Source organism: Cheilinus undulatus, linkage group 1 (assembly GCF_018320785.1).
Source record: "Cheilinus undulatus linkage group 1, ASM1832078v1, whole genome shotgun sequence".
NCBI lineage: Eukaryota > Metazoa > Chordata > Actinopteri > Labriformes > Labridae > Cheilinus > Cheilinus undulatus.
In genome coordinates, this window is record NC_054865.1 from 58,007,666 (window position 1) to 58,151,844 (window position 144,179).

The 144,179-nt window shown below is 38.9% G+C and overlaps 4 protein-coding genes, 1 long non-coding RNA gene and 1 pseudogene across 5 annotated transcripts; 4 read left to right on the forward strand and 2 right to left on the reverse strand.

The window, feature by feature from the left end:
- Positions 1–17,154: 17,154 nt before the first annotated feature.
- On the forward strand, positions 17,155–52,875 carry LOC121506270 (mucin-2-like). Its single transcript, XM_041782035.1, has 19 exons — positions 17,155–17,176; positions 17,283–17,400; positions 18,321–18,459; positions 25,128–25,197; positions 27,267–27,404; positions 27,508–27,675; positions 27,806–27,900; positions 27,991–28,117; positions 29,335–29,587; positions 31,571–31,614; positions 32,550–32,665; positions 32,746–32,897; positions 34,712–34,850; positions 42,969–43,079; positions 44,054–44,227; positions 45,788–46,027; positions 50,222–50,378; positions 51,116–51,244; positions 52,724–52,875. The coding sequence occupies exons 1-19, from the start codon at positions 17,155–17,157 to the stop codon at positions 52,873–52,875; spliced, it is 2,544 nt and encodes an 847-aa protein (XP_041637969.1).
- On the reverse strand, positions 33,493–34,098 carry LOC121508256. The gene is made up of 2 exons (XR_005991792.1): positions 34,040–34,098; positions 33,493–33,940 (listed from the first exon to the last, which is right to left on the reverse strand). It is a non-coding gene; the product is annotated as an uncharacterized LOC121508256 (long non-coding RNA).
- A 5,530-nt stretch (positions 52,876–58,405) lies between the features above and the next one.
- Positions 58,406–61,573, forward strand: LOC121506348 (mucin-2-like; the record flags this gene model as incomplete). The annotated part of the gene is made up of 4 exons (XM_041782156.1): positions 58,406–58,424; positions 58,913–59,092; positions 59,181–60,349; positions 60,542–61,573. Coding segments are annotated over exons 1-4 (2,400 nt in total), but the record flags the coding sequence as incomplete, so codon positions are not given.
- Positions 61,574–62,848: 1,275 nt separating this feature from the next.
- On the forward strand, positions 62,849–64,942 carry LOC121506429 (mucin-2-like; the record flags this gene model as incomplete). The annotated part of the gene is made up of 1 exon (XM_041782268.1): positions 62,849–64,942. A coding segment is annotated over one exon (2,094 nt), but the record flags the coding sequence as incomplete, so codon positions are not given.
- Positions 64,943–67,873: 2,931 nt separating this feature from the next.
- On the forward strand, positions 67,874–93,591 carry LOC121506502. Its single transcript, XM_041782380.1, has 22 exons — positions 67,874–67,877; positions 68,291–68,487; positions 69,078–69,249; positions 71,068–71,246; positions 71,432–71,615; positions 71,854–72,106; positions 75,520–75,689; positions 75,781–75,850; positions 75,975–76,096; positions 78,212–78,243; positions 78,565–78,733; positions 79,934–80,029; positions 81,321–81,361; positions 82,244–82,420; positions 82,476–84,791; positions 84,891–85,256; positions 85,337–85,936; positions 87,804–87,899; positions 90,118–90,243; positions 90,326–90,365; positions 90,473–90,593; positions 93,326–93,591. Exons 1-22 carry the CDS (start codon positions 67,874–67,876, stop codon positions 93,528–93,530), a joined length of 5,736 nt encoding a protein of 1,911 aa, XP_041638314.1. The 3' UTR covers positions 93,531–93,591.
- Positions 93,592–106,702: 13,111 nt separating this feature from the next.
- Positions 106,703–113,456, reverse strand: LOC121506612 (annotated as a pseudogene).
- Between the last annotated feature and the right edge of the window lie 30,723 nt (positions 113,457–144,179).

Consider the following 144,179-nt stretch of genomic DNA (forward strand, 5'->3'; position numbering starts at 1 on the left):
ATTGAGTCCAACAATCTCAGGTCCAAAGCCAAGTTAATATACACTGCTCACCAATTCTTTCACATCATTTCTTTGTAATTCAAGCACAGGAAAAGGGAAATCAGTCTTTTTGAACCTAGAAAGAAGAAGACTTGCATTTTGGTAGACTCCTGAAATATCTTACATATTGTGAACAAAAAACACTTCAGATACGACATTTGCAAAACATAGTTGTGTAAGAGACCGTCCTTTAGAAGAGGAATGGGTTGTTTTCCTTTCTGTGTTGACCTCGTTATGTGAACAGAACAGATCTGGCAGGACACAAAGTTATATTGACACGACACAAACACTCGAAAGCAGAGCACAGCAGTTATTAAAGATGCAGTGCAGGATACATATCCTGGACTGGGTCGCTTTAGATTATTTACACTTCAGCAGTGCTGCTCCTCTCCACCTTAGAGCAACACACGTCATTATACACCCTGAACAACCTGCTCAAAGGATGTCAAGGAGGAAGGAAGTCAAGTCTTACGTCTTTGGTCACAAGTCCAAGTCAAGTCTCAAGTCCCCGATGGTTGTAATGAGCGTTCTATGAACCGCCTCTGTCCAGTCTGATTAGACCACTGCATCGTTCTAAAGAATTTAAATCCTGTACTGTATTATCAACATCAGTAGGGTGAGGGTTGATGAACTGATTATTCTGAAATAAAATAAAAGCTCAATGATCATTTCTAATTCAGACAGACTCAGACAGATCTTCAACAGAGTATGCTGAGTATTTCTCCGTCCATTCTCTTTAAGAAACTTCTGTCATTTATGTTGTACGTTTCTTTATATGGGTAAAATTGAGCTAAATTTGACTTTATTCAGCTGAAATCTCCTGGACTCCTTAGTTACTAATTTATCTGTTACGGCCTCTTATCCATCTGTCTCTGTTTCTGCCTCCATGATCCGTACTTAGCAACAAGTTTTAATGTTCCTATCATCTTTTATGTCCGTTTATTATCAATAAGCGACAATGCAGAGATTCTAACATTAATTTGTTCCCCATAAACATATGATATTAAGGGAATATTAACCAAATAATATTTTAACATTACACACACCCATGGCTCACGCGGGCGACACAGAGACACAGACAGCTTGAGTGCACACACACACACAGCGCTGACGCTGATCCTCTGTGGTCAGGGGCAGGGCTTGACGCTAACTTTTTTCCCAAGGAGCACATGTGCTCCAAAGTTGAAAGAGTTAGGAGGACATAAGAAATTTAAGGGCCCAATGAAAATTGATCAAATAATGTGTTTTCCGTGATAAGCGTGATGCATATAATTTATTTTTTAATAATTATAAGCAAAATAATTTAATGAATTTGTATACAAAATGTACAGAAAGGTAAAATCACCAAGTTTTGAAAAAGTATTGCAATTTAATTTTGTCTTAAATGTTACTAATTTTTAGGCTATCTTACAGTAATCGTGCGTACAAGAGCTCCATCTATCCTTAAACATTCTCCAGGTCCTCTGAATAATAATAATTAACTTAAGTACATTTCTGTGCCTGTGCTTAAAATTGTCATGGAGGCCGACTCTAAGCAGGCTCTGGTATGAGGCTCCCTAACATTACCTGCCCCCTGACATAATCACTTAACATTATTTATAAATAATTCCCTTAAAATAACTAGGAAAATGCATTACTACAATAATAAAAAAATAAAAAGTTTTTGCTATAAAGCCTCAGATAGTTGCAAAGACACAATTCTTAGTTGTAATTAAGTCCTTATCAAGGATAACATACCAAAAACTACCGCAGACCTGTGACATTTACCAAAACTAGCTTTATCTGAAAGAAAGTCACAAAAATGATTTATGCTTTTAATGATCATATTCCTTGTTGCAATAAAAAATGTGTTTTTTTCCATTTGTTTTTTATTTAGAAATAATGGTCGTCACTTGGGGTACCTTGTTTTCATCATAACATTAATCCCACTGTATTAGTTATCTAACTGCTCTTGCCCTTCTCATCCCCCCTCACACACACCCCTGCATCCCTCCCCTTCCCTCACAGACAGCAGCTCATACATTTTGCTACTTTCTCTTCCTCACCGTGTCTTTGCTTCAGAGTTAGCAGCAATAGCCTTTCTTTTACTGAAACATCATAAATCATACTCTTCATTATTTTATTTCACCCGCGACCTGATTTCAAAACAGCTGATTGGCACAAGGAAGTTCAGCAATGTCATTTAATTCCTGATCAGAACCAGCACGGCAACTTTAAGGAGTTTTATCATAAATTCTCAAACTAAACAATGGTAGAAAGTGACGTTTGACAAGAGAGGATGCAGAACAGGAGGTGAAAATACGGGACCGACGTGATGAGAGTTTCTGTGTTACAGAGAGAGCGAGAGAGGCAGAATGAGCCGACACTGCACACACATAATTGCTCACGGATGGTACCGATCTCCAAAAAAAAAAAAAAAAGGATATCTTGAGGGTCAATTTACCAAGGTGTGAAGACCAGGTAAACTTTATGTTTAGACAGCGTTGTATATACATGCTTTGATCATTTTAAGCGTACACACACCAGTCTGATGTACAGAAAGAAAGAGAAGAAAGAAACGCTCGAAGTGACGTCCCCCTGGGTGGATCACTCCTTCGGCTTATTTTCTTATGCCCACATGTGCCCCTAAATATTTTTTACAGTTCGCACACACCTATTTTTAGGCGCAAATGCAAGTGAAACGCTCGCACTGTCGAGCCCCGAGAAAGGAACTTTAATGCAGGAGAAAAGAGTTTAGGTATTCTGAAACTTTTTCCCTCAACAGACTGAAGCCTGAAGTCTGCACTACCGACATGTTAGTGTGCGTTTCAGTATAGGTGTGTGTGTGAGCGTCACGTTTGTGTGTCATTGTTATGAAGCATAAAAGAAAACGAGGAAGAGAGGAGAGCAGCCGTTGGAGCTGTGTAAAAGATACACGAACCATCAAACAGAAGGGGAGGAAAGGGAAAAGAGTAACAGGGGGCGAGAGATCACGATGGAAAAATTAAAAACCGAAGATTGTGCATGAGTCCCAAATCACGAGTCCGAGTCGAGTCTTGAGTTTTTTGTGCATGAGTCCAAGTCAAGTCTCAAGTCACTGATGTGTGCGACTTAAGTGGGACTCGAGTCCAAGTCGCGGACTCGAGTCCCCATCTTTGCTACAACATCTTGACATCAAAAATATCCTTAAAACTGTACACGATATCTTAACTGGTGCAGTTCATAGTTGCTTGCAGGAATTGTTGTTCCACCATCACTGCATAAAAAATGATGAGGAGTAAACGCTGTGCTGCTGTGTTCATCTTTCTCTCAGTGCCATTAAAAATGCAGAACCTCAAAGATAGTTTGTTAAATATACGTTGGGAAAAGGTGCCTCATTAATTAAACACTACTAATAAAGTCATATTGAATTATATTATATTACAGATATTAAAGAGAAAATTATATTGACGATTGTAAAATGGTATGACAGAATTTTTACGACCCTTTTCATCAAAATAACGGACAACAAAAAAGTCCAACACAACCTCTGTGCACAATGAATATATTTTGAGGCCCCTTGGAGCACAAGGCCCCATTCAAGTGCCTCAGAGTCAACGCAAATTTTTTAGGTTATGGTTAAGATTATGCTTTAAGTTTGTCACCACCCATCATCATAAGTATTGCCACCCATCATCAAACATCAGGCCTGAATAAGAATGCCAGAAATGACAAACAATCTTATACAGAGCTATAGTCCAGGAAGCTCCATGATGAGGCAAGACTGGCATGCCAGAAAATTTCTCTCATCTCCCACCTAAACATACCAAACTGGTCAATGAGTCACAGTGGAAATGATTCCTCGGGTAATTCGAGTCAGTCAATTACAAAAATTCCTTGAGAAAGATTATTTTAACGATTTTATTTATCTTCCTTTTGAATTTCAAATTAAGTTTCATGGCATTGGGATTGAAATGCAAATTTTAGAATATACTTTTGTTAGAAAGCCTGTGCTATGCACAGTAATAGTTGATTTAAATAAACAAGCTGTAGTTCATTTTAGAGACCTATCTTTTCTCATTTGTCTACTACCATTGCTCTTGAATGAGGCAAAAGTGATTTATTTTAAAAATACTGAACATGAAATATTTTTTATTAGAGTACTTGGTTAACCACAAGATGACTCAATTTAATACTCGATTACAAAAAGAATCGATTACTGCGGCCCCACTTGAAAGAGTGGGGAACCTTCCCAGGAGCAGCCGGCCTACCAAGATTTGATGAAAGTTTTGATGAAATCATTACCCAAGGCAGAGGATGGAATGTTGGTAAAGCTGGGGATGTTGGGGTGTGTCCCCTCCATTTTTGCCAAATGGTAGGACATAGTTGGCAACTTTTGAAAAGCTGGTGCAACTGGTGAGGAGCTTGTCAGCAAGGACAATCATCATGAGGGAAAATTGTTGATATAAACAAGAGTGGTGAACCTTCCCAGGGGTGGCTGGCCATTTCTAAGGCTTTGGGAGTGCAGACAACCATGGTGAGAGCCATTATTCATAAATGGAGAAAATTGGAACCTTGAAGCTGTTGCAAAAAAACCCAGAACAACATCTATAAACCTCACTGACTCAGTAAAGGTCAGAGTTCATGACAACAATGAGAAAGAGACAAGGGCAACAATGGCATTATGGGAGAGTTCCCAGGACAAAACCACTGCTGACAAAAACAAACAAAAAGGCTCGTCTCAAATTTGACTAAAAATATCCTGATGATCCCCAAGATTTCTGGGAAATATTCTATGGACTGACCACAGAAAAGTTTTGTAAGGTTTGCATCCTGATCCATCTGGAGTAAAGCTGACACAGCATTTCATCAAAAAAACATCAGACCAACAGTCAAACATGCTCAAGCACGCTTGGGGAGCAGGACAATAATCCCAAACACACCAGCAAGTCCACCTCTGAATGGACTTAAAACTAAATGAAGGTTCTGGAGTGGTCTAGTCAAAATCTGGACTTAGATCTGAGATGTAGTGGCATGAGCTTAAACAGGCTGTTCATGCTGAAAAACCCTTCAGTGTGGCTGAATAAAAACAATTCTTCAAAACAGAATGGGACAACGTTAGGACCAGGTGAGTTTGAGTCGCCTTTTCCCTTAATAATTGAAACCATCATTTCAAAACTGACTTTTGTATTTACTCAGGTTATCTTTACTCAGGTTGTCCTTTTCTTTGTTGATCTGACACACAGTTCCAGGAGCTTGTTGCTGAAGATGTGTGTACTGAAGAGAACTGTAAGGGGAACAAGCAGTATGGGACGCTAACTGAGGTAATGATGGGTTTGCTGAGCAAACGAATAGTCCAATTATTCTGTGAACATAGTAAGGTATCAATTTATCGTGTAAATGTCACAGGTCATCCACGTTGAGGATGTTTGGGGGAAGGGAGGGATCGCTTTGGCTCATACCTGTAGAGGTGACGTGGGTCCAATTTCATCAGCAGACTATAAAAGAAACATCTTCCAGGTGAGTCTTTCATAGAGCTTCAGTCCTCATGTTCATCATGGGGACAACACAAGCCTGGTTCACGCTATGGCTCATCTATCTGACTCTGCTTGGCTTCTCCCACTCGACTGGCAGTAAGTGGCTCCAGATTATTATCGTAGGATGATCACACCTTTTTTTTTTTTTTTTTTTTAAGGGGTTATGAAAACCAGGGCAGATACCAACACAGGCGTTTAAGATAACAATTTAGTTGATTGATGCTAATAAAGATGTTTTTTTTTAATTTCTTTTGTGCAAGACTTGTAGCATGCCATTCTGATAAAATGTACTCTATTCAGAGATTTAAACTTCTCTATCTGTGGATGCTGAAAGATGTGCTCAGATTCAGATGTGCATGCAAATGCATCATACATTTTATCTAAATACAACTGCTCTGATATGTGCACCATCTTCCCGATGGTCAAATCTACCAAAAATTTGCTGTCGAAGAAGAAATTCATCTTCTGCGCCTTTGTTGTAAACAAACGGCTGCCCCCATACGCCATCAGATAGCTTGTTTTTCATCTTCCCCCTTTGCAGATATATTGGATTGTTCTTCTTTCTGGTGTCTGTACCTAATATCATCTGATTAACAATTCTGTGCTCCTTTAAGTTTCGAGTTAAAAGTTGGCTTAGCAACAGATCTGTTTTGGTTTGCTCCCACCATGTATCTGTCTCTCCAATCAGAAAAATAACGAAGCCGAAAGATGTCATGTTACATGGGGGAGACATGCGCAGGAAGATAAAAATCCCCCCACACAGGGAGTGACGATTAGAGTGTTTTCATGGACGCTGATCTGAACAAGGATCGGTATATACCAACCCCTCTCTTGATTGGGATAAAATCTCTCTCCCAATGAGACCACTCTCCGATTGGAGAACTTGGTTATCGTGCTTGAATTTGGGACACGCATGCACAGACATGCAAACCCCACACAGAAAGGCCCTTACTGGGATTTGAACCGGGAGTATTTTAGCTGTGAGGCAACCAGGCGAACCCCTAATAATGCCCTAATAAAACTCATTATCGTCATTATTTTCAGACACATCCCTCCTCCCAAAAACAACTTACAGGCCAGATGAAACCTGTTCACTGACTGGACTGTATGCCACCCCTGCAGTGTTCATATTGGCAACTATTTTAAATTTAGTCTCAGGTCGTTTTCACATGTGATAGTCTGGGGGACTCGGTCCGTTTTGGAATGGAAATTGCAACATTGTTGCACTTTCCTTTGGTTTGGTTCGTATTCACACTGCTCTTGGTCAAACAGACCAAACTGTCTGAACACCTACAACCTCTGCCTACTAGGAGCGCTATCTTCACAAACAAATGGCGATCAAGGCGTAGAAAAAGACAAAACCAGAAATTCATCTCCTTCCGCCAGTCTTTATTTCACATAAACAATGATAAATCACAGGATTCACGCTGTCTTGAGGTTTCTGTTCTTGCATTGGGGCATTATGAGCAGCCAGCAAGGCAGTGAGCTGTCCAGCATGTCATTTTTAACATGGGACAAATAAATCAGCACTGACTATGACATGTTGCTATGGCTACACAGATGCCAAGCGAGGTACCGACACGTATTTGAGTGTATTAAATCACATATAAATCCATATATCATTACGCTTTATGCCACTTTCCGCCTTTGGTTCACATGTTGGTCTGCTTAGCTTTCACCCCTCAAACGAACTTCACCAGGGTTCGTTTGGAAGCAGACCAAGACCCCCTGTTTTCAAGCGGACCAGATTCCGCTTGTTTGGTCCTCAGCAGAGTTTGTTTAAGCTTTAACACCACTCCAAATGAACAGGACCATCCCGGGAAAATGGACCAGAGTTGGTTGAAAGCGGACCAAACCGCTCTGGTGTGAGTGCGCCTTCAGACTTAGATGACAAGGACTTTGTACTTCCTTTGTAGGAGTGCTGCATGATTTGGTATTGTGATGTGATTGCAATTATACTGGACATTATTGTGACTATGCTGTAATCCATGAATGGTATCGTGAGTCTGCTTGCCTGGTCATAAAGGAAAAGAAGAATAATGATAGTGATGAAGTTTGTATTTCTCAAATCAAAACATACAGACTAAATGATTGTAATTAGATTCATTGTGTGGCCCCAGTTTTAGTTCATGAAAACTCACAACATTTTAGTTCAGTTGTAGTCAATACAAGTCCTTACATTATAGTCTATTCTTAGTCAAGGCATTTGTTTTCTTTGAAATAAGTTAATCTGCCAAATTTTCAAATAGTAGAACCAAAAAATACTTATTTAAATCAATACTTTCATTGATTTGAAATAAACTGATGAAAATACCCGCATACTTTGAATGTACATTGTAAAAATATCCTGGATTTTGAATGTCTGGCACTTCAGCACTAACTTTTTGGTCCCATTTTAGTCTTGAGAAAAACACAGCATACTTCTTGTCAGTTTTATTATGGAAGATCTACTTTTACTAGTCTCAGTCCATTGGTTGTTGATGGACATTTTAAGACATAGTTTTAGTTTATGAAATGAACACTGCACCCCTGATGTAGAACATTAATGCTACAACATCCAGCTTATTTCCTTAGGGTGTGGTGTGCCTGTGGTTGGAGAAAAGATCATCAGAAGTAAACCTAGATGTTGCTGAGACTCTGATAAATGTATTAATGGGCAGCCAGGACTCTTGATGACAAGCAAATGTCATCTCTTTCAACACTTCTACTTTGGTAATTTTTTTTCAGGACAAGATTCCCACAACAGTCGTATGTGCTCAACTTACAGCGACTACAACTGGAAGACGTTTGACGGAACACGCTACCAGGTGCCATCCAACTGTAAGCGTGTCGTGGCTTCGCATTGTAAAGGAGGCTACGAGACATTCAACGTCCAAGTGGAATACAGCACAGATGATGATGATATGCCAGAAATCAAAAAAGTCATTATAAAGCTGAACGGCATTACTTTGAAGATGTCTAAAAAGGGCTTGATGGTCAATGATGAAAGGTAATGTACTGATATTTACACAGGTGTAACAGATAACTTATATAATGCACTACTGCCCCCTCCCACTGAACTTATTTATGTTTTGGAATTGACTAAAGGACTCTAGTGCTTACTTTTAAAGCAGATCTGAGTCTGAACCAAGCCATATAGAAGAATGTGCTAACATGTGAGTCAGCTCTTGGCCTAGGATGCAGAGATCTAAGATAATTTTCTAATGACAGGTCCCACAAGAGGCTTATGCTACATGGAGGTTTCTGGGAAGACCTTTCATAGACAAGGATGACTTTTTATCCTACATGACAGAAAAGGCAAAAAAAACAAAAAAAACAGTTTAACATCATCCACCAGGGTTGCTTTTTTGGAGCCATGTCTTTTGGATTGGCAACACATCATGGCTGTTACAGTTCTTATCAGTCACATCATACCATAGGGACACAGTTCAGTACAGGCTTGATTTAAAGGGAAACATCATTATTCTAACATTACAACACCTGAACACTGACTGACACCTCACAGTGATCCTGATACCATTATTAGCTAACATAAGCTAGCTAATGTTAGCTAATTAGCACTCACCTGTACCATTATGATGAGTCATTTCTTGCCCTTTACTTCCCAAACAGCAGCATTACTGACCCATCTCTGCGTGTCTTTAAAGGGTTGATGCACCAGCTGTCATAGACGACATTCATGTTAAAAAGGACAGCTCAGGGACCCTCACAGTTTACAACAGCAGGAAAGACGTGGTTCTTGACTTCCACTGGGACAGCAGCATGAGCGTAAGAAACACTTCCTCTTATACACACACGTCAGTTAGCATTTGGTTTGGAGTATGGCTGTAATTAAAAAATAATACTTACATTTAGATGATTTTGAGTTTTATGTAAAACCTTGTAGAATCTGACTCTGCAGCTACATAAGCCTAATCCTTTGATTCCAAATGCTGCCTGTGGTTAATTTCTAATAGGCACATGAAAAATTCTAAAAATAAAAATAAATGTGACCCACAACAAGGAAAACAACTATGGATTACAGCAGCAAATTGCTGCTAGAATTGCACTCATTTTCTCCTCTATCTGCTCCGTCTCGAGGTCTGATTTATAAATCATAACAGTCTAGTCATCTTCAGTCACCAACACTTCTATAAAGTTTAGCAGCTACTGCAGTTGCCTTTTGTTTTGTTTCTAAATTAGAGACGAGCTGTCAGCATCTCCCCTCCATGTGTGTGGAGCACTGTTGTCATCCTGAGGGGGGCGGTGCCAGTGGCAGCTGGGGTAGAAGTGACACTCAAGGCTGTTAGAGAAAACCAGATGGATTGCCCAGATTCCGTGTCTGTTATCAGGCAGACCCATCTTGCAAAGCACTCGTCAAAAAATGATTATGCCAGGGTCTAAAAACAGACCTGACCAGTCAGCGATAGCTGCAGGCAGGGTTTAACTGCACTGGAAGCCGATAGCAATGGCTGCAGCCAGGTGAGCGTTAGCTCAGATGTAGCTATAGTATAGCAGCCTTTTTATCAGAACTGGGACACTTTTCTTTATTGAATAAGGAATAAAGAGCAGCAATAAAAGCTTTTCATGACTGAGAAGACGTTTTCATTCTATTCCTGATCTGCTCTGCCATAGTTATGGGGAGGGCTTGATTGTACTTTAAGCTGGAATATGCAATGACTGAAGCCAGTGCAGTGATTAGCTCAGATATGGCTTTAGTATAGCAGCCTTTTATCAGAACTGGGCCCTATTTCTTACTTAAAACAAGCACAAAACCAAACTCAGCACTCCTCTTGGTGGAGAAGATGTTTTTGCACGTCTACCAACTGGCCCAGGCATGAGTTCCTCCAACAAGAAGCTCTGCCGTTCATAGCCTGCAACAGCACCTGTCTGCTTCTACCTGAGCTATGCATGCTTATTATCTTGTTTTGTCTTGTCGCTAGGGCAGGCATTTATTGAAATTAAAACATACATGAGCTGAGATGATTTTTTAGTCACATTTTCCTAGAAAAGTAGAAAATAACTAACTGGTATTTCTTTCTGACAAAATAAATGATTTTATTATTATTGTATAAAAAGTAGAAAATAACTTTGCTGCAAAGTCGGCTCTGTGTTTGAATTTTAGCAGACTGGATGGGACAGGGTCATGTGACTACTACTTCTCATTTTAGGTTTCTGGCAGGCATCATGCCTTGTGACATCTGGCTTCCTGTCACATGACTACTCAGCCAGTAGTGTGTTTTTAAGGGGGTTGTGCATTAGTAGAGATAGAATTACAAGGAAAAAACTGAAATAATTGACAGGGCAGGTTTACATCAGTTAGAGGCTCCAATTGTCAGTCTTTTGTGAACTCCTCAAATTTTCTAAAAGGGCAATTCTTTTTGTTTACATTGAAACCCTCTGATTTGTCTGATATACTACTGTTCTAACCCAGTGTTGGTTTGGGGTATGTTCACAGATCATCCTGGATAGAAAATACATGAATGAGACATGTGGAATCTGTGGAGACTTTAATGGCGAGGACAATGAACCCATGGACAATGGTAAGGTTCTGTTAGCACTAGGCCTGGGCCATATGGCCTAAAAATCACATCATGGTGTTTTTCTTGCCTTTGAGGGTATCAGTGTTATATCATGGTATTACAAAATAAAAAGAGATAATGCTTTTAAATCCAAATTCAAGTGTTATTAACCCCCTTCTCCCCTTAAAAGAAACCTTTGATGGCAGACTTAATTTATGTCTAAGCATAGAAGCACAGAAAAAAAAACAGTTTTTTCTAAGTCTCCCTAGGTTTACTTCTGTCTAACTGCACTCAAAGTATCACATTTCATCTCTATCCTGATGAGGTGTGTTAAGCTGCTAATGACTTGAGCACATTTCCTGATGAGGGTGTTCACAATAAAAGCGTTTCAGAAAAATAACAGTGGTGGACTTTTATTGTGAAGAACTTGATAGAAGTAGGGTGTTTAGCATTGAGTTTGCTTAGCTTTAGCTGCCGTACCGGCGAGTTTATGCTGCTAGTTTAAAGCTGCTTTTCTGACCTCATTTAACATCGCAGCCTGGATCTTTGGCTCACGTTTGGTATGATGATGCAGCACATTGTGATTGGCTGTATGTCCAAGAGTTCATGTGTGATGAGGTCATTTAATATTTAATGTGGGATTGAATTGTAATTTGATAGTTATATTGCATTTAAAAGATAAAAAGTAACCATAATGAATGATTATCTTACACCTGCAGATACCACTCTCACTAACCGCATATTTACATGGCTATACTGTAGGTGTTCTTGTATCTGTGCAAGACTTTGCTGACTACTGGAAGGACATAGGCTGTGATGACCCTGAGTTTACGGAACCCAAAAAGTGTGGGACAGAGGTCAGTATACACTCATCAGTATCATCATCAATATTATCAGCAACATCCTCATTATCTTCCTTGTCATGATCTTTCTTTTCATTGTCACCATAATTGTTTTCTTTTTTTGTTTATTTACCTCCATTGCCATCACCCTAAATAAACATAGAACAATAGAACACAGAACAAATCTCTGATGGAGTTCAAAGCCATTAAAATGGATTTATTGCTGTCCAGCATGTGAAGAAACATCCTAAAACCCGGAGTCCTCCCAAGAGGAAACTGATGTCCTCAGTTTAACTTCCTTTTTTTATTTACAACCTATTCACCATATATCTGGGCAAGATCCAAACTATGGCTTGGGGGCCAAATGAGGCCCTCAGCAAATTCCATAAATAAATGAGACATGGCCCACAATATAACAGCTTGTGCTTGGTCATGTTGTACTTCTTACTTTCTGCACAAGCTGGTGCTACTGTGCTAATTTTACAAACAAACAATTTATCAAGAAGTTTTTGTTAATGTGTTTTTGTTGTGATTAAATTGAGATTACACTGTAAATGGTAAACAAACTGGCAACCATATCATTAACAGCGTCTTGTTTTATAATGCCCTGATAGTTTACAGCAGTAAATAGCTGTACCAGTGTCAGTCCAAGGACTAAGACAACAGTCAGGGCAAACTAGGGCCCCTGAAGTCTGACTTGCCTCCACAAAATCCTTTAAAGGATTGGATAGGTGCCTTGTGAATCATTAACTAGCATTTAAGCTGACCCAATCACAAAGCATATCTTAAGATTGGTTTTACTAACAGGCTGCACAGCGGCACAGGGGTTAGCGCTGTTGCCTCACAGCAAGAAGGTTCCTGGTTTGCTTTCTGGTCAGGGCCTTTCTGTGCAGAGTTTGCATATTTATTAGGTTAATTGGTAACTCTATATTGGCTGTAGGTGTGAGTGTGAGCGTGGTTGTTTGTCTCTATATGTCAGCCCTGCAATTGCCTGGTGACCAGTCCAGGATGTACCCTGCCTCTCACCCAATGACAGCTGGGATAGGCTCCAGCACACCCCTGACCTCTTGCGTGATAAGTGGTATAGAAGATGGATGGATGGTTTTACTAACTTTAATATCCTTAAGGTGAGGTATGTGGAGGTGGCCACCATACCGATCTGTTGTGTAGGACTAGATGTTGCTATCCCTCGATGAATACTTCTTCTGTTCGTAGGCAACAATCACTGCACTCTCCCAGGGCACCGTGAGCTCGATAATGTAGACAAGCTTGAGCGAGGCTGACCACAGAACAAGGTCTGGTCACAAGTTGGTGGATGCGATCTCAGCTGGGAAGCAGAGCTGCTTGCCCAAGTCTGCCAGCAGCTTCGAGTCTCGTGCTCTGCCCAGCTGCCCAGTGTCTGGTCTTATGGTGGTGAGGCTGGCTTGACCCTCACCCTCCCAGAAGAAGGTGTTGACTGGCGGGGGAGGAAGGGCGTTCACACTTGTCCGTTGACTTTCCAGCACTGCTGCAAGACACTTAGCACCTGGTTGTGCCGCCAGGTGTAGCGGCCTTGGGTGAGGCCGGTCTTGCATCCTGCTAAGATGTGCTTCAGTATTGCTGGACTTGGACATAGAGGGCATATGGGGTCTTCGCAATACCACTGGCTTAGGTTTTCAGGAGAAGGCAGGACATCATAGGCAGCCCTGATGGTAAAGCTCACCTTGAATGCTACCATATACTACCATACTTTTCTGTATGTGGCCCTCAGTGGAGAACAGTTTGGACACCCCAATCAAGGGGATAGACAGTAGATAAGAATATGGTAGGACTGTTTGGTAATACAGCGGATATGGGAAAACAAAAAAAATATCCCAATGGCAGTTGTTTTGAGCGGGGTTCACTTTTAATTAAGCAAAAGCTGCTTCACTAGAAAAAATATTTTAAACCAAATTACAAGTTGCATGCTTTTGAAAAGCGTGGCTAGCCTCTTAGCTCATGGCTTTTTGACCCCCGTTCATGTAGGGTCGCCACTGCAAAGGCTGGCACACAATAAAAATTTCCTAAAGACTTCAGTTATTTTTAAGGTGAGACATATAATGACAGATGTAACTGTTGCAACAATATGACTAACGCATCACATCACTCACTATCAGGTTCTGTTCCCCAACAACCAGTCTTAAACATGCGTGGACAAACGACACTTTAGCTGTTAGCTTCCCGCTACATCCTTTGTGATAGTGATTTAAGTCCAGATGCTCAGGTGTCCACAGCCCCCTTCACACACAGCAGGATTTCAAACATGTTTAATATCTTGAATCAAAACAGTTTTGGTCATCTTCAAGTAGATCAAACCACAGGAAAATCTGTCAACATAATCTTACAAACCATCAGATACTGGGCCTTTGTTGTCTTTGGTCTGAAGGGAAGAATCAGGCCAAAAAACTGCATAGTTATCATGGAGAGTGTGCCACATATATGAGACCCAGGTCCACCAACCTAAATAAAACTTGCTTGGAAACGCAATGGGGCTAGTTGCCTGATCATATTTGATGCACACCTATAGTAACTTTATCATGGAGCCCCTCAGAGCACTAGACCCCAGGCATTGCCTACTTTTGCCAAATAGTTTTACTACCTTTGGGGGGAATGCGAGTGCATCAGTGTTCCAAAGTTGGACTTCTTTCAATTGACAGTGCTCTGCAATGACAAATACCACTGACGCCAAGAATGCTCATGCTGCTTACTACTGAAAATACAGCTCAACATTGGTTTTGTACTGAAAAAGAGCACTGCCAGAGCAAAAGCAGCAGCTATGGACACAGGTCATTCAGCAAGATTTTTGGGATCTTTAAAATCTTAATCTATTTATTACTCTTTATTTTTCCTTTTCAGAGAGAGTGTAAGAAGTATTTAAAAAATTTTGCATCTGACGGCTGCAAGTTGGATAAGAAGGAGTTCATTGAGGCCTGTAGGAGCGCTCTGTGCTACGAAAAAAACAACACTTACCCCATGCTCTGCAAAACAATGGCAGAGTTTTCCAGAGAATGCATCAATAATGGTGGCAAGCCCAAAGCATGGAGGTCTAAATCTTTCTGCGGTAATGCTTCTTGCATCTAACAGTGACTTAAATTTGGTTCAAATTGATGTACTAGTGTTTTTCCTCATCATCAGCATTTCACAGCCACAGTAATGTGTTTGTCTCCACAGATGTGACATGTCCTTACAACATGGAGTTTAACGAGTGTGCCAGTGCATGTCCTGAAACCTGCTCCACAAAACAGACCAGCCAAGTCTGTGAAACCTCTTGCGTTGATAGATGCAGCTGCCCGGCAGGTGAACATTCACAACTGGCTTTTTGTCAAGTTCCGCCCTCCTTGGTTACTTTCAGGCTACTTCCCATTTGACACAGCAGAAAATTCCCCTTGATCTGGCTAACTTTTATTGATCTTTAATTGAGTTGATACTTAATACACTCGTCCTTGGTGAAAGAATAAAGACAAAGATACAGTAGGGTATATCAAGAGAACTCCAAATCTCTCAAAAAACGTGTTCAAATGGTTTAAAATATTCCTGCCGTCTGATGACAGTGATGTCGGCTAACGTTAGCTGTCCTCCCATGCCCTACTAGTCCAGCATTAAGGTGTGCGTTTGCAGTAATGCTAATTAGCTAAAATTACAGAACAGTAGATTATGTTACGCTAACACTAGCAATGTAACTTCAGTTAAGTTTTCTTTAAAGTACTGTTCTAGCTACTTGCCATGATCAGAATATTACATATTGTTAGTATTAACCTGTTAAGCTTGAGCCTCTTTTATTAGGCTACTGCTCGAAATTTACAGCCCATCTTTAAATGAGTATAACTCTGTAACTACAAGTTCTATTTAAATGATTAATCCACAATAATGAAGAGGGCACTTGTGAAATTGTCCAGAAGTATAAATATGTGTATGAATGTTACTGGATCAAAGAGAATCAAGTTGGCAAATAAAATTTCATTCTCACCTAATTTTTTTTTTTCAGTTGTAGCATATAAATCCCATAAAAATGATGCAGTTGAAGTCCAAAAATCTCTATCGCCAAAGCACCACATTGTAACATTGCCTCTTTCAACTTTCATGCCACTAGAGGGTTATTAGGACAAAATAAGAGAGATGTTAGTAAAGACTATCGAGGCAAAATCCCCTCTTGTGCTATTTGGGCACAATTTGGCACTATCTTTGCCATTTGAAAAATCTCAGGTATTAAACTTTTGACTGGACTCAGACTTAGATATACTGGATGGCAAACTGTACCATGCCTCTAAATGCTCCATCAGACCAAAAAATCTGCCATTTTCCACCACATATTGTGGCTTTTTTGCCCTTGGCAGTACTGATATTAAATCACTATATTGCAAAAGTAGAAGAGATAGTACATGTAAATGCATATTCAGGAACTGCAACACTAAATCAAACCTGTGATGGGGTACTGAAGTTATGTCTGACCAAAAGATCACAGAAAAATGTTAGTCTGTGTGTTCTCACTACTTTGTGACTTTTATTGTGAAGGATTTGTCAGTAGTATCATGTCTATCGTTGATTTAACTTATATTTAGCCATGTATTTAAAGTCAACAGCACTGTCACTCCTTGTACTTCTCCGTTCTCATTGAACGCCACAGCCTACTTCTTTGAATCACCATGGACTTAAAAACAAGCAAGTCATGAGTTATAACACACCCGTGAACAGTTGTTTAGGCCGTTGTAACACATATTGCTGCAGCTCATATTAAGGCCACAAACAGGCTGACAAAGAAACGCACTTGCTTCATGCTGCTGTTATTAAGGACATTAAACTTGAAGAGGACAGAACAAACTTTTCCCCACATTACTTTGCTTAGCATTAATTGCAATGACACAAATAGATGCTTGTCAGTATCAGAGCAAAATCATGACTGGACTCAGACTGGACTGCCGTCTGTCACAATAACTAACAGCGGCATTTAGATTCCTGATGTTGATCAGCATCAGTGTTTGATGAAAAAATGAGTTGAATATCTGACCCACTGCTATTATTAGATGGGATCTGTCCCATCTGTCAAATCCAAAGAAGGCTTTTACCCTAAAAACCTTGTTTTAGGAAAATGGATGAAAAATACTCCTGGAAATCTCCTGAGTGGCTCCTGCAAACAACCCACCCACAACTTTTAAACATGTGGAAGTAACCAAATTAAAGCCACAGTTTCATAGCCATGCCCTGAAAAAAAAAGACTTGGCCTGGGAGGAGATTTGTCCAACTGGAAGTAGCCCAGAAGCTATGAGAGGAGGCTCTGTGATTGGTGGGTCAGCAGACCAATCAGAGAGCCAATAAAGGGTTAATTTACTCTATTCTTGCATTGTTTGCAAGCATGTGCATCTTGTTCATGATCTCTCATCCCTCCTCAGGAACTGTCTTTGACGACATTGGAGATAGTGGCTGTGTCCCAGTGAGTGATTGTCCATGTATGCACAATGGTAAGGTCTACCGTCCTGGAACGTCCTATCAGCACCGCTGCAGGTCCTGGTAAGACTGGACGCCCTCACCTTATCCCGGTCACTGTGCTCTGTTTCAAAACCTGTACCTTCTTCGCTTCTCACACATTCTTTCTGGGCTTTTTCCCCATAAATACTGACATTTATCAATCTGGGTGTAAGCGAATGACATGCTTCTGTCTCAGTTTGTGGAAGACGTTTTCAAGTCCATGTGGATTTTTAGTGCAACAAAAGAAAATCTTTCTCTATTTCTTCCTATTTCTGCACCTTCCGCTTCTGTCTTTCTGCTCCTCCCTCTTCTCCGTTTCTGCTCCTCCATCTTCTGTCTTTCTGCGCCTCCCTCTTCTCTTTCTTCTCCTCCCTCTTCTTTTTTCTGCTCCTCCCTTTTTTTTCTTTCTGCTCTTCACTCTTCTGTATTTCTGCATGTCCCTCTTCTTTTGTTCTGCATGTCCCTCTTCTTTTTTTCTGCTCCTACTTCTTCTTTTTTTCTGAACCTCCCTCTAATCTTTTTCTGCCCCTCCCTCTTCTCTCTTTCTGCATGTCCCTCTTCTTTTTTTCTGCTCCTACTTCTTCTTTTTTTCTGAACCTCCCTCTAATCTTTTTCTGCCCCTCCCTCTTCTCTCTTTCTGCATGTCCCTCTTCTTTTTTTCTGCCCCTCCCTCTTCTCTCTTTCTGCATGTCCCTCTTCTTTTTCTGCTCCTCCCTCTTCTGTCTTTCTGCATGTCCCTCTCCTTTTTTTTCTATACTCTTCTTTTAACTGTTGTCCCTCCTTTATTTTTCTGCATATCTCTCTTTTCTCTTGCTGCATCTTGCTCTTCTTTACCTTGCCACTTTAAAGTTGTTTAATGTTGGGTCTACATAGTTGAATTCAAGCTATACAAATAAATGTTGACTGATAAGTCCAACAGTTTTGATTACAAAATTTTTGTGTCTGCGTGCTTGTTTTAACAGCGATTGTCAAAATGGTCGGTGGAAGTGCACAGAGGAGAAGTGTCCAGGACATTGCTTTTTGATGGCAGGATGCCACATAAAGACCTTTGATGGAAAATTCTACACCTTCCATGGAGACTGCTCCTACGTCATGTTCAAGGTAGATCACATTTTCATCTGCAGAGCTAGAGCACATCCAGATTTTGGTATGCGATGAACTGAGTTACTTGTGGTAAAACTAGGTTTGTTGTCAGCAGCATTTGTCTCACTGAAGGAGGTCTTAACAGTGCTACTTCCAGTCTGTACCAACGGTTAATGAGTTACTTGCTTGTCATCTTGAATGGCTAATGATGGACACTTGCAAAGTGTGCATAACACTGCATATTCATTACCTGATAGATTTTGAAGGAAGCTGTACCTCCCCTGAAGCTCATTAGAAACACTGACTTCCTTTACAGAATGAAAGCTATCCGAGCTGATGTTATGCTTCAGGTCCTGCTAGTGCAAAGGCACACAGAGATTTCCTAACTGACTGCATGTACCAAAAAATCGGCATAACGGAAAAGGGTTGAAGGCATGTTGCATTTACCAAATAAAAACACGACACTACTGATATTTGCAACTGATATAGACTGATATTTACAGCTGATATAGGCTGATATTTATAGCTGATATAGGCTGATATTTCCAGCTGATATAGACTGATATTTACAGCTGATATAGACTGATATTTCCAGCTGATATAGACTGATATTTACAGCTGATATAGGCTGATATTTACAGCTGATGTAGGCTGATATTTACAGCTGATGTAGACTGATATTTACAGCTGATATAGGCTGATATTTACAGCTGATGTAGACTGATATTTACAGCTGATGTAGACTGATATTTACAGCTGATATAGGCTGATATTTACAGCTGATGTAGGCTGATATTTACAGCTGATATAGACTGATATATATTCATCTGATATAGACTGATATTTCCAGCTGATATAGATTGATATGTACAGCTGATAAAGACTGACATGTACAGCTGATATAGACTGATATTTACAGCTGATATAGACTGATATTTACAGCTGATATAGACTGATATTTACAGCTGATATAGGCTGATATTTCCAGCTGATATAGGCTGATATTTCCAGCTGATATAGACTGATATTTCCAGCTGATATAGGCTATTATTTCCAGCTGATATAGACTGATATTTACAGCTGTTGTAGGCTTATATTTACAGCTGATATAGACTGATATTTCCAGCTGATATAGACTGATATTTACAGCTGATATAGGCTGATATTTATAGCTGATATAGGCTGATATATACAGGTGATGTAGGCTGATATTTCCAGCTGATGTAGGCTGATATTTACAGCTGATATAGGCTGATATATACAGGTGATGTAGGCTGATATTTACAGCTGATATAGACTGATATTTACAGCTGATATAGGCTGATATTTATAGCTGATGTAGACTGATATTTACAGCTGATATAGACTGATATTTACAGCTGATGTAGGCTTATATTTACAGCTGATATAGACTGATATATATTCATCTGATAAAGACTGATATTTTCACCTGATATTGACTGATATTTCCAGCTGATATAGGCTGATATTTACAGCTGATATAGGCTGATATATACAGCTGGTGTAGGCTGATATTTACAGCTGATATAGACTGATATTTACAGCTGATATAGGCTGATATTTACAGCTGATATAGGCTGATACATACAGGTGATGTAGGCTGATATTTACAGCTGATATAGACTGATATTTACAGCTGATATAGGCTGATATTTATAGCTGATGTAGACTGATATTTACAGCTGATATAGACTGATATTTACAGCTGATGTAGGCTTATATTTACAGCTGATATAGACTGATATTTACAGCTGATAAAGACTGATATTTTCACCTGATATTGACTGATATTTCCAGCTGATATAGGCTGATATTTACAGCTGATATAGGCTGATATATACAGGTGATGTAGGCTGATATTTACAGCTGATATAGACTGATATTTACAGCTAATATAGGCTGATATATACAGGTGATGTAGGCTGATATTTACAGCTGATATAGACTGATATTTTCACCTGATATTGACTGATATTTCCAGCTGATATAGGCTGATATTTACAGTTGATATAGACTGATATTTACAGCTGATGTAGGCTTATATTTACAGCTGATATAGACTGATATTTACAGCTGATAAAGACTGATATTTTCACCTGATATTGACTGATATTTCCAGCTGATATAGGCTGATATTTACAGCTGATATAGGCTGATATATACAGGTGATGTAGGCTGATATTTACAGCTGATATAGACTGATATATATTCATCTGATAAAGGCTGATATTTACAGCTGATGTAGGCTGATATTTACAGCTGATATAGACTGATATATATTCATCTGATATAGACTGATATTTACAGCTGATATAGATTGATATGTACAGCTGATAAAGACTGACATGTACAGCTGATATAGACTGATATTTACAGCTGATATAGACTGATATTTACAGCTGATATAGGCTGATATTTCCAGCTGATATAGGCTGATATTTCCAGCTGATATAGACTGATATTTCCAGCTGATATAGGCTGATATTTCCAGCTGATATAGACTGATATTTACAGCTGTTGTAGGCTTATATTTACAGCTGATATAGACTGATATTTCCAGCTGATATAGACTGATATTTACAGCTGATATAGGCTGATATTTATAGCTGATATAGGCTGATATATACAGGTGATGTAGGCTGATATTTCCAGCTGATGTTGGCTGATATTTACAGCTGATGTAGGCTGATATATACAGGTGATGTAGGCTGATATTTACAGCTGATATAGACTGATATTTACAGCTGATATAGGCTGATATTTATAGCTGATGTAGACTGATATTTACAGCTGATATAGACTGATATTTACAGCTGATGTAGGCTTATATTTACAGCTGATATAGACTGATATTTACAGCTGATAAAGACTGATATTTTCACCTGATATTGACTGATATTTCCAGCTGATATAGGCTGATATTTACAGCTGATATAGGCTGATATATACAGCTGGTGTGGGCTGATATTTCCAGCTGATATAGACTGATATTTACAGCTGATATAGGCTGATATTTACAGCTGATATAGGCTGATACATACAGGTGATGTAGGCTGATATTTACAGCTGATATAGACTGATATTTACAGCTGATGTAGACTGATATTTACAGCTGATATAGACTGATATTTACAGCTGATGTAGGCTTATATTTACAGCTGATATAGACTGATATTTACAGCTGATATAGACTGATATTTTCACCTGATATTGACTGATATTTCCAGCTGATATAGGCTGATATTTACAGCTGATATAGGCTGATATATACAGGTGATGTAGGCTGATATTTACAGCTGATATAGACTGATATTTACAGCTGATATAGGCTGATATATAGAGGTGATGTAGGCTGATATTTACAGCTGATATAGACTGATATTTTCACCTGATATTGACTGATATTTCCAGCTGATATAGGCTGATATTTACAGCTGATATAGACTGATATTTACAGCTGATATAGGCTGATATATACAGGTGATGTAGGCTGATATTTACAGCTGATATAGACTGATATTTTCACCTGATATTGACTGATATTTCCAGCTGATATAGGCTGATATTTACAGTTGATACAGACTGATATTTACAGCTGATGTAGGCTTATATTTACAGCTGATATAGACTGATATTTACAGCTGATAAAGACTGATATTTTCACCTGATATTGACTGATATTTCCAGCTGATATAGGCTGATATTTACAGCTGATATAGGCTGATATATACAGGTGATGTAGGCTGATATTTACAGCTGATATAGGCTGATATATATTCATCTGATATAGACTGATATTTCCAGCTGATATAGATTGATATGTACAGCTGATAAAGACTGACATGTACAGCTGATATAGACTGATATTTACAGCTGATATAGACTGATATTTACAGCTGATATAGGCTGATATTTACAGCTGATATAGGCTGATAGTTCCAGCTGATATAGACTGATATTTACAGCTGATATAGGCTGATATTTACAGCTGATATAGGCTGATATATACAGGTGATGTAGGCTGATATTTACAGCTGATATAGACTGATATTTTACAGCTGATATAGGCTGATATATACAGGTGATGTAGGCTGATATTTACAGCTGATATAGACTGATATTTACAGCTGATATAGGCTGATATTTCTAGCTGATATAGACTGATATTTACAGCTGATATAGGCTGATATTTACAGCTGATATAGGCTGATATATACAGGTGATGTAGGCTGATATTTACAGCTGATATAGACTGATATATATTCACCTGAAACTGACTGATATTTCCAGCTGATATAGGCTGATATTTACAGCTGATATAGACTGATATTTACAGCTGATATAGACTGATATTTACAGCTGATATAGACTGATATTTACAGCTGATATAGGCTGATATTTACAGCTGATATAGGCTGATATTTACAGCTGATGTAGGCTGATATTTACAGCTGATATAGACTGATATTTACAGCTGATATAGGCTGATATATACAGGTGATGTAGGCTGATATTTACAGCTGATATAGACTGGTATTTACAGCTGATATAGACTGATATTTCCAGAAGATATAGACTGATATGTACAGCTGATGTAGACTGATATTTACAGCTGATATAGACTGATATTTACAGCTGATATAGACTGATATTTACAGCTGATATAGACTGATATTTACAGCTGATATAGACTGATATTTACAGCTGATGTAGACTGATATTTCCAGCTGATGTATGCTGATATTTACAGCTGATATAGACTGATATTTCCAGCTGATATAGACTGATATTTACAGCTGATATAGGCTGATATTTACAGCTGATGTAGGCTGATATTTACAGCTGATATAGACTGATATTTACAGCTGATATAGGCTGATATATACAGGTGATGTAGGCTGATATTTACAGCTGATATAGACTGGTATTTACAGCTGATATAGACTGATATTTCCAGAAGATATAGACTGATATGTACAGCTGATGTAGACTGATATTTACAGCTGATATAGACTGATATTTACAGCTGATATAGACTGATATTTACAGCTGATATAGACTGATATTTACAGCTGATATAGACTGATATTTACAGCTGATGTAGACTGATATTTCCAGCTGATATAGACTGATATTTTCAGCCGGTACATTTGTTGTAAGTATTGGTGGAAAATATCATATATGCTTCCTAGATTTTTTACTTTTAAGTTTATTTCTGCAGGTACCAGGGTTTTTTGTCTTTCATCTCACTATTTAGCAATATTTTAAAAAACAAGCTACTTTTCTAGCAGGCCAACATTTTCACAGTTTTTTTCTGCACGTAATTGTGGTCTTGTGTTTTTTTCTTGCAAAATCTCCATCTGCATGCTTCTTGCTAGTGTATTGTGAAAAACACACAGTATTAGCCTCTCCCCATGGCTACAGGTAGTTTTAATCAGAGTTCTATCCAACTTTAAAGACATGCTTTTTGTTGGACACAAGCAGGCATCATTTGCAAGTTTCAAGATCTGTGGATACATACATAAGACAAACTTGGTAGGAGCCGGTCTCCAGCCATTTTTTCCAGGTGTGTAAGTCTGAATTTGAGAATTAGAGTTAGTTCAATTTCAATAGGACTAAAACGTTTACATCTCTTAAAAGTCCAGTTTTAGTTGGGCTTGTACAGTAAAGTCAGTTTTCTAGCTATATGTGAAGGCACCTTGTGTTTCAGTTGTTAATGATATTTTCTTCAACATTTTTTTGTAGTCAAGTCATGTCCTTGTGGTTGTGGACTTAGAACAGTGTGGTACATCAAAGCGGCAGACCTGTCTTCGATCTGTGACTGTGTTGTTGAAGGGACATTCCATGGTAAGCTTCCAACAAATGTGCTTTTTGTTCATTTTTTATCATACTAAAATATCCATATGAACTAAAAGATTTAACTGCAAAAGCTTTTGTATTTTTCATTGTGACTTGATATGATTCAAATGTTTAAACTGTGAGTCTAAAAGGTCAAACTATGGGATTATGAAGTCATTATAAAATACAAAATAATTGGTTAAAAAGGTCAAAATATCACTTAAAAATTAGAATGATCAATCTTAAAGCTCAAAATATTTCATTAGATGCCAAAATTATGAGTTGAAATGCTCCGAGTATGAAATAAAAATTCAAAGTCTTAAGTTTGAGTCCTAATTTTGAGATGCTACATTGAAAATATGAAATTAACACAGATTAATTTATTTTCCCACATTCTTGATTTCTTATCTAAATATTTTCACTCCTCACTTTTTCAGATTTTGTGACCTAACAAGGATATCTTAAATCATCAAGGATATGTTTAGATTTTTATACTTGAGGAAATCTGCAGACCTCAGACTGATAGGCTAGTTATAACAGAAATGACAACTGGGTGGTCCAGTTCAGCATGTAAAAGAAGATGTAAGTCCAATCTGGGATTTATAGATAAAAACATGCAAGTGTTTATCACGTCTCTGTTCCAGAGAACCAACTTTGTTATACAGATTACAGAAAGAAAGTTTTCCAGTGAAGAATATTAAAATCAATACCTCTAGATTTAGAGAAGATCACAAGTCTGGATTTGCTTTCATTAAAAACAATTTTTGTGAAAGATTGTTTTGAAATTTTCAATGAAATTTAAAATGTGTCTCTCTCCAAATTGACAGGTGGTTAAATGCAGAGCATCTGAGAGGTGTGATGTGCAACATATCCAGTCAGAGCTACCTATGTTTGGTTGTAAGTATCTTCAGATAACGCATGTAACTGCAGTGCTCATGAAACAAAATGTTTTGTGTTATTCCGGTAGGTAATCCGACTTGAAACATTATGTCCCCACATCTTTTCATTAATGCCCAATTATTTCTGGCATTGATTTCAAATCTTTGGGCCCTATCATACCAGTGTTAATTTTGTCGACTAAAACTGTGTCTAAAAATGTTCATCAACAGCCTTTTTTTCCATGACAAAGCTAGACTAAGACTAACAAAAATAGATCTGTGATGACTAAAACTGACAACAACCAAGTTTGACTAAGTTTGATGACTAAAACTAGACTAAAATGTAAAGTAGTTTTCGTCTGACATTAAAAATCTGTGATATTTCTCCACTGTGGTTAAATCTGACAACAAAACAATGCATCTGTATCTCTTTTGTCTCTCAGCTGTAAAAAACAGGGACCCCAGGTTTAGCAGACTGCAGAGAGAACACTTCCATGATTTGGTACCAGATTTAGACAAGAAAATAAATTCTTGGACTAAAAGTAAAGACTAAATTGTGAGGACTTTTTATGGACTAAAACTAGACTAAAATGTTTTGAGTTTTCGTTGACTAAAACTCAACTAAAACTATAAAGGATAGAAATGACTGAAGTGTGACTAAAACTCAAATGCATTTCATTTAAAGACTAAAACTGAAAATAAAAATAGCTGCCAAAATCAACACTGTATCATACATCATATGAAATATTCTGGTGTGCAGTACAGGTGTCTTTCCTATTTTCCTATTTGACATGCCATTTTAACTTTGTGCACTTGAGCTGTGAATATAACAAATGAATTTGCACTCCTGATAGCTCCTAATGAGTATGTTTTTAATAAAGCTACAGTATGTAGAAGATTTAGCAGCTTGTTTATTATTTATGACAGCTTTACACGGTCAAGGAGAACAGACCACTTGGACATCAGTGTTAATTTCATTGACTAAGACTAAAAATATTAAATATGCTTTTAAATTTTTGAGACTCAAGATCAACAAAAGAAATAAAACTTCAACTGAAGTAGTTCTCCTTATTCTGCTTTAAACAGCACTAACTAACTAAGCTACCAAGTTTAATGGGCATTTCACTGTAACCAGCTCTGTAACAACACAGTGACACCCACAGAAGTCCTTCATTGCTTTTGTCGTGTTTCACGCACTGTCACATAGCACGACATGCATGTTCTTTATCTTTATTTCCCATATCCGAAACATGTTATCAAAAGCGGCTGCAATTGTGGCTGCTGAGTGAGCACTCCTGTGAGTGCAGGACAGGCTTTTAAAGAGTGAAATCCTCACATCCACTGCGGCAGCGAGGCTCAATATGCTAACAGGACGGACACTTGATATCCATATATCCGTGGTGAAGCTAATATGTTTAGCTTTAACAAGGAGCTTCTCTACGTGACTGGAAACAAAGTTTTACTGTTCAGGTCAGGCTATAAGCACCTGCTAGGTATAATGTACCAGTGCTTTAAATGCATCATTAGCCTGCAGGAGCCCATATATTTTACCACCCTGAAAGGCTGATTTTCAAGAGCTACAAATTCAATGATTTTCCTGTTCAGCTCCTTCCTTTGGGTGGTCGCTGCTTTATTTTTTAGCTTTGTGGAACAACTGAAGTAGAGGCTATTGACGAGTTTTCCTGGCACAAAGTTTAGTCATTCTTTATCTTAAGAAAGTCCTTGTAGTCAACAGGATGACAGTTTTTTAGATGCAAAATTAAACCGGTGCTGTTAAAGGCGTGTTGCCGAGCTCCTCCTAGCATCACATGTACTTTACAAGCGATGCACACAGCTACTTTGCTGTCTTGTTCCCACTCCTCAAACTTCTCCCACACAGCTGACATGTTGAGTTTGTTGTTGGTGCACGTCTGGCGTCATCGCGTGTGCTTAATTATGATGTCACATTATCGACCGTACAGATCAGTGTAAATTTTATTATCGGCTGACGCAGATATACTGCTGATAATATTGTGCATCCCTAATGTTAACCTTTAGAATTGCTAAAGCTGTTGTACTGATGTTTTCGATGTTTTCTGACTACTGCAGCGGATATCAAGGCATTCAAGCAGTCAACCTTCTTCATCTTCATTGAGACCAAGTTTGACGTCGTGATTGCTATCCAGCTGGTCCCCATGATGCAGGTCTACATTAGGGCGGATCACTCACTGAAAAAAAGCTTACGGCGTAAGTCAACACATAGTTTTGTTTACAAAACTCTGATTCAAAAATTAAATATGTAGCGTTTCTTGCTAGGATAAATAAAAGCAGTAAAATTCTTTTATTTCAGCTGGTTTGTGTGGGACCTTCAACGACAATAGCAAGGATGACTTTAAGACAGTTGCAGGTTTGCCTGACACCACCCCTACAGGATTTGGAAATGCAATGAAAAGCCTGCCCACCTGTCCGGATGTTTATCCGTTCCTTACAAATCCCTGTTATGAGGGCATTGATAAAGGTATTGCTCTATCTCATTAATGATTGTCTTACCATATCTCAAAGGAAATAAACTACCATACAATAACACAACACAGAGTCAGCCACACATTTGTGTTTTTAACCACCTTATCCTTTTTTCTGGGTTTCAGAGAAATTTGCAGATTTCTGGTGCCCCAGACTCAAAGAGCCAAGTGGAATGTTTCAACAATGCCACCACCATATCGACCCCAAAGAATACTATAAAGTGAGTCTGCACTGACAAGGCTTTAGTAACCAATAAGCTTCACTACTCTTACCTTGACATTATGTCCATGCCTGCTGTTTGTCCCTACAGGCTTGCAAGTATAGCTCCTGCCTCTGTGACGATCCTGAGATGTGCATGTGCGCGATTATGTCTACATATGTGCAACACTGCAGATCAAAAGGAGTCAATCTCATTGGTTGGCGGGACAAGATCTGTAGTGAGTGAAACAAGAAGATCTGTTTTTATTCTGATAAAAGTCTTGGTTTGTAAAAAGCAGCCGGTGACATGCCAGGTTAAAATCAACTTCAGCAAATTTAGGGGCAAATTGACTGAAGACTAGCACTGCTTTTTGTGTGACCTGAAGCTTTGTAAATGGCAAAAAGAAAGCGTCCAATCATGCAAAGGGGAAATAAATGCTAATTGCATATAAAATGTACACAAACTGCTCAAACCATGTCCCATTTGTATGCATGTAAATGAGGGACTATTGAAAACTTGGGCACCAAATAGCTTGCCTCATATACAAATAAGCCATAGTACAAATAGCATTCACCAAGGACAGCACTGAATGACACAGGCTGTAAATGTGGGGCAATTTAACACCAAAATCTGGTATTAAATCCCCCTGGGTTGGTACAAGAATTCAGCCCCTTTACCAGATAGCCTGTTCCACGTGTCCATAGTATGGGGCTTATATCATAAAGACCCAGTTATCAGTGTTTGTCTGCTGTCAATATCAGCTTATATCTGCTGAAATAACAGATATTGATCTATACCAGCTGTAAATACTGGCCTGTATCAGCAGTAGATATGGGTCTATATTGGCTAATACTGATCAATTCCAGCTGTAAATATTGGGGGGCTGAGTCTGAAATTGACTGAGAAAAGTCATTGTTTAATTTATTTGTATGTAAGTTAAATAGAAAACATTGTTCAATGTGACCAGCATTACAAAATACATGGCTTCATGTTAGCTCACAGTTATCAGCCTATATGAGGTGTAAATATTAGCATGTTTTTGCTGTTAATGTTGTCCTACTTTGTCTGTAAGTATTAGTCTGTATTGTCTGTTTAGATTTGCCTATGTGAGCTGTAAATTTTTGTCTGTAAAGGCTGTTGTTTCAGGCCTACATCTGCTGTATAATCGTCTATTTCGGCAGTAAATATTGGCAATATGTACAGATAAGTTTTTTAATGATCTTACTAACTTTATATTGATAAGTTTGATTTCCAAGATTTCAACCATAAGTTGCACCAAAGTCTTCTAATCTGAATTTGTCATAATTGAAATGTCATCTTTAAGAGTGTCAATAATCTAATACCTTTTCTTCCTGATAATATTTATTTTTTAAATATGAAAAACACCTCTGATGATAATGGAACTGTGTGCAAAGGCCTTAACTCTCATGCTTCATTTCATCTGTTCTCTAACAGAAAAATATACCGTGTGTCCTGAGACCATGGTCTATCACTACAACGCATCTAGCTGCGGACGTACCTGCCGATCCCTCAACCAGCCTGACCACTCATGCCAAGCCGACTTCTCAGCTGTGGACGGCTGCGTCTGTGCTGATGGATTCTACTTGAACGATAAGAACAGATGTGTTCTCCAGAAGGATTGCCCCTGCTACGAGAAAGATGAGATTTTTGCCCCTGGACAAACTGTGACGAGGCGTGGTGCCAGATGGTAAGTACATGAGGAGTTGATATCAGTGGTGGGGCATCCTGTGACCACGGCCAGGTCAACATGACCTCACGTCCCTGGGTGTCAACTGTCAGATGGCCCAGAATCAGTAATTAAAGATCAATAATGAACAGTAGCAATCAGCAGGGTCCCCGAAAAGTCTGAATTTAAGGCCATCAAAAGACATAATTTTACCTGTGAGCAGTCTTAAATTTTAGAAGGCACATAACTGTAGATGTGTATTTATCCTATCTTATCTAAATAATTCTTTTTTGTGTATCTGCTTGTCCACGTTGTGACGGCTTTTACAGCAGCGCAGTCTGTTCCTGTCTGTGTGTCAGCCCCGCATCTCAGTGTGAGCAGGGCCAGAAAAGAGCCTTCAGTGTTAGAGAGATGTTAGCAAAATAATTTAAGACAGATACATCCTTACCAAAGTCTGCCCCAGAAAACACCAGAAAACAGTAGCAGCAATGTGAGTAGTAAGCATTCAAAGCCCACCTATTTTTTTAGATAGATAGTCATTTATTGTCATTGCATTGTAAAAACACAACGAAATTACGTTTGGCAGTATCTTCTGTAGCAGCAAACACAGTCGTCCAAACGGTGGTTAGAAATCCGCAGCCTCACGTCATCCATCCTACTGGTGGAGGAAGAGGGCACCAGGGAGAAAGATGCTCAGTACGACAGGTTTGTATTGGCCCGCTCTTACGCTAGCCTGCAGCCCGGCTTGTTTGCCCCGCTTCTGCCTTCTCGCACAATGCCGTCTCTGCCTCCTCAAGTTTATATCGGTCTCAGAGGTCCCCAAAACATACCTGTGAAGTTTGGTGCTGTAAAAACACTCCAGTATTGGATTTCTGCATGTCTAAAAGCTCCTCTGTTTCAGCTCTGCTCAGAATGAGCTGTTTCTGTGTCTGTGGCTTTAAATGTTAATGAGATGTCTGACTCCGCCCCTGACCTCGCCCCTCTCCGGGAATGGATGTGGCTTGATAAATGTGGCCCTCCTAATCCTCCTCTCAGCTGGCAGCTGGCAGCTGAGCGAGGATGAGGAGAGGAGGGCCAATTGAACCCAGGGGCAGGGCTAACTGAAAAAAAACATCTGAGAATGGCTTGTTTCGGCACACATTTTCTAAAAGATGGAACTGGTACTTATGGGGATTGTGCACAGGCCAGGGGCACAGATTTAAGTTAGAAAAGCCTGAAAAAGTGATTTTTCTATAAAAAAAAACGTCTGCTCCCTCATGTCTGAATCTCTGTCCCTCTCTTCTGTCAACCAGTGCACTTTGAGATCCAATAGATTGATCTTTGGCTCCATAGTCTGCTAAACAGAAAATAAATACCCGACATACTGCGGGACGCGCCACCACGCGCAGTATAGACCAGTCACTAAACACAGTTGCTGATATCGATTAAAAAAGGACGAATCCTCAGACAAGCTCTAAAGCAGTCTTTTAAAGCAGGAAGAGAGGCGGGCAGTTGATTTTTTTATACAGTGAAAAATCAGTGGTTTGATTTTTAATACAAACTTTTATACATCAATTATCCAATTCAGTATTTTTTCATGATGGGGTGCCTCTAAAATGCTTGTAGCCCATGGGCTTTAAGTGACCTTAAGATGCCTATGGACGTGTCCTACGCTGGCTGACCAATGGCACTGTGAGAAAAGCTGCTGAGGCACAAGCTGACAGGCTAAAGGAAAGATCTAACCTGAAGTTCGGGCTTTGTACTGACTGCCTGGGGCCCTCTAAACATTTAGGGGCCCTGGATAACTGATCCAGCCTTGGCTATGAGCATGTCTTAGACGTAGGAGGTTAATGGAGACAAAGCTCCACAGTTAGCTTCTCTGTTATAAAAATTTATAACAGTGTCACACTATGAAAAGACAAAATTGCATAGAACACAGAAAATATTGTTGATTTCTTTGATGGAAGGATGAAAAATTAAGCTTGATGATGACATTAACACTGCGGTTTGTATTTGATTTCACAGTCACTGCAGACATGGAAAACTCCACTGTGGAGGAGGTCCTCCAGGTAAGATTTAAATATCAGAAATACAAAAAAATAATTATTAATGTCATTTTCAGGAGGTAACTCACAGATGAATGCATTACTTTAGCTCTTTACCCTCTGCTGATAGGGAGTAGTCATGAGGTAGCATTGACTCCCACACTCCTCCGTTGTATCTGTTACCTCAGTCTTCAATATCTTGGGTTGTACAGAGTTAAGTGTCGACAAAAACTTGGACTGAAAATGTTGTTGACAACCTTTTTTCCATGGGGAGGACCAGACTAAGACTAGCTAAAAATGGATCTTGGGTGGTAAAAAGTAGGGCTGAGCTGTTACTCAAAAATTAGATTAAATCACAGTATTGCCCACTGCAATTTTCAAATTAATGAGGGTGCAATATTTAAAAATACGGGTTTTAAACTTTTTTGCAGCAGAGTATTACATATCATGAAATCATTGTAGTGGCATATTTTTAGACTAGTGTACAAAAGAATCGTATTTTCTTTATTTTTGTATGTTTTTCTTGTTAAGTATGAGAATTATCTAAAATGATCATTCCCTTTAATACGACAGTTCATTTCCAATTTGTAAAATGAATCAAAATCATCACAATTAGATTTTTTTTAAACAATTCAGCCCTGGTTTAATCTATTTTTGTGCTGGTTATAGTTTAGAATTAATTATTGCTTGTATTTGTTGTACAATGCATGAGATGAGGAACTTAAGAAATAATTGCATATTAAATAAATCACAAATAGATTATTTTAGGTTCATCTTTACCACCTATCTCAAAAGGGAGTGGTGATCTCACATCGTTCTGATTTGAAATTTTTCGTAAATCTCCTCACTTAAAGTATCGATTAGGTAATTTCTAGTAACTTTCTGTTACCTTGTCTGCTTTGTTGGACATGTCTTTGAACATAATCCCCATTGTAATTAATTTGTCTCTTGCAACACAGCACCTCCAACATGTGCGCCCCCCCTTGTTTATGTTAACTGCTCCCTGGGTGGCTCCGATACTGTTGGAGTTGAGTGCCAGAAGACCTGCTATAGCCAGGACGATGATAGCGAATGTGTAAGTGATGAAAAGCACTACAGGCCAAGGCTCTGTTTGTTTGAAACCTTGTTTTTACATTAAACTTTGCTTGGCCACAGAGAAACGTAGGCTGTCAATCAGGGTGTGTGTGCCCTGAGGGCCTGGTTTCCAATGGAAGAGGGGGCTGTATCAAAACGAGTAATTGTCCATGTGTGCACAATGGAAAAATCTACCAACCAGGAGAAACTCTGACTGTGGACTGCAACACCTGGTATGTACATGGCATAACATGCACTTCACAAAAGACTCATTTGGAGTAGATGCCAGCTAACCTGACACACCAGATGGACTGTATCATATATCCGTTCAATGGATATTTCACATTCATTTGTGTAAGCTCACTATCAAGCTGTTTGGGAAGGGCAGGACTTTTTCAAAACTCCTCAGGAGAGGATTGGATGATCATCGGGTCCGTCACATTTATCACAGGCCAATCAGAGCGGCAAAACGTGTGACGTAGCACGCATGTGCTGCTCTGCAACAAACCTACCGGTTAATGCTACCGTAGTTTAGGAACTGTGGATTAGACGCCATGGGCGGCTGAAAGGAGAGCGAAATGTCTTCTCCACCAAGAGGAGCTTACAGTGTGGCGCAATGCTTTTGTTTTAATGAAGAAATCTGGTCTAGTTCTGATTAAACTGCTGCTATACCAATGCTACAGCCAAGCTAACTGCTCCACCAGCTCCCATTGTTTACACAGACCCCCACTACACCCCTCGCCCCCTTCCCCCATAACTCTTGCAGACTCATGCCGATGCAGGTCGGCAGAGGGATGGAAACATCTTTTCCACAATGAAAAACTTAAATGCTGTTTCTTGCTCTTTATTGTATAAAGAAATATGGTCCAGTTGTGAGAAAGCTGCCACTATCCTCCACCGAGCTAACACGAAAGTTGCTGTTGGCTCACAGAGCAACTAAACCCCATCTCTAGCCACTGCCTCATTCTCTTCAATGACGCTGATGGATCTGGTTTGCCACAAACATTGCAGACGAGAGCAAGATGGGTTTGCCTGATGACAGGCATGGAGTCTGGCCAATCCATCCGTTTTGCAAGGTTGCGAGGGGTTAGCAGTTTCAGATCAATGTGATCATTGTACTTGTGACGTGTGGTGGATGGTTGAACCCAAATACAGTCGGAGGAAGTTTTAAGAGTTTTCTTGTGCAGGCAAACAGGGAAAATACAGAGGTCCAGGGAGTGTGTCTTCATGGAAGAGAGTGCTATGTACAAACAGCAGGTGAGTGGTGAGCGAGGTACTGGAAGGGAAGGAGGACACGTTAGTCAAGTTCATCAAAAAGCACTGGAAAAATATACAAATTACTCGTGTATAGAGGAGACGAGCACTGGAGGTTTACCTCTGGTGTGATCAGCAAAACTCTGGCACCAAGGAGAGAAAGCTGCAGCCTCTTGAAGGAGTCCTGATGAGCCAGACTCACTGCAGGTGTGAACCTCTCCTCAGTGCTGTTGGGGGATGGTGCAGCCTCGGGAGAAGACTGTTTGTGTGTATTTGGGAATTTAATGTTTTTTAAAAGCCCAGCTAGGGACGGGCATTGCAAATTAGCTCAGGCTACAAATGCTGTAGTGTGTGGCAGTGGTTTACTTGCTTCATACTTGTCTCTATACAAATAAACATTAAATAAATAATATAAAGCATGTCAAGTTACCAGTAACAAAAACACGGTTACCGGAAAAAGGAAACTGGAAGTCCATCACAATAAGATCATGAGACAAATAATGAAACACCACAGTACTCTTCAGAATTGGCTGTGGAATGAGGCTTTTTCAGTGTGATCATGGAATATTTGTCTGCTTGTAGTCACTTTTAATTGTTAGAAAATATTATGGTCTATAACGTTGTTGAATTTTCTGCTACAAGATGACAATGTGGGCTGCACGGAATAAGCGGTGTAGAAAATGGATGGACGGAAGATCACACTGTGTGGAGAGGATGGTTGAAAAAAAACAAAAAACTTGGTTCCACTCTTGACCTCATGATTAACCTTTGGATCTGCTGTTTGTGTCCTCAGTTCTTGCAAAAACAGGACATTCACATGCACCAAAACAGAATGTCCTGCAACTTGTCGGCTGTATGGCAGCGGGCATTTCACTACATTTGATGGTTTGACGTATGGCTTCAATGGACAGTGTGAATACACACTCCTACAGGTAAAGTAGCACATGGATACAGTAAACACTTTAATCTTGATGACATTCATTTTAGCCCAGGTGCAAAAAGAAAACAACCTAACTGCATCTTACTAGCCATGAAGAGACACTTTACAATATGCTGTATTTTTGCAACAAAATGTTATGTTAATTAAAAAATGACTACACCTATGTTATATTTTCATAGGTTAGTTCTAAATAATTAAAGCTAAAACAGGAAGAATATTTACAACCAATAAAAGCTGATATTTACCAATGTGTAGGCTACTATTTACAACCATTATGTGCCAATATAAACAGCAAATGTGGGCTGACAACAGCTGATATAGACAGATAAATACACTTGACATAGACTGATATTTTCAGCTGATATAGACTGATATTTCCAGCTGATATAGACTGATATTTCCAGCTGATATAGACTGATATGTACAGCTGATATAGACTGATATGTACAGCTGATATAGACTGATATTTACAGCTGATATAGACTGATATTTCCAGCTGATATAGACTGATATTTCCAGCTGATATAGACTGATATGTACAGCTGATATAGACTGATATTTCCAGCTGATATAGACTGATATGTACAGCTGATATAGACTGATATTTACAGCTGATAAAGACTGATATTTCCAGCTGATATAGACTGATATTTCCAGCTGATATAGACTGATATTTCCAGCTGATATAGACTGATATTTCCAGCTGATATAGACTGACATGTACAGCTGATAAAGACTGATATTTCCAGCTGATATAGACTGATATTTACAGCTGATATAGACTGATATTTACAGCTGATATAGACTGATATTTCCAGCTGATATAGACTGATATTTCCAGCTGATATAGACTGATATTTACATGTGAAATAGACTGATATATATTCATCTGATATAGACTGATATTTCCAGCTGATATAGACTGATATGTACAGCTGATATAGACTGATATGTACAGCTGATATAGACTGATATTTACAGCTGATATAGACTGATATTTCCAGCTGATATAGACTGATATTTCCAGCTGATATAGACTGATATGTACAGCTGATATAGACTGATATTTCCAGCTGATATAGACTGATATGTACAGCTGATATAGACTGATATTTACAGCTGATAAAGACTGATATTTCCAGCTGATATAGACTGATATTTCCAGCTGATATAGACTGATATTTCCAGCTGATATAGACTGATATTTCCAGCTGATATAGACTGACATGTACAGCTGATATAGACTGATATTTACAGCTGATATAGACTGATATTTACAGCTGATATAGACTGATATTTACAGCTGATATAGACTGATATTTCCAGCTGATATAGACTGATATTTCCAGCTGATATAGACTGATATTTACATGTGAAATAGACTGATATATATTCATCTGATATAGACTGATATTTCCAGCTGATATACACTGATATGTACAGCTGATATAGACTGATATTTCCAGCTGATATAGACTGATATGTACAGCTGATATAGACTGTTTTCAGCTTATATAGACTGATATTTCCAGCTGATGTGGGCTGATATTTACAGCTGATCAAGGCTGATATTTACAGCTGATAAAGACTGATATTTACAGCTGATATAGACTGATATTTACAGCTGATATAGACTGACATGTACAGCTGATATAGACTGATATTTCCAGCTGATATAGACTGATATGTACAGCTGATATAGACTGACATTTCCAGCTGATGTGGACTGATATGTCCAGCTGATATAGACTGATATTTCCAGCTGATATAGACTGATACTTACAGCTGATATAGACTGATATTTACAGGTGATGTGGGCTGATATTTACAGCTGATCAAGGCTGATATTTCCAGCTGATGTGGACTGATATGTCCAGCTGATATAGACTGATATTTCAAGCTGATATAGACTGATATTTACAGCTGATATAGACTGATATTTACAGGTGAAATAGGCTGATATATATTCAGCTGATATAGACTGATATTTCCAGATGATATAGACTGATATGTACAGCTGATATAGACTGATATTTCCAGCTTATATAGACTGATATTTCCAGCTGATATAGACTGATATTTACAGCTGATATAGACTGATATCTACAGGTGAAATAGACTGATATATATTCATCTGATATAGACTGATATTTCCAGCTGATATAGATTGATATGTACAGCTGATAAAGACTGATATTTCCAACTGATATAGACTGATATTTACAGCTGATATAGACTGATATTTACATGTGAAATAGACTGATATATATTCATCTGATATAGACTGATATTTCCAGCTTATATAGACTGATATTTACAGCTGATATAGACTGATATTTCCAGCTGATATAGACTGATATATATTCATCTGATATAGACTGATATTGTCAGCTTATATAGACTGATATTTCCAGCTAATATAGACTGATATGTACAGCTGATATAGACTGTTTTCAGCTTATAAAGACTGATATTTACAGCTGATGTGGGCTGATTTTTACAGCTGATATAGACTGATATTTACAGCTGATAAAGACTGACATGTACAGCTGATATAGACTGATATTTCCAGCTGATATAGACTGATATGTACAGCTGATATAGACTGACATTTCCAGCTGATGTGGACTGATATGTCCAGCTGATATAGACTGATATTTCCAGCTGATATAGACTGATATTTACAGCTGATATAGACTGATATTTACAGGTGAAATAGACTGATATATATTCAGCTGATATAGACTGATATTTCCAGCTGATATAGACTGATATGTACAGCTGATATAGACTGATATTTACAGCTGATATAGACTGATATTTCCAGCTTATATAGACTGATATTTACAGGTGAAATAGACTGATATATATTCATCTGATATAGACTGATATTTCCAGCTGATATAGATTGATATGTACAGCTGATAAAGACTGCTATTTCCAGCTGATATAGACTGATATTTACAGCTGATATAGACTGATATTTACATGTGAAATAGACTGATATATATTCATCTGATATAGACTGATATTTCCAGCTTATATAGACTGATATTTACAGCTGATATAGACTGATATTTCCAGCTGATGTGGGCTGATATTTACAGCTGATCAAGGCTGATATTTACAGCTGATAAAGGCTGATATTTACAGCTGATATAGACTGATATTTACAGCTGATATAGACTGACATGTACAGCTGATATAGACTGATATTTACAGCTGATATAGACTGATATGTACAGCTGATATAGACTGACATTTCCAGCTGATGTGGACTGATATGTCCAGCTGATATAGACTGATATTTCCAGCTGATATAGACTGATATTTACAGCTGATATAGACTGATATTTACAGCTGATATAGATTGATATGTACAGCTGATAAAGACTGATATTTCCAGCTGATATAGACTGATATGTACAGCTGATATAGACTGATATTTACAGCTGATATAGACTGATATTTCCAGCTTATATAGACTGATATTTACAGCTGATATAGACTGATATTTACAGGTGAAATAGACTGATATATATTCATCTGATATAGACTGATATTTCCAGCTGATATAGATTGATATGTACAGCGGATAAAGACTGCTATTTCCAGCTGATATAGACTGATATTTACAGCTGATATAGACTGATATGTACAGCTGATATAGACTGATATTTCCAGTTGATATAGACTGATATGTACAGCTGATATAGACTGATATTTCCAGCTGATATAGACTGATATATATTCAGCTGATATAGACTGATATTTCCAGCTGATATAGACTGATATTTACAGCTGATATAGACTGATATTTACATGTGAAATAGACTGATATATATTCAGCTGATATAGACTGATATGTCCAGCTGATATAGACTGAAATTTCCAGCTGATATAGACTGATATGTACAGCTGATATAGACTGTTTTCAGCTTATAAAGACTGATATTTACAGCTGATGTGGGCTGATTTTTACAGCTGATCAAGGCTGATATTTACAGCTGATAAAGACTGATATTTCCAGCTGATATAGACTGATATTTACAGCTGATATAGACTGATATTTACAGCTGATATAGACTGATATTTCCAGCTGATGTGAACTGATATGTACAGCTGATATAGACTGATATTTCCAGCTGATATAGACTGATATTTACAGCTGATATAGACTGATATTTACAGCTGAAATAGACTGGTATATATTCAGCTGATATAGACTGATATTTCCAGCTGATATAGACTGATATGTACAGCTGATATAGACTGATATTTCCAGCTTATATAGACTGATATTTCCAGCTTATATATACTGATATTTACAGCTGATATAGACTGATATTTACAGGTGAAATAGACTGATATATATTCATCTGATATAGACTGATATTTCCAGCTGATATAGATTGATATGTACAGCTGATAAAGACTGATATTTCCAGCTGATATAGACTGATATTTACAGCTGATATAGACTGATATTTACATGTGAAATAGACTGATATATATTCATCTGATATAGACTGATATTTCCAGCTTATATAGACTGATATTTACAGCTGATATAGACTGATATTTCCAGCTGATGTGGGCTGATATTTACAGCTGATCAAGGCTGATATTTACAGCTGATAAAGACTGATATTTACAGCTGATATAGACTGATATTTACAGCTGATATAGACTGACATGTACAGCTGATATAGACTGATATTTCCAGCTGATATAGACTGATATGTACAGCTGATATAGACTGACATTTCCAGCTGATGTGGACTGATATGTCCAGCTGATATAGACTGATATTTCCAGCTGATATAGACTGATATTTACAGCTGATATAGACTGATATTTACAGGTGAAATAGACTGATATATATTCAGCTGATAAAGACTGATATTTCCAGCTGATATAGACTGATATGTACAGCTGATATAGACTGATATTTCAAGCTGATATAGACTGATATTTACAGGTGAAATAGACTGATATATATTCATCTGATATAGACTGATATTTCCAGCTGATATAGATTGATATGTACAGCTGATAAAGACTGCTATTTCCAGCTGATATAGACTGATATTTACAGCTGATATAGACTGATATGTACAGCTGATATAGACTGATATTTCCAGCTGATATAGACTGATATGTACAGCTGATATAGACTGATATTTCCAGCTGATATAGACTGATATGTACAGCTGATATTGACTGTTTTCAGCTTATATAGACTGATATTTACAGCTGATGTGGGCTGATATTTACAGCTGATCAAGGCTGATATTTACAGCTGATAAAGACTGATATTTACAGCTGATATAGACTGATATGTACAGCTGATATAGACTGATATTTCCAGCTGATATAGACTGATATTTCCAGCTGATGTGGACTGATATGTCCAGCTGATATAGACTGATATTTCAAGCTGATATAGACTGATATTTACAGCTGATATAGACTGATATTTACAGGTGCAATAGGCTTATATATATTCAGCTGATATAGACTGATATTTCCAGCTGATATAGACTGATATGTACAGCTGATATAGACTGATATTTCCAGCTTATATAGACTGATATTTCCAGCTGATATAGACTGATATTTACAGCTGATATAGACTGATATTTACATGTGAAATACACTGATATATATTCATCTGATATAGACTGATATTTCCAGCTTATATAGACTGATATTTACAGCTGATATAGACTGATATTGTCAGCTTATATAGACTGATATTTACAGCTGATATAGACTGATATTTACATGTGAAATAGACTGATATATATTCAGCTGATATAGACTGATATTTCCAGCTGATATAGACTGATATTTCCAGCTGATATAGACTGATATGTACAGCTGATATAGACTGTTTTCAGCTTATAAAGACTGATATTTACAGCTGATGTGGGCTGATTTTTACAGCTGATCAAGGCTGATATTTACAGCTGATAAAGACTGATATTTCCAGCTGATATAGACTGATATTTACAGCTGATATAGACTGATATGTACAGCTGATATAGACTGATATTTCCAGCTGATGTGAACTGATATGTACAGCTGATATAGACTGATATTTCTAGCTGATATAGACTGATATTTACAGCTGATATAGACTGATATTTACAGCTGAAATAGACTGGTATATATTCAGCTGATATAGACTGATATTTCCAGCTGATATAGACTGATATGTACAGCTGATATAGACTGATATTTCCAGCTTATATAGACTGATATTTCCAGCTTATATAGACTGATATTTACAGCTGATATAGACTGATATTTACAGGTGAAATAGACTGGTATATATTCAGCTGATATAGACTGATATTTCCAGTTGATATAGATTGATATGTACAGCTGATAAAGACTGATATTTCCAGCTGATATAGACTGATATTTACAGCTGATATAGACTGATATTTACAGCTGATATAGACTGATATATATTCATCTGATATAGACTGATATTTCCAGCTTATATAGACTGATATTTACAGCTGATATAGACTGATATTTCCAGCTGATATAGACTGATATTTACAGCTGATATAGACTGATATATATTCATCTGATATAGACTGATATTTCCAGCTGATATAGACTGATATGTACAGCTGATATAGACTGATATTTCCAGCTGATAAAGACTGACATGTACAGCTGATATAGACTCATATTTACAGCTGATATAGACTGATATTTACAGCTGAAATAGACTGGTATATATTCAGCTGATATAGACTGATATTTCCAGCTGATATAGACTGATATGTACAGCTGATATAGACTGATATTTCCAGCTTATATAGACTGATATTTCCAGCTTATATAGACTGATATTTACAGCTGATATAGACTGATATTTACAGGTGAAATAGACTGATATATATTCATCTGATATAGACTGATATTTCCAGCTGATATAGATTGATATGTACAGCTGATAAAGACTGATATTTCCAGCTGATATAGACTGATATTTACAGCTGATATAGACTGATATTTACATGTGAAATAGACTGATATATATTCATCTGATATAGACTGATATTTCCAGCTTATATAGACTGATATTTACAGCTGATATAGACTGATATTTCCAGCTGATATAGACTGATATTTACAGCTGATATACACTGATATTTACAGGTGAAATAGACTGATATATATTCATCTGATATAGACTGATATTTCCAGCTTATATAGACTGATATTTACAGCTGATATAGACTGATATTTCCAGCTGATATAGACTGATATGTACAGCTGATATAGACTGATATTTCCAGCTGATAAAGACTGATATGTACAGCTGATATAGACTGATATTTCCAGCTGATATAGACTGATATATATTCAGCTGATATAGACTGATATTTCCAGCTGATATAGACTGATATATATTCAACTGATATAGACTGATATTTCCAGCTGATATAGACTGATAAATACAGGTGATATAGACTGATATTTACAGGTGATATAGACTGATATTTACAGGTGATATAGACTGATATGTACAGCTGATATAGGCTGATATTTCCAGCTGAACAGTCACGGTCATCCAGCATTTCCATGGTAAGAATAGAAGAACACAAGCAGTGTGTTTCAAATTTGTTCTGTCACAACAGCCACTGTAAGAAAAGATGACCTATTATTGACGATTAATAATTAATAACTTTGCTGCGTTCTAGAAAGACCCAATCAGATGAAGTCCATTCTCAAAGTTGGGCACTAATCTTTCAAAATGTACTTTTCAGTTGCTTTGATTAATATTTTAATGTTATCTGACATAATCCTTATGAATGCAAAATAAAGTGGATCCAGTTGCTTGATTTGCACATACTCAAATATTCAATGAACAAATCAAATACTGAATAAAAAGTTAAATAAGGGCTCTCTCATTAAAACCCTAGCTTAGTCTCTTACAGCTGGGGTTTTCACACATGGGAGGTTCTTCCTAATCAAAGGGGCTATGTCTCTTTGGCCTGGTTTGTAATTAAGATTATGGTTTTTTTTTATATTTTATGGCTATAACAATTTTTAGACATGCATCCTGTGTCTGTGTCATCTTTAGGACTCCTGCAATGGAGATAAGAATAAAGGAAGTTTCCAGATTATCACAGAGAGTGTTGAATGCGGAAGCTTGGGAACAGCCTGCTCAAAGATCATCAAAGTCTTCTACCTGGTAAATACTTTTCACAGAGAATGAAGTCAAACAAGCTCAATTAGGATATTTAGATGGACTATTTTCCTCAAGAATCCATCTATTGATGGAAGTACGTCCCGACTCTGTGAGGTGGCATTATGCCCCCTTTATATGTCCCCTTTCAGCTAGTTACTCCTGAGCCAACTCCTGGTTGACTTAGCTAACACGTTAGCAAGCAGCTGACTGGTTTTTCCACAGCAATTCTGGCAAAATATTCTGTGGACAGATGAAACCAAAATGTAGTTTTTTGGAAGAAACACAACACTATGTGTGGAGAAAAAAGGCACACTAACATCAAGACCTCATCCCAGCTGTGAAGTATAGTGGAGGAGGCATCACGGTTTGGGGCTGCTTTGCTGCCTCAGGGCCCAGACAGAGTCCTATCATCAGCGGAAAAATGAATTCCAAAGTTTATCAAGACATTTTGCAGGAGAACTTAAGGCAGTCTGCCCTGCAACTGCAGCTCAACAGAGGATGGGCAATGCAACAGGAAAGCGACCCAAAGCACAGAAGTAAGTCAACAACAGAATGGTTTCAACAGAAGAAAAATACACCTTCTGGAGTGGCCCAGTCAGAGCTATTTCACCTGACCAGGGATCAGTTCACAGAGTCCAGAGAGAGAGAGGGGTATTCTACAGAGATGTATCTGTCACTGCTGCTAAAAGAGCTCCACACTCTTCTCCTGCTGAGGGAAAACTTGACTTTGAAGCACAGGTCTGAGCCCTACAGTCGCTCTTAAGCCTGCCCGTTCTGAATCCTCCTGACATCCCTGCATGAGCCATGAACTGCATGTGAATTGATGTGTTTTGGCTGCAGGCTTCACTGAAAATACACCTATGGAGTATTTGGAATTTGAGGGCAACCTTTACTGGTTACCTCAAGATGATGTCTCCACAAAAATACATTGTTCTAACGAAATGCGGTATAACTTATTTGATTTTTGATACCAACAGGGAATGCAATTCGAGCTCAGTGATGGCAGCTTCCACGTGGCCCATGGAGTGCTTGACCACAAAGTGCATATATACAGGAGTGGTAATTTCCAGGTGGTAACACTGTTGAATGGAATCAGCCTGATGTGGGACGAGAAGACCACTCTCTACATCCGGGCTACATCAAAGTTCATGGTAATTATCCTGACTCACAACAAACCAAGAATTTGAATCTTTCTGGCTCTCAGAACTGTAAGACAGTGGTTCCCAACATTATTTTCCTTAGGACCTCCCTATTCGCGTATAAGTAAAGCTAAGACCCCGCCAGGACCCACTTGGAAAAAGAACACCCCAATTTCAATTGTTTTCTATTATAATCCCAACTTAACAGGCCTACAGACACTTGCTCTTGAAAAAAAGATCGATGTGTAAACGATACGTTATTATGACAGTGTATAAGGGCCACTCAAGAAAAGAACTATAAAAAGGATCCGTTAATTTTCAAGAAAAAAAAATCCTCAAGTTTAAAAAGTCATTAATTCACCAAAAAAAAAAAAAAAAGATTTTAAGATTTTTTAACTTTAAAAACCATAAATGTATATGAACCAAAACTTGTTTTTTTTTTTACTTTAAAAACCATAAATGTACATGAATCAAAACTTTTTTTAGATTTTAAAGCCATATATATATATATATATATATATATATATATACAGTGCTCAACAAATTTATTAGACCACCTGTCATATTTGTCTCAAAGACAGTCAAGCATCATGAAGTGCTTTAATGCGGACTCTTTCATTTTCAATCAGCTCTTCCCGTTTTACCATTTTGAACAGGAATGAGGAATTTCAAACTGAATTCACCCAAATCTGAGCCGGCTCACTGGGCTTCTCTGAGAAGTCAGAAATGAATCAAACATAACATTCAAGCACTAAAACTCATTTTTCTGTTCAGGAATGACAGTAAATAATTATAATTTGACATATTAATCAAGAAATGATAATGTGCTTTACTATTTTTTCAGGGTTTTTTTTAAATCAGTAAATGTGAAAATTGATGGATAACAATAGTAATAATATTTTAGCATTAAAAATATCATTTGGGTTAAAGAGCTTCTACATATTGGTGTATTAACCATTGCAGAAACATCAAAAATGATTTTGGTAATTACCAATGCTGTTAATTTAGGGCATCTGTGGCAGAGACCTTACATTGGGTGTTGGTCTAATAAATTTGTTAAGCATTGTTTATGCATATATATATATATATATATGAGATTATAACATCTGAAAGTTGAAATATCCAACCACTGTTTCAGTTTGGTTTATTTTAAATATTTGATTTTTAATGCTGGAAATTTATAATTTTTTTTACATTTTATTTCAAAATTTGAGATTTTTTAAACTTTCTCCTAGTGAATTAACAACTTTGTAACCTTCATGCACCACTTCAATTTTACACCTGTTTGTGTGTCCCTTTGGACCACATTGCTAATTTCATACATTAGGCTACAAAAATATTATACATGACTTTTTTTCCACCCATTTTTGTTTATTTTTGTTAATCTTCCTCAGCTTCTAAACAACTGATCTTCATAACAGAAATTTTAGCTATTTTTACTGTCCACATTCCACCAAGTAGATCCCCCTTCCAGAGCCTGGTATGTCTCAATAATCTTTTTGACAACAGGTAAATTCTGTAGAAGTCATCTTTTACAAAGGTCACCGCTCTTTTTTTTCTCCTCCATCTTAGGGCAGGGTGTGTGGTCTTTGTGGAAACTACGATGACAACAGTCAGAATGACTACTTATCCCCCTCTGGAGACGTCCTTGGAGAGTCTCAGACATTCGGTGATAGTTGGAAGGCTTTGTCCAGCTGCCCTAGTCCACCTTTCATCCCTGATCCTTGTATCCTCAAACCCTCCCGGGCGTCCTGGGCCAAGAAACATTGTAGCATCATCAACAGTGTCACCTTCCAGTCCTGCCATTCAGAGGTAACTATGGTGACAGTAAGCTCAGTGGTCCTGACCAACCACTTTTGGTAAGATCCAAGATGATGCATGATGGGTCAGTGTGACCAAAATTACTTGTCCTACTTCATGTAAACCTTTATTTGACCTTTTTCAACCTTTTGTAAACATGCTCTCACTTTTGTTTTGGGCATTTAAATACCAAGTGGTTATCCTTAATGTGAAGAATAAGTCGATGTGGACTGAAAATGGTTAGATATCAGCAAGCTTAGACCACATTCAGAGTTGGTCTTGGATGTCTTTATCTGGATTGGATTGTTTGTGGAGATGCTAACACTTACTGGCTCAAATTAAAAACTGCCCGTCAGCTGACTGTGATGTTTTTTTTTTGTCTTTGGAAATCTGGATTATTTGGCTCAAATGGCTCTTTGTTTGATACCATTTTGGCCACATGTGGCTCATTTGTGATGATTTGTGGCTCTTTTATGTCTTAATTGGAAACATTATTCCCATTTTTGACACTTCTTTTGACACTTTTATCCTGCTTTTTGCATTTTTTTGCCCCTTTTTGCCTCTTGTCACTTTTTGCCCATTAAAGCTGTATTTTGCAATTAAATGCTACCAATATCCTAATTTGTCACTCTTTGATGTATTATGCCTATTTTCACACCCTTTTGCTGATTTTTGCCCATTTTAGTCACTTTTCACAAATTTTTTGCCACTTTTGGACCATTTTTGCCACCTGTAACTCATTTTTAACCACTTCTCACCCATTTTTGCCACTTTCTCCTCCTGTTTTTCCACTTTTCCCCCAGTGTTTGCTGCTTTTTGCCCATTTTTGCCCCTTCTTTTTGTCACTTTTCACCCATTTTTGACACTTTCATCCTGCTTTTTGCAATTGTTTGCCCCCTTTTGCCTGTTTTTGCCACTTCTCACCTATCAAGCTGCCTTTTGCAATGAAATTCCACTTAATTCCCATTTTTCCACCTTGTTTCTGATTTTTGCCCATTTATTTATTTATTTTTTTTAATTTATCCTTTATTTTAGCAGGGGAAAATCCACTGAGACCAAGGTCTCTTTTCCAGGGGTGCCCTGCAGCAATACAATACAATACAGAATTAAAAACAAATATGTGTACATGGTTAAAACGGTTACAAATACATTCATAAACACATATACAGTTTGTAAACACATGCCCTGGTTTATGAATCACAATTTAAAGCAGCTTCAGTCACCTTCCTTATACAGTTCAGACACAAGCTCTTTAAAAACACTGTATGATACCAAAGAGGTCAATATAGCTGTCAATTGAAAATTATTCCACATAATGGGTGCAGCAACACTAAAAGCAGTCCTACCCCATTTGGTTCTAAATCTTGGTGTTTTTAAAGTGATCCAACTCTGAGATCTGGTAGTATGGGTTTAAATGTTCATAGATAAGAGACAAGTCAGGCAGGAAGGGAGTTTACCAACACATGCTCTGTAAATAAACAAGATACTGTGCTGTTCTCTACGCTGACTTAACGAGGGCCAGCCAATCGACTGAAACAGGTCACAGTGATGTGTACAAAAACTATCACCAGTATTAAAACAAAGAGGACAGTGATATATGGCATCTAATGGCTTCAAAACAGAAGCAGCTGCATGTGTGTAGAGGATGTCTCCATAATCTAAAACTGGCAGTATAGTCGACTGGACAATCTCTTTTCTGTTTCTCAAAGACAGGCAGGACTTGTTGTTGTGGTCTTAGTTTCTTAATTAAATTTGAGATATGAGACTTAAAGGACAGATCTTGATCTAGCTATATACTCAAATATTTGAACTGATGAACGCAATCAATTTTTACATTATTCAAAGTGTACAAGGTGGCATCAGGATTGTCAGTGGTCTGCCTGGAGAAAATCATACATTTGGTCTTAATGGGGTTTAGCATTAGTTTAAGATCAGTTAGTGCCTGTTGGAATACATTAAAATCAGACTGTAGCTGGGACAAAGCTTGACTGTGTGAAGGTGTTGAGTACAGTATTGTATCGTCCGCATAAAGATAAACCTTACAGTATTGTAATTTTCCTGCGATGCCATTAATATATAATGTGAATTAAAGCGGACCCAAAATTGATCCCTGGGGGAACTCCTTTGCTGATCACCTTAAAGGTAGACCTTACGCTGTCTGCAACAATTGCTTGAGTCCAATTTGTAAAATAATTTTTAAACCAGGTACATGCAGTCTCATCAACACCAATTTTAGAATGTTTACACAACAGAGAATGGTCAACCATATTAAAGGCTTTTGACAGATCAACAAACAGGGCAACACATTTCTTACCTTTATCAATTGAAGTGATAATGTCATTTATGACAAGAGATGCTGCTGAAATTGAATTGAATTGACCTGATCTGAACCCCGACTGATTGGGAGAGAGAATGTCATTTGAAGCTAGGTAGGTGTGCAGCTGATGATTAACCAATGATTCTAATACTTTTTCAAGACAGGAAAGTTTGGAGATGGGCCGGTAGTTGTTGATTTCATCTGGGTCTCCCCCTTTGAAAAGAGGTAAAACGTGTGCTGCTTTCCATATCTCAGGTATGATGCCAGTCCGAAGGGTCCGATTAAAAAACATGGGTTATTGGTTTAGATTAAAGGGGCAGCCAGTCTTAGGAAACTGCGGGAGAGTTGGTCTTCTCCTGTCGATTTTTTAATATTTAAGGAGAGTAATGAGTTGAGCACCTCCTCTTCAGTAAACTCTCTAAAGGAAAAAAAGGCTCCATGATGACTCTGGCTGGCATGATTGTATTGTGGGGTTATAGAAGAATGGTTAGTATTACTGAGATCCACAAAGGTGTTTCCAGCTGTTAAGAAGTGATGGTTAAAGATACCAGCCAGCTCTAGCTTATTTGATAGAGGACCATTCTCTGTGACAATTTGAGAAAGAAAGGATGAAGCAGTGTTTGATTTGAGAGAATTTACAGTTTTCCAAAATTTAGATGGGTTGTGTTCGGCAGAAGTAGGTAGTGAAATGAAAAATTTGGATTTGGATTTTTAATGAGGAGAGAACATTTGTTTCTTAGCTTTCCAAACATCTGCCAATCACTGTCTAAGCCAGTCTCTCTGGCGTGTTTCCATGCCTTGTCTCAAATGTATAATTATCAGATAATGTGTTGTTAAACCAGGTATTAGAACAGTTTCTCACCCTAATTGTCTTGGTCGGGGCATGCTTGTTTAAAATTGGATTAAAAAATAGTGCAAAGGTGCTTCAGAGCTGGGTCTGGATCTTTGATGGACTTTTCATTTCTAATGCATGCAACAGGGCAGTGGTCACTGATGTCCTGTGGAAATACTCCACTGAGTAAAAATTTATGTGGGCTGTTTGTCAGAATGACATCAATGAGAGTTGGTTTTGCTGGGTTTTTCTTATTGGGTCTAGTAGGTTCATTGATCAACTGTGTGAGATTGCAGTCGTTGCACACTGACTTAAGATCATCAGAAGCAGATGATAACCAGTCCAGATTTAAGTCTCCCATAACTAATAATTCAGAATTCAGAAACTTTGAAAGTATCCCTGTTAAGTTTGCAGTTGCAGATGGAAGAGCATTTGGAGGTCGGTAGACCACTACCACTACAAATTTTGTACATCCTGTAAGGACATTTAAAACAAGACATTCAATTTAAGTCACTTTTTACTCATTTTTTGCCACACTTGGACCATTTTTGCCACCTGTACCTAATTTTTTTCAATTTCTCACCCATTTTTGCCACTTTCTGCCCTTTTTGCCACTCTACCCCCAGTGTTTGCTTTTTTTTGCCACTTCTCGTTCCATTTAAGTTGCCTTTTGCAATTAAATGTCACTTTTTACCCATTTTCCCACCTTTTTCAGATAGCATTATGATGACACTTTAGGGCTTTTTGAAGGCCTTGGACCTTGCTGTTTGGGCCAGGAGTCCTGCCCCAATCTGATTCTGTGTATCCTATCCTAAACTGAGTTGTCATTGCAATCCAACCAGTATCCAAAAGATGTGGTGACATCTGTGTGTACATTAATAGCATGTTTATGCCAAAATAAGAGAGAAAAGCCGTTAAAGAGGCTCTGCTGGTAGACTGCATGTGTAGCCATGAGCTTTCAGACGTCATCTTGGTATCCAAATGCCTAAAATGGAAATTGAAAAGTATAAATGCCTCCTTTAATATACTGCTAAAAGCCCACTTCTATGTGTTCAAGGTCGATCCCTCGGAATACTTTGATAACTGTGTAAGTGACTCTTGTTCGTGCGACACTGGTGGGGACTGTGAGTGCTTCTGCACAGCTGTGGCGGCCTATGCAAGGGCTTGCGCTGAAGCTGGAACCTGCGTGAGATGGAGAAATCCAAACCTCTGCCGTGAGTTGAAGTGATCTGAACCAGGGAATGAGGAGGGAGGGGCATTATGGGGTAAAAGAGGGTATGCACATGATGTCACGGTTGGCAGTCCTGGATGATGTTTACCCAGATAAGGACCCATTGAGATGGAGATCTTTATGGCAAAGAAGTCAACAGCACACACCGTCATAAATAATGCATGTTCAAGAGAGAGTTTTCCAAACGGTGTGTCCTCAGTTACCTAAAAACGCCAAACGTGTTGTTTTACTAGCCTACATGTGGACGTCTGAGAATGTGAGAACACATAGAGGAGGACGTGTAAATCAGCTAAATCTTTACATCCCTTAGTTCTCTGTTCCATAAAAGACATTGAATATGTCAGTAATGATCTGTTATTAAACTGTGGAGAAGGTGTGCATCCTACTTGTGTGGAGCATGCTCAGTAATAACTGGAAACAAAATATGAAATCTATCTTTAGAACACGCCTTCTGAACATCAGGAAAATGCTACCCCAAGGGTTTCAGACTTCGGACCAGGTTGGGGTGTTTCGGTTACCTAAGCACTGTTTGTGTGTGTATGAAAGGCCAAAACCCAAAAATGCCCAACTATGTAGGGGCTACACCTCAGCCTGACCATGAGGATTTCTAGAGAAGTGACATCAGTGCATATCCTCAATGGAATCACATTCATACTTCTGGATTCATATCATGTTGCACCCAAACTTTTGACCAGATATTTTTGCTTTTCTCTCTTGCAGCGATATTCTGTGACTACTACAACTCCCCAGACGAATGTGAGTGGCATTACAAGCCTTGTGGAGCTCCCTGCATGAAGACATGTAGAAATCCACTGGGAAAATGCCCCATTGCCTCCAATTCTCTGGAAGGTACTTAAGTCAGATCTTCAAACTTCTTCTTCTTCTTAACCAGACATTGTTTAGAGAGCTTTATGGAAATGCCTCACAGCAGGAGGGTTCCTGGTTTGAATACCAGTCAGACAGAGCCTTTCTGTGTGGAGCTTTCATGTTCTCCACATGTATGCTATTAATCATCCACAATATTAAATTATCTATTTATTATCCATAGTGTTTAGTCTATTAGTTAGGGGTGTTCAAAAATATTGATGCGATACTGTATCAGTATTTTTAAATACAGTATCAATACCCATCCATCCATCTTCTTCCACTCCGGGTCCGGGTTGGGGGGGGCAACAGTCTCAGCAGAGAAGCTCAGACACTTCTCTCCCCGGCCACTTCCACCAGCTCCTCAGGGAGGATACCAAGGCCAGCCAAGAGATGTAATCTCTCCAGCCTGTCCTGGGTCTGCCCTGGGGTCTCCTTCCTGATGGACATGCCTGAAACACCTCCCCAGGGAGACGTCTGGGAGGCATCCTTACAGTGTGCCCGAACCACCTCATCTGGCTCCTTTGCATGGTACTGCAACAAGCAGGAAACTATCTCGGAAACACTTCAGAATAAAAGCACCGTACGAAAACGTGAGCCATCTCACCACAGAAACAAACTGATAGGGCTTTTACTTTGAAAATCCCAGTGGTGGTTTATTGGTCCTGTCATGTCAGCCTGGAATGAACTGAAAGACAAACACACAGGAGCAGAGATCTGACTGCAGCGCTGAGCTGAAACGTTTCTTGATCTCTTGAGTTCTGAGTAGACATTCAGCGGCTCTAGACTGATCTACGCTCACATTCATGTTGTGAAGAATGAAGTTATTTAATGTACTTACGCACAACACTGGCTCTCACTGGTCGTGGACAACGGTCGCGTCACTGACAAAAACACAGTTAGCATCTGCCCAGACTAAAGACGTACAACAATCTCAAACACGTTTGATATTATCGTAACGCCAAGACTGAAGAAAGACCGCTTTAAAACAGCTAAAATCAAGTCTTACACCTAACGACTGAAACAACAGGAGCACCCTGCGACTTTAACAAGACTTCCATGATTGGACTCTGACTTTGGAATTTAGTCTGCGACTTTGAAATTGGAGGAAACATTTTTAGGTGTAAGGCCACCTTTACTCTACATTGATTTATTTTCCCCCTTTTAAAAAAATCCTGAAAGCATTTTGATTCATTACAGCAAATGGGGAAAATGCTCATCTTCAGGTTGCACAAAGATAGTTAAAATGCTAGATGATGCAGCACTATATATAACATTTCAGTTCCTTTAACAGCAGTCGCTGCTGTTGGTAAATAGTGCCTGCCTGATATGGACTGTTTTGGGGTGTTTTCTTGACTTAAGCTTGTGAAAATGAAGGTTGCAAAAATAAGATGACCTGCCAACTGTTCTGCATGCAGTTGTATTTCTGTTAAGATTTTTCAAGTTCCAATGATTGTTTTGCAGGCTGCTATCCACACTGTCCTCCTTCCCACCCATACTTTGATGAAGATTCCATGAAGTGCGTTACATTGGAAGAATGTGGCTGCTACGATTTCCTGGGCCTACATTACAAAGTTGGGGAAAAAATGCCTGCAGACAACTGCTACACCTGGTAAGCCCCTTCCATGGAATCAGTTTTGAAATGAATTGTCTTATTGGTTGTTTGCAGTCACATGATCTTAATGATGTGAGGCAGGAAGTGAAGAGCAGTAGTTATAAATCAATGTGACTGGGATTAAAGCTCTAGGTGGCACTGCACACTGCAGTTGTCATCAGAACATTTCTACACCGATGGGCTATGATCACTAATGACTTAGTCCTGCAGAGCTCCTACTACAGGTCTAGACAGATGAAGGGAGACCAGAGTCTAGAGGAATCTAGGACTGAGTCCAGAGTCTAGAGCAGGCCTTTTCAATTAGCGGCCCGGGGGCCACATACAGCCCAGAACCAACCCCCAAGTGGCCCAGCCTGTGGTCATGCAAGAGATGCAGATGGCAGCCTGTTTTGCAAGTTTTCATAAATTCCAACAGTATTTCAGACCATGAATGCAACACTCCACGTAGCCTAGCAACAGTCTACCTACAATGCACTGCGTTGTTTTGAAGCGTGGCTAGCGAGTGCTGCCAGAAGTAACCTCAAGATACTGAGTATAAAACATGTCCTTTTCAACTTCAGCTACAACTGTGCATATGTATTTTTATTAACTTTAAGATACGCCTTGGTAGGATGTGACCAAAATCATTACTTACAGAATTTCATTTTATTTTTTCATTTTATTTATTTTATTTTTATTCAAGTGAAAAAAAAACATTTCTACCACCTGAGGTTAGGTTCAAACACAGCTCTGTTGTGTTTTTATGCACACATGGATCACACTTTCAAATAATGTAAAATTGAGTAAAACTTGTCCAAACTTGGGTGTTTTATTTGATCTTAAATGTACTCATAATAAATATCGTCAAAAGGACAGAAACAGAAAAATGAAAGCAACAAACTGGCTGGGAAGAACGATTTCTGAGTTGCAGGTGTGAGGCAGGGCTGGTTTTAGCCATTTGGAGGCCTAGGGCAACGACAAATATGAGGCCCCTCCCCTTTTAGCTACAAGCAATAATAATGAGTCGGCACATTCTGATATTTTAAACAGACTTTAGTCCAGGTGGAACTTACATAAATAAAAACATATGCTTATCATCCGTGAATCATACTTTCCTCTGACACTATACAGACATTTTTATGTAGTCTGTTTCATCCCATTTAACAACACAATAATCTACCAATTCATTGTTTCATTTCAACTATGGTTAGACTGATCATCACATCCCCAGTTTTGGATTGTGGCTCTCGCAGAAGTATTTTTAAGACATTGTGGTTCTTGGGTAGAAAAAGGTTGAGTACCACTGCACTAGAGGTTTGTTTGCGGCAGCGCTCCTCTTAAATATGACACCCACCTGTACGCTGTATTCTTTGAGCCAGCTCCAGCTATCACTCTCCATCATGTCAGCGGCTTGGGCTCTGCACAGAGGGTTGAACATGATGGACTGACATTCAGCTTGAATTTACATTATATTATGCCACAAATACGGAATTCAAAGAGTAGGTACAAGTCTAAAACCTTGACTTTTGAATTGATTGAATTGACCAAAAATTGATAGACTGTGGCACTTAACATGTTAGAGTAGCTTTCCTGTTATGGTAACAGTGCTGAAATGTCCTGAAGCATCTGTTGATCCACAGCAAATCATATTTAGGATACTCAAGAACTGTCAGAATATATTTGAGGTAGATGACTGATACTTCTTGTTAATAATACGCCAGAGTTAGGCGGCAAATGTACTGCTTTTTATTCTAGTTTTTATATGACTTTGTAGATATTTACCTCGCTGATTCAGGTTAAATATAAAATGAGAGTCTACCTAAACAGCTTCATAATAATGAGTGTCACTTTTACCATCTGTGAGATTTAAAGGTGCAGTGTGTAAAATTGGGACTATCAACATCTAACAGTCAATTCTGGAGTGTGATGCTCATTTCTCTGGTGATAACTGTGGGAACCAGTGAAGTTTCAAAATCAGTACATGCTTAAAGGGACAATGTGTAGAATTTGGCATTTTAGCGACACCAGCGTTCAGATTTTAGAATGAGCCGATCTGTTACCAAAACGTCACATCACTAGGCGACGAGAGCCTGTGAAGACCAAAAAGGATCGTGAGCCGGACATCATTTACAGCAGTGACGAGGTGAGGGTTTATTCATTCCTTTTTGTAACCATAATTTTTATAGATTATAGGTCAGTCTTCTTCTCCACCTGCCTTCCAGGTAGCTTTCAGGACCGGCGGGCAGGTTCGTATTTAAAAATCGCGTTTCGCTCTTTCTGTCCCCAAAACGTTGCCGTAGACAACATGGCGGTTCAATATGGCAGCCTCCGTGAGGGCGACCCGCGGTAATGTAAATTTAAAAAGTTTTTTCTAATTTTGTAAAAAGAAAACGAAAGTTTAAAGGGGATGATTGTGCACTTATTTCAACATACTTCACATAGATATATAAACATTATATCCCATGTACACCGTTTCTGTTCGGCGAAATGCAGCCAAATTCTACACATTGTACCGTTAACTGTTATTTGGTTCCTTCTATGGTGCCATAGAAACAGGCAAAATGCAAAAATCCAAGATGGCAGGGTCCTTAGAGGGGACCCTCCCTATGTATGAATAAAAGGCTTATTGTGAGTTAATTTAAAACATAAATTAAAAAAATGTGTTATCAGATGTCAACACTAATTTGGATCAATCTACTTATAAATGTTATGTTTCATTTTAACCAAGCTTGTTTTGCTAAATGCTAATAGGCTAAATATTACACACTGCACCTTTAATTCTGTTGTACTTATTCAATCAATCAAACTTTATTTATATAGCTCCTTTCAAATAAATTCAATGCAGTGCAACGTAGGTCTGGGAAATTAATCAAAAGTTAGATTAAATCGCAATATGGCCTGCTGCAATTTTCAAATCGCAAAAAAAATGCAATATTTCTTTGGCCTGGAATTCGGTGAAAATACCAGTTTTAAACTTTGTTTTACAGCAGAGATGTTATGCATGGCATATACAATCATTCAGGTGCCATTTATTTTAGAATAGTCAAAAAAAAATCCTACCTTTTGCATTTTTGTACTTTTTTTCTTATAAAATATAAGAATGACAAAAACCCTTCAATGCAACAACAATTCTTATCCAATTTGCAATACAAAAATCAAAATTCAAGTCAAAATTATCAAAATTAGACACTTTCAAAGAATTGTTCAGCTCTTGTTTAGGAATAAAAGAAAGTTAAGGAATAATTGCATATTAAATCGCAATTGCAATATTGGGGGAAAAATTGCAATTAGAATATTTTCCAAAATCGTTCAGCCCTAGTTCAAAGTGCTTTTCAGGATTGCACAAAAGGTAAAATGGTAAAACGGTTTAGGGACTAATGCACACAAAAAGTAATTTGCTAAAATAATTAAAAAGATGGATGATTAAAAAGAGAAAGAAAAAGACAAAGCAGTAAAGGAAATAATTTACAGAATGAGTGTAAAATGAGTGTAAAAAATAATGATAATGATGAAACAAGGCTATAAAAGATTTAACATTCCAAATAATTCAAAGCCTATAAAACTGGACATGAAATCATAGATGATCATAACTGGAGTTAAATAAAAGCCTAAAAACCCTAAATTAAGATTTTAAATGTGAATAAGAGATGAAAATAGAACAATGATTGTGATAGCATGTATAGTCATAAAATGATAAAGTACTACATAAAAGCCAGAATGAATAAATGAGTTTTTAGCTTGCGTTTAAAATCTCCATATTCTCAGCTCCTCTGGCAGGCTGTTCCACTGCCTTGGAGCGTAAAAGCTGAATGAAGATTCACCATACTTTTTAGTTCTGCTCTGTGGAATAGCCAAGAGAGAAGGACCAGAGGATGTGAGGGTCCCTCCAGGTTCATAGACTACAGCCATCTCTCAACGGTAGTCAGGGGCAAGGCCATGTAGTGCTCTATAAACCAATAAAATCATTTTAAAATCAATACAGAAACTAACAGGCAACCAGTGCAAGGACTTTCTGATAGGAGTAATGTGTGCTCTCCTTCTGGTCTTACTCAGTACTCTTTCTAGGAATTTTGAATGAGCTGGAGGTGGTTTGTTGTATTCTTTTGTAGACCAGAGGGGAGAGCATCATCTATACCTTTTCAAACCTATTCAAAATCTTAATTTAAACAGAGAGATTTCATTTTCCTTTCTGCTTCAGCCTGATGAAATACTGATAATCAGCATTGGTCCTCGGTCGACCTATCACCTGTTGAATTACTTACCTGTGGATTTCTTTTCAATTACACAATTTTCACTGTCTTCTCTTGCCCCTTTTTCCAACTGTTTTGGAAACATTTTGCAGGCATCAGATTCAGAATGTGTGATATACAATTCAGATTTGTATATCACTGTATTCTGTCAAATGTCCAGACATTTTGGAAATTGCTGTTTAAAGGATGGTGTTGCTCTAAAAGTGATTTTCCAAGTAGGAAGACAATGGGTGATAACTAAGATGTATTCTATTTTAAAGTGTCTGCACCTACAAAGGACCATCCTGCAAGTTCGATAAGCATGGTAAGTAGATAAACATAGACTGATTATCTACTGCATGTGTCTATTCTTCAATTTGTGTTGATCATTCTCTCACTTGGAATGATATTGTTACTGGTCTTAGTGCTAGCAATGTTAAAATTTCATCAAGACTAAAAGCAAGAACCGTGCTAATGTATGACTGTAAATAATGTCTAGACAGCATGCTACGTGGGCTTGTTTACTCTTTTCAGGACAGGAAACTTTGCTGTCTGTCTCTGCTATCTTCTGTGCCACACATCACACACCTTTGAATGTTGCCTTGAAATGAAAAAAAACAACAACACCATGAGTACTCTAACTTGCACTTGTTGGCTTTAGCTGCTCCTTTTCTGCTCAGATCATTATGAAAAGCAATCCTAAACTTTGTAGCAAGTCCCCTTAATTAAAAATATTGATGTTAAAATTAGGGCTGAATGATTTGGGAAAATAATCTAATTGTGATTTTTTCCCCCAGTATTGTGATTGCGATTATCCTTAAGTTCTTCATCTTATGTATTTCCCATCAACACAAGCAATAAATCATTTTATATTATAACCAACACAATATTGGATAAAAGTAGGGCTGAACAGTTTGGAAAAAAATATCTAATTGTGATGGTTTTGACTTTTATTGCAGATTGGATATGAACTACCGTATTGAAGGGAATGATCTTTTTTAATCAGAAAGAGTGTAAAACAATGAACAAAGTAAGATTTTTTGTAGATTATTCTAAAAATTGGGTCTTGAATGATTGCATAATGCAAAACATCTTTGCTGCAAAAAAAAGTTTTAAACCTGTATTTGACTCAAATTTCAGGTTAAAGAAATATTGCAACTTCTGTGATTTGAAAATTCCAGCAGGCCAAATTGCAATTTAATCTAATTTGTGATTAATTGTCCAGCCCTAGTTGAAATAAGAATAGACATAATTAGCTGACTTCACAAGCTGGCAGGCAGTTACATTTTAATGTGATGTTTGTTCATATTTAACATAGGGAAAATGAAACCCTGTTTTGAAAGTAAAAATATTTTCTGTCCTTTGAAATAAAACCAAACAGAAACTGTGTCATTTAAAGCATGTGGATTTAAATAGTGTCAAAGTATTTTGACAACCTTATTATCAAAGTACCCTTGATAATGCAAACTTGATAAAGTTTCACGTTTATTTTTAATATAGTAGAATTAAATGTTTTTTACAGACAAAGAGCATAGTGCCTTGTGCTGCTAATTTTATTTGTGTTGTTTTTTTAATGTAGAACTCGGTAAATTTATTTAAAATGATTATTAAGAACTTTCTGAACATTTTCTGCACATAGTAACCATACTGACGAACTAGATATTTTAGGTCACTATAAAAGTGATGGTTAATCATAATCATTACATCTTCATCTCTCGCACTTTTATTTTCCATCTTCAAGTACACACACGTTTGCAATATAATATTAATTCATTAATAATAAATGATGTAAAATATGATGAACTGAAAATGTGATGTTCTCACTTACAGAATGTTACTGCATCTACAATGGAAAATTCTTTGACTATGGGGATGTGGTATACACCACTACTGATGGTGCAGGCCACTGCATAGAAGCTGTGTGTGGAGTCAATGACACAATAGAAGTTAAAGCCTACCTTTGCGAAACTACCACAACTACCCCCTTCATATTCAGCACATCAACTACAGGTATAAAAATCTTCTCAGCATTATCAGTGACATTATTTCATATTTTTATTAAACAAAAACAAAAACGGATACTTTATTTAACCTGTAGAGACAACAATTACAACCACCACAGAAACAACAACCACAACAACCAGAGAAACAACAACCACAGCTACCACAGAAACACCAACCACAACTACCACCGAAACACCGACCACAACTACCACCGAAATACCAACCACAACTACCACTGAAACATCAACCACAACTACCACTGAAACATCAACCACAACTACCACCGAAATACCAACCACAACTACCACCGAAACACCGACCACAACAACAGAAACCACCCAAACGTCAACCACTACTACTTCATTTACAAGCACAACTGAGGAAACAACAGAAACAGAAGAGACTGAGACCACTGAAACGACTAAAAAACCCACCACAACTACAACAACTGAAAAACCCACCACAACTACAACTACGGAAAAACCCACCACAACTACAACTACTGAAAAACCCACCACAACTACAACCACTGAAAAACCCACCACAACTACAACAACTGAAAAACCCACCACAACTACAACAACTGAAAAACCCACCACAACTACAACCACTGAAAAACCCACCACAACTACAACAACTGAAAAACCCACCACAACTACAACAACTGAGAAACCCACCACAACTACAACAGAAAAACCCACCACAACTACAACAACTGAAAAACCCACCACAACTACAACAACAGAAAAACCCACCACAACTACAACAACGGAAAAACCCACCACAACTACAACTACTGAAAAACTAACCACAACTACCACAACTGAGAAACCCACCACAACTACAACTACTGAAAAACCCACCACAACTACAACAACTGAGAAACCCACCACAACTACAACTGAAAAACCCACCACAACTACAACAACAGAAAAACCCACCACAACTAGAACAACTGAGAAACCCACCACGACTACAACAACTGAGAAACCCACCACAACTACAACAACTGAGAAACCCACCACAACTACAACTGAAAAACCCACCACAACTACAACAACAGAAAAACCCACCACAACTACAACCACTGAGAAACCCACCACGACTACAACAACTGAGAAACCCACCACGACTACAACAACTGAAAAACCCACCACAACTACAACAACTGAAAAACCCACCACAACTACCACTACTGAAAAACCCACCACAACTACAACAACTGAGAAACCCACCACAACTACAACTACTACGGGACCACCTGTAGTTACAGGCAGTACAACCATTGTTACCAAACCACAAGTTAACACAACAGTAACAGTTAATGTCACAACTAAGGTTTCCACAACTACCACAACTACAACTACTGAAAAACCAACCACAACTACAACAACTGAGAAACCCACCACGACTACAACAACAACTGAAAAACCCACCACAACTACAACAACTGAGAAACCCACCACAACTACCACAACAACTGAAAAACCCACCACAACTACAACTACTGAGAAACCCACCACAACTACAACAACTGAAAAACCCACCACAACTACAACAACTGAGAAACCCACCACAACTACAACAACAACTGAAAAACCCACCACAACTACAACTACTGAGAAACCCACCACAACTACCACAACAACTGAAAAACCAACTACAACTACTGAAAAACCCACCACAACTACAACAACGGAAAAACCCACCACAACTACAACAACAGAAAAACCCACCACAACTACAACAACTGAGAAACCCACCACAACTACAACAACAACTGAAAAACCCACCACAACTACAACTACTGAGAAACCCACCACAACTACAACAACTGAAAAACCCACCACAACTACAACAACTGAAAAACCCACCACAACTACAACAACTGAAAAACCCACCACAACTACAACAACTGAGAAACCCACCACAACTACAACAACTGAAAAACCCACCACAACTACAACAACTGAAAAACCAACTACAACTACTGAAAAACCCACCACAACTACAACAACGGAAAAACCCACCACAACTACAACAACTGAAAAACCCACCACAACTACAACAACTGAGAAACCCACCACAACTACAACAACAACTGAAAAACCCACCACAACTACAACTACTGAGAAACCCACCACAACTACCACAACAACTGAAAAACCAACTACAACTACTGAAAAACCCACCACAACTACAACAACGGAAAAACCCACCACAACTACAACAACGGAAAAACCCACCACAACTACAACAACTGAAAAACCCACCACAACTACAACAACTGAAAAACCCACCACAACTACAACAACTGAAAAACCGACCACAACTACAACTACTGAAAAACCAACTACAACTACTGAAAAACCCACCACAACTACAACAACGGAAAAACCCACCACAACTACAACAACTGAAAAACCCACCACAACTACAACAACTGAGAAACCCACCACAACTACAACAACTGAAAAACCCACCACAACTACAACAACTGAAAAACCGACCACAACTACAACTACTGAAAAACCCACCACAACTACAACAACTGAAAAACCCACCACAACTACAACAACAACTGAAAAACCCACTACAACTACAACAACAACTGAGAAACCCACCACAACTACCACAACCGAAAAACCCACCACAACTACAACAACAACTGAAAAACCAACCACAACAACAATAACTGAGAAACCCACCACAACTACAACAACTGTGAAACCAACCACAACTACAACAACTGAAAAACCCACCACAACTACCACAACTGAGAAATCCACCACAACTACAACAACTGAAAAACCCACCACAACTACAACAACTGAAAAACCCACCACAACTACAACAACTGAGAAACCCACCACAACTACAACAACTGAGAAACCCACCACAACTACAACTACTGAGAAACCCACCACAACTACAGCAACTACAGAGAAACCCACCACAACTACAACTACTGAAAAACCCACCACAACTACAACTGAAAAACCCACCACAACTACAACAACTGAAAAACCCACCACAACAACAACAACTGAGAAACCAACCACAACTACAACTGAAAAACCCACCACAACTACAACAACTGAGAAACCCACTACAACAACAACTGAAAAACCAACCACAACTACAACAACTGAAAAACCCACCACAACAACAACAACAGAAAAACCCACCACAACTACAACTACTGAGAAACCCACCACAACTACAACAACTGAGAAACCCACCACAACTACCACAACCGAAAAACCCACCACAACTACAACAACAACAGAGAAACCCACCACAACTACCACAACCGAAAAACCCACCACAACTACAACAACTGAAAAACCAACCACAACAACAACAACAACTGAGAAACCCACCACAACTACTACAACAACGGAAAAACCCACCACAAGTACAACAACTGAAATACCCACCACAACTACAACAACTGAAAAACCCACCACAACTACAACAACAACTGAAAAACCCACCACAACTACTACAACAACAGAAAAACCAACCACAACTACAACTGAGAAACCCACCACAACTACAACAACAACTGAAAAACCCACCACAACTACTACAACAACGGAAAAACCCACCACAACTACAACAACTGAAAAACCCACCACAACTACAACAACAACTGAAAAACCCACCACAACTACTACAACAACAACTGAAAAACCCACCACAACTACAACTGAGAAACCCACCACAACTACAACTACAGAGAAACCCACCACAACTACAACAACTGAAAAACCCACCACAACTACAACTACTGAGAAACCCACCACAACTACAACCACTGAAAAACCCACCACAACTACAACAACAACTGAGAAACCCACCACAACTACAACTACAGAGAAACCCACCACAACTACAACAACTGAGAAACCCACCACGACTACAACTACTGAGAAACCCACCACAACTACAACCACTGAAAAACCCACCACAACTACAACAACAACTGAGAAACCCACCACAACTACAACAACTGTGAAACCAACCACAACTACAACAACTGAAAAACCCACCACAACTACCACAACTGAGAAATCCACCACAACTACAACAACAGAAAAACCCACCACAACTACAACAACAACTGAAAAACCCACCACGACTACAACAACAGAAAAACCCACCACGACTACAACAACTGAGAAACCTACCACAACTACAACAACAGAAAAACCCACCACAACTACAACAACTGAAAAACCCACCACAACTACAACTACAACTGAGAAACCCACCACAACTACAACAACTGAGAAACCCACCACAACTACAACAACAACTGAAAAACCCACCACAACTACAACAACAGAAAAACCCACCACAACTACAACAACTGAAAAACCCACCACAACTACAACAACTGAAAAACCCACCACAACTACAACAACTGAAATACCCACCACAACTACAACAACAACTGAAAAACCCACCACAACTACAACAACTGAAAAACCCACCACAACTACAACAACTGAAAAACCCACCACAACTACAACAACTGAAAAACCCACCACAACTACAACAACTGAAATACCCACCACAACTACAACAACTGAAAAACCCACCACAACTACAACAACAGAAAAACCCACCACAACTACAACCACTGAGAAACCCACCACAACTACCACAACTGAAAAACCCACCACAACTACAACAACAGAAAAACCCACCACAACTACAACAACTGAGAAACCCACCACAACTACAACAACTGAAAAACCCACCACAACAACAACAACAACTGAAAAACCCACCACAACTACAACAACTGAAAAACCCACCACAACTACAACAACTGAGAAACCCACCACAACTACAACAACAGAAAAACCCACCACAACTACAACAACTGAAAAACCCACCACAACTACAACTACAACTGAGAAACCCACCACAACTACAACTACAACTGAGAAACCCACCACAACTACAACAACTGAAAAACCCACCACAACTACAACAACTGAAATACCCACCACAACTACAACAACAACTGAAAAACCCACCACAACTACAACAACTGAGAAACCCACCACAACTACAACAACAGAAAAACCCACCACAACTACAACCACTGAGAAACCCACCAAAACTACCACAACTGAAAAACCCACCACAACTACAACAACAGAAAAACCCACCACAACTACAACAACTGAGAAACCCACCACAACTACAACAACAGAAAAACCCACCACAACTACAACCACTGAGAAACCCACCACAACTACAACAACTGAAAAACCCACCACAACTACAACAACTGAGAAACCCACCACAACTACAACAACTGAAAAACCCACCACAACTACAACTACAACTGAAAAACCCACCACAACTACAACAACTGAAAAACCCACCACAACTACAACAACTGAGAAACCCACCACAACTACAACAACTGAAAAACCCACCACAACTACAACAACAGAAAAACCCACCACAACTACAACTACAACTGAGAAACCCACCACAACTACAACAACAACTGAAAAACCCACCACAACTACAACTTCAACTGAAAAACCCACCACAACTACAACAACAGAAAAACCCACCACAACTACAACAACTGAGAAACCCACCACAACTACAACAACTGAAAAACCCACCACAACTACAACAACTGAAAAACCCACCACAACTACAACAACTGAAAAACCCACCACAACTACAACAACTGAAAAACCCATCACAACTACAACAACTGAGAAACCCACCACAACTACAACAACAACTGAAAAACCCACCACAACTACTACAACAACGGAAAAACCCACCACAACTACTACAACAACGGAAAAACCCACCACAACTACAACAACTGAAAAACCCACCACAACTACAACTACTGAGAAACCCACCACAACTACAACAACTGAGAAACCCACCACAACTACAACAACAGAAAAACCCACCACAACTACAACAACAGAAAAACCCACCACAACTACAACAACGGAAAAACCCACCACAACTACAACAACAGAAAAACCCACCACAACTACAACAACAACTGAAAAACCCACCACAACTACTACAACAACGGAAAAACCCACCACAACTACAACAACTGAGAAACCCACCACAACTACAACAACTGAAAAACCCACCACAACTACAACAACAACTGAAAAACCCACCACAACTACAACTGAGAAACCAACCACAACTACAACTGAAAAACCCACCACAACTACAACAACTGAAAAACCCACCACAACTACAACAACTGAAAAACCCACCACAACTACAACAACTGAAAAACCCACCACAACTACAACAACTGAGAAACCCACCACAACTACAACAACTGAAAAACCCACCACAACTACAACAACTGAGAAACCCACCACAACTACAACAACTGAAAAACCCACCACAACTACAACAACTGAAAAACCCACCACAACTACAACAACTGAGAAACCCACCACAACTACAACAACTGAGAAACCCACCACAACTACAACTACTGAGAAACCCACCACAACTACAACAACTGAGAAACCCACCACAACTAGAACAACTGAGAAACCCACCACAACTACAACAACTGAGAAACCCACCACAACAACTACTGAAAAACCCACCACAACTACAACAACAACTGAAAAACCCACCACAACTACAACAACTGAGAAACCCACCACAACTACAACTACTGAAAAACCCACCACAACTACAACAACAACTGAAAAACCCACCACAACTACAACAACTGAAAAACCCACCACAACTACAACTACAGAGAAACCCACCACAACTACAACAACTGAGAAACCCACCACAACTACAACTACTGAGAAACCCACCACAACTACAACAACAACTGAAAAACCCACCACAACTACAACAACAACTGAGAAACCCACCACAACTACAACTACTGAGAAACCCACCACAACTACAACAACAACTGAAAAACCCACCACAACTACAACAACTGAGAAACCCACCACAACTACAACTACTGAAAAACCCACCACAACTACAACAACAACTGAAAAACCCACCACAACTACAACAACTGAAAAACCCACCACAACTACAACTACAGAGAAACCCACCACAACTACAACAACTGAGAAACCCACCACAACTACAACTACTGAGAAACCCACCACAACTACAACAACAACTGAAAAACCCACCACAACTACAACAACAACTGAGAAACCCACCACAACTACAACAACTGAGAAACCCACCACAACTACAACAACAGAAAAACCCACCACAACTACAACCACTGAGAAACCCACCACAACTACCACAACTGAGAAACCCACCACAACTACAACAACTGAAAAACCCACCACAACTACAACTACAGAAAAACCCACCACAACTACAACTACAACTGAGAAACCCACCACAACTACAACAACTGAGAAACCCACCACAACTACAACAACAGAAAAACCCACCACAACTACAACAACTGAGAAACCCACCACAACTACAACAACAGAAAAACCCACCACAACTACAACTGAGAAACCCACCACAACTACCACAACTGAAAAACCCACCACAACTACAACAACAACTGAAAAACCCACCACAACTACAACAACTGAAAAACCCACCACAACTACAACAACTGAAAAACCAACCACAACTACAACAACTGAAAAACCCACCACAACTACAACAACTGAAAAACCCACCACAACTACAACAACAACTGAAAAACCCACCACAACTACTACAACAACGGAAAAACCCACCACAACTACAACAACTGAAAAACCCACCACAACTACAACAACTGAAAAACCCACCAGCACTACAACAACTGAGAAACCCACCACAACTACAACAACTGAGAAACCCACCACAACTACAACAACTGAGAAACCCACCACAACTACAACAACAGAAAAACCCACCACAACTACAACAACAGAAAAACCCACCACAACTACAACAACTGAGAAACCCACCACAACTCCTGCAGGACCTTCCACAACTGAAAAACCATGCCGTTGCTACTACAATGGAACTGAATACTTACCTGGTAGGTTATCTTCATTGTCACTGTGTCATATTTCATAGTCTGATTACAGAATATCTTTTCTCTTTTTGTTAATTGCATGTTTGGTTGCATGTGAAATCTTTTTCCTTACAAGGTGTAAAATCCGATGTTGCGTTAGCTAATCATAATGTAAGCTGCCTCTTAGGCATAAACCAGGTAGTATATCAAAAAGTATTTCAAATATTAACAGTTTTTTGTCTATAATCAGGATGGACAGTATATACAGTATGTGATTTGTTGCAGAAATTGGCAAGTAGACCACAGGTCCTCTTGTCGTAGAACAATAGCTGGCTTAGTTTGAATAAACACAACATCACAACATGAGCTCTATTGTTATACTCTTTGTCCTTTAAGACTTTAAACAATTTTTTAGATCTTTTTGGAAGTATTTAACTCCACATAAAGTGTTTCATCGATGATTTGCCACCATTCACCCCTTGTTTTGTGGTGACCAGCATCCATACCTGCGCAACCCCTGCATGAAGAACGCACCCCCACAAGAAACTTGAAGAAATATGGCGTGACCTTACAAGTGCCTCAGTGCGTGTATCTCTTCGGCCAGCCCTTGGCAGCTCCACTTAAAAACTGCGCATTTCCTCCTTTTATACACTGGATTCCTCTGGATTCCCACAGCCTGTTTTCCTTTACCTGTCCTGTTTGCCTGGGAGGTCTCTACGTCTGTGTTCTATTGTAAATCCGAAATGGGTTTGTGAGATTTGACAGTCATTACATCACTTTTATTTGCGTTGCATTTGCATTTTACATAGCGCCTCAACTTTTTGGGACTTTAGGTTTTAAACATTATCAAGTTACTTTATGATTAAGATGCAACATCCTGGGTGCTTTATATGCAATTTTACAGACTCAAAATTCCACAAAGCTTTCTACAACAAATAGCTTTATTTCCTGGTCAGTCTTGTTGATACCATGGCACATGCCAGTATGCATGAATGGGGACGAAACAGCATTTCAGTCACTTTAAACAAACCATGTATGTGTCATAAGCAGGTTTATCTCAGTCTATAACCCCTTTGATTCTCATTTTCATGGCTGCTTTGTTTTGATCAGTGATCTTGATTTTTGTGTACTGACCTTTCGTCTTCACTCTTATTTTTCAGGGACTTTTGTGTACAATGTCACTGATGGTAAAGGCTGGTGTTTTACGGGCTATTGTAATGAATCATGTAAAATTGAGAAGCACTATTTTCAATGTCCCACCACAACCACCACAACCACTACAACCACTCCAACCATTACAACCACTATAGCTACAACCCCATCTATGGACTGCATCTATGAAAATCAAACAAGGAAGGTATAGTATTTTCTTTAATATGCCACATTTTAGTGAAATCCAAAGTTTGTGTTTTAACACACTAGATATGTATGAATATGGTTGCTGTAAACATGTTAAAACACTGACATCAACACATGACCGAATTTTGGATTTAGACTGTTAGAAAGTTTTTCACCTCTTTCCTGGCTGGGTTTCATGTGGGTGGGGCCAATATGTGGGCTCATGATGTCACCAGCCCACAGTAGGGAATAACCCCACCCACACGATCGTTGGGGAGGCAAATCTTGCCCCGAATCAAGCTTAAAATCATGTCATGTGTGGCCGGCCTTACCTGACTTTTTGATGTTTGCTAGTTCTTGCCCATTTTTGCTGCTTCTTTTTGCCACCTTACTGCAATTTTTGCCACTTTTACATCACTTTACACCAATGTTTTTGCTATTTTTTTGCCCATTTTTGCATAATCTTTTTGCAACCATATAACATGACTTAGCAGAATTGAATGGACAGGGAGGACAGAGTCCTGCATGTGTTAAAATCAACCGATTTACAGTGTGTTCTTTCAGGCGTCACAGTTTGTAGAACATAACTTTCTGCTCCCTCCTATCCAGCACGGTGAGACCTGGGTGATTGATAAGTGCACGAATGGTACCTGTGTTAATAACACAGTAAAAGAGACACCATACGTCTGTCCACCTGTGCAGCCCGTCATATGCACCAATGGACGTCAGCCTCAAAAGGTCTATGATGAAAGCGGCTGCTGCTACCAACTCCAGTGTGTCTGTAAGTTGTAAATGTGACATTTTTATTTTTGCCTTTCAGCTTTTTCATGTACAGGAGCATTTTTTTGTGTCTTCACCCTGCTTTTATGAGTCAGTTTCCTGCACAATTAAAATGAACGATAAAAATTACTTTTAGTGTTAGTCTAGTTTTAACACTCAAAAACCTTTAAATCTGGTTTCAGTCATCTTAATTTCCTTACATTTTGGTCTTTACTTTTTGTCACTTTGAACTTATTTAATTGGCCAAACTGTGGAATTCATTTAAATGTAAAACTCCACCCAGTGGAGGAATATCATCTATTTTAATGTTCAGCTGTGTTAATGTCTTCGACTAAGACTATGATGAAAAATGTTCGTCGACAGCCTTTTTTTCCATGACAAAAACTAGACCAAGACTGAATCTCAGTCCTCCCCTTAACCCTCAATCTTACCCTCAGTCTTAACTTGTCCCTCAAAACCAAGTGTAAGGGCAATCTCATGACTCAGAAATGGGACACCCCTTAATAGCAGTTAGGATTTCAGACTGTAGAGGGCAGTAATGTACCAAAGCTGTGTAGTCTGTCGATTCAGAGAAAGAAGAACGAAATGGCACAGTTACCGGCGTACGATCGTAAAAATAAAAGTAAATGTTACGCTACAAAAAGGCAAACAATCCATAAAATAACATTACACTGAGGTATTGGAGTGGTTTTCGTAATTTTTAGATTTCTATTAAGACTTACATTTGTAGCTCGATTTCTTCCCCGCATCTGCCGCCATTTTTCTTTGAGTGATAACCCTCAATACCAAGGGAGCTCCAGGAACATCTCAGAATTGAGGGAGATTAAGCCCTCAAACTCGCCCCTAAACTCAACTCACGGGAGAATTGGGACAGCCCTCACACTTCGCGGGAATGCACATTTTGAGACTGAGGGTTAAAATTGAGGGTTAATGGGAGAATTGGGATTCAGCCTAAAACTAACAAAAATGGATCTGTGATGACTAAAACTGACAAAAACTAAGTTTAGTTTTCATCAAGAAGACTAAAACTAGACTAAAATGTAATGTAGTTTTCATCGAACATTCAAAATCTGTGATATTTCTCCACTGTGGGTAAATCTGTCAAAAACAATGCATCTGTATCTATTCTGCCTCTCATCTGTAGAAAGCAGGGACCCCAGGGTTAGCAGTGAACACACCACCATGATTTGGTACCAGATTTAGGCAAGAAAATAAATGCTTGGACTGAAAAGTAAAGACTACAAAGTGAGGACTTTTTATGGACTAAAACTAGACTAAAACTAAAAATGATAGAAATGACTAAAATGTGACTAAAACTAAAATGCATTTCATTTAAAGACTAAAATTAAAAATAGCTGCCAAAATACCCCTGATTTTCAGCACTTACATTTCAGTCTTTTTTTTAGTTACCTCAGTTAAAACTAAAAGTTATCTTGGTTTTACATCCTTAAACTCGTCTTTCTCTTATACGTTTTTTTCATGAGGAAGATGAGATTATGACAAGCTGTAAATAGATCTTTGTTGAAAAAAAGGCAGGTGACAAACATTTTTAGTCATAATTTCAGTCAAAGCCATTAACACCGATAAGGAAGTAGAGGAATGAAGGGATGATGGATCAAAGTAAGGTTGGGGGATGGATTCTTATTTGACATCTCAAATCGATACTATGGCTGAAGCCTTTTAAGCAGTAGACTTCTTTCTCTTACAGTCTTTTAAGGGAGCTGCGGGGTTGATGCTTCCTGCTCATAAACAGTCATAGCTTTCTTTGTGGATGTTAATGTGGTCTCTGCGTTTACTTCCTGTTTCTCTCACTCTGCAGGTGTGTGCAGTGTCTGGTATAAGAAACACTACATAACACTTGACGGAAAAGGCTACACTTTCCACGATGACTGTGATTACTACCTGGTCAAAGAGATCAATGTCCAAGTCAACCTGACGATTATATTGAAGAATACTATCTGTGATCCATTCTACCCCTATTACTGTCCCCAGAGCCTGGTGATTTATTATAAGAATTACCACATTGTATTGACGCAATTTAAATTCTGGGGCTTTGTGGTAAGTAACATCTAAATCACATAATTGAAATGTCAGTGTTTAACTTCAGTTAATTATTGATGCTTTAATCTGTCAAAGATCACTTCTAGATGTCAGTCTTTTCTGTGCTTGTCTCTGCCCCACAGGTACACGTAGATGGAAGCCGTGTTTATCCTTCTGTCAGCTTTCCTGGTGTTTTCATAATAAGCACTGGTTTTGAGATCAAAGTGATTGTACTAGAAGTTGGGCTGGTAGTTGTCTACCGATCAAACTCATTCTGTATTCACCTTAGCAATGCGCTGTATTCGGGCAATACGGAGGGACAGTGTGGTGAGTGATCAACACACAGTGGATTTCTTTTTGGATGTGTTACTCTATGGTCTTCAATTCATCACAAATGAATTCATAGGCATGTTTATTAAGACATGTCTATTATCACAAATCAATGTGAACCATGATAAGTGTCGGGGCTTTTGTAGTGTGATATGTATCATAACACTGTGGGGAACACCCTGGCCTAGTAAAAATAAAAGAAACAGGACTGAGCTGCTACCTTTCCTTCCCTCAGGGACCTGTGACAACACCAAGCCCAATGACTGCCGTACTCCAGACGGGATGGTAGGAAACTGCACACAATCTGCACCCTCCTGGTTGGTCCCTGGTTCATGTGAAGTCACCACAACTCCTCCTCCAACCACAACATCAGTGAGCACCACAACAGTCTCAACAACAACGTCGACGACGACACAGACCACCACCACTAAAAGAACAACAATAAAGCCTGTCTGCACAGCGCCGCTCTGTGATCTCCTGTGGTCAGAGTAAGAAGGCGTTTACACTTGTTGTTGAAATATTATTGTTTATTTAAAAAAAAAAAAGCAAAACTCTGACCCAGTGCCACTTGACGTGTGTCTCTAAAGCCACATGTGTCTCTTCTATGTCTTCATCTGAAATATTATTCCCCTGTATATTCCCCTCCTTTTGCCATTTTCTGCCACTTTTCGCCCACATAAGCTGCCTTTTGCCATTAAATGCCACTTTTTTCCAAGTTTTGCCACCTTTTTGCCACCTTTATGTTGCTTTTTTGCCTTTTAGTCACTTTTCACTGATTTTTTGCCATATTTTTACTGCTTTGCTGACCAATGTTTCCACCTGTAACTCATTTTTTGCCACTTCTCACCTATTTTTGCCTGTTTCTGCCTATTTTTGCTGCTTTTCCTCCCCATTTGTGTCCCTTTTTGCCACTTTATGGCTATTTTTGCCACTTTTAACTTATTTTTACTGCCACTTTAACTGTTTTTGTCACTTTTCACTACTTAGTTTGTGGCTCTTGCACAACTATTTGGCTCTTTGGTTGAGCAGGGTTGAGTAACACTGGTCTAACCTAAACATTAGGGGTGTAACGATCCATTGATGGGGATCACTTGATTGATTGGTTGATCAAATATCCAATCAGATCGATAGAAAGTAAAACACCTTTAGGCTATGCTCTTATTTTGAAATTTCTTCTTCACACCTATGGATTAGAGCAGTGCAACGTCATTCTCCGCTTTCTAAAGTGACTGCGCTCCCATTTGGATGTAAACAAGCCCTCAGATTGAATGGCAGTAGGTTAGAGAGCATCTGTAACAAGGCGATTAAAAGCTGTTTTGTTGTGTTTTAATCCTTTAGCAATTAAAAAGTCGTTATTTAAGGCACATTTTGTTATTCTCAAATGACAACAGAGTGTCAAAGACTACTTCTGCTTTAAGCTGAAACTAGAGAGGACTAAAGTGGGCTAATGATGGACCGGTGATATTATTAATGACTTTAATTCACTAACTTATTAACCACATTCAAGAGTTAAGATCCAACACACAGAAGGTATGTGATGTCTGTTTCTGACTTATCCGGTCACAGGATGGTACTGTTTGTCCAGTTTGACAGAAGGAGCCCAAACACACCCTCATGTACAGTGCTCAACAAATTTATTTGACAACCTGTCATATTTGCTTTAAAGACCATCCAGCATCATGAAGTGCTTTAATGCGGACTCTTTCATTTTCAGTCAGCTCTCCACGTTTTACCATTTTGAACAGGAATGAAGAATTTTAAACTGAATTCGCCCAAATTTGAGCCGGCTCACTGGGCTTCTCTGAGACGTCAGAAATTAATCAAGCATAACATTAAAGCACTAAAACTCATTTTTCTGTTCAGAAATGACAGTAAATAACTATAATTTGACATATTAATCAAGAAATGATAATGTGCTTTACTAATTTTTCAGTTTTTTTGTAAATCAGTTAATTTGAAAATTCATGGATAACAATTATAATTCTATTTTAGCATTAAAAATATCATTTGGGTTAAAGAGCTTCTACATATTGGTGTATTAACCATTGCAGAAACATAAAAATGATTTTGGTAATTACTAATGCTGTTAATTTAGGACAGCTGTGGCATAAACCTGACTTTGGTTAGGGTTAGGGTGGTCTAATACATTTGTTAAGCACTGTACATTTAAAATGTAGTTTATTTCATGTTATTTTTTCATAAATATCCTACATTATATTATTACATTATTTCACTGGCAATTAGATTTTGGCTCCCAATAACTGTTTAACCATACCTTTTTTTTTTGGTTGTTGTTTTTCCCTTTTTAAAGGTTTATTTTGGGCATTTTTGTGCCTTTATTTGATAGAGGAGGACAGTGGGTAGAGTCAGAAACAGGAACAAGAGCGGGGGAGAGACTTGCGGTAAAGGGCCTCAGGCCGGATTCGAACCTGGGCTGCCTGCGTACATGGAACCTTAACCACTCATCCACCTGCGCCCCCTTAACCATACATTTTTAAGCTTTTAAAAGCCGAATGACACAATCTTTCCCATTTACTGTTGTTCATTTTTATGGAATGTTCTCCCCCAGAAAGGGTCGGGGTGGGCAATGTTTGGGCAAAGTACCTTGATGGGTTGCTCTTATCCATTCATCAGTTACTGCCCTGCTGACGTCCTGAACTTTCAGACAAGCTTGCGATAAATGGTTAGCTGCAAGCAGTTAGCAGCAGAGATGGAGAGGATGGAGATATCCACCTCGCTCTCCCCCATGTAAATATTTCAAACAGAGTATGCCAGGGCGGGCCTCTCTCTTTGATTTGATGATTTTTTTTTTTTTTTTTTTTTTTCTGTTTGCAATCACCACATGAGATCATATTTGGATTGATTTACCCATGGCTGATGCAAGCTCTGCAGCCAAACAGAGAAGGAAAAGTCCAGCATTATCTCCTTGGATTTAATAATTGTTTTCAGACGTTTTACGTTACAATTATCAAATAATTACAAGCATGACATCCAAATGATCCAAGCATGACAAGAGCTGTCTTTCTATCCGTCCTCTCTTGTCATGAGCCTGTTCTGTCAAAACTTTGTCTAAACCCCTCCATTTATCACAGGGGAGTCAAACTCAAGGCCCAGGGGCCAAATCAGGCCTGTGGTATAGTTTTACCCAGCCCACCAGATCATATCATATTTTTATTATAACTGGCCAACTGGTTTCCCCAACAGACTTTCTCTGCAGATTTCAGATTTCCTCTAGTTTAAAAATGTAAACTTAGCCTTGATGATTTAAAATATGCTTGTTAGGTTGTAAAAATAAGAAAGCGTTGTGTTTTCAAATGGGCTTTGCATCTCGGTGCTGCATTTTTTCCTTCTATAAAGTTTAAGAGTAGGTCACATACCACAACACCAACTACTGTTTAAGAACGTTTAGTCTACTGAAGAAGGAAACCTCTATTCATCGTTGGATTTTAGCTGTTATAGTTTTGTTAGTGGAAGAATAAAAAAAATGTGTAAAATATTTGTTATAATTTATCAGTACCAATAATTATTGTGCATCCCAAGTAAAAATGTAAATTTTTCGTCATCATGTGGCACAGATTTAATTTCATGAAAATCTCAGAACGTCACACAAACTACACATGAACTATACACCACAATACTCACGGTTGTATGCAGCCAGTTGATCCTGAGTGATGATGCACAGATGTCAGATGCAGGTCAGGAAGTAAAGACCAATGGTTCAACAAGAATGAAAGAAAGTTAAGCCCTATCTGCACAGGTGTTACCTAGGGACCTCTGGTAATTTGTAATAATCTAAATAATAAAGTAAAAAACAAAGAAGGTGCTCCCAAAAAGTGAACATTTAAATACTGTTCTATTGCAATGATCTAACTTTTATTTTTGGCTTGTTTTTGTGCCCTAGTTTATTTGAGAGGTGCCGTCTTATAATACCAGTGGATCTATTCTTTAACGCCTGTCGGACAGACTTTTGTGAAGGCAATATAACATGCGCTCACCTGGAGGCCTATGCTGCTGATTGTGCTGATGAAGGAGAATGTGTTGAATGGAGGGATGCTACTGATGGGCAGTGTGGTGAGAAATATTTCCATACTGCAAAAATACGGGTTATTGTTCCGGGAGTCAAAAACCGTGTATAGAAATATGCTGTTTTCCCATTTTATAGACTACGAGTGTCCAGACCACAAAGTGTACAAGGCCTGTGGCCCCCCTGCTGAGCCCACATGCAATCACAAGTAAGTGGTGCATGCCAGTGGTGGGATATTTTTTGTTGGGAAACATGTAAGCTCTACTTGACTGGGCTGCTTTTGTTTCTAATTTGTCAATAAAGTCACTCTGATATCTCATTTCTCACATCAGATACAACGACAAATACGTCGTAGGTTCTGCTGTGTCCTCTGGTTTCCCGCAGGAGGGTTGCTTCTGTCCTGAAAACACCACCCTATTTAACCAAGTCTACCCCAAATGTGTCGAATCTTGCGGTAAGAGGATATAGAACAGGACACTGGGCTATGGAATAATGCACGCAAAAGCTGCCTTTCAACAATTTGTTAATCAATCAACCAGTCAGTGTTTATCTGTGTAGGACTAATTCTTGTGCAGGCGCTTTTCAAAGAGGACAGGTCAACATTTATCCACCATGAGCTCAGCACTACACAACATTTATTCCTCTGGAATCATTCTAATTTTTACCCTAGGGAGCCATTCAGGACAAAAATGTTCACAATATTTAAAAAATGAGCCCTATATTTAAAAAATATTAAATATAAATATTTTCTCCAATTGTTTTGCCTAAGACCCTGCATATGAAGACATTACATTTTGGCCTTACTGAAACATAATTTCTCCTGTTAAAGTATTTGAGATAATTGTGTAGAATGTCTATTGAAGTTTAAGAAATTTGCTTAAGAAAAACAGCAGGGAGAATTTGCCATAAATTTTTCAGGACTTGTCATGGAAATTTAAAGGATATGTTTGCATATTTTGAAGAGTTCTGTTGAAGGTTTTAAAGGAAATTTTGCTTTAAAGTTTTTTGGCATCTTGACAGGACATTGGGGAATTGGGGGGGGGGATTTTTGAACAATTGTCATTATCATGGAAATTTGAGAAATATATTTGTTTTTTTGTTTTTTTTTTAATGTGATTGATAATTTAAGGGGGAGGTCCTTTGACATTTCCAGAAATTTTCATGGAAATTTCAGAGAATGGCTTGGGAGATTTTTCCATCATTCTCATAGAGTTTGAGGAATGTAATTGTAAATATTTTGGGACTAAGATTCAAAATATTTGCTTGTAATTTTTCTGGAATTTTTGGGGGAAATTGTTGTTGTAATGTTAAGGCTTCATGATGAGGTTTCACGTAAAAATTTGGGGAATGTTTGATGAAATTTTAAGGGAACTTTTAAAAGTATACCTTAGAAATATGCAGAAGAATTTTATGCAAATTTAAGGAAATTTCTCTGAAATCTTAGGAAATTTGTGTGGAGTTTGGAAAGGAAAATCTCCAAGAAACTCAGAAACTGTAATGGACATTTTGCTCAGTCTTAGCATTAACAAGTCCTTGTAATCCATCATCAAGATAACATGAAAAATAGCTCCACCATACCTCTCTAAATGATAGACACCACTTCTCACCTCCAACCTCTGACCAACTGGCCGACACACTGCTCTAAAACCCATCCAGTGTATTTTCTGCAGAGACAGGACCTTCTGGAGATTTTTAGAGAAACAAACTCTTGGTCAGAGACAAGCCTGAGATTATAAATTTATCAGAAAATAACGCTACTTAAAGTCCCCAAAAATATTCAAATGATTGGTTGTTTTGATCAATGATGTTGATTAAAAGAATTGAGACAAAAAATTGGGGAAAATATGGTAATATACATATTGAATGAATGTTTTTCTTAATGGAGATTTTTTTTCCTGAATGGCTTACTGGGGCAAAAATGTGTGCATGGTTTACCAAAGGCCCGTTAAAAAAATCTAATAAGAATTTCAAATTTTATCAAGAAAAGCCTTTTATATAAAAACATCATGCTGTAAGCAGTCACAGCAACACTGTCTGTTGAAGCTGTGTTGGGGCTGAAAGGGAAAGAGGGAGATGAAGAGAGAGAAAAGATTGACAAGAAAAAGAGGAAAAAGGGGAGAGAGGTGGGAAAAGATAAAACAGGGAATTACAGTAAGAGAAGAGGGAGATGCAAGAAGAAGTGGGGGGAACTCACTTAAACGTTAATAATAATGCTAATAGACATAGCGCTGATGTTTATGGGTGGAGTAGCTAAAGGAGATTCTCTTAAACATTAATAATAATGCTAATAGACATAACGCTGATGTTTAAGGGTGGAGTAGCTAAAGGAGATTCACTTAAACGTTAATAATAATGCTAATAGACATAACGCTGATGTTTATGTGTGGAGTAGCTAAAGGAGATTCTCTTAAACATTAATAATAATGCTAATAGACATAACGCTGATGTTTATGGGTGGAGTAGCTAAAGGAGATTCACTTAAACGTTAATAATAATGCTAATAGACATAATGCTAATGACATGAACATTGTGTTTGTTTTAACTAGACTTGTAACTCTTTGAATTTCAGAATGTGTCGGACCCGATGGGAGTCCAACAATGGTGAGAACTCTGATAAATAAATCTCATTTTTTCATGCTGGTGGAAACCTGCAGAACTTGATCATTTCACTCCAGCTTTGCCTTTTAACTTTGACATGCAACCTGAAGGCATCACGTTTTCTTGGCCGTAATTTTCTTTTTAAAATTTGTATTTTTCCAACTTGTTACTTTGATATTCTTATTTTTAGTGATGTGCCTGTTTGTGAATTTAACTGTCAGGTTGTTCTTGTCAGAACTGTTTGAATCCTCAAGAATTAAGTGCAGAGAATTATATAATGACAAAGCAGTGCTGTGTTTGAACTGTTCGTTGTTTGTTCACCAGCCGGGTGATACGTGGACAGTTGGCTGTAAAAACTGCACCTGCGACAAAGACTCCTTTGCCGTCGTTTGCGAGGATATTCCTTGTGCACCGATGACGACACCAAACTGCAGCGAGCCTGGCCAAAAGGTTGTCAACAAGCTGGACGGCTGCTGCCCCAAACAAGTTTGTGGTAAGTTGTAGTTTAAGTGAAACAGAGGTGATTAAATCAAGTAGCTTTCTTACAATTGAATTTTTCCCACTAATTTGTCTGTATTGTACGGTGGCCCTGAAGGTCAGCCCTTAAAACACTTCTCTAAAGGCCAAAAATATTTTACTTTGTATTAAAAATTATGTCACGAAACTTCAAAAGGACTTCATGAATCACTGAAGTTATTTGTGAAATGCAAAAACATTTTATGGCGCACCAAACATTTAACACACAGCTGTGTTGTCTCAATACCAAAACTTTAACTACAATACCAGTATCAAGTTTTGCATCTCGATTCTCAATACTTTAACAACCCTGGTTTGATACTCGAACATTTTATAGCGAGCCTGGAACTTGGCTGGCTTTTCAGGGACTTTAAAGATTAAATCCACAACAGTAACTCTGATACTGGATGTCTTTTATCCATTTATGATCCATTTTTTCAGTCGTTCCTGCAGCTAGCGAGTTAGTCACGTTGTCTGTCTGTATCCCAGAATGCATTGCAACTGTGCTATGACAACCAATGGCAGGCTGTTCCATCATCACATCATGCTTTGCTGAACAGCGCATGTGCACAGACTTATAAACGGTTGAAGAGTGCCTGGATGAGTCATAACAGAGAGAAATAGAGATGCTGTGATGTGTCCCTCTGTGTCTCTGCAGACAAGAACTGCTTTAAATAATGACTCAAATCCCCAAAAGTGTGTGTATTATAGTCACGTAAATTTTGTAAAATGTTCCAGTGACATTTCTGCAGCAAACATATTCTTAAAGCCCATGTTGTCCTGAAGAAAAGGATGTTTAGAGCTTGACTGTGCACCACAGCGTTGATGTTCTACAAGCTTTTCAAGACAAAAAGTCCAGGAGAGACTAAATGGTTAAAAAAATAGCTGAGGGCTCAGAGGGTTGAGTAACATTTAATAAAAAAAGCACAAAAATAAAGTTAACTCCAAAAACAAGTTAGAAAGGAAGAAAACTGACTGCAATTCCAAGTGGGCTAATACAGAATGTCCTACGTAATGCAGCACACAGTCATGTTTGCTAAATAACGTTTTTATAGCAAAGATTGCTGTTTCATTCTGCAGATGTCTGTGATTATTGTTGTATTTGTATGACACATCTGACCTCAGAGCAGAGCAGTCAGAATAAAAAGTGGTAACTTGTCTATTTCCCTTTATACAGAATGTGATGTTGATCTGTGCCCCACTCCACTGAAGTGTGAGCCGGGATTCCTACTTTCCCACCACAACGGCACCTGCTGCTTCACCTTCACATGTGGTACGTGACTTTGTTAGTGTTCACCTGAATATGTCCTGAAGAATTGTTCATATAGATAAATCAGATCAGGACACTCTACCCTTAAAACCTTAAATGTGAGCAAAACATAGGAGTGGGCGAGGGGTGATCCTGCAGATGCCTAAGGAAGACTTTGATAGGAAATGAAACATTTTTAGTAGCATTGACAACTGATTAAAAAAACACATTTTAGTCAACTGAAACTAAAATAAAATTGAGGCTTTACAAAGAAATGAAAACTAACCAAAACGGTATCTTGTGCTTAAAAAATTAGGGACCAAATCTCCTTTTAGTCTTTGACTACAGTAGACTGGCTGACATGTACGTCCAAGAAGACTTTACCTGATGCCTGAGTCATCAGGATCAGCTGAGGTAGTACGTACCTAGGAGGATCAGCTTATGCTAACGCTGTCTAGCTAATGGTCTAGTACAGTGGTTCTCAACCTTGGGGTCACGAGACACTGAGAGGGGGTCACCAGATGCCTTAAAAAAACTAACAATATTTTTTAAATTACAGTGTTGCCACTTTACACCAATTTCACATAATGTCAACCCTTTTTCATCACCAATTTTAGAACATTTTTGCTGCTTAAAACCCATTTTTGTCCATCTTAAACCCTTTCTATCACTTTTTTTCTGCCTGTTTTTGCCACTTCTATACCAAATCTTGCCATTTTCTGCCTTTTTTACCTCTTTTGATGCATTGTTGCCTCTATCAACCATTTTATACAACCCCTTTTTGCCCATTTAAACCCAGTTAACCCATTTTTGCAAGTTTATATCAAATTTTCATCCTATTTCACCTAATTTCCAGCGATTTTTTGCACTTAAAGCCATTTTAGCCACTTTTTAATCCCCTATTACCACTTTTTGTGCCTGTTTTTGTCACTTTAACCCAAATATTTTCTTTAGAAATCTAATTTTACCACCTTTCCCACCATTTTTTGCCATTATTAACCAATTTTAGCAATTTTTAAGCCATTTTAATTATGTTTTTGACGAGTTATTCTCATTTAAAGATGGCTATTCACTACACAAATGAATGAATAAAGATGTTTGTCTCTTTAAAAAGAATGGTTATTATTTAGGTCAAATATAAAATGTGGTTTTCACAGCTTAACCTAACAATTGACCTCTAGGTGTTAAATAGAAAAAAACATTTGTTATTCATTTTAATTTTCTGAAAGAAAAATTCTTTGCCTGTAATTGAAATGTGACAATAGTGATCGACTCTTGCCTTTTCATGTTTTTTTTTCTTGCTTTTTCTCTACAGAACCAGACGATGTGTGTGTCTATGAAGGTACTGTGTACATGGTAAGTGTCCGGTTTTTTACCTTCATTTAATTTTACATCCGTTTGTGCCCTTTGGACCAAATTGGCTCATTTTATACATTGGGCTATAAAAATGATAAACTTATAAACGTTCTGATAAGCCTTGAATTTCCAGATTCTATCATAGTAGCCCCTTGTATTTAGATGAGAAAAAGGACAAAAAACAGGTTATTTTCTATATATCACATGCAAAGTAGAAACCTGGTTATCAGAGACATCTTGACCTTTTCACCAATTATTTTGTATTTTATCTCATATTTTCAATTCCAATCTTTGACTTCATTATCCCATAGTTTGACCTTTTACACTCACATTTTACATCTTAAACTTCTTGTTGGAGCGTAGAGATGGATCCTGGGGTGGAGGTGGGTTAAAAGTGAGCTCAATGCTTCTTCAGTACAGAGCTGGCAATTACAGAGCAGAAGAAGAGCAAGGGAATCTTGAAGCTTTATGATGCCACTGATTGAGGAGGATATGTGTCATGTGATTGATTATGGTGCATATCAGGTGTGAATCATTAGTCTTGAGATTGACTGCCTTTACTAGCTTGCGGGCATAGCTCCATGTATTGTCTTCTTGAATAATACCACATTTACCTTTACAAGATCTTGTTGAAATTGGAATCACCCAAGAATGAATTATACACACACATGGTTATTTTTGATTATTTGATACATAAAACTTTGATCATTTAGAACCAAGACACCAAAACCTTGTAAAAATTGATGCACCAATCGGTGTGCTTACATTAGAATTTCTTTACTAGTTAGCATGCAGGAAAGAGACTTTCTCTCAAAGAAACTTGTGCAGGTTCAGTGTACTGCAGGAAAAAGTGTTGATCCATTAATTTGATTTGTTTTTCAGCCTGGTACCAAAATACCAACACCAGGACCATCAGGAACAACAACACCTCCACCTGGACAATCAACAACAGCTGCTGGACCTGGACCATCAACAACAGCTGCTGGACCTGGACCATCAACAACAGCTGCTGGACCTGGACCCTCATCAACAGCTGCTGGACCTGGACCATCAACAACAGTTGCTGGACCTGGACTATCAACAACAGCTGCTGGACCTGGACCCTCATCAACAGCTGCTGGACCTGGACTATCAACAACAGTTGCTGGACCTGGAAAATCAACAACAGTTGCTGGACCTGGACCATCAACAACAGCTGCTGGACCTGGACCATCAACAACAGTTGCTGGACCTGGACTATCAACAACAGTTGCTGGACCTGGACTATCAACAACTGTTGCTGGACCTGGTACATCTGCTAAGCCTGGAGGAGGACCACCTGGTACATCAGCTGAGCCTGGAGGAGGACCACCTGGTACATCAGCTAAGCCTGGAGGAGGACCACCTGGTACATCTGCTAAGCCTGGAGGAGGACCACCAGGACAGACCACTACCCCTGGACAAGGACCACCTGGTTCATCTGCTAAGCCTGGAGGAGGACCACCAGGACAGACCACTACCCCTGGAGGAGGACCACCTGGTACATCTGCTAAGCCTGGAGGAGGACCACCAGGACAGACCACTACCCCTGGGCAAGGACCACCTGGTACATCTGCTCAGCCTGGAGGAGGACCACCTGGTACATCAGCTAAGCCTGGAGGAGGACCACCTGGTACATCTGCTAAGCCTGGAGGAGGACCACCAGGACAGACCACTACCCCTGGACAAGGACCACCTGGTACATCTGCCAAGCCTGGAGGAGGACCACCAGGACAGACCACTACCCCTGGACAAGGACCACCTGGTACATCTGCTAAGCCTGGAGGAGGACCACCAGGACAGACCACTACCCCTGGACAAGGACCACCTGGTTCATCTGCTAAGCCTGGAGGAGGACCACCAGGACAGACCACTACCCCTGGGCAAGGACCACCTGGTACATCTGCTCAGCCTGGAGGAGGACCACCTGGTACATCAGCTAAGCCTGGAGGAGGACCACCTGGTACATCTGCTAAGCCTGGAGGAGGACCACCAGGACAGACCACTACCCCTGGACAAGGACCACCTGGTTCATCTGCTAAGCCTGGAGGAGGACCACCAGGACAGACCACTACCCCTGGGCAAGGACCACCTGGTACATCTGCTCAGCCTGGAGGAGGACCACCTGGTACATCAGCTAAGCCTGGAGGAGGACCACCTGGTACATCTGCTAAGCCTGGAGGAGGACCACCAGGACAGACCACTACCCCTGGACAAGGACCACCTGGTACATCTGCTAAGCCTGGAGGAGGACCACCAGGACAGACCACTACCCCTGGACAAGGACCACCTGGTACATCTGCTAAGCCTGGAGGAGGACCACCAGGACAGACCACTACCCCTGGACAAGGACCACCTGGTACATCAGCTAAGCCCGGAGGAGGACCACCAGGACAGACTACTACCCCTGGACAAGGACCACCTGGTACATCAGCTAAGCCTGGACAAGGACCACCTGGTACATCTGCTAAGCCTGGAGGAGGACCACCAGGACAGACCACTACCCCTGGACAAGGACCACCTGGTACATCTGCCAAGCCTGGAGGAGGACCACCAGGCACATCTGCTAAGCCTGGAGGAGGACCACCAGGACAGACCACTACCCCTGGACAAGGACCACCTGGTACATCAGCCAAGCCTGGAGGAGGACAACCTGGTACATCAGCTAAGCCCGGAGGAGGACCACCAGGACAGACCACTACCCCTGGACAAGGACCACCAGGTACATCAGCCAAGCCTGGAGGAGGACCACCTGGTACATCTGCCAAGCCTGGAGGAGGACCACCTGGTACATCTGCCAAGCCTGGAGGAGGACCACCAGGGCAGACCACTACCCCTGGACAAGGACCACCTGGTACATCTGCTAAGCCTGGAGGGGGACCACCAGGACAGACCACTACCCCTGGACAAGGACCACCTGGTACATCTGCTAAGCCTGGACAAGGACCACCTGGTACATCTGCTAAGCCTGGACAAGGACCACCTGGTACATCTGCTAAGCCTGGAGGAGGACCACCAGGACAGACCACTACCCCTGGACAAGGACCACCTGGTACATCTGCCAAGCCTGGAGGAGGACCACCTGGTACATCTGCTAAGCCTGGAGGAGGACCACCAGGACAGACCACTACCCCTGGACAAGGACCACCTGGTACATCTGCTAAGCCTGGAGGAGGACCACCTGGTACATCTGCTAAGCCTGGAGGAGGACCACCAGGACAGACCACTACCCCTGGACAAGGACCACCTGGTACATCTGCTAAGCCTGGAGGAGGACCACCAGGACAGACCACTACCCCTGGACAAGGACCACCTGGTACATCTGCCAAGCCTGGAGGAGGACCACCTGGTACATCTGCTAAGCCTGGAGGAGGACCACCAGGACAGACCACTACCCCTGGACAAGGACCACCTGGTACTTCTGCTAAGCCTGGAGGAGGACCACCCGGCACATCAGCTAAGCCTGGAGGAGGACCACCAGGACAGACCACTACCCCTGGACAAGGACCACCTGGTACATCTGCTAAGCCTGGAGGAGGACCACCAGGACAGACCACTACCCCTGGACAAGGACCACCTGGTACATCTGCTAAGCCTGGAGGAGGACCACCAGGACAGACCACTACCCCTGGACAAGGACCACCTGGTACATCTGCCAAGCCTGGAGGAGGACCACCTGGTACATCTGCTAAGCCTGGAGGAGGACCACCAGGACAGACCACTACCCCTGGACAAGGACCACCTGGTACATCTGCCAAGCCTGGAGGAGGACCACCTGGTACATCTTCTAAGCCTGGAGGAGGACCACCAGGACAGACCACTACCCCGGGACAAGGACCACCTGGTACATCAGCTAAGCCTGGAGGAGGACCACCTGGTACATCTGCTAAGCCTGGAGGAGGACCACCAGGACAGACCACTACCCCTGGACAAGGACCACCTGGTTCATCTGCTAAGCCTGGAGGAGGACCACCGGGCACATCAGCTAAGCCTGGAGGAGGACCACCAGGACAGACCACTTCCCCGGGACAAGGACCACCTGGTACATCTGCTAAGCCTGGAGGAGGACCACCAGGACAGACCACTACCCCTGGACAAGGACCACCTGGTACATCTGCTAAGCCTGGAGGAGGACCACCCGGTACATCTGCTAAGCCTGGAGGAGGACCACCAGGACAGACCACTACCCCTGGACAAGGACCACCAGGTACATCTGCTAAGCCTGGAGGAGGACCACCAGGACAGAATACTACCCCTGGAAAAGGAACAACTCTTCAGACTGGTATGCCCGGACAATCAACAACTGGTCTGCCCACTTCACCATCACAGTTCACAACAGTCCTTCCTGGCCAAACAACAATCGTCACCCCTGGACAATCAACAATTGTTATACCTGGATCATCAACAACTGGTCAACCATCAGTTACAACAAGTGGGATGGGGCCTTTTGTTCCGGGGCCCTGCATGGAATGTTATTGTGGTCCACATGTTGATCCAGATAATGGGCTGCGCATCATTGAATGCAAGCCGATCGTTTGCAATAAGACCTGCGAACCGGTAAGCACACACTCAGGTTTTCTCAAATCATTCCCTTCTGCAAACAATGCAATCTATAACTGTAACATATCTGGGATTTTGTTTAAATGGATCATATAAAGTCATATAATTTTGCAGTGGTCTGTTGCAGGCCAGCATCAATCAACCCAGTCAGTCCCCTCTCTCTTTTACTTTGAAGCTATGCACATCTAAACACTAGCACTGCTGTTTACACATAGAAGTAAACTCCTATATATATGCAGCTCATATGCAAGCTGCATATATAAATTCAATCGATGTGTTCATTGCTGCCCTCATTCACACATTGCATCAGCAAAGTGCTTGTATTCCAAAAGGCATAAACACGATGCTACATATACACGTAGTTAACAAAGTCAAATTTAAAAGATGCTTTTTTGGGTTCTCCCTGCTAAGGTACAGGATAAATGAATAAAAAAATCCATTAACTGCAATGTACTGGAAATAATTGTCTCTCTTTGCTTGGTGAGACAGTGGACCAATAAGGAAACCATCAAAGATCCAATTAGACGTAGTCAAAATAAAAGACAGAAAACATATTGTTTTAATATTTTAATTCAAAGAAATCTCAGGCCGAGGCTGAGCAATTCATCTAAATTTAGAATATGTCCCAACATTTCCAACTGAATTTTTAAACAACAGAAGGTGAAATATTTATTTTACCTGAAATGTGTCATAATACCAGTTTTGTACATTTCCTTGAGCAGAAAAGTTATTGTCTTCACTAGGGGCGGGAGAAAAAATTGATACAGCTTAGTATCACCATATTTTTTCTGGTCATATGTCGTATTGTCTCATCAACCAAATATAGTTTTTTGGGGGGTTTTTGTTTTTTTTTTTTTTAATTAATCCTAATATGACCTGAAATTTATGATAATGGAAAAATGTTTGTCCAGTGAGTTTGGCAGAGGTGATGGTCAGGCAGGAGAAAGTTAGTACAACAAACATGGCGGCACCAGAAGAAGGACATGAGGAATGCAAGTAGGGCCAAATGAGATAGAAATACATACATACATGATAAGGTTTGCAAGAAGTGCTACATGAAGATAAAATACTAAGGAAATACGACAAACATAAGGACAAGACTAGTGCTAAATCAGCTAAAAAGTAAAAAAAAAAAGGTATAGATCGCAATAAATCGCAATATATAGTACTGCAGTACTCACTGCATTGCAAAATGTTTAAATCACAATAGTATCGAATCGTGACCCAAGTATCGTGATAATATTGTATCTTTGGACAACAAGTGATTCCCACCCCTAGTCTTCACACCATGCCAACATTCAAGTTTCAGCTTTTTAGAATAATTTTATCAATAACCTACTTTCCTTATTTTTGTGTATGCTTTTCATCTAAATCAAAATGAGAATGGCATTAAAATGATCATTCCCTTCAAATGAGTCAAAACAATCACAATTATATAGTTTTTAAATTGTAAATCCTGAGTATAAGATTGTGTTGTTTTTAGAAAAATACACGAGATGAGGAGCTTGAAAAAAGAATTGCATATTAAATTGCAGTCCCAATATTTGAAACAACAACAAAAAGAAAACATTATTATATTCCCAAGAAAATTTCAGCAGTTTATCGTTTATTCCCTCTTCTCCCCAGAGCATCTTGCAGGGCATATGAGACCTCCTAACAGGCCAAGTTTGATGCCTGTGGTTTATACAGAGAAATCCTTTAGTTCAGGAGGGTCACTCTGAGAGAGACAGTGTAGGTTTACATCAGGTTAAAGAACTATTTTAGGTTGTTTCAAGTTAAATGCAAAACCAGTTTATCTCTAATGTTTTGAAATGCATTATTAAAGACGCAGCACACAAAATGTGATTTTTCTTCTTCTCTCCAGGGTCACGAATATGAGGAAGAGCCTGAGAAATGTTGCGGGAAATGTGTCCAGAAGGACTGTGTTGTTGAAATAGAAGGCAAACAAATTGTTCTTCCAGTAAGTTGTGTCAAATAATAAGCTTTTCCAAATGTAAAAAAACAACATCACTTTTTTGACTATTCAAATAAGACTTACTTTAAGGATTAGGTTTTGTGTAGCTGATCACCTATGAGTGATCATATTTAGTGTTTTGTTTTAGCACCTGCTTTTGTGGTTGCTCAGTTTTTGGACCTCCTACAGGGGGCAGTGTCAGCTGATAACAAGGGGCAGAGAAGTCATACTTATTACCTCTGCCAAGGAGGTTATGTGATCGGGTGGGTTTGTTCGTTTGTTAGCAACATATCTCAAAAAGTTGTGGATGGATTCTGATTAAATTTTCAGGAAATGTCAGAAATGGCATAAGGAAGAATTGATTAGGTTTTGGGAGTGATCCAGATCATCTTCTGGATTCAGGATTTTTCTTAAGGATTCTGCACTGATGGGAGATAGGGCTAATGGCGGAGGTCTGCGCTGTTACCACTTTACACCAGGAGATGGCGGACATGAGTAACTTCAATTCCAGTAGCATTTTGGGTGTGTTTCTATTCAAAGTTTTGGAGTTTATGAGGTTTGAAAGACGCACGCCCGGTCGAGGAGACGGGGCGGAGCGTCTTTAAAAAAAAAAACACCGAATTGTAGCAAGAATACTCACAATGCTGGGAGGAATAGAGGAATATTCACCCATTTATTAGATGTGTTCATTTATGGAAATTCATTAACACAGTTACTAACAGACAGAAACATTATGAAGCCTCTTGCACAAATCGAGAGAAGTTTCAGAAGAACATTTACTGAAGTGCATTACACATCTGATGGCATTATTTTACATCTCTGAGAAAACAAATTTAAGTGCCCAAAAATATATATATACAGGGCTTGATATTTACACACACCAACTACCGGAATGTGAGTAGATTTCAGCTGTGGCGGGTAATGGAGTGACACTAACTAGCCACTGTGGCGGGTTGAATTTTACACAACTAGTCACAATTAGTCACAACTAATGCTTCACTCTGACTGTGCTCGTCTGATAGCCCATATGGTTCGGATGCTTGTTGCTGTGAGGCTTTTGGCACATACATAGTTAAAATTTGTGGTTTCAGAATGTAGGAGGATAAACACAGGCCTGAGGGCAACCGAAATGATAAAACCTATGCAAATGCCTCCAATATTTAAATGTTATTATAACCTTTGACAGGTTTATGTATGTGGGTGTATTACAGATTTTCTGTATATCAATAATTTCCGAATATAAAAGATGATAGAAACTCTGAAATTTTAAAAAGTTCACTGAGGCAGTGAGAAACAGAGGCAGAAGGATAAAAGTTTGATCACTTAGGAGTTAAAGAGAATTCTACTGAATAGTGATTTTTTTTCCTTCTATGATTTGATTTATTTCAGTTATATCAGGGGTTTTCAAAGTGTGGGAGAGTGAGCCTCCCCTAAGAAGAATTTATTCATTCGATGGCCCCCCACCCACATAAAGATAAAGATTGAAAAAAAATTAAACAACTACATTTTTAACATTTATGTCTAATTTTTTAAACATTTTTAACATTAATGTATTTTTGATAATTTGGTCCACAAATGTCCTTAAACATCTGACTTTCCCTATTATTTAGTGGGGACTATAGTATGTTTTCATCCGTACAGTTGATGCAGGATTGCATAACAGCAGACCATCCTTGCTTTTGATCAGTGACCAAAATTCCTTTCACTTCCTGTTAAAATTCTCCTGAGTTTTTTTTCAAAGGCTCTAGCCTTTCCCAAATGCTGTCTATGAGAGGTTTTCCAGATGGATGTGTCCATCTGACATGGGATTAAATGAAATTTAATCTAATGAACAAACTTTTGAATGAATTTAGGAGCAGTATTATAAAGCACTCATATGTGTAATCGGTGTTGGTGAGTACTTAAAGTAAGCACTCGTACTCGCTCTGGAAAAATGTGCTGCATCCCTGTTAACCATGGCTGAAGTTAGAGCCATGTCTGTAGTTTAATGATCTTTTATCATAAATACCAATGACAAAATTAGGGTTGGTTTTGGACAAAATACTGTTTGAGAACAATAATTGTATGTGTCAGTGAGTCCCTGTGCTTGTACATGGTCTGAATGGAAGTGGTATTAATGCATTCCTTGTAGTTAGTCTAAGTTAGAATTGCATATGAGCTGGAATCATTAAATATAGTTATAATGTGATTGCTGACTTTGCTTCTGCTCTCCATGATTCTACAGCCTGGCGAAGTGTATGAAGTTCCTGGAAAGTGCAAACACTACGTTTGCAAGAATGATACTGGAAAACCTCATATTATGGAGATGGACATTGTTTGTCCTAAATTTGTTCCCCACGAATGTGAACCTGTAAGTTAATCTGACAGCCCTGCACTGTTTCCACAAATACCGCCCACATTTCACACAATATAACTTATGCTTTCTCCTCCAGGGTACTGAGACATATGACTCCACGGGATGCTGCAAAACATGTAAGTTAGCCACAATATGCACGTGATAATATCCAATCCTGAGGACAAGGCCGCTTGTCACTACTTCAGATTAAGAACCACTAAAGAACAGTTTCTTTGTCTTACAGGTAAGCTGCGAGAGGTCTGTGAAGTCCTCAGTAAGATGGAAAACATCACTGTAGACAACTGCAAGAGCAAAGGACCCGTCAACTTGACATACTGTGCCGGACACTGTGGGAGCACGTCCATGTAAGTCATTTCAACTCAGCCACAAGTTGGTGGAGCTGACGTCACATTACAGCGAAGAACTCCAGGTGGGGGCAGGAAGTGATTTCTGCTATCAAGCAGTCAAAGTTTGTGCTTGCTACAGCTCTGCCAACCAGTCAAGTGCAGAAAAAGGGAGCTACTTTTAGGTCTCAAAGGTAGTGACACATGAAGCAGGGTGTGATCCTTGAAAAGCCTTAAAAAGTCATAAATTTGACATTTGAAGTATAATGTCTTAGAAGTCTGGTTTTTACCAGTAAGAGGTCTGAGACTCTTCTGTATCCAGTTGTTGTTTTTCTAGCCAACGTTATAAGATTCAGATCATTCTTTTATGCATATGTGCTTGTCCACATAATAATTAACAGCATTTACAGCAGGACTGGCTGTACACAGCCTACCTATCGGTCTGTGGGTCAGCCCTGCCCCCTCAGTGTTAGGGGGGAGCATTCATCACTATTTAAGTCCGCCCCAGAAAAACAGCGGAAAAACGACAGCAGCAATGTAACAACTTTACAGGAAACATGAAGAGGTCTCTCTCCATATGTTCATATTCACTCATGTCTGCATCTCCTACCCTTTCTCTGTTTAATGCATCCAATACAGGATGTACAATGCATCCTTCCTGATGACATTTAGCACTAGGGCTAGGTATGTTTGAGAGAGAAAGGCAATTTCTGTTAACAAATCAATAAAGAGCGTTATTTTAAAGCTCAGGCACCCTGCATATATTATAGACCGATTAATAAACCCAATATAACCGGAAACTGAACACCAGAATCAAGAAAAATCATCTGAAAACCAGCCGCTGATGTAGGGAGAGAGGAAGACACAGGAAGAGTTAGCATGCTACAGTCAGCTTCACATTTATTAAAGTCTTTCTGAACAACATCAACAAGTTAATCTCCTTATTTTGGGGAAATCTGTAGATGAAACTATTTCATGTTTGGCTTGAGTTTTTGGTGTTAAAGCACCAAAGAGACTTTTCTCATGTGATCTGATTTTAATATAAACTACTTTATTTTAAAACAATAACATTAACACATTTCAGCTCGCTTAAACACAGGCTTTATAAAGATTTATGTTTTGAATAATGATCGGTAATTTTGTATTTCTAACTGAACTTCCTCCACACACTGCTGTTTAAATGTTCTCCAGGATTCAGAGGATTTCCCTAGACCGCCCCTCTTATTTTATAGCACTCGCTGTATTTAAATAAACTTAGTACCATTGTGAAACACTCATCCAGTTCTCTAACATGGGGTCTATCAAGCTGCCAACTTACCATGTGCAGCTCACCCCTGTTGTGACAGTCGTCCCTGACAAAAGCTTTTTAATTCTGCACATTGACAGAATAGAGACATTAAATGTGCCAGAAATAGAGGTATTTATGGACAAAAGATGTCTTTGTCCTATACCATTTAACATTTCTTAAAAAGTACATTAAATGGACAAATCTAGCCCTGTCCGATGTACCACGAAATTTCACATCTTTCATTTTTGGCATTTGCTGCACAAAAATGTGGTTTGAATTTTTCTCAGTGCAGGCCTTAAAAAGGTCTTAAAATATCTTAAATTTGATTTTCAAAAATTTGTAGGAGCCCTGTGAAGGCACAAACTTTTCTAAGTTCACAGAGAAATGGCAGCAGACATGGAGTAAAAGCCTCCATCTAAAGTCTGCAGACAACACTTACTTAGAGTCTGTTTCCTCAAAGCGGGCCAGTGTGGTTCAGTCCATTTCGTCACAGTAAACCCGGATCTTGTTTGTGGTTCCGCTCAGCCTCACTGGTTGTGACGGGAAAGCCGTCTCTTTTTTAGAGCTCTGGATCTGTTTGGCTTTCTGATATTACATTCAACAAAAAATGGACAAACTGTCTCTCAAACAGGAGCCAGCTTCTGTCATTCATATAAAAGAGCCGGCTCATTCAGAAATGGTACATCATCACTCAGCCTCCTACCCCAAAAGGTTTATTATCTTAAAAGTGTATCAGTGTTTCCAGTTAAAGGATGTTTATGACTTAACAAGGGAGAAAAGTTGTTAAAGAGCTCAGTCGCTGACTCCTCTAGACTCTGGTCTCCCTTCATCTGTCTAGACCTGTAGAAGGAGGTCTGAAGGACTAATTGATCAGTGATCAGGATCACCTCCTCTCCAGGTAAACCAGTTAACCTGTGGTAAAAATCCCTGTGTTGTAAAGTGTCAGGATCATAGCCAGTGGATGTAGAAATGTTTTGTTTTTTATTAGAAAAAGTGGAAGGAAAGGACTTAGGAAGTAAAGTTTGGACTTTTTGAAAAGTCCCAGGAAGTTTGTTATACAGCGTGTCTGTCTGGGAAAAGTGTCTGTTGGACTATTTTGGATATGAAGCTATTTTTGATTTCTCTTAATGTGAAACGTTTTGAAGATGTATTCATGTTGCATGCACGTTTCTGTTCATGCGAAGCATTTTGAATATGTATTAGTGTGAAACTTCCCAGCCACCGTAGCAAACGGTGTTTATGTACATTACTGTCACTACTGGAGCTTTGAAAACAACAGGAAGTTTGAGCTCTGCATCATGTGCTTGTGGAAAGAAATCTTTCTGCAGCCAGAATCATTTATACAGGGTTTAAACAGAAAAAAGATGAATGTGGGATCAGATTCCCAGTTATCAGATTAATATGAAGTAGATAAGGATGTGACATGAGCGAAGCACATTTAGAGCTGTTTTCTGTGTGTTTGCAGGTATTCTGCTGCAGCTAACGGGATGGTACACGAGTGTAAGTGCTGCCAGGAAAACAAAACCAGTGAGAGAAAAGTGAAGCTCCAATGCGCCGATGGCTCAACCAGGGAGCACTCGTGCACCATCGTGGAGAGCTGTATGTGCTTCAGAGCAGAGTGCGTGGGTGGAACGACGATGGTTCCATTGAAGCGCCGCAGGAGACGCTGATCGTTCGCACACTGCTTCGACCGGCCTGAACCCTCAACAATACAACCTTTGACCCTGTTCTTGTAGATTTTGTGATTTTAAGCCAAACTGTGCTCTGTTTTTGGAGTGTCACAACATATTACTGTGATACAAACTTTCCTTCAAATCAATAAAGTTAGATCTCTGCAGTATGAACACTTGTGGACATTTTTATTGTCTTCTTGGAGTATGAACAGCATAATAAAAATGATATTTAGCTCTTTGTTAATTGTATATGCTGTAGAAGGGGTATTGGTTTTGTAGTGGTTAAAGACTTGAGCAGCTTGTGGCTCTTCACTGAGGACAAATGTCCAGGTATGAGAGAGATGAAGTGATCCGACGTGAAGGTGAAGGATTTAAACAGAAAAGATCTCTTCTAATTTTTGAGATTATAAAATAAACAATGGCTGATTTCAGGGAATAAAATCAGACCAGGTGAAGCTGGTTTCCTTACACAAGTCCTGCAGTTGAGAGTCAAATTGTATTTTTTTTTTTTTTTACTCAGAGTGATCAATAAGGATAAAGTTGGGATTTAAACCCAGAATCATCATACTATCATCATTTGGACTTAGAGACTTTTCTGTTAACTGGACTTATCCAACCATTGGTTTCAATCTGGCTTCTCATAATTTATGACTTTAAAAGCTCAACATTTTTGAGTGTATAATCTCAGAATTTATCACTTTTTAAACTTGGAAATTTCTTTTTTCTCATAAGTTTATTACTTTTACATAGTCTCTGTTGTAGCCTATAATAGACCAGTATTATAATAAAGACTATACCATATTATAATAGACCGGTGTAATAATGAAGACTCTACTATAATAGGTCAAATTTTTGCAAAGGGGGACTGCATGGCTTGGTGATGTTTTTTCCACCTGTGTGGTAACAGGTTTGGTTGATACACCTAGATTCAATAATTTACAGTTACAGTCGAATACCTTTGTCCACATAGAGTACCAGTGTTTTAGTTCATTCTTATTTTGATATCCAACAGCACACTAAGATTTGATTCTACTGCCAGTAGTATGCATGTGCAATCTCTGTGATGTAATCCTGACACCTAGGCCAAATCGGTCCATAAAATGTATGGACCATAAAATGGCTGATGGGTGGAGTCAGAAGCCATGGTCATGTCAGGTGATGGTCAGTTGAAGGGGGGATTACTGTAATTCAGGAGGAGAGGAGAGTGAGCATGTATCAGGGAACACAAAGCAAACATGAGAATGTGCGATGACGGTTGGCCGCAGCTCCTGTGAGCCACTCTGAGGGACTGAGAAGGGCACATAGCAATCATCTGATCAGACTGTACAACTGCTGACGTCCAGGGGGCTGGACCCCTGCCGGAAACTCCTGCTGATGTAACCCAACATTTCACTGGAGCCTGTTTGGTGCTTCGGTCAGCATCAGGCCAAGGTTAAAACTAGGAACAGTGCCAGAGAGCTGTGGTGACTTGACTTCATGACTGCCGCTGTGTGATTTTGTTAATAATATCATTTTGGTTTTTACCCTCCAATTTAAACAATATGCGTAATTTTGGCACTAAAAAGCCTACAATGATGAAAAGTAAAGTAATTTTTTTTCAGTGGAGTACTCGCATTCCCTCAAAGATTCCCTCCAGTTTTCAGAAACAGACATTCTTGGGTGGGGAGATCTACAAAAAAGCCTCTTGGGCCTACACTCTATCTCCAACAGGAAATCCGCCATTTTGAATAAATATGCAAAAAGGGGCTGTTTTTGGCCTTTTCCAGGGGTCATAACTGAATGAAGGGATTTCATCTGATTGACTTGTACTTTGGCACAGAGCTACATGAGACATGGATGATGAAAAGCTATTTGGGGTTTTCTCATTAGTTGAAAGGTGTGGCCATGGCGAGCCCTCAAATTTGCATATTTCTTTGGTAAACAGGAAGTAGTTTATAACTCAGCTGTGCATTGTCCGATTGGACTCATATTGCTCAGGTGTATTGACGGTGATGGCCTGCACCCATTCATATGGTCAGATTTTTTATGATTCAAAGTGCCACCTAGTGATGACAGGAAATGTCAAGGTTTATGGTACAAGCTACAGTTAAAAAACTATCCAAGGTATCCACTTCAAATTTGTGTCAGGAAGGACTAAAGAAGTGGATTTAGCTTTGTGTAAAATAAAACTGACTTTTCGTCAGAGGGCGTGGCCTTGGCAGGGCGACAAAGTCAAGAGTCACCGTTTTGTCTTGCCAAAAAAATGTTTAAACAGTCATAACTCTAGTATACATGGTCATATTGGAGAGAAATTTCATGTGCTTGATAGCAGTCCAGGCCAAAATACATCCATACTTGAAATTTTGAAAAATGGCACAGCGCCACCCTCTGGCAATGGAAAGTCACTACTGCAGGTTCACGTTGCAGTACCTACATGTTTGGACAAATCATTCTGAAATTCTTTCAGGCTGTTCCTAAGGAGTTGGCCTTACACATACACAATGATCAAATGTCTACGTTAAAGGGCGTGGCCATGGCGATTTTTTTCTTCACCATGAAACAGGAAATAGATTTTTCAAATTATTGTAAGATATGTAGAGCAATGAAAAAAAATATCATTGGCATACTGAGATGATTGATATTCATTTTGTAGGTGGGCCTAGACTATTGGCTCGATGGCACCCCTAGAACATTTCAAAAATTTAGCCCCCCCATCAGGTTTAATCTAGGATTTCGAACATAAGTGGGCAGATGTGTCATGTCAGGACGCAAAAAAATCCTCTTGGACCCATATTGTAAGTCAAACAGGAAGTTGGCCATTTTGAATTTCTTGGTAAAACGAGGCATATTTTAGGGGTCGTATTTGAACAAACTCATTCTAGGGCATTCATCCAAACTACTTCATCTTTGGTGTAGAGCAAGAGGAGATGTCCTAGGTCAAAAGTTATTCAGGACTTTCTCATTAGTTGAAAGGCGTGGCCATGGCGACCCCTTAAATTGAAATGCTTCATCATGTGATAAAAGTGGCTGATGCTCACTAAAAAATTTACATTCATTACAAGATTGGCCAAATCCTGCTGAAACTAGCCCAGGCACATCCCTCAAGGTTGGTTTTACTCAAATTTGAAGGTCAAGAGTCCTCACCTAAAATGTTGTGATGGTGACAATTTCTCATTCGCCATGTAACAGGAAGTAGAATTATCTAGTGCTTACAAAACTTGTAAAGCCATGAAACTTGGCAGAAAAATACCCAGTAGCAAAGCGAGATCATTCATAGGATGATTGTTGGTGGGCGTGGCTTTTTGGCTCAGTGGTACCCCCTACAATTTTTTTGAAAATTCAGCCCCTGCAGCAGGTTAAACCTAGGATTTTGAACATTCTCAAGCTTATACATCATTTTAATTTCTACAAAAAAGCCTCTTGGACCTATGCCGTAAAACAAACAGGAAGTCCACCATTTTGACTTTTGTGATCAAAAAGCAGCACATTGCAAACTTCACAATTTTCAAAATTCCTCTTGGGAAATTCTTCCAAACACCTTCATGTTAAGTTTATTGTTAGAAAACATGCCATAGTTGAAATTTTAATTGGAACTTTTTCATTAATAAAAGGGGCGTGGCCATGGTGATTTTTTTCTTCTCCATGAACAGGAAGTAGAATTATCCTGGGCGTAGAAAACTTGTAAAGACAGGAAACTTGGCAAAAAAAACAAACAAAAAAACAAACGGTGAATCGAGATGATTAATAGGATGATTGTTGGCTGGCGTAGCTTTTTGGCTCAGTGGCGCCCCCCCTACAATATTTCAAAACCTCAGCCCCTGCAGCAGGTTTCACCAGATATTTAGAAAATCTTTGAGCTTATAAATCATCTCCAAAAAGGCCTCTTGGACCTATGCCTTAAAACAAACAGAAAGTCCGCCATTTTTATTTTTTATTTTTGGTCAAAATTCAGTATATGGCAGACATCACAATTTTCAAAATTTCTCTTGGGGGATTCATCCAAACACCTTTATGTTAAGTATATTGTAAGAAGAATGTCATAGTTGAAAATTTCATTGGAACTTTTTCATTATTAAAGGGGCGTGGTCATGGGGAATTTTTCGACGCCATGAACAGGAAGTAGAATTATCCTGGGCTAAGAAAACTTGTAGAGTCGTGAAAACTGGCACAAAAATTCACAGTGGGAAGCTCAGATGACTGCCTGTTGTGTTTTGGGTGGACATGGATTATAGGCTCATTGGCGCCCCCTAATATATTTCAAAAAATCAGCCTCCACAGCACATATTACCTAGGCATTTGAAAGTGCTTAAGCATATCTGTCATCTCAGGACCTTTAAAAAGCCTCTTGGACCCAAATTGTAAAACAGATTGCTTTAGTACTGCGCCAGATGCATTGTGGGGTCTCCAACTATCACTCTGAGTTTGAATGAGTCTGTGGTAACAGGGGGTTTCTTAATTATTTCATATTAAATTTAGGCAGTTATTTTCTTCATTACTTTAAAGTTAGGCAGTTGCACAGTGAATATGACATATTTGAGAAGACTTTCATGTTGAAATTCCACATCAGATTGCCTTGTTACTGAGCCAGATGCATTGTGGGGTTTTTAATCTCAATGAGGTTGTTCTCCTGGGTAAATAAAGGTTAAATGAATAAAAATAATCGGCACCAGCAACGTCAAGATGGTCCCGGTGAGAATAGACACACCAATCGATCAATCGGTCTAGTGTGTAAAGCGCCAATTCATAACTGAAGTGATCTTAAGACATCTTACAAAGAGGGGTGGAAGAAAAAACAGGAAGAGTACACAGTCTCCTCATCTTTCACACTAGTTCACCTTTAACCTCCCTCTCTCAGTCCTCATAGTCAAAGGGGAATGCTCAGCGGTGGAGGAGGAGTTCACCGTGGCCCGGCTCTACATCAGTAAGATGAAGGGTGCGTTCGAAAAGTCCATTTTGCTTAGGAAGGTTCCTAACTGAGTGAAATGACCTGGAAGTATTTAAGTGTCGACTATGATAAGGACTGTTTGAATTCTCCAAATGGTAAGGAAAGGAGCTTCATAACTTCTTTTATTATCTCCTTTAGCCTATGAAACACTGGAGCGTCCTTTACCAAAGGAGAGATGAAAAGACGACCCACAATGCTTTGCGTAAATTTCATTTAAAGTGACGCACCTGTTGACCGCTCATCAAAACGAGTGAATAACTTGAATAACAAGGATAACTTTACTAACCCCGATTTAAACCGTAAAATTCAGTCAAACGTATAATACACGTGATAAACGGGAGGCAGTAGGGATGAATAGAGGAATATTACAGACATGAAAACTTTGTCATTCAAATTATGATCACCATTTCATTTCTTCTCATTTCCATTTTATTGAAATAGTAAACAGATCAGTCAGTATTTTAAACTGTATTTGTTTTGCTATTTTGAAATATTAAAGTAAATGTTTTAAGTTTGTAAATCACAGCCAACTAAAGCGGTAAAGTCGGCATGTTGCTATATTGTGATCATTATATTTATCATCATAATTACACAGGGAAGACAGTTTATAGAGCTTTTCACAGAACGAGCTGAAAGGAAGATGAAACCAGAGTAGACTCTGGAATAAATTTAACAGAGATGAGAGAATTAAAGAAAAAAAGGATTAGGAAGGGAATAAAGCAAAAGTATTTAATATGGTTATGAAACAAAAGGACTTGAACATTATTCATCTGGTTGTATTGACTTAGTAAAAAGTTCAGATTAAGAGAAAGGTTTCTGCTGTTCTAGATGTTCACAGTTCCTCTTCCTGAAGAGACTTTAGGATATAAAAATCTTAATGAGCTCATATCTCTGATGTTTTAGGGTGTACTCACACTAGGCCATCTGTACTCTCATATTCTAACCGTGCTGAAGCCCATTTCACCCCCTCTCCTGTCCCCCCTTTGGCCCACACTCACACTGCTCAACGCATCCAGGCCTGGGCACGGATACGTCACGCGCCAACGTCATCACACAAAGTATCCACCGTTCATGACTTTATAGGTGTTGATGACTCAGTATTTATAAGTGTTGTTTTTTAGGCTGTAAAATATCAACAGATTCATATGATATCTGATCTGACACCAGAGGTACTTCAGCTGACACCTGACATCAGCAGCTACATTAACTATACAGAGCCCAGTGAGGAGAGAGAGAGAAAAAGCGGTTCATAGCGGAGAATTATCGCTCACAGCATATAATCTGGAGTCTGATCAGAGCAACAAGCACTTCTGATGAATGAAACCCTGACTTTTTATCTCATATGAGCCCCTACAGCTGCTCTTCTGCATGTCAATATACTATCTGAATCCCCGTGGAGTTCTTTTACGCGCCCTGAACTGAGCCTTTTCTCTGCGTTTGGATGCCTTTCAGTGGTGCACCAAACAAGCTCTCATGTCACCAGACAGTCTGTGTCCAGAGCAGGATTAAATGTTCAGATAAAAGATGTTTTTAATGGTGACGAGAGCTATTTTAATCCTCTGATGAGAGCTGGAAGTGAATGCGCCTCAGGATTAATAAATGATGCTCTGTTCACACGTCAGTGATCAAGATCCCAATTTCCCTACTTGGTGACATGAAATAGAATTAGAGGTAAGTTAATTCAGTGGATAATACTTACTATTATATTTTTTTAATAAGAGAGGTTAAATCAGCCGGGAGATTAACCGGCACACACTTGTCCGCGTATTTGGTACTCTCCATTACGCATGGAGGATGAAAGGTGTTTGTTATCCTGTGAACTGCTGTTTGTCACTAAAACAAGGGAAGAAGTTTTATTTCACAAACCAGAAACCCTCTTACAGTCAGTAAAGCCTGACTTTGTTTGAAACTGGTCAGAAATGTGGACTGGACTGGGATCCATTAGAAAGAGGTCGTGAAGCTGTGCGAAGTTAAATTCTTCGGCTCTTATAAAATCTTTGTAGCTTGATGAAATACAATGAGAGAAAATACATATTTCTCTCTTTCTTGAAAAATCCTGCTGTCTCTGCAGCTGCTACCTCTGCTCTGGGGTGGGTCCTCTTGTTGTTACTTCACGCTACGTCACATTCCCGTGCTTGTGCTCCTTCGTTTGCATCCGTGCTGTTCCTAGGCCCACCTCGTCCAGCCGTGCCGGGGCCGCGAAGCGTGCCACACTAAAGCACGGAACGATTGCACTCACACTGGCCAAACATACCGGACTTTAGGCTGAAACGGGCCCAGGCACGGTACGGATGGCCTAGTGTGAGTGCGCCCTTAGCATTCACAGTACATAACAACACAGAGAACGCACCGAGTGGAAGTCGCGAATTTTGTAGTCCATCAACGTTAAATTGTAGTTTTTACACAAAAAACACACGTCACGTCCGTAACATTCGCCTAGAGAAAGTGCAGTCGGATTCCTTACTCACCACAGTTCTCCTTTCCTATCCTCTAACTCATACCTTTCCTTAACTCTGTGATGTTTCTCGTCAGGGTTAAGGAAAAGTGAATAGGAAAGGACTTAGGAGGTAATTTTTTGGACTTTTTGAACACACCCGAAGTCTGAGGTGGTCTCTGGTAAACCGCAGCAAACAGCTGGAGAGCACACAGGCCGACGCCCACCACAAGATCCAGGCCAATGAGAAGGAGCTGGCCTCATGTCAGCTGCTCATGTCTCAGGTAATTTTTACTACAACTATTTTTACACAAGAACTATCCTCTGAAATCAGAATCCCTTTTTTTTTGTTTTTTGTTTAAGGTTTGGTGTTTAAATGTCAATCAGATCCACTAAAGTGCCTGAAACTGCTGTAATATGCATGCCAGGCCAGTAGCTGGCAGTGTGACTGACAATGAAACACATGCATGCACACCTTTCCTTCCTCCTGGTGTCAACAGACAAACATGGCTGACACACAAATGTTTGTGTGGACAGATGAAGTCGGGTTGCTTCCTAGTGACGGTCAACCACAAAATAATTAGATATTTAAAAAATGGGAACATAGAAACATTGGCAGGAAGTGAGCAGCACAAACAAACAGCACATTTTTTTGTCTTCTGTGCAGCACCAGGCCAAGATCAAGTCTCTGACGGACTACATGCAGAACATGGAGCAGAAGAAGAGACAGCTGGAGGAGAGCCAGGACGCTCTGACCGAGGAGCTCTCTAAGCTGCAGGCTCACGGTTAACACATTTATATTAACCATTAAAACATCTTAGCTCAAGTAAAAACAGGTTAACTTGATAGAATTTTCATCTTTGTTTTTCATCAGAGAAAAGACACGAGATGTCAGGAGAGGAGAAGGAGAAGGAGGACATCGGCAGACACGATAGGACGGGGACATAAAGGTGAGGAGGAAACATGCCACTGAGAATCTCTGTTACACAAATGTGAAATAGCTGAATGTTTTTGTGTCTGTGTGGCACAGAAAACTCTGGAGAACCACAGAGAAGCTCACCACAAACAGCTGAGCCCACCGAGAGACCAGATCCAAGACCAGCAGAGGATGCTGGACCAGCTCACAGAGTAAGTCTGACTGTTTTAAATCCAACTACATTTTTAAAGACGTTAGAGAGCACAGACATAAGAAGAAATACATGGCATGAGATATTTGAATCAAAGTCTGCAGTAACATAAGTATGCTAATTATATAGACCAGTGTTACTGGAAACTGCTCAACCAAAGAGCCACATTGTTGAAAAATACCTTTGCAATAGCCAAATTTTAAGTGGTGAAAAGTGGCAAAACATGGATTAAAAGAGGTGTACATGGTTAAAAAGCAGAAAAAAATAGTGAAAAGGTTCAAAATTGGAATAAAATGGAAACAACTGGGTGAAAAGTGGCATTAAAAAAGGAGTTACAGATAACAAAAATGTTCAGAAAGTAGCAAAAAATGTGCTTAAAATAGTGGAGAGTGACTACAATGGCCAAAAAGCGGAATCAGAATTGGTGAAAAGGTGAAAAAATAGGCATTAAATGGCAAAAACTAGATGACAAGTAGCAAAAATGAGTCAGAAGTGATATAAAAAAAGGAGTTATGGATGATAAAAATAGTCAGAAGTGGCAAAAAATGTGATAAAAATAGTAACGTGACTAAAACCGTCAAAAAGCAGCAAAATATTGTGGTTAAACCTAATGAAAGGAGCTAAAATGGTCAAAAAGATGGAGAAATATTGTAAAAATGAATGAATAGTGATTAAAACGACCCAAAGCAGTAAAAAATGGCGAAAAGGTGCAAAATTGGAACAAAATGGCAAAAACCAGGTGAAAAGTTGCAAAAATGGGTGAGAAGCGACAAAGCGGCAAAAAAGTAGCAAATAACTGTGAAAATTATGGGAAAAAAATGGCAAAAATGTGGTAAAAATTAATGAAAAGTGACTAAAATTGTTAAAAAGCTGCAGAAATGTGGTAAAAATGGTGAAGAGGGACTGAAATGGGCAAAAAGTGGCAAAATGGGCAAGAAAATTTTGTGAAAAGTGACTTAAATAGTAAAAAGTGGCAAAAATTTGTTGAAAAAATTGTGAAAATATAGTAAAAAAGTGGCAAAATGTGGTAGAAATGAATGAAAAGTGACTAAAAAGGTCAAAAAGCTGCAGAAATGTGGTAAATTATTGGTGAAAAGTGACTAAATGGGCAAAATGCTGCAAAGAGTGACAAAAATGTAAAAAGTGTCATTAAATGGCAAAAAGCAGCTTAAATTGAGTGAAAAGTGGCCAAAAAATGCCAAAAAGGGGAAAGAATAGCAAAAAGCAGGATGAAAGTAGCAAAAACTACAAAACTGGCAACAAGTGGCACAAATGGGCTAAAAGCAGCAAAAGTTGATTGCAAGTGGAAAAAATAGAATTACAAATAATAATGAACTTTTATTTATAGTCATGATTGAAAATGTGATGTAAGAGGAAGTACTACAGCCCTCTAAAAGGTCTAACAAAATAAAGAGGATCTGTACATTTCTTGGAAAAAGGTCACATTTAAAAGTACATTTTTGAGATGATAAAGTCATATTTTTTTCGAGAACCTGAACTCAGAATTTTCTAGTTCAAAGGTCCAAAATTATTTCATCATGCACTTTAAAATTTCATGTTAGTAATGTCAGAATTTAACATTCCAAACTAGTGAATTTACAAGGATCCAAACTGAAAACAGTGAATAGAAATGTCTCTTCAGTCTGGGGAATAATGATCATGTGATCATTCTTGGATCATTTCCTCACTGATCAGTCCTACTAAGAAAAATCTCCTGATTAGGCCATCAACTGAAGGACTTATGGAAGGAAAACATCTTCTTCTCTTGTCATTTTCTTTTTCCACAGCTCTTTTGGATTTTATAATGTCAAAAAATTCTAGTTGACATAAATTTCCACTTTTCTTTTTCTAGTAAATTTATGATTTGTTAAATTAGGAATGTTTGAGATTTCACTTACAAATTGACTGAACCTTCTCATTTTGGTATTCTTATGGTGGCTCTAAATGCCGTAGTAATGATGGATAGTTTATACGCAGATTTTTATCAAGAACTGGTTTATGCAGGCCTGTTGTGCTGGGATTTAGTCAATAAAACCATTTAAAATGATGTTTAATTTTTCAGAGGTTGTCCTGGGGGGCTTTAGAGTGTTTAGAGTAGAGGGACCCCAAAGAAGAAAGGTTAGGACCCACTGATGTAAAGCTCTATCATTTCAGAAATGTTCTGCCTTCTACCATTTTTGAAGCCAAATAACTGTTTGGAGAAATTTCCAGAAATCAGATTAACAAACTGAATCTATGTTGATGTGGTTTGTTGACATTTCTCCAGACAGTTACTCTGCTGTTAAAAAGCGCCCAATCAGAGCTTAGCGAGCGTCTCCTCTCAGTCTGAACCAGGGTCTGCTGCTGGAGCAGGAGAGGCTGATGTCAGACTACCACAAACTGAAGACTGAAGAGCAGGAGAAGGACGCCAAGCTGCAGGAACTCATGTGAGTAAAGGACTCATCCGTAGCTTTATTTATGTTGAATGTGAGTTCGTGTGGTTTTTGTTTGCAGGCTGCTGAATGAGCACAGGGAGCAGACCTGAGAGGACCTGAAGGGCCTGGAGGGTCAGGGTACCAGAGTATCTTTTATTTTGAAAGGGCCTGGAGGGTCAGGGTACCAGAGTATCTTTTATCTTGAAAGGGCATTTGAACGTATGGAAATCAAGAAAACTGACAACTTCACTCGTTTTTCCATTTGTGTCCAGAATCGAAAAACAAGTGAAGTTGTCAGTTTTCTTGATTTCCATACGTTCAAATGCCCTTTCAAAATAAAAGATACTTTGGTACCCTGACCCTGGAGGCCCTTTCAAAATACAGGATACTTTGGTACCCTGACCCTGGAGGAGAGCGTGGTGAGTATTTCCTGTTTCTACAGTGGAGGAGATGAAGTCTCCATGAGGGGCTCAGTGATCATCCATGCATGCAAATAAAGACTCCGTCCTGTAAAACTCCAGCTGTGTCTGCGTTTTTGTTGCATAACCCCCTACTTACATCTCTGACGGCTCCCCAGGGGGGCGCCACACCACGTCCCCCCCTCTCCATCAGGCATGCCTTGATCCAGGTACCGGCCACAGTGGGGTTTGAACCCCAGCATCCCCTGCAGAACTGGTCTAGTCCAGTCCTCTGTGCCACCGCCGCCATACCTTTCACACTACCATCTCTTCTCCTGGCGCATTTATCCTCTTTGTTCAGGATGTGGCTTTAAAATTCACTGTGACCAAGATGGGAGTTGAACCTGGAACCTCCAGACTCTGAGTCAGTCCACTATCTCTTTAGGCTACAGAGCCAGACCTGCAGCAGAGCCTCAGAGGGGCTTTTCCTTCTTTATTTGGACTCAGATCTTGAAAACTTGAAGAAATTTGTTAGATATGAAAGGCCAACTCCTGTCATCTCTACATGTGAACATCTTTGCTGTGGCTGAAGAGCGTTTTCATACCTTGAGTGAACTTCTCTATTTTAGTTTCTGTTGTGAAACTTTCTCATTGAGTTCTACGTTTGTCTCATGTGCACGACCATCATTATGACACTACCTTTTCCTTTGGATTCCCAAACGTACGTTTGGACTGATCTATCAATCTTTGAACTCTGTACTGATATTCTCTACTTTAGAAGCTCAAGTTTTGATTACCAAAATCTTACTAGGGTTGAACCTCAAACCTTGAGCTTCCCAGTAACTTTTCTTTCTCACTGATCTATAGAGACAACTTGCTTTACAATATTTCCAATGTTATCACTCTTGTACACCAGCTCCTAAAAGTTCACTTCTGTAAGATTCAAACCCACAACCTCCAGATTTAAGGACAAAACTCAAACTAGTTGAGCTATGGAGAGACATGGGGCCTTAAAAATCTTGAAAAAGTTTTGAAACATAGATCATCAAAGCACAGATCATCACTCATGGAGATGTGCAACTCAAGATGAATATGGTCTTCAGCAGCAAAGATCATCACTCATGGAGATGTGCAACTCTAGTATGAATATGGTCTTCAGCAGCAAAGATCATCACTCATGGAGATGTGCAACTCCAGTATGAATATGGTCTTCAGCAGCAAAGATCATCACTCATGGAGATGTGCAACTCCAGTATGAATATGGTCTTCAGCAGCAACGATTATCACTTACAGAGATGTGCAACTCCAGTATGAATATGGTCTTCAGCAGCAACGATGGTCGATTGTAGAGATGTTTTACTTCAGATGTGAAGTCTCAGAGAAACTGCAGCTAGCTTTAGCCTGTGTTAGCTCAGTTGGACAGGTATCTGCCCTTGAATCATGAGGTTGTTGGTTCAAATCTCCTGTGGATTTTTAAAGCTGCTGGTGTAAATGGCTGACTCAGGAGTAAAGAGGACTGCCATAGAGTTGGAGGGTTGTGGATTTGGTTCTTGGTGCATTTTTAAGTCCAGTCTCCAAAAGCAGAGATCAAATCCTCTGAGAAACATGAACAGGTGTGTGTCTCAGTGGATTAGTGGAAAAGCTGACTGACTGTGGATCGGGAGGTCACAGGTTCAAATGTTACCATGGCTTCATCGATTTTAAAAGTCTGAGTCCAAATCTAGACTTCAGGAGACCTGGACAGGAGTTGGCCTTTCATATCTAACAAATTTCTTCAAGTTTTCAAGATCTGAGTCCAAATAAAGAAGGAAAAGCCCCTCTGAGGCTCTGCTGCAGGTCTGGCTCTGTAGCCTAAAGAGATAGTGGACTGACTCAGAGTCTGGAGGTTCCAGGTTCAACTCCCATCTTGGTCACAGTGAATTTTAAAGCCACATCCTGAACAAAGAGGATAAATGCGCCAGGAGAAGAGATGGTAGTGTGAAAGGTATGGCGGCGGTGGCACAGAGGACTGGACTAGACCAGTTCTGCAGGGGATGCTGGGGTTCAAACCCCACTGTGGCCGGTACCTGGATCAAGGCATGCCTGATGGAGAGGGGGGGACGTGGTGTGGCGCTCCCCCCTGGGGAGCCGTCAGAGATGTAAGTAGGGGGTTATGCAACAAAAACGCAGACACAGCTGGAGTTTTACAGGACGGAGTCTTTATTTGCATGCATGGATGATCACTGAGCCCCTCATGGAGACTTCATCTCCTCCACTGTAGAAACAGGAAATACTCACCACGCTCTCCTCCAGGGTCAGGGTACCAAAGTATCCTGTATTTTGAAAGGGCCTCCAGGGTCAGGGTACCAAAGTATCTTTTATTTTGAAAGGGCATTTGAACGTATGGAAATCAAGAAAACTGACAACTTCACTTGTTTTTCGATTCTGGACACAAATGGAAAAACGAGTGAAGTTGTCAGTTTTCTTGATTTCCATACGTTCAAATGCCCTTTCAAGATAAAAGATACTCTGGTACCCTGACCCTCCAGGCCCTTTCAAAATAAAAGATACTCTGGTACCCTGACCCTCCAGGCCCTTCAGGTCCTCTCAGGTCTGCTCCCTGTGCTCATTCAGCAGCCTGCAAACAAAAACCACATGAACTCACATTCAACATAAATAAAGCTACGGATGAGTCCTTTACTCACATGAGTTCCTGCAGCTTGGCGTCCTTCTCCTGCTCTTCAGTCTTCAGTTTGTGGTAGTCTGACATCAGCCTCTCCTGCTCCAGCAGCAGACCCTGGTTCAGACTGAGAGGAGACGCTCGCTAAGCTCTGATTGGGCGCTTTTTAACAGCAGAGTAACTGTCTGGAGAAATGTCAACAAACCACATCAACATAGATTCAGTTTGTTAATCTGATTTCTGGAAATTTCTCCAAACAGTTATTTGGCTTCAAAAATGGTAGAAGGCAGAACATTTCTGAAATGATAGAGCTTTACATCAGTGGGTCCTAACCTTTCTTCTTTGGGGTCCCTCTACTCTAAACACTCTAAAGCCCCCCAGGACAACCTCTGAAAAATTAAACATCATTTTAAATGGTTTTATTGACTAAATCCCAGCACAACAGGCCTGCATAAACCAGTTCTTGATAAAAATCTGCGTATAAACTATCCATCATTACTACGGCATTTAGAGCCACCATAAGAATACCAAAATGAGAAGGTTCAGTCAATTTGTAAGTGAAATCTCAAACATTCCTAATTTAACAAATCATAAATTTACTAGAAAAAGAAAAGTGGAAATTTATGTCAACTAGAATTTTTTGACATTATAAAATCCAAAAGAGCTGTGGAAAAAGAAAATGACAAGAGAAGAAGATGTTTTCCTTCCATAAGTCCTTCAGTTGATGGCCTAATCAGGAGATTTTTCTTAGTAGGACTGATCAGTGAGGAAATGATCCAAGAATGATCACATGATCATTATTCCCCAGACTGAAGAGACATTTCTATTCACTGTTTTCAGTTTGGATCCTTGTAAATTCACTAGTTTGGAATGTTAAATTCTGACATTACTAACATGAAATTTTAAAGTGCATGATGAAATAATTTTGGACCTTTGAAGTAGAAAATTCTGAGTTCAGGTTCTCGAAAAAAATATGACTTTATCATCTCAAAAATGTACTTTTAAATGTGACCTTTTTCCAAGAAATGTACAGATCCTCTTTATTTTGTTAGACCTTTTAGAGGGCTGTAGTACTTCCTCTTACATCACATTTTCAATCATGACTATAAATAAAAGTTCATTATTATTTGTAATTCTATTTTTTCCACTTGCAATCAACTTTTGCTGCTTTTAGCCCATTTGTGCCACTTGTTGCCAGTTTTGTAGTTTTTGCTACTTTCATCCTGCTTTTTGCTATTCTTTCCCCTTTTTGGCATTTTTTGGCCACTTTTCACTCAATTTAAGCTGCTTTTTGCCATTTAATGACACTTTTTACATTTTTGTCACTCTTTGCAGATTTTTGCCCATTTAGTCACTTTTCACCAATAATTTACCACATTTCTGCAGCTTTTTGACCTTTTTAGTCACTTTTCATTCATTTCTACCACATTTTGCCACTTTTTTACTCAATTTTCACAATTTTTTCACCAAATTTTTGCCACTTTTTACTATTTAAGTCACTTTTCACAAAATTTTCTTGCCCATTTTGCCACTTTTTGCCCATTTCAGTCCCTCTTCACCATTTTTACCACATTTCTGCAGCTTTTTAACAATTTTAGTCACTTTTCATTAATTTTTACCACATTTTTGCCATTTTTTTCCCATAATTTTCACAGTTATTTGCTACTTTTTTGCCGCTTTGTCGCTTCTCACCCATTTTTGCAACTTTTCACCTGGTTTTTGCCATTTTGTTCCAATTTTGCACCTTTTCGCCATTTTTTACTGCTTTGGGTCGTTTTAATCACTATTCATTCATTTTTACAATATTTCTCCATCTTTTTGACCATTTTAGCTCCTTTCATTAGGTTTAACCACAATTTTTTGCTGCTTTTTGACGGTTTTAGTCACGTTACTATTTTTATCACATTTTTTGCCACTTCTGACTATTTTTATCATCCATAACTCCTTTTTTTATATCACTTCTGACACATTTTTGCTACTTGTCATCTAGTTTTTGCCATTTAATGCCTATTTTTTCACCTTTTCACCAATTCTGATTCCGCTTTTTGGCCATTGTAGTCACTTTCCACTATTTTAAGCACATTTTTTGCTACTTTCTGAACATTTTTGTTATCTGTAACTCCTTTTTTAATGCCACTTTTCACCCAGTTGTTTCCATTTTATTCCAATTTTGAACCTTTTCACTATTTTTTTCTGCTTTTTAACCATGTACACCTCTTTTAATCCATGTTTTGCCACTTTTCACCACTTAAAATTTGGCTATTGCAAAGGTATTTTTCAACAATGTGGCTCTTTGGTTGAGCAGTTTCCAGTAACACTGGTCTATATAATTAGCATACTTATGTTACTGCAGACTTTGATTCAAATATCTCATGCCATGTATTTCTTCTTATGTCTGTGCTCTCTAACGTCTTTAAAAATGTAGTTGGATTTAAAACAGTCAGACTTACTCTGTGAGCTGGTCCAGCATCCTCTGCTGGTCTTGGATCTGGTCTCTCGGTGGGCTCAGCTGTTTGTGGTGAGCTTCTCTGTGGTTCTCCAGAGTTTTCTGTGCCACACAGACACAAAAACATTCAGCTATTTCACATTTGTGTAACAGAGATTCTCAGTGGCATGTTTCCTCCTCACCTTTATGTCCCCGTCCTATCGTGTCTGCCGATGTCCTCCTTCTCCTTCTCCTCTCCTGACATCTCGTGTCTTTTCTCTGATGAAAAACAAAGATGAAAATTCTATCAAGTTAACCTGTTTTTACTTGAGCTAAGATGTTTTAATGGTTAATATAAATGTGTTAACCGTGAGCCTGCAGCTTAGAGAGCTCCTCGGTCAGAGCGTCCTGGCTCTCCTCCAGCTGTCTCTTCTTCTGCTCCATGTTCTGCATGTAGTCCGTCAGAGACTTGATCTTGGCCTGGTGCTGCACAGAAGACAAAAAAATGTGCTGTTTGTTTGTGCTGCTCACTTCCTGCCAATGTTTCTATGTTCCCATTTTTTAAATATCTAATTATTTTGTGGTTGACCGTCACTAGGAAGAAACCCGACTTCATCTGTCCACACAAACATTTGTGTGTCAGCCATGTTTGTCTGTTGACACCAGGAGGAAGGAAAGGTGTGCATGCATGTGTTTCATTGTCAGTCACACTGCCAGCTACTGGCCTGGCATGCATACTACAGCAGTTTCAGGCACTTTAGTGGATCTGATTGACACCAAACCTTAAACAAAAAAAAACAAAGAAAAAAAGGGATTCTGTTTTCAGAGTATAGTTCTTGTGTAAAAATGGTTGTAGTAAAAATTACCTGAGACATGAGCAGCTGACTTAAGGCCAGCTCCTTCTCACTGGCCTGGATCTTTTAGTGGGCGTCGGCCTGTGTGCTCTCCAGCTGTTTGCTGCAGTTTACCAGAGACTTAACCTCAGACTTCATCTTACTGATGTAGAGCCGGGCCAAAGTGAACTCCTCCTCCACTGCTGAGCGTTCCCCTTTGACTCTGAGGACTGAGAGAGGGAGGTTAAAGGTGAACTAGTGTGAAAGATGAGGAGACTGTATACTATTCCTGTTTTTTCTTTCACCCCTCTTGTAAGATGTCTTAAGATCACTTCAGTTATGAACTGACACTATACAAACTAGACTGATTGATCGATTGATGTGTCTATTCTCACCGAGGCTGTCTTGATGTCGCTGGTGCTGATGATGGCTCTGATGTTGCTGAGGTCTCTCAGCAGCAGGTTGAGCACCTCTGCAGCTCCCTTCCTCTGCAGACCGTTCAGCTCCTGCAGCTGACTCAGCTCCCTCTGCACGGCCGACAACAACGCCTGTCCACAAAACAAGCATCAAACTATGCAGAATTCAGGTTTCATGCTTTATTTTGACAGGATTCCTTCTCACCGTCGTATGCTGCAGCTCCTCCGTCAGCTGCAGGTTGGTCTGGTCTCTCTCCTCTACTTCTTGGCTCTACTGGTCGTAGTTCACAGCCAGCTCCTCCAGCGCCTGCAACACCTCCTTCACCTCCTCCTTAGCCAGCTCGTTCTCCATCTGCCGTCGGCACAGCTCCTCCTGGACCTTCTCATAGTCCCGCCGTGTTGATGCAAGCAGCTTGGCAGGGAATAGAGTGTCAGTTCACTCAATCACCCTCATTGATCCTCTTTAAAAGGAAATATTCATAGTTTTAATGTATTTTAAAGGTTAGGAGACAAACCTCTTCCTGGTCCAACATCTGCTCCTGGAGTTTCTCAGCCAGCTGGCTGTGATGGTTGATCTCATCATCCTGTGGAGTAAAGGAGAAATTTCTATCAGATCATAACATTAAATATGTGTTAAGATATGGATTTATCCACTTTAAAATAAAATATTAAACAGAATTATCAGTCTTGTTTCAGGCTTTCAGCAAATCAAGTGTTACACCATTTTTTTACTGAAATAAAAAACAATGTCTTTTGCACCTGAGAGAATAAAGGCCTTTTGGATGTGATGACTGTGTTTCTTGAATGTGACAAGTGAGCTTTTAATCATTGCTCACCTCCACCAACTATTCTCTGTATATTTTATCCTAAACACTGATGGCTTGTACTTTTATTTACCCATCACCTCCTGCAGCTCTCTTCCTTTGTGGGCTGCAAAAACTGCCATAAATGACACCGTAAATATCATGAATTGCCCCATCACTGAGTAAATGAATAAAAAAGAAAAATAATGACGCCATCTAGTCAGAGACGTTCTGATTAAAATACTCAGATACTGGAAATTTAAGAGCTCTTTGTCATATCTCCTCTGGATTTATAGAGCATCCATCTATCCATCCACACATCCATCTATCCATCCACACATCCATCTATCCATCCATGCATCCAACCATCCATCTATCCATCCATGCATCCATCCACACATCCATCTGTCCATCCATGCATCCATCCATCCATCCATCCATCCACGCATCTATCTGTCCATCCATCCAACCAACCATCCATCCACCCATCTGTCCATCTATACATACATCCATGCATCCAACATCCATCATCCATCCATCCATCCATGCATCCATCTGTCCATCCATCCATGCATCTGTCCATCCAACCAACCACCCATCCATCCATCTGTCCATCCATCCATGCATCCATCCATCCGTTCATGCATCCATCCATCCGTCCATCCTTCCATGCATCTGTCCATCCATCCAACCAATCACCCATCCATCCGTCCATCCATCTGTCCATCCATCCATGCATCCATCATCCATGCATCCATCCATCCATCCATCCATCCGTTCATGCATCCATCCATCTGTCCATCCGTCCAACCACCCTTCCATCCATCCATCCATCTGTCCATCCATCCATGCATCTGTCCAACCATCCAACCAACCACCCATCTATCCATCCATCCATCTGTCCATCCATGCATCCATCCATCCATGCATCCATCTGTCCATCCATCCATCCATCCATGCATCCATCCATCTGTTCATGCATCCATCCATCTGTCCATCCATCCAACCACCCATCCATCATCCATCCATCCATCCATGCATCCATCTGTCCATCCATCCATCCATCCATGCTTCCATCCATCCATTCATGCATCTATCCATCTGTCCATTCATCCATGCATCCATCCATCCATCCGTTCATGCATCTATCCATCTGTCCATCCATCCATGCATCCATCTGTCCATCCATCCATGCATCCATCCATCCGTTCATGCATCTATCTTTCCTTCCAGCCATGCATCCATCTGTCCATCCATCCATGCATCCATCCCATCCTTTTGAAGACTTTCTAGTACTCAGGATGTACAGAAATAAGGTTATTTGCTCAAGTTTTTTCCCCTTATTTTCAATAAATCTTGAAGACATGTGGTTTCTCTTTATTATTCTGAGTATAATTATTGTTAAAATGTCTTTTTAGGGTCTTAATCATCAAAGTTAACACTTCAAAATCAAGTTTTCTTTAACAAGATTTCATTTCTTGATCGGCCATTATTTCATTTAAGAATCAACTAAAATCTATGTTTTGTTACAATTTTTTTGCATGGAAAATAAGCTCCGATCGAATTTTATATATATTTCCTTTATATTGAAGTTCAGTCATTATCAATCGTAGAGATTTTCTAGAGTCTCAGAGAAACTGCAGCTAGATTTAGCCTGTGTGTTAGCTGTAAATATTGGTCTCTGCTGGCTGTAAACATTGGTTTACAATAGCTGTATATTGGTCTATATCAGCCATAAATATTGGTCTATATCAGCTGTAAACATTGGCCTCTGCTGGCTGTAAACATTGGTTTATAATAGCTGTATACTGGTCTATATCGGCCATAAATGTTGGTCTATATCAGCTGTAAACATTGGCCTCTGCTGGCTGTAAACATTGGTTTATAATAGCTGTATACTGGTCTATATCGGCCATAAATATTGGTCTATATCAGCTGTAAACATTGGTCTCTGTTGGCTGTAACATTGGTTTACAATAGCTGTATATTGGTCTATATCAGCCATAAATATTGGTCTATATCAGCTGTAAACATTGGCCTCTGCTGGCTGTTAACATTGGTTTATAATAGCTGTATACTGGTCTATATCGGCCATAAATATTGGTCTATATCAGTTGTTAACATTAGTCTATATTGGCTGTAAACATTGGTTTATAATAGCTGTGTACTGGTCTTTATTGGCTGTAAATATTGGTCTGTATCAGCTGTAAATTTTCAATGCAACTCCAAAAAAATGACCAGATCACTGGATTGTCAGCTTCACAGCTCCTCTTTGTGATCTTTTTGGCTGTTCTCTCTCTCTTTCTCTTTTGCATGTTTGCAGCCTCACTCCCTCTCCCTCTTGCTCATGCTCACTCCACAGGAGAAAAATCACTGAGTGGCTGAAAGTATTAACTGATTGTGTATCATTAAAAGATGGCAGCATAGCCTTAATTTTAGTTCCATTAAGAGAGGACAGAGTTTTGAACATTTCAACGTGGAAAATGATAAAAATAGACTTGCTTTTGTTGTACAAATTGGGTCCAAGAGGCTTCTTTAAAGGTCCTGAGATGACAGATATGTTCAAACATTTTCAAACACCTAGGTAATATGCAGTGCGGGGGCTGATTTTTTAAAATATTTTAAGGGGCGCCAATGAGCCAATAATCCATGCCTACCCAAGTCATCTGAGCTTCCCACTGTGAATTTTTGTGCCAGGTTTAACAACTCTACAAGTTTTCTAAGCCCAGGATCATTCTACTTCCTGTTCATCCTGAAGAAAAATCACCATAGCCACACCTCTTTGAGTAATGAAAAAGTTCTAATGCATTTGTCAACTATGACATGTCTTCTTCCAATATCCACAACATGAAGGTGTTTGGATGAATTCCCCAAGAGAAATTTTGAAAACTGTGATGTGTACAGTATGCTGATTCTTGACCAAAAAAAAAAAAAATCAAAATGGCGGACTTCCTGTTTGCTATACGGTGTAGGTCCAAGAGGCTTTTTTTTTTGTAGATCTTAAAATGATTTATAAGCTCAGGAATTTTCCAAATGTTTGATTAAACCTGCTGCAGGGGCTAATTTTCAAAATATGGTAGGGGCGCTACTAAGTCAAAAAACCACGCCCACCAAAAATCATCCTCTCCATCATCTCATTTCACAATTTGGAAAAGTTTCATGGCTTTACAAGTTTTCTAAGCCCAGGATAATTCTACTTCCTGTTCATGGTGAAGAAAAAAATCTCCATGGCCACGCCCCTTTTATTAATGAAAAAGTTCCAATGAAATTTTTAACTATGGCATGTTTTCTTACTATATAGTTAACAATAAGATGTTTGGATGAATTCCTCAAGAGGAATTTTAAAAATTGTGACATCTGCTATGTGCTGCTTTTTGACCACAAAAAATCAAAATGGCGGACTTCCTGTTTGTTTTGCAGCATGGGCTCAAGAGGCTTTTTTGTAGAACTTAAAATGATGTATAAGCTCAAGAATTTTCAAAATCCTAAGTTTAGCCTGCTGCAGGGGCTGAATTTTCAAAATATTGTAGGAGGCGCCACTGAGCCAAAAAGCCACACCCACCAACAATCATCCTATAAATAATCTTGTTTTGCTACTGGGTATTTTTCTGCCAAGTTTCATGGCCTTACAAGTTTTGTAAGCACCAGATAATTCTACTTCTTGTTTATGGCGAATGAAAAATTGTCACTGTCACACCATTTTTGGCAGGGACTCTTGATAGAGGTGTAAAGGTACGTTTTTTTCGTACCATACTGATTCAGAACAGGCCTCTCAGTACGGTACAGATGTGTACCGAATCAATACATGTGGAATAAGCTCATATACAGACAGAAAACCAGAGAACAACTCACTGTCCTGGCAACCACACAACCACAGCAAACGACAGCAACAGCCTGAATATTCCCAGATAAAAGTGCCCTGCTTACGAACACTTTGTTGCCCAGTAAAACACAACAGTGGACAAAGACAACAACAATAGCTGACATTATTCAGCAGCTGTGTCGCTAAAAGCACGTCGTCCAGCGGACCAATCAAAGCATTTGAAAATGCTCCACTCAACAAGAACGTCACTGTAAGGAGAACAACTAAAAGTCTCACCAGTCAGTTATGAATGTCCTGTTATTTAAGATGGTTTGTATTATAACAATGGTGCTCTGGTTCTGTGAATCAAATTAACTTTACCATCAAGTTTCAGCCTCGGAGGAAGGGGAGAGGAGACTCCTTCATTTCTGCAGATGTCATAGGTAAAGTTATCCTCAGATTTCACACAGCTTAAACCTCTTTATTCACCAAGATGGGCTGAGAAAAGTTCTCCCAAACTTTGCAGTAGGTCCCACTGGTTAAAAAAAATAATCTAGTGCTGAAGTCCGTGGTGAAATCGGCAGGATAGATGCTAATTTGCATACTTAACAAGCTAATGCATGGTTGTATAATGATGCGTTCAAGTTGGGTGGAAAAACTTAGTGTTTAAAGAATGGGTATAAATATGTCAATATATCAATTTAAAAAAACTAGTAGTTCAAAAATATATTTATTTATTAATATTTTTAATCATTGAAGAACTTTTGGAAGGAGGTCACGGCATTATTAATAATTTAAATGTAATTTATTCAGCCTGTTTATTTTAATACAATTTAATGTAAAAAAAAAAAAAAAAGTATTAATTTGTGTCACTTACCGTACTGAAAACCTACCGAACTGTGACTTCAAAACCGAGGTACCGCACCCAACTGAAATTTTTCTGTACCGTTACACCCCTAACTCTTGACCTTCAAATTTGAGTAATACCAATCTTGAGGGATGTGCCTGGGCTAATTTCAGCAAGATTTGGCCAATCTTGTAATAAATGGAAATTTATAGTGAGCACCAGCCATGTCCATATTCTGAACATACAGAAAACTGTTAATAAAACACTCTTTTTTCCTTTTTCTTTTAACTTTCACGGACTCGAATCTCTTCAACAACTTCAACCCTGACCACTAAAAAAAAAAAAAAAAAATTCAAAGTTACACCCTTTTTATGCCAGTTATTGTCCACTACGCCTATGACTGTGATTCAGTGAGATAGCGTCCATGCTAAAGAGATGAGTCTATCAGAGCCAAAAACACACCAGTTTTACCATCCTTCTCTCCAGCCTCCTCCTCTACCAAATCATATGAGAGCGAATGCATTTGTTCATGTTAGGTTCATTTTATGTACAGGCATAAAAAAATCAGACGAAATATGTAGGATATGAATCACGAACACGTGCATTTCTTTCTCTAACATAAAAATGTGACCGTGATTACTCTCATTACACGCATATATAAATTGACTGCATCTTTGAGACATGATATATTCTCTCCTATTGATGGAAAGGACCCGTGCATCCTCATGCATGTCCATCCACTTGTCATGACGTGAGGGCAAAGTTGAAATTGCCCAAATGTCCCCCTCTCTTAGTCCCATACTGCAGAACCCGGAAGTAGCATTTTCCACTGTAAACACTCCACTTACGGCATGTCTGGCTGTAAACGTAGATGCAGATTCAAACCCGAGCACACACGTTGATGATCTTTAGTGGGTGAAATAGCGCTTCAAACACTCTGAGGCCATGGAGGAAGTCCTGCATGTGTGTTGCTGAAGGGGTTAAAATGGTGTGCTGGCACTATCTGCTGGATCACTGTGGAATGGTGAAATCTAGAGCCCTGGTGATCGAGTGACTGCATAGAAAAGGTTGCTGTATGTTGTTTTGGTGCCATAGACACACAGTCAAAAAACGAGTTTTTAATGGAAGTCTATTGTCCAGATTTTGGACAAACAAGGATGGAAGGAGCTATTTGGCATCAGTAGAGTTCTAAGGGCAACACTTTTTTTTTTTTTTTTATGAAGAAAAATAATAACTGGCCAAATTTGATGCCTCAATCTATAAAAATGTGACTATCAACTCAAAATAATGATGATAAAAATGATGAATGTCCTCAAAATGGACATAGTAGGATCTGAGGGTTAATGTTAACTAGAAGTTAGTCCTGATTGTTCTGTGGACTATCACCTAAGAGTCACCCTTTCCTTGCTGAGGCTTTTATTGGCTGTTGTTGTTTTATGGAGGGGTGATAGAGGGTCATCTTGCCGTGGGTAATCCTGCTACAACAGCTGCACACTCTATTCTCCAAACCTCAGCTATTTCACCTTCCTAAGAGCGCACACGGAAGATTTAAAATCAGACATCTAAGTATTTCAAACTAGAAGAAAATCTGAAGACAAAGGAAATGAATCAAGACAATATATAAAATCAGCACTACTGGAAAGAAATAAAAATTGACTGATATATGCAGGGAGGAAAATTGTTTACTTGTCAATATATTACACAGCAAGCCCAACATCTAGAGGGTGTTTGAGCAAACTGGATGTGAATATGTTCAACAAACAAAAAGTGGCCACTAGGGGTCACTACTAGTTTCAGTAAAATAACTGGATATATGGATATTTTCAGGCCAATACTCTTATCATCAATATGCACAGTATATGGATAGGATTGACACTGGAGTTATAAACTACTTCCTGTTTAATGGCGGATCACACAAATCTGAGAGTTTGAAGTTAGGCACCTTCTGGAATGCCTGTTTCATAAGTAACAAAATATAGATTTTGACTTTATTTGTTAGAAACTACCCAAAATATGAGATGAGAACAGTTTTTATCCCTAAAGAAAAGGTTCTCAACATGGGGGTCGGTATCTCCTAAAGTTTCACAAGTCACTGAGAGGGGGTCGCCAGATGCCTTCCAAAAACAGTTTATATTTTTCAGTGATTTCAGACGGTGTATTTTAACCACTTCTATAAAGAATATGTGCATATCTTCCTCATCAGTGTAGATTTATCATCACCAGCCAACAATTTCTCCTCAGCTCAGCTCTGAGCTGTCCAGCAGATCCCAGCCAGAGAGAGATGCATTGTGGGTAAAGGCTCAGGATGACATCACTGGAAAGTGACTGTCAGTTTGACAAGTTTAGAGCAGCTGCAGAAACACGTAAACATGCAGACACGCTCTGGGATTTCAGTGTCAGGTCTCAGACTGGACTACCAACTGGGTTTCTTTCATTCATCCCTGCAGTCGGCCGCTGTGCTGTTTATGCATTTCAACTGTTTTTATACCAACAGAGGGCCGGGCAAGCTGTGTGCATGCTTCAACTATGATCTAAAAACATTCACTTTCCATCCCTGGAGTATTTTTAATCAAAGCATGAGGGACTCAGGTCTGTGTCTGATCACACGTGACCCCACAGTCTGATTTAACAGGAACTAAAGGGTACCTGACTCAGCCCCCACGCCCAAGTCTGCTTACATTTATTTATTTATTTATTTATTTAACCAGATAAGACCCGTTGAGATGGAGGTCCTCTTACAAGGGTGACCTGGCCAAGAGGTCAGCAGGACACGCCCTAATGAATCCTACATATTCAAGAACCTGATTAGAAAAATTAGGACAGAGCAAAACTTGTTCAAAGATAAAGTCCAGAACACTAAAATAAAAGTCTAAATGATGATCCTCTATGTAGACACCAGGGTCTAAATGATGACCCCCTTTAGAACCACCAGGGTCTAAATGAAGACCCCCTTGAGAACCACCAGGGTCTAAATGAAGACCCCCTTGAGAACCACCAGGGTCTAAATGATGACCCCTTTAGAATCACCAGGGTCTAAATGATGACCCCCTTTAGAACCACCAGGGTCTAAATGATGACCCCCTTTAGAACCACCAGGGTCTAAATGATGACCCCCTTTAGAACCACCAGGGTCTAAATGATGACCCCCTTTAGAACCACCTGGGTCTAAATGATGACCCCCTTTAGAACCACCAGGGTCTAAATGATGACCCCCTTTAGAACCACCTGGGTCTAAATGATGACCCCCTTTAGACCCCCTCTTGTTAGACCTACTGGGCCCAGCGCTGCTTTAATGCAGTCCTGTCTTTTATGTGACAATGTTTTTCTGGATGTATTTTTGAATTCTGTAAAACCAGGTCTTCTTTATTAGACCAGACTGCTCTGTGATGCGGTCTAACTGCAGAGTAAACTGGTGCAGCGGTCTACTCTCTGCATGCTGCAGCTCTGCAGGAATCCCTGGTCCTCTGGTACACTCCCCTACTGAGGAATATGAGCACACGCTGTAACGTGAGATTTGTTCTGCAGACATTCATCTTAATGAGGATTCCTGCAGAGGTGTTGATCACATGGTTTCACACCTCCTGTATCTGTGTGAGGGTTACATGTGAGAGATCAGCTGTGTTACCCTGACTTCTTTTGTGTTTTTTTTAATGCAAAATGGAGCTGAATTTTGGCCTAACTTCAAAATAAGTCTCAAAAGTAACAGAGAGTTCTAGATTCCTGTAGTACATGGTGTTTAGATACCACTTCCTGTTTAATGGCATAAGATTAAATAAGTAGTAATTGGCCATGCGTCTGTCTGTATTGATTTGCATGCCACGCCGCTGCTCTATCTGTCCTCGGTCCCTCTCAGAAGACTGCTTGGTCCAGGCGGTTCAAAAATGGTGCCATAAAAAATATGATTATGTACAGATTTTCAATAAAATCCTAAAAGCCATCATCCTGGGACTTCGCCTGTGTTAGGAAGTGACTGTAGAGTGTTAGTGCATCTTAGTGCCAGCAGAGGGAACCAGAGTAAGATGCAGAGTGTGGGTGATTATGTGGCAGAGCTGAGAAAGCTACAGGACTGTAGCTTTGGTGATTTGTTGAGTGATCTGTGGCGTAAATGAAGACAGGAGCTGAGACTGCTGTTGGAAGATGGACTGACTTATGTCATCATATTTACACGTCATTTAGCAGACGCTTTTGTCCGAAGCGACATACAGCTAGAATTCAGTACAACACAAGCAAAGATCCAGACAGGAGTAGACACCATCAGTGTCACAGAGTGGACGCAGCTGCTGCCATGCAGTGTTAGCACAATGCACATGGTGTGTAGAACTGTTTTTTTTCTTTAAAAAAATTTTAGGACTGAAACAACCAATAATTAACGAGAAATAATAACCAAAGAACTAGGGCTGGGTCACTCACAAAGAGCAGAGCAGGAGGCAGTCAGGAGGATCAGTCCGGCCCCCATTGGACGACAGCGGAGGATAGTCTAAGTCAGGGGTGTCAGACTCAGTCACTGGATTCTGAATGAAGGTCTAACCTGAGGGCTGAACAGGGTCCACATTAAACCAAACGGTCAACCTCATTGTCACCAGTAATAAATTAAAGGGGAAAAAATGAGCGAGTATGTTAAAAGATTTTGAGATTTAAAAAGTCAAAATGGTAAGTTAAACCTCAAAATCTGAGATAAAAGTCAAACTTATTTGTTCAAATGGTCAAAACACGAAATTACACGTTAAAATAATGCTTTTAAAAAGCAAATATATAAAAAGAACGTCACAATCATGGTTTTTAAAGCAAAAATACGGCTTTAAATTGAAAATGGTGCACCTGAAAGGTCAAAATATGAAATAAAGGTTGAAATAATATATTGAAAAGGTCAAAATTTCAAATAAAAATGTGACAACAATAAATTGACAAAGTAAAAATATGAGATAAAAGTCCAAATTATACATTGAAAATGTCAAAATAGGAGACAAAGTCCAAATAATCAATTCAAAATGGTACAAATATGAAATAAAAGTCCAAAATTCTTTTCATCTAGTATTGAAAATAATACATCATCAGTCAAAATCAATTAGATTTCACAACAAAAATCATTTTCAGGGGCTTTTTTTCAACATAAAACCCTGGTGAATGGTTCCTCCACAGTCATGATTTATTGATGACATTAATGTGTGCTGGATCAGCGAAATAGGAGCTTTTTAACCTCTTTTCACCACTGTTTCTGTTCATTTATGCCACTTTTTCCCCACTCTATGCCTTTTTTTTCCATTTTTAATTCACTTCTGAACGTTTTCCTACTTCATCTAGACAATATTTGCAACTTTTTCCACTTTATACCCTTTTTGCCACTTTTAACAGCTTTTCACAATTTTCCACCCAGTTTGGCACCCTTTTTGCATTTCCGTGCCCATTTTTGCCACTGTCCCCCATTTTGCATATTTAAAAAAACATGCTGCTACTGTATTTTACTTTTAGCCATTTTTTTCCAACTTTGAACTCATTTTTTGTCAGTTTTTGACCTGTTTTTACAAGTTTATCTGGCTTTTTTTTTTTTTTTTTTTACCTGTTTTTGCCTCTTCAACCCATTTTTGTCACTTTTGACCACTTTTCAGAATTTTCTTCACATTTTTTTTCTTGTATTTCTATTTTTATTTTTTGTTGCACTTTTGAATCCCATTGTTGCTTCTTTTGAACCTTTTTCCTGTTGCTTTCACAAGTTATGCCACTTTTTTCTACACCTATTTCATTTTTTCCACTTTTGAATTATTCAACCAATCACATGACCCCATCAGAATGTTCAGTGTGTTTCAATCAGGGACTTTTTTAGTTTAAGTCGAGAACGAAGCGATGCAAGGTCTCTTACCGGACACTGAAAGGTCATGTGGCACCTGGGTTAGGGTGGGTCTTTATGGGTTAAGAGGGTGACAATGTCCAGTCTGGATGAGGAGACAGTCTCTTCAAGAGAAGAACCAATCAGAAAAGAGCAAAAAGTAAACGGGACAAATGACACATTAGAAGTAGAAACAGGCTGAGGATTCACTGTAATATTAAGGAGGGAAAGTTATTCTGTGATGGCCAAAACCCCACGTTAGCGCAGGATTAAGCTCCCAACATACGGTGGCCATAAAGGGCCAGTATACAGAACAGCCAAAGTCACAGTGGAATATGAAGGCACTGATAGTGAAACCCTCAGGAAGCAGTCTAGATATATATGATCAATAATACAGATTATTATTACTGCAGACATTTATCACACAAATGCTCTCTCTATCAGAGAATTAAGAGGAGCGACGCCAGGAGGAGCCCAGCCTCTCCCGCTTCCTGTTTAGGCTCATAAAACACGTCGCCGCTGTCACCACTTCAGTCAGCGAACCTTTTGTCCCCATCTTTGATCGCCGCTCTGATTGACATCCAGGAGGATCAGTGAAAAAACATCCAGAGGAGGCTGACGACAAGGACAGCCCGAGCACAACGGGACAGAGAGAGGGGACATTTGTCCCGTGTACAGGAAGTGACCTGACACCTCTGTCCCAGCAGGAGCCGATAGAGAGAGCAGGTTGAACTGATTTAACCTTTGACCTCTGAGGTCTGATCTCTTCTCAAGACCAAAACAATCAGGTCAGACAGACTGTTCCAGTTGCTTCCTAAAACTGTAAATCCTGCTTTATAGTGCTCTTTGAAACAGTTTTATCTGCGTCTACTGATGTTTTTACACCACTCTCCACCTGAACAGCACAAACAAACGCAACGCTGTAAAGGAAAAAGGCACATCTATGACACATCTATGGAGATGTTTCACAGTCACTGGAGCTGGTTCTGACATGTTATCAAACCTCCAGTAATGCTCTCCTCCCTGTTTTAGCGTCTTCTGTTATCTAACACCAACAGCGACTGTGGGGGCTTTTGGGATATCCATTCTTTCCCAGAATGCCAGCACATTAAACCGTTTTCTCTGATTCACATTAGTGACAGGGACATTTAGAAGAAGTGAAACTGGGTCAAGCTGAAGTTGAGTTTACAGCTTTTTTCATGATTCAAACAGATCAGCCTTCCAGTGTGTCTGCAATGTGGGTCAAGACCAAAGACAGTGAGAAGGTGATCTTCATTTACTTTACATTACGGGATTGAGTGAGTTTTTTTGTGTTGTCCCCAATATCATCCCAAATATTTAGACTCACGTCTGTACCAAGACCTTGCTCCCAGGTCTTCCTTAGGCCTCATCCACACGGAGACATAAGCACAATAATTCCTTTTCATTTTGAAAAAGTTTTCCATAAATACGGGATCGTTTCAGGAAATGTCTGCGTAAGCATGGAACCACTGAAAACACTGGTGCCAAGCCTGTAAGTGGCGCTGTCACGAAATGCACCAAAAAAGAGAAGAAGATTACAGAAAAACGCCCCAGACTTTCTCCTGGTTGCCCTTCTGGTTGTTCTCCACGGTGGATTTAGGAACGTCTGGTGTCTGCTGTTCTCGGTGGTAAAGGAGCATCAGATTCTGCTGATGAAGCCACAATGAGCTCAGCAGCTTCTGCAACAGGAACACAGCCCTGTAAAGGCCCATTTATACTCCCTTTACATACGAAAATGGATACATCCTTTTCAAACAATGTTACCGTCACTGCTCACATACTTCCATGCCTCCTTTATGTTGGCATGGATGTTAACAATACATCCACCGGGGGGGGGGGGGGGGGGGGCCCCCCAGAGCCAAAAGGTTATAACAACAACAAACTCAAAAACAAACATGGCGACTGTGGAGGAGGTATTGATAATGTACCTCTTGCAAAAAAGACAAAAACAGAGGCAGCGTTTCTAACCAACTCGCACAACTTTTCCTCAAAAAGTTCCGCCATTGTTATTTCTTCTTCGTGTCTCACTAGAGCAACGTATCGGGTGGTGACAGCAACACTGCCCCCATGGTTTCCGGTGGTACTGCTCCCTTTGGCCTGTATCTGTAAGCTTTATGGAAACGTGCAGAAATACGGACGAAATGAACGCTGTCACGACCTTTTTATATTCTAGGGATGACTAAAAGGAGTAACATAAGTTTATAAAATCAAACAAGAGTAACTAACAAAAAACTCCCAACTAGAAGAGCAAGCGTTTCAAATATTTATTTACAAGGAAAATAGGTAATAACAACATTAAGCTTTAATTGACCAAGAGGTGAACAGAGGAAAAAGTTCGCTAACAAAGAATTGACTAATGAAAACCTAAAATGGAAGTATTGACTTCAGGGAACTCAAAGGCCAAATTAACAAACAAAAACCCCAAATCTAACTACAAAAGAACCAACCTAGACTATCTATACCAAAATTAAAATACAATTCTAAACTCCCTAACTGACCACAAAACAGGAGAAAACCAAAACCTAACAAAAATGGCAGAGATTCCCCTACCCTTCCTCTGTCGTTAACTAAAATTGTTTGATTTCATCAGATACAAACAGAAGCAAGCTTACAACTATCAGGTCAACACACATCATGGCTCAGGAGTGGAGGGAGACAGACTGAAGCTCTGTCTTGGGTGTCTTTTGTGAGCTCTCAGATGAGCCAGATCAGCCTCAGCTGCAGCAGACTCCTGAGGTGTGGCAGACCTGCAACACAATCAGGGTGAGAGAGGGCCCAAACAAAAACAGGATTCACCTAAATAAAACTGACTCTGCCTTATCAGAGGCCGTAACAAACCCGGAGCACGGACAGAAGGCTCCGTCAGTATCTGGATCCGTATTTAACGTTGAGCATGAACGGGCCTTAATCCGCCATTGTTGTATGGTACGACAAGCACATGAGGGGTAAGTGGGCTGCGCCATGTGTGACGTAATCGTTTTAAGACAAATGCGGTTGGCCGTCCTAGGAGACGAAACAGTAAGCGTTTACAGATTTGTTCACTTTTGGACCCGGTCTCAAAAAGAAGCGTTTACGGCCTCACAAAACGTCGTTTCCATGTGGATGACACGCCGATACATCAAAAAAACTTTTGCGTATACCCCTGAATTTGTCTCCGTGTGGACGGGGACTTAGTCCCTGAGAACCAGCAGTTTAGTCCTCACCCCCTCAGATGTTCTACACTTTTATTGGCTAATCAGTCATGGTTGATGTAATTTGCTTTTTCTGACAAAAAAAAAAAAAAAGAATCCAATAGAGCAGTGATACTCAACGCGTGGCTCCTTTGTGTCTTAATTTGAAATATTACTCCCCCAGAAAACCTCAGAAAAGGGAAACTATGAAAAGGTGATTTGCTTTGCTAACCTCTGCTGTGCATGGAGCAAAATGGATAGACTTATAGTTACTATAGGGACTATGCTATAGAGCAGCGTTACTCAACCAAAGAGCCAAATCGTTACCTCCGCCAAGGTGGTCATGTGATCAGGAGGGTTTGTTCGTTTGTTTGTCAGCAACATAACTCAAAAAAGTTACAGACGAATTTTGATGAAATTTTCAGGAAATGTCAGAAGTGGCATAAGAAAGAACTGATTCGATTTTGGGAGTGATCCAGATCACTGTCTGGATCCAGGAATTTTTTTAAAGGATTCTGTACTATTAGGAGACAGGGCTAATGGCGGAGGTCTGCGCTCTCCGAGTGCTTTTCTAGTTGAAAATATCTTTGAAAGAGCCACAATCTAAAAGGCAAAAAGAGGCAAAAACAGCTTGAAGTAGCAATGAAAATAGGTTGAAGGTGGCAAAAATGGTCAAAAAGCAGCAAAAATGGGTGTAAATGAGTAGAAAAAGTGGAAAAATTGTCAGGAAGGAGCAAAAATTTGTGAGAAGTGACAAAAAAATGAGTGGAAAGTGACTAAAATGGGAAAAAAGCAATCAAGAGTGGCAAAAATGGGCAAAAAAAAAGAGGAAACAAGTGGTATGTAAGGGCAAAGGGTAGATTAAATGGGCAAAAATCGTGAAAAAGTGGCAAAAAAATGTCACAAAAATGAGCAAAAAATTAGGAAAAAAAGGGATATTTAATGATGAAAGGTAGCTTGAATGGGCAAAAAGGTGAAAAAGGGCAAAATGGGATAAAAGTGGAAAAAATGGGGGAAAAGAAGCAAAAGAAGTTGTAAAATGGCCAAAAATATGAAAAAGGGTATTTAATGGCATTATAACTGAATAAGATGTTTAAGGACATTTGCAAACCAAAATATCCAAAATATATTAATGTGAAAAATGTTTAAGTTTAGACATAAATGTTTGAAATTTGTTTTTTTTTTTTTTTTTTATAATTTGAATTCTTTTTGTGGTTGGGGGTCCACCGAATGGATCAGTTCTTCTTAGGGGGGGCTCACTCTAACACACTTTGAAAAGCCCTGCTATAGAGGATTAGTGTCTGGACCTGAAAAGGGTCGTTCAGTCCTGATCCCTTTACAGCCTGACAGAGCTCGAGCAGTTTAGCAAAGAAGAATGGCGTAAAATTACAGAGTCCAGATGTTTGATCCATTTTGACTTTTAATTTTGTGCTTTGACTTTTTGAACTAATAACTTTGACTTTTCATCTCAGATCTTGCACTTTAAAATTTAAACTAAAATTGAGTTTAAAACGATTTTATTTTAGTTTATTTGAAAGTATGGCCCATGCTTAAATGTTATGAATAAACACACGTCATCAGCATATCATGAAATGTTGTGTTTTTTTGGCTAACAGCTGATATTTTTTATTTTTGCATGATGTTTGTTCTCTTCTCGTTTTTTCAGTGTATTCATCGTCGATATTCTGCACCAGACACCGGCACAGTCTGAACTTTAATGATGCTGGTTCAAACAAACAAACTTTATAATGGTGAAAAAATGTTAGCATTGGTAAACACTAATGTCATCATCAATATAGCATCATCTCATTCATCAGCTGAGATAAATACGTTTAAATAAGTAATAAGCCAGTGCAGAGCTGCAGCTCCTGTCTGCAGAAGCACACAGCCCATGTTCTCCTACAGAAATGACCCTGTTTACTGCCATGTCTGTACAATCCAAGGTCAGTTCAAACACACCAAAGTGACGTGTCCAAGTGAAGAAACAGTTTGTGGTTTTCTCTGAAGTGTGATGATTCATTTCGTTTCATAACAGAGGGGAATAACAGATATTTTCAGGAACACTGACTCAGGATCAGTTGTGGTAACTTCTCTCTGAGAGCGGGGGGAATCACGTACTAGTGATGGGGCCAGAGTTCATCTAAGAAATGGCCGCTACGTGCTGCAGAGATCAGAGCAGTCTGTCTGTCACTACACTGTAAGCCTGGATGTGTTGAATTTACTTTAAAAATTTGAGGAAACCGGTTGCCCTAAAAAAATTGAAGTAATGTATCATGAAAACTTGAGTGAATTTAACTTAAGTTAAATCAACTTGGCATCTAGTTTGTTGTGCTTAAAAACTTAAAATCTCTTGCAAAGTCAATTGCTTTGCATAATTATTAAACATAATATTTTAAGTCCATTGCACTAAATTACAAGTTGATTTAACTGAAAATAATTTGGGAAATTAAATTAAATAAACTTGATATTTTCAAAAAGTGTACACTGTAAAAGGTTGTTAGTGATCCACTGAACCAGTAGTTGATATTTCATTAATGTCAGTGTGCCCTCCAACATTCATAGACTTTAATAACATGAACATCACCACCTATGGAACTGAGACAGCAACCTCACTAGTGGTTCATTTTTTTGTTTATTTTATTTAACCAGGAGAAAACCTCTTTGAGATTAAAAATCTCGTTTTCAAATGTGTCCTGGCCAAGACAGCAGCAGCAAACAGAGTGCTTAAAGGTTTAGTGTTAGTTTAGTTTAGTTACAGAATGAGAAAAAAGTCAAATATTTGACTTTAGTCTCGAAATTTCGTAGTTATTCTAAAAGTTTTGACTTTATTCTCATCATTTTGACTTTAATCTTGAAATTGTCTTTCAACTTTATTCTCGAAATTTCAAATTTAATCTCGAAATCTTAATTTTATTCTTGAAACTTTGACTTTATTCTCATCATTTGGACTTTAATCTTGAAAATTTGTTTCAACTTTATTCTAGAAATTTCTCCTTTGTTCTCAAAATTTCGACTTTATTCTTGTTATTTGGACTTTATTCTCGAAATTACGTTTCAACTTTATCCTCAAAATTTCTCCTTTGTTCTCAGAATTTCTATTCTCGAAATTTCAGTTTTATTTTCAAAATTTGGACTTTATTCTTGTCTTTTCAACTTTAAGCTCGACTTGCCCCAAATTATTTTCGCCTTTGAAAATGACCCTAATCCTCTTTTGTAGATATTATAAGTAAACCCAAAGTTTAAGTTAAAAAAATAGAAATTTTAAGTTTATTCAACTCAAAACAACAAGTACACTCTACAGTCATATTATAATAGTAGAATACACTAAAATAACTTAAGTAATACAAAAAACTTTTTTTTTTTAGTAATATTTACTTAAATCATTTGATCACAAACACCTTTCAGGTTAACAGTGTACAGTGATAAAGAGCAGCGCTTTAGCACGAAAAGTAAGTATATTAGTGTTCAGTAGATTATTTCTTTGTTATAACAATGCTCCTCAGAAATACTGTTGGAAAGTCTGTTTATTTCTCTTTTAGATGAGCCAGATTTGTAAGGAACACGCATCTGCGGGATGAGCAGCAGAGCTGAGTTTGTGGGTTGTGTCCACGCGAAGTTTGCTAAATCTCCTCTGCCAGTGCCAAACAGCTGATTCTGCTGTTATTAATTCTGGTGTTGAGCTTCTGAAAGCCACCCGCCTTCGCTCCTCCTTGCAGATTGATATCATGCTTTGATATTTGGCCTCTTTTCACTTGGGGTGAGTAGTCATACGTGGGCTGGTTTACTACAGCCTCACGTAACCTCACACATTATACCAACAACAATAATAATTGTTAAAATATCAGAATCAGTATCAGCACATATTTATTTGTTTTAGTGGATCGGTGCATCCCTTTTTGACAGGCCAAACTCAATTTTTAAATAGACATGCTGTGACCTGAGGTCTTCTTCAAGTGTTGTCTGCAGTGGATGCTCACCTGTGAAGGGTTACTCCAACCAGGTGAGTGTGAGGCACATGAGGGAAACAACCACTGGCAGTTAAACTTAACAAGTACCAGTTCATCTGTCCCTAAGCCGCACTTCCAACATACGGAGGTCAGGCAGGGACCCTGTGGGGAGTAAAAACGCCATTTTGCTGTGCTTCTGTGGTTGTCATGGGATGTAAACACGCACGATCCTCAATTTCCACATAGGACCACTGCGCCGTGCACCAAAGCGCCGTGACTTTCCTCCGACCAAAGGAGAGCAACCTCGCCTAGACTCGTAGAGTTTTGTCAAAACTATGAAGGAAGCGCCGGAAGAGGAGCACGCTCTGCTCGCTGTTATTGCACGTGCACGCCTGCAAGCGCTTAAAGACTCTGTAACGTGAAATCCAGAGTTTGTGTCTGAACACTCTAGAAATGTTGGAATCTGGCTGCTGTAAACATGTGAAAACACTGAGATCTACATGTGACTGAATTCTGGATTTAGACTGTTAGAAAGTTTCTCCTGGCTGGGTTTCATGTGGGCGGGGCCAATATGTGGACTCATGATGTCATGAGACATGACCCCACCCCTCTAACACTCCTATCTAAAATCACAGAGCAGTTCGTCTCAGTCCAGTCTGTTGTTAGTTGATGCCACTGCCTTTATTGAAAGTTAACAGTCAGCTAAATGCTGTTTTTTGTTCATTGTGAGGAAAAAATGAGCGAGTATGTTAAAAGATTTTGAGATTTAAAAAGTCAAAATGATAAGTGAAGCCTCAAAATCTGATAAAAAGTCAAACTTTTTTGTTCAAAAGGTCAAAACACGAAATAAGATGTTAAAATAATGCTTTTAAAAGGCAACAAAGAAAGTCAAAATCCTGTTTTTACAGCAAAAATATGACTTTAAATTGAAAATGGTGCACCTGAAAGGTCAAATTATGATATAAGGTCAAAATAATATATTGAAAGGTCAAAATTTGAAATAAAAATGGAAAATAATAAATTGACAAAGTCAAAATATGATACAAAAAGTCAATATTATAAATTGAAAATGTCAAAGTAGGAGATCAAGTCAAAATAATCAATTCAAAATGGTCCAAATATGAAATAAAAGTCCAAATAATAGATTGAAGTCATAAATGTGCTGTGCAAAATTGAAAATATATAATGAAAACACAAATGAATCTGTTTTTCCATTTTTATCTTTTTCTTATTTACTCTTTATTTTTTCACACTTCTAGACTTAAGATATTTGATATCATCAAGATTCAGTTTACATTTTTATACTGAAGGAAAGGAAAGGAAAGCAGACCTCATATTTTAGGGCCAGTTATAATAAAAATATGATGTGATCTTGTGGGCCGGGTATAACTGTAGCACGGGCTGGATTTGGCCCCCGGGCCTCGAGTTTGACACCCCTGACAAGTAATGTGTTTTAAACACCTGGTAGTTATCCCGTACACCACAGTAAAATTTAGAGAGGGTATGACGGTATGAAAAAACGAATACCAGCCAGTCCTGCTATGAACTGATAAATGACCAAACTGACATTTCTGAGGGTTGTCTGGCATTAGCAGTGCTGCAGGGAGTGTTAGATGTGTTTGTTAGAGTGTGTTTAGCCACTTACCTCCCTCCTATTTCAGCAGTTAGTCACGGCCATCACAGCGTGTCCAGAGGTCGCTCACCTCGCCATGGAACAGGAAGTAGTAACTCAAGGAGACAGAGACACTTGGCTGTGCTGCTGTACACCTGTCAGCCTGCACCAACACCTCTCACATCCAGACAGCGGCTTCACCGGATCAAAAACCTCCTTTATCATTTCTGTTTGGTGCTTATGTTCATCGATATTATTCTTTATTTCTCACATGTTCTCTGGAGATCTCTGCATTGCTTTCCAAACAGGAGCATGTATTTAATCAATGTTGGATATTTGTTGAATAAAGTGGAAGTAAACTGCTGTTTCACCCATTAACTAGTGATTTAAGGTCAACATTTGGTGTTTCTAAACCACTTAAGTTGTGTTCCAATAAGACAGGGGTGTCAGAATCAATCACAGCAGGGGCCGGAGTGAGTTTAAAAGTCAAAATATAACTTAAAATTTTAAATTGTGACTCTGATAGGTCAAACTATGTGGTCAAAAGTCAAAATTGGGAGTTAAAAACGTCAAAATATGAGCTAGAATTCAAAATAATGACTTAAAACGTTAAAATTATGATATAAATTGAAAATTGGGAGTTTAACAAGGTCAAAATATGAGATAAAAAGTAAAAATTATAAATTTGGAATGCCAAAATATGAGAAAAAAAGTGAAATCATGAGTTTAAAAGTTAAATATGACTTAAAATTTTAAATTGTCACTCTGATAGGTCAAAATATGGGATCCAAAAGCCAAAATGAGGATTTAAAGATGTCAAAATATGAGCTAGAATTCAAAATGATCACTTAAAAAGTCACAAATATGCATTAAATTTAAAATTGGGACTGTAAAAGGTCAAAATATGAGATAAAAAGTAAAAGTTATGAATTTAAAATGTGAAAACATTAGAAAAAAAATTGAAATCATGAGCTTAAAAGTCAACATATGGGATTAAAAAGCCAAAGTAAGGAGTCGAAAAGTCAAAATATGACTTAAATCTAAAATCTTAAAGATTAAAAGGTGATACATAAAGTCCAAATAAGGAGTTGAAAAGGTCAAAGTATGAAATCAAAAGTCCAAATCACAAAATCGAGTCGCAATCTTAAAAGCAAAATTAAAAATATGAAATAAAAACACAAATTTATTTCTTTACCCACATTCTTGACTTTTTATGAAAATTTCTTACACCTTCAGATTTTTATGGCTTAACAGCTTTATACCTGAGGAAATCTGCAGACCTCATACTGGTGGGCCAGTTATAATACAAATATATTATCTTGCGGGCCAGATATAATCGTTCCACGGGCCGGAATTGGCCCCCCGGCCTTGAGTTTGACACCCCTGCAATAAGAGAACAAAGTTATCTGTTCACTGACACAACCAGTTTTCTGATCAGAGATCAATAACTTTGTTTTAAGATTCTTTTATTTCCACATCAACAGATGAGACAGCCTCTCTTAAAGATCTAAAACATTTGAAATCCTGTAGCGAGCCGTCGCTGCTTCCTGCTGACCAAAGAGCAGGAGGAGAGGAACAACTCCTTAAGCAGATGACGCTCAGTTTGCTCTGACTGTTAACAGGAGTCATAAACCCACCGAGGGGGTACAGTGCCTGTGTAAGGAGTCCCTCTGAGCTCTGATCCATCTGGAATCCACATCCAGGTCCAGCAGGCCGGCCCGTACGTGTCCCAACGTGTCCCCGGCTCCCGGCTCATCAGATCTCATCCAGGCTTCATGGTTTCCTCGTTTGAGCTTTGAAGGCGACGTCGGCGACAGGTGACGGCGCTGAGATTTACTCTTTGTTTGGTTTGAGTTTAGAAGAGAGAAAAACAACAACACCTGACTCTTTAACAGACACCTGGACCCGAGATCTGGTGTGAATATAGAGGATCAAGAGATGGACTTTATTCCAACAGCTGCATACCTAGTGGTTTATTAGTCTTTATATTATTTTAGAATTATGGAACACATCATATGAGGGTTAATCAGGATGATCGGTATGTTTACAGATAAAACAAACATTAACTAGATCAGGGGTGTCAAACTCAATCACAGCAGGGTTAGACCTAAATCTGAATTTAGGTCTAACCTGAGGGCCCAACAGGGTCAAGATTTAGCTGGATTTTAAGATTTCTATTAAAAAAAAAAAATAAAAAAAAAAGTCAAAATGATTAAATATCACAGCATCAATATTACTGTGTTTCCATGTCAAATAAATGCTAAATAAATAAATAAATAAATAAATAAATGACTTAACGTTTATGCCCTGTTAAAAAAAAAAGTTGCTTTTGGTTTGTTAACTACAAATTTTGTAGTTTGACCTTTAAAATGGAATAAATTTATGAAAGATCAGTATTTTTCCAAACTTTTGTTTCCAGTTTCTTCATGAAGGGGTTCTTGATTGATTCATATCCTGATTTCATGAATTGCATTAAAAATGAACCCTTCAGATGCCATTTTTGATCATATACCACTAACTGCTTTTTTGAAAAATACACTAGAAGTCAAAATTCAAAAACATTTTTTTTTCTTTGTTATCAGTATCGCTGGCTTAGCTATCGTGGTAACACCTGAGAAGATTGATTTTGGTGCATTAGTGCTTTCTGCATAATGTCAGTTTGTCCCAAAAAGTTACGTCTGGTTTGTTAACCACAAAGTTTGTACCATAGACTTCTTTTATTCCATTTTAGCTGTAAAAAGTTTTTTTTTAACTGGTCTGCAGCCATGCCAATTACTTAAATGGCCACCACAAGTCAGTATGTTTTATTTGGGTGGGTGGTGATGTGAAAATGGGGCAAATTTGTGATCGACTTAATTTTTACAAAACTTAAAGTAGTTTGCTACAGAGAAATGGGAAATTACAGGGAAAATATTTTTTTTTCACTTTGTTTTTCATGGGAGGTCAAAAAATGTGTTTATAATGGACGTTTATGGTACAAACTTTGTAGTGAACAAACTAAACGTAACCTTTTTTTGACTACGCAGTCAAAATACAGTGGATATGGATGAAACTCAAAAATATCAAAATTCATGCAAAAACACACTCCCTGACCTAAATTAAAAGTCAAAACAAGGTTTTAAAAGGCAAATACACGAGACAGAGAGTTAAAATCATGAGTTTAAAAGTCAAAAAATGAGATCAAATTCTCAATTAGGAGTTTAAGAAGTGAAAATATGGGATAGAAAGTCAAAGTCAGGAGTTTTAAAGGTCAAGTTATTATATAACATGAAAAATTGTGAATCTAAAAGGTCACAATATGAGAGAAAAGGTCAAAATAATGAATTTAAAATGTCAGAATAGGAAATAAATGTCAAAATCCCAAGTTTGTTACAATCTTGGGTTGCAATATGAAAATATGAAAATATGACAACAAAAATTAATTTCTTTCCTGCATTCCTGACTATTTATCTAAATATTTCTACTCTCTACTTTTTCAGATTTTTATAACTTAAAAAGGATTTTTTTTTTTTTTTAGATCTTCAAGGTTAAACTCACATTTTTATCCTGGAGGAAATCTTCAGACCTGATTCCAGTGAGCCAGTTCTAATTAAGATATGATATGATCCTGTGGGCCGGGTATTACTGCACCATGGGCCACATTTGGCCCCCGGGCCTTGAGTTTGACACCCGGGAACTAGATGAAAATAAATGTTTAAAATTGTGCACCACATACAACGAGGGCCAGCTTTGTCCTTTACAGGCACTTTGGGGGGCAAACTTTCAAATAAACGAATTACACTTTTAAACGGTCTAATTAACATATTTCTGTTTAAACATTTCATTTTCTTTCAAATGTTTCTAATTTCAGGCTCTAACAGTGAGATCAGTCCCTATATCACAGCCGGCCACAAGGGGGCGACTGTGATGTTTAAGCTGAAATGTCTGTGATTGTCTGTCACCGTGTTTGACGCTAACATGCTATGTCGTTGTAAATCAAGGGTGTCAAACTTAGGGCCTGGGGGCCAAATCTGGGCCGTGCTACAGTTACACCCGGCTCACAAGATCATTTTATATTCTTATTATAACTGGCCCTAAAATATGAGGACTGCAGATTTCCTCCAGTATAAAAATGTAAACATTACAATGGAGTATTAGGGCCACATGAAGAGAGAAAAAAAAAATTTTTTTAGACATTACGAGAATAAAATCGTAATATTACGAGAAAAAAAAAGTAATATTACGAGAATAAAGTCGTAACATTACGAGAAAAAAAGTCATAATATTACTACAATAAAGTCGTAATATTATGAGAAAAAAAGTCGGAAAATGACAGAAAAAAGTCTTAATATTAAGAGAATAAAATATTACAAGCAAGAAAGTCTGCCGGGCGCCGCCTCCGTTAAAATGAGCAATGTTGAGCATCTTGTGAAGCTATACTTTAGTATCGGTTTCACAAATAAGGAGATACTTCATCTCTTGGCACATCAGCATCAGATTATTATTATCAGAATCAGGACAATGCTCCTTAGTAGATATGCGGCGCCACGGCAGAGTTTCTTTCTTGTAATATTTTGTTCTCATATCAACCTTATTCGTTCAATATAACGACTTTATTCACATAATATTATGACTTTATTCTCATAATATTACAACTTCACACGCATAATATTACAACTTTATTCACATAATATTACAACTTTGTTCTTGTAATATTACAACTTTATTCTCATAATATTATGACTTTATTCTCATAATATTAAGACTTTTTTCTCATAATATCGCAACTATTTTCTCGTAAATTACGAGTTCTTTTCTCGTAATGTTGTGACTTTTTTCTCATAATATTAGAATTTTTTTTCTCATAATATTGCAAATTTATTCTCATAATATTATGACTTTCTATTGTAATATTATGACATTATTCTTGGAATATTATGACTTTTTTTCTTGTAATATTATGACTTTTTTCTCATAATATAATGACTTTTTTCTCATAATATTACAACTTTTTTCTGATAATATTAAAAAAATTTTCTTATAATATTACGAGTTCTTTTCTTGTAATGTTGCTACTTTTTTCTCGTAAATTAGAATTTTTTTCTTGTTATATTACAAATTTATTCTCGTAATATTATGACTTTTTTCTCGTAATATTACAACTTTTTTCTGATAATATTACAAATTTTTTCTCTTAATATTACAAGTTCTTTTCTCATAATGTTGCGACTTTTTTCTTGTAATATTATGTAGGGCTGGGTATTGTTAAGAACCTCACAATTCAATTCGATTTCGATTCTTTAGGTTGCGATTCGATTCGATATCGATTCAATTTGATATTGATTTAAATGCTTAAATGTCGATTCAGTAAGAAGTAGAAATACACAAATAACCTGTTAACAATTTTTTAATAATTATTTTCATGCCCATGTGAAAATATTTGGTAAGTCACATCACATTTTTGAGCAATAAAACATCTGAAAATAAAAATTTGCACAATAATAACTTATTTGTGCATATGGAGTACAAAAGTAAAAAACATGACAGTTCTGTATAAACACTGAAAAAGTAAAGTGCATGTAAACTTAAATAATGTTTCTGTCCTCTTGGAAATTGTGATAAACCTCACATAACATGGTTATGGTTGGTTGTTGTTTGGTTGAGAGAGACCTCCGTCCATACAACGCACAGCGACCCCCACTGGCCAGGAGGTGAATCGATTCAGAGGATTTGCTGAATCGATATTGAATTGGGGGAGGAAATATTGCGATGCATCGATTAATCGTTATTTTTGCCCACCCCTAATATTATGACTTTATTCTCGTAATATTATGACATTATTCTTGGAATATTATGACTTTTTTCTCGTAATATTACAACTTTTTTTCTCATAATTTACAACTTATTCTTGTAATATTAGGACTTTTTTTCTCGTAATATTGCAACTTTTTTCTTGTAATATTATGACTTTATTCTCGGAATATTATGTCTTTATTCTCGGAATACCCCCCCCCCCAAAATTAACTCTTTTATATTTTTCCTTTTTTCATGTGGCCCTAATACTCCGTTGTAAAACATAACCTTGATGATGTCAAATATCTTATGTCTAGAAATGTGAAAAAAGTAAAAATAACTAGATAAAAATAAATGTGGAAAAACAAATTCATTTGTGTTTTTGTTTCATATTTTAAATTTTGCATAGCACAATAATGACTTCAATCTATCATTTGGACTTTTATTCCATATTTGGATCATTTCCAATATATTGTTTTGACTTTACCTCCCAGTGTAGAAAATGATGGATGTATGGATATCTTTCTACACTGAAAAAATAAAACATTGGTTGAACTTTAAAAAAATGAAGTAATCAATCATACAAAACATTTTCACATTTTTGAATCAGAATTTTTTTTTATCAGATAAATCTATATTTTTTTAACTTCACAGAAACTATGTTTGAAGGTTGAATTGTCCTAAACTAAAAATAAACGTCTCATTTATCACCCAGGATAAATATTTCACTTATTTGAGCCTGAACTGGACACTTTGTGTGATCACACTCACACCTAAGGGCAATTTAGAGTCACCAATCAACCCATGCTCATGTTTTTGGAGGTGGGAGGAAGCCGGATTACCCGGAGAGAACCCACGCGTGCACGGGAGAACGTGAAAACTCTGCACAGAAAGACGACCCTCTTGCTGCAAGGCAACAGCGCTAACCCCTGCGCCGCCATGCCAACCATAATCCTTTATAACAGGTTTTACATTTTTTCAGCTGAAGGAGACTTTTCATCTTTACAAATGTAAAACCACGTTAAGTCGTGAAACGAAAAAAATAAAACTTGTTGGGATTGTTTTATTTTTTTCAGTGTAGTAATGCATGACCGTCTGAAGAAATTATGTATTATTCAGAAAAGGTTTCTAAGGTTCATGTCACATTCAAATAGATATGCTCCATCAGCACCACTTTTTATAAATTATTCTATTTTACCAATTCATAAGTTAAATATCTGTCAGATATGTTTGTTCATTCACAAGTTTATTTACAGAAACCAAGAGTCCGTTGAGCTTTGTTCCCTCCTTGCACCATTTTTTTTTTTTTTTGTTAATGTGTGCTAAATAAATAAACTAAACTAAACTAACTAAACATTAAATATTAGTTATAGCTACAAAAGAAGGGTCTTAAAAATCACTGTACTGACTGAGTGCATGTACAAAATGACTGTCCAATGATCCTGGTTAATGTGACCGCAGTCTCATCAGCTGCAGGTTTGGACCTTAAAGGGGACGTATTATGCAGAAATCCCCTTTTCAGGCTTGTCTAACAAAAATATGTGCCCCTGTCCACAACCCCCTCTCTTTCTCCCCCTCTGAGAAGATGTGTGCTGAAACAAGCCAATCTCAGATCTTCCCCTCATGGTGTCATGTGGAGAGTTAGCCCCGCCTCCAGGTTTGGATGGCCTGCCCCGCTTGGAAGACAGTTCCACCCTCCTCCTCTGATCCTCCTACCAGCTGAGATGGTTCAGTGGGTGACCCTGCTGACTCTGGGAGGTTGATGGTTCAAATCCCAGTCAGATCCTAGACTTTGGATAAAAGTGTCTGTGACATTGTAGCATCAGGAGTGCCACAACCATTTCCTGAGAGGGCTGTGGTCAGGGGCGGAGTCAGACAGCTAATTACCATTTAAAGCCACAGAAACAGCTGGTTCTGAGCAGGGCTGAAACACTGGGGGCGGGGTTTAGACATGCAGAAATCAGTACTGGAGTGTTTTTACAGCTACAAACTTCACAGGCAGGTTTTGGGGACCTCTGAGACCGATGTAAACTTGTCTTAAAGGGGTAAAATATGTCCCCTTTAAACCCTGAAGGATCCAGAAAGCCTCTGACTGTTAGCCGATCATTTCCAGACCCGATGAAATGACAGTAAACGTGTGATTCAACACGGCGAGGAGGAGGAGGAGGAGGAGGAGGAGGAGGGCTGTTTCCAGTCATCACACTCATTCTGGGTCTGATCAGAATTTTGAGGAATTAGGGAGTGGTGGGAAAATGGTCTAAATAGAGTCTCAGCAGTGAGTCAGAGCTTTCTGTCAGACGAGAAACACAGAAATGTTGGATTTAGACTTGTTTGTCAAATTCTTGATGGGATTTCTCATTTTTCCCCTCAACATTTAAATCTTCATTATCATTAGTCTTCTTGTTTTCTTTTTTTAGTATTTAAACTTTTTCTCTGCACAGTTTTGGCATTTTCTACACAGTCTGACTAATTCCTCAATATAAACATTTTTTTCTACATTTTTTTCTTATTCTGAAATTTTTCTCAACATTTTGCCTCCTTCTCAAATTTTTGCAGCATTCTAAAATTGGTTTTGACGTTTTTCTTCTTCGGTTTTTTCTCTGTTAAGACGAGGTTTATCTTCATGTGCACGCTAAGGGAAGCTAACGCCGTACAATAAATAAGGCGTTCTACCCAATATAAAAAACTTACTTAAAAAAGAAGGTTGAAAGAAACTAAATAAATAAAAAATATCTCTTTCTCTCTCTGACATGCTTTCTTCACTTTTGATAACTTTTTCCTCATCTTTTTTTTTTTTTTTTGGCTTTTTCAACATTTTATTTGTTGTGGATATTTTTCCTTTTTCTTCAGTGTTCTCTCTTTTTTAAACATTTTCCAACTTTTTCACTCTCTTCACAGATATTTGACTTTTTCTCTTTTATTCTCCTCTAAATTTGGAGCTTTTCCCTCGATTTTCTGTCCGATCGATTTCAGTGTTGTTTAAATGTTTTCAGTGTTTGACTTTTGTCTTTGACCCTTGACTGCTCTTCTCAAATCTGGATTTATTTCGAGACATTTTGGATTTTGCATTCACATTTAAATTTTTATTCAACAAAATTTTAACCCTTTCCACACTTTTCCTGACAATTTTACTTTTTGATATTCAAAAAATCTGCAGTTTAGATTTTTTTTCCTGGACATTGTCACTTTGTCATATTTTCTCTCTACACTTCCATATTTTATTTTTCTTCTAGTTTTCCTTTTCAAGAATCAAAATTTTCATCAGTGTGTAACTATCACTGGCGTTTGGCCAAAACCTCGTATCTCCATTTCTACATGATGTAACATTTTTCTCTGAATCAGTGCTTCTGTCTACATCTGCAGCGGGTTGGACAGATTTTAAACCAATAAAAAAGATGCTGCCTGTGAGCAGAGTTCAGACTGATTTAAAAATGCTGCTTTTTTCATTCCCTGTAACGGGGTTATTTTGGAGTTAGGAGGTTTTAGTCTGAAACCAGCAATAATTCCTTTTTTTCTTCAACATTTTCACCTAATTCCCATGATTTTCAATGTTTTCTTGACTGTTTCCCTTTTTAAAATATACTCTTTTCACGAAATGAATGATTCCTCATTTGGTTCTTAATTTTCCATTCCAATTGATTTCATAATCTTGGTTTTATAATCTAGACTTTATAATCTTATTTTCAAAATCTTGATTTTATTATCATGATTTTGAAATCTTGATTTTTTTATCTTGATTTTATCATGATTTTGAAACTTTGATTTTATAATTTTGATTTAAAAATCTTGATTTTTAATCTTGATTTATAATCTTAATTTTTTCAATCTTGATTTTTTAATCTTGAATTTGAAACTTGACTTTCTAATATTGATTATTAAATCTTGATTTTATAATCTTAATTTTTTTAATCTTGATTTTTTTATCTTGATTTTATAGTCTTTATTTTTTTAATCTTGATTTTATCATCTTGATTTTTTAATCTTGAATTTGAAACTTGACTTTCTAATATTGATTTTTTAATTTTGATTTTTTTAATCTTGATTTTTTAATTTTGATTTTTTAATCTTGATTGTTTAATCTTGATTTTTTTATCTTGATTTTTTAATTTTGATTTTTTTAATCTTGATTTTTTAATCTTGATTTTTTAATCTTGATTGTTTAATTTTGATTTTTTTATCTTGATTTTTTAATTTTGATTTTTTAATCTTGATTATTTGATTTTGATTTTTTTAATCTTGATTTTTTGATTTTGATTGTTTAATCTTGATTTTTTTCAATCTTGATTTTTTAAATCTTGATTTCTTTTATTTTTGATTTTTTAATTTTGATTTTTTTAATTTTGATTATCTTGATAATATAATCTTGACTTTTTAATCTTGATTTTTTTATTTTGATTATCTTGATTTTTTTCATCTTAATTTTTTTAATCTTTATTGTATAATCTTGGTTTTATAATCTTGATTGTATAATCTTGACATCTGAGTCAGCATTGAGCCTCTTGAGTGTTTTGTCTTATTATATATTTGTCTGTTTCCATCATTATGACTCGTCTTTATTCCCACAGTTGTTTTGTTTTTAAATATCTTGGCTTTTTAATTATTTGACCCGTTTTTCTTTGCTGACATCCTGTTTGTTGAATGAAATAAACAGAAATAAATAAATGTTGAGACTGTAGTTTGGAGTATCTTGTTTCTGTGCTCCTTCAGTCCGACCCTCACATCCGTCCTCTCTCAGACTCTGAGCTCAGATGGAACTCCTCTCTGGTTCCTTTCTCTGATGGCTGACAGTCGGGCTGTTCCTCTGGGTTTCTCTGAGCATGCTCAGTAGAGACGAGCTTCTGGGGGGGATTTTCTTAAAACGATAGCAGCCTCGGTTTAAAGGGCAGCGCTCTTAAATTTCACGAGCTGCTAAATTTAACGTCCAGCCCTCCGTGAGAGTGAGCGATGTGAGCTCTGCTGTCCCACACCTCACTTTCTACCCACAGAGGCGTGAAATATCTCACATTTACAGGAGCACAGAAACACCCACACTACACCCACACCGACTAAAGACTTTAAATAAAAGAATCAAACAACACACCCCTAAAGACCCAAAAAACTCAGAGACAAAGAGCGACAGAGAAGATGATTGTTACTGAAACTCCTCTGACTGGAAACGCTTCTGGGTAAAATACGTCTCTCCTTTAACAAGCGCCACATTTACAACACAAATAAAACAGACACAAGCTGATTTATGGTTGCAAAAACACAAAAAGAGTATTTCTGAACATCTCTGACCGTGCCGTGGGAATAAAAGTGTTTTCATGATTAAACTGAATCTAAATCAACCGTCTCAAATAAGCCCTCATCTGAGAACTCACAGTTTTAGAAATATGTTTGTTTGTGCGAGGCGACAGATTAATAAACAACAACATGTGTTTACAGGACAACAACAAGGCTGCCCATGGGGTGAGATGCTACAGGAAAGAAAATCATTTTTATTCTCATTAATCTACACTCAGTACCCCAACAGACAAAGTGAAAACAGAACTTTATACATAAATAAAGCGTGAACTCTCACACTGACATCAGTGTTCAGACTAAATGTAGCTCAGGTTCCTCCATGTCTCTGGTCTCTGCTGAGATGTTTCTACACCTTGACTGGAGTCCACCTGTGCTAAATTAACCTGATTGGACAGGATTCCAAAGGCTCACACCTCTCTATAGAAGGCCGCAGAGCAGAAACCAAGGGTCAAAGGTCAGCGGAGCTGAAGAGACAGGATTATTGACAGGCACAGACCTGGGGAAGACTACAGAAACATTTCTGCTGCTCTGAAGGTTCCAGAGAAAACAGTGGCCTCCAGAATTCTCACATGGAAGAAGCTTGGACCAACCAGGACTCTTCTAGACCTGGTCACCATCAGGGTGAAGGACCTTAGTGAGAGAGGAGACCAAGAACCTGATGGTCCCTCTGACTGAGCTCCAGAGATCCTGGGGCAAAGTTCCAGAGGGACAACCATCCCCGCAGCCCTCCACTGATCTGGGCTTTATGGCAGAGTGGAGAGATGAAGACTCCTCAGTGAGAAACAATGAAAGCCTGATTGGAGTTTGCATAAATCCAAGCAGGCAGAATTTGAGCAGCTGAGAACTGAGAGGAGTAGATGTTTCTACCAGCTGATTACCAGAGCAGGAAGAGGGAGCCACGGGAGAGAGTGATTACTGATGAATGAAAATGATAGAGTCTTCCTGCAGGAACGTGAAGGGCCCCAATAAAAAAGCTGAAACATTGATGTTTGACCAAATTCAGCCCTCTTTATTAATATATATAATCTTGTTTTTATTTCTGTGGTCATTTCCAGAGCGGACAGTCAGTCTGAGTTTGAGTTCTCGTACCCGGCTGATAGAGAGGGTCTGACCTTTTCTCATGGACTGTGTTAAGCTGTTGTCCAGTCATGATCTCTCCCGTCACTGGGAGGGGGGTCTGACAGTTGTGTGACACGGTGACCTCCTCAGCAGGACGCCACACTGACGCTTTCTGACACGCTGACGTAACGTCACCACCTCAGGACGGCTGCACTCACTCATTTAGAGACCAGGTTCATGTCTTTGTAGAATCCATCAGTGATCTGAGCTACAGGTAAAAACACCTGGATCTGAACTCTAGTCAGCAGCATGCTGAGGTTAAAGCCGTGACCTCTGACCTCCAGAAGAGGGGCGACTTTAACCTATACACATTTTGTTTGGATGTTTTTCAGGTTTGCCGATGACATTACAAAACTGAAAAGGACAACAAATAAACTGTAAACAATAAACTCTGTATTTTATTCTATATAAATCAAGTTATTATTGTTTTTAGGTCCTCCAGTCGGACTCTAGACCCTCTCCAGAACTCCAACCTGACACCTGAAAATCTCCAGAGGCCGCCACAAACCCTAAAAAAACAAACACTAAGTTTTTACCTTCAGATTTTTATTTCATCAGCAGAGAATTTTAAAACTGTCAGAGACATTCCTGTGACTGCAACGTTCAATTTATGACACGGTTACATTTAATCTTGAAACGCCTCTGCTTTCCTTTCTTCACCCCAACAAACTCACTCAAGATCTTTCCTACTGGAAGACAGGTAAATAAAAAAAAAAAAAAATAGATAAATAAATAAACAAGCCAGCAAATAAATGAATAAACAAATAAGCAAACTAACAAACAATCAAATACATGAACAAGAAAACTAACAATCAA

Coding starts and splice junctions, on each gene's coding strand:
- LOC121506270 (XM_041782035.1), top strand. CDS start 17,155: ATGAGAGGAGGCTCTGTGATTG. Junction 18,460..25,127: donor GCTCCTACGTCATGTTCAAG/GTAGATCACATT, acceptor CCAAATTGACAG/GTGGTTAAATGCAGAGCATC. Junction 34,851..42,968: donor GTGAATACACACTCCTACAG/GTAAAGTAGCAC, acceptor TGTCATCTTTAG/GACTCCTGCAATGGAGATAA.
- LOC121506502 (XM_041782380.1), top strand. Junction 71,616..71,853: donor CAATACGGAGGGACAGTGTG/GTGAGTGATCAA, acceptor TCCTTCCCTCAG/GGACCTGTGACAACACCAAG. Junction 78,734..79,933: donor CTGCCCCAAACAAGTTTGTG/GTAAGTTGTAGT, acceptor CCCTTTATACAG/AATGTGATGTTGATCTGTGC.